The sequence below is a fragment of the Atractosteus spatula genome, chromosome 4, assembly GCF_055471065.1.
Source record: "Atractosteus spatula isolate fAtrSpa1 chromosome 4, fAtrSpa1.hap1, whole genome shotgun sequence".
Taxonomy (NCBI): Eukaryota; Metazoa; Chordata; class Actinopteri; order Semionotiformes; family Lepisosteidae; genus Atractosteus; species Atractosteus spatula.
The window spans coordinates 56,135,762-56,279,940 of NC_142709.1; the positions used below are offsets into that span (position 1 = coordinate 56,135,762).

The 144,179-nt window shown below is 41.3% G+C and overlaps 3 protein-coding genes across 4 annotated transcripts; 2 read left to right on the top strand and 1 right to left on the bottom strand.

Moving 5' to 3' along the window:
- Positions 1-233: 233 nt before the first annotated feature.
- On the top strand, positions 234-64,098 carry ece2b (endothelin converting enzyme 2b). Its single transcript, XM_088914352.1, has 19 exons — positions 234-442; positions 14,023-14,109; positions 25,771-25,915; positions 26,208-26,423; positions 38,105-38,229; positions 39,257-39,403; positions 41,339-41,404; positions 44,504-44,692; positions 48,524-48,666; positions 49,518-49,632; positions 52,195-52,305; positions 54,805-54,903; positions 55,779-55,856; positions 56,185-56,288; positions 56,393-56,503; positions 56,972-57,039; positions 58,193-58,383; positions 58,968-59,063; positions 59,490-64,098. The coding sequence occupies exons 2-19, from the start codon at positions 14,023-14,025 to the stop codon at positions 59,664-59,666; spliced, it is 2,268 nt and encodes a 755-aa protein (XP_088770478.1). The 5' UTR covers positions 234-442; the 3' UTR covers positions 59,667-64,098.
- A 2,433-nt stretch (positions 64,099-66,531) lies between these two features.
- On the bottom strand, positions 66,532-75,606 carry LOC148836633 (zinc-alpha-2-glycoprotein-like). The gene is made up of 7 exons (XM_088913430.1): positions 75,188-75,606; positions 73,159-73,422; positions 72,383-72,658; positions 71,640-71,921; positions 70,754-70,846; positions 69,629-69,655; positions 66,532-67,525 (listed from the first exon to the last, which is right to left on the bottom strand). Exons 1-7 carry the CDS (start codon positions 75,243-75,245, stop codon positions 67,464-67,466), a joined length of 1,062 nt encoding a protein of 353 aa, XP_088769556.1. The 5' UTR covers positions 75,246-75,606; the 3' UTR covers positions 66,532-67,463.
- Positions 75,607-86,794: 11,188 nt separating this feature from the next.
- mfsd8l1 (major facilitator superfamily domain containing 8-like 1) lies at positions 86,795-98,336 on the top strand. Of its 2 annotated transcripts, none has more exons than XM_088914345.1 (12): positions 86,795-87,353; positions 88,360-88,545; positions 90,791-90,853; positions 91,803-91,922; positions 93,727-93,806; positions 94,328-94,628; positions 94,932-95,005; positions 95,309-95,522; positions 95,814-95,936; positions 96,765-96,895; positions 97,054-97,175; positions 97,542-98,336. In XM_088914345.1, the coding sequence occupies exons 1-11, from the start codon at positions 87,278-87,280 to the stop codon at positions 97,135-97,137; spliced, it is 1,452 nt and encodes a 483-aa protein (XP_088770471.1). In that variant the 5' UTR covers positions 86,795-87,277; the 3' UTR covers positions 97,138-97,175; positions 97,542-98,336. The 2 variants fall into 2 exon arrangements, with proteins under 2 accessions (XP_088770471.1, XP_088770472.1); XM_088914346.1 differs by lacking the exon at positions 97,542-98,336 and adding an exon at positions 97,323-97,439.
- The last annotated feature ends 45,843 nt before the right edge of the window (positions 98,337-144,179 follow it).

Genomic DNA, 144,179 nt, shown 5'->3' on the forward strand with positions numbered 1-144,179 from the left:
CTTTCTGTTCTTTATTACTCCCTCAAAAGAAAATAACGCAGCCTTGCCAAAAATGTTTACAGCCCCCCACCACCCGTTCACCATTCTCTGTTTCTGCTTCTTTTTCTGTTTTCTCTTCTCTTCCTCTTTCTCCCTGTCTCTTCCTTTCTCTTTCCCTCTCTTTCTTCCTGTCTGCGTCCCCCCGCCCCCACCCTGCCCTCTCTGTGCTCCCCCTCACACGCCACCTCCCTTGCTTTCTTCCTCAACAACAATGTGGTTTATCAGAACCCCTCTGAGTGCTGGCTGCCTGCTCTCACTCCCTCCCTCTCTCTCCTGTCTTGAAGTGCTGTGCGCGCGGTGTTTATAGTCATTAAGAGACGGCAGCGCACCCGGAGAGCGAGAGTGGAGCCTTTCTCTCAGTCTCCCCTGGAGTTTCCTTACAGAGAACCAATTTCGTTTCAAGGTAAGATCCCAGCTGCTTGTCTCCTGCCTGTCTTTCAGTCCGTCTCTCTGAATTGCGGGATTCCCTGGAGAGACATGTTCAGGGAACCAGAACACCAGCTCCTGTAACGGGCACAAGGTTTAAGGTTACGGTCTTGTAAGCAGATGTTGACAGCTGGAGACTTCCCGTTTGCTGGGATTTGCAGACCCAGTCATGTCTCCGAGACTCGAGATGTCCTTTTTCTTTGTGATTGCTCCTCACGGTGTTTCTGCCTTCTCACTGTATGACTTGTGGGTTGTGGTCCCCTTCAGCCATGTGCAGATGTGGGGCCACTGTCAGCCTAGTAGGTGTTGATTGTAAACTGAGAGAGGTGAGGGTTCAGTTTCCTTATGCTTCTCAGCTCCAGTCTCCAGGGACATGCTGGCTTTTTCAAGGTTCTTAAAATGATACATTTATATCTGACCTACTCTTTTAAGATATTTCTTGAGCTGGATTCTACATATGAATTATATCATAATGGCGAGCCCTGAAAAGTAGATTTAAAGGAGTCATAAGCAACATTTTTTTTGTTTCTCTTGATCACACATGTATGACCTTTTCATGTTTGCAAGAAACAGGGTCCTAAAATCTTATCTTCAAACTGACTTGCTTTATCAGAGATCGTCATTTATACAGTACATACCGTACTGTGCGTCTTATGGTCTTATGTTCAATAACAAAATGATGCCTAAAGATGTTCTTAAACCTAATATTTTTGTCAAAAACTGAATGCTCACACTGAAGATTTCTAAGAGTAATATAGGTCACAATGTTGACTGATGCACATTTTTTCCCACCTCAACCATTGAACTCTAGATGTTTCAGAGTCATTGTTGGCCTCACAGTGGCACCCCACACCAGTTTGCTCCTGGCCTGGCAGCTCAGCCTGGAGGGAGTTTGGGATAGGCAGTACCTGGGTTGTATGATGCACCTTCCATTTCCTGCTGATTGAGCAGACTGCGCTCATTGGGCTATTCAGATATTTTGATATTTTGCATCTTTTTCTTGATCTGTACTTTTCAATGCCTTTATCCCTGACTTGCTTTGAAAGTTCTTTACTCTTCTTGATTGAGTCTTTGTTTCAGATTCCCTACTTTACCAAAGAGCCTCAGAGACAGGTGTTTTTATTCAAGTGAACCACTATTAGTGCAAACGGAGGCTGCATAACTATTTGTGTGACTCAGTAAGGTAATTATGTAAAAAACTATCTAAATTATTTTAGAAATGTGACAGCATTGGATTAGAATATGTATGTAGTTGCATCTTCTTTCATATAATAACTTAATATCTTTCATATCATCTGTACTTTTTTTTTGCTTTGAATACATGGAGTAGGTTGTGAATATTTACTAAACATTAATTATGACATTTTAAAGCTATTTTAAAGTATCTTGACTTCAGGGGGCAGAGTTTAAAGCAACAAAATGTGGAAACTGCAAAGGTCTGAGTAGTTTTGCAAAGCATTATACATTAACGCCAATGGTATTTGCTATCTTCTTAAGCGTAATATGTATCGAAATACCTATTCTGTGGCTATTGACCTCTCATTTGTCCTAGAAAGTGGTAGTTAGAATTTCTTGTCAAGACATAATTTGCATGAGCAACTCATCTGGGTTTTTTAACGTATCTCATGTCTTACTTAATATACCACAAATCCTAATGATGTGAAATTAAATAAATAAGAGATTTTATTAGGGGAGTATAGTATATGTAACAATAGTATGCCTAGTAAATTGTAAAATAACATCATTGGGTTTAGAGGTTATGACTCAGGTGGTATATATATAATATATATATACACTGTATATACATATCTGTACTTATGTTATGTGAACAAATTATTGTTCACATTACCAATGTAGTCCCAGGGTTTGTGAGTATAAAATTATAAAGATGACCAGACACAGGCTGGATTGTTTTTTCTGCTGACACTGGATCTGTAGAGATGGAGATAGAGCATTAGCCCCAAAACAGTGTCGGCACAACTTCATCAAAAATAGGGGTGTGTTTTGGGGGGGTCTTATTTTGTCCACTTCTTGTGCCTCCAAGTCCCCTAAAGAACGGGGATCTTTTTGACACACTGACTTTGTGATTTTGAGGAAACAACTTATTTCATTACCATTTCCTCAGGGTTTCATAGCTTTGTTCAGATAACCCCTTAGAGGAGTCCAGAGCACTTCAGAAAAGATAGCTGCTACTTTTGTTTTAGCTATGATAGATAGATTGCAGTGCAACAGCAGCTTAACACAGTCAACACAGCAGCAGTGTAATGAAATGATACAATAATACAAAACATACAATACAATCAGTACAGTCAGTGAGAAGTGCACTAAGAAGAGTTGCTCACAGTCCAGAATATACAAAGAACAAAACAGAACAGTACACAAAAAGTTGTATTGCACATTACAAATACAAATATAAATATATTGCACAAAAAACAGTTGTAAATGGTCTCAGAAATCAGTGCGTTGTTAATGAAAATTCAGAGACTGGTACTGAACCTGTATTACAACACCAATAATGCTTCCAGTCCATATGGACATTTACCATGGCAACTAATGGAGTAAGATAAAGTTTGTACCCTCATGGTGTAAACCACAGCAAGGCACAAGCATTGAAACAATGGAGTAAATGTGTTGTATGGGGACAGGAAAGGCATGGCACAACAACACTGTGTAGATTTTCTGGGACTCAGCGTAATAAGTGGAGAAGAAGTTCTGTGGTGTTTCAAGCAGGAGAAGTGGGAGTCTGGCTGTGTAATGGGAATCATACTCCACAAATCCTTACTGTTCTGCAAAAACCTGCTCTGAATCAAGAAGTCCCCACAGAAAATAACTTTCACCAGCACAACAGGATACAATCTGTATTAGACTCTTACGGGAATGCACCCTCCCTGTTCTTCAGTTTCCCTGATGAAAAACAAATTAAACTTTTCCTCTAGAGGGAGGAGGCTAAAAAAATCATCCTCTGAAGCATTTTTCTTGGAGTACTACTACTTTCACCACTGCTATTTCCACTACTGTTGCTATACCCCAATAACACACCCCAAAACAGCATTCAATAGACTTTACTGACTAAAATATTTAACAGAAAGATCAGAACATTAAACTGCATGACAATATTAAAATACACCGCACAATGTAAATCAAAGTTTGAGTTCTAACTGGAAAAGTCTTACAGAGAGGTTTGGCATTTTGGTTTGTTGCAGTTGGACCGTTTCCAGCTGATCTGTTTTTAATTTAGGATCCACAAATAATTGTGTTTTGCACACCTGATTTGGAATAGCCGATTGTGTGCATGTTTCACGTCTTGGCTCAAAGTTAAGAACCCAACAGCTGTATTAGGGGGAGAATAAGAAAGTGCAGGCAGTTGCTTCCATCCCGCCCCCTTCAAGACATATATCTTTAGTGCATCATAGGCAACAGACCCATACCTAAGGCTCAGCACCAACTGGAAAGAAATATGTGTCTATCAGGCACCAGCTGGAAAGAAATGTGTCTCTAACTAATAGTATCACATGCTTGGAAGTGTCTGGGAGGCTGCATGGGTCACTGTGTCACTGACAACCAAGACAGCCCAGGCTGACTAATCTCCTCCTTCTCTTGGCCACACTAAGTGAGTTGTGTGCTGCCACTTGGGGTCCAGTCACCTCATGTCAGAGCCAGGCTTGAACCTGCAGTTATCGGTTGCACCCAACCTGCATTTGTGTGAGATTCTTTACAGCCTGAGCCACTCAGGAAACTCGAGTGGATTTTGAGACCACTTGAAATGATAGCCAGGAAGTTAAAAACCAGGACAAATGTTAAACAAAAAACAGTATTTAGCTTCATACCTATTTTCAGCTGAATGGGAGCAAAGACTGTAAGGTGTCCAGGTCACTTCACGATTGGATTAAAATGGTGTCTTCATGGTTTCATCTCAGATTTTACACAGGCCACAGTTCAGGACACTGAGCTTCTTATGGATTCGTGAGTGCTGGTCTTGGCCAGGATGATGAATAATAATAATAATAATTGCTTACACTTATATAGCGCTTTTCTGGACACTCCACTCAAAGCGCTTTACAGGTAATGGGGACTCCCCTCCACCACCACCAATGTGCAGCATCCACCTGGATGATGCGACGGCAGCCATAGTGCGCCAGAACGCTCACCACACATCAGCTATCAGTGGGGAGGAGAGCAGAGTAATGCAGCCAATTCATAGAGGGTGATTATTAGGAGGCCATGATTGGTAAAGGCCAATGGGAAATTTGGCCAGGACGCCAGGGTTACACCCCTACTCTTTTCGAGAAACACCCTGGGATTTTTAATGACCACAGAGAGTCAGGACCTCGGTTTTACGTCTCACCCGAAGGGCGACGCCTGTTTACAGTATAGTGTCCCCGTCACTATACTGGGGCATTAGGACCCACATGGACTGCAGGGTGAGCGCCCCCTGCTGGCCCCACTAACACCTCTTCCAGCAGCAACCTTAGTTTTTCCCTGGAGGTCTCCCATCCAGGTACTGACCAGGCTCATACCTGCTTAGCTTCAGTGGGCTGCCAGTTGTGAGTTGCAGGGTGATATGGATTAGCTTCTTCCACGCTACTGGCTTAGCAAAGTTTCACAGAACTGGTTCACAGAAACTTCCTTAACTCTGCTCCTCTGTGTGGATTCTTATTTGGTCAAGAGTAATAATCATTTAAATAAACTCATATGAACTTCTTCAGGTGAAGAGCAGGTGGTGACATCCCATAAGCTCTGCACAGGGGCCACTGAGAGGCTGCAGTGAAATACTATTTCTGTAGAGCCACAGTGATGTCATTCCACTTCAAGCTGCTTTAAATAGCTCATGATTCTGGGGCAGCTGGACCACAGAATCAGGGGGTGGATATAATCCAAAGCTAGGGAGAGTGTTTCTTTTAACTGTTATAGTGCTCTTCCATCTGGGACCATATGAATTTTTATTCCAAAAATGAGCTACAAAAAGCCACTGCAAAATGATACCATGTGGCACCTAAGAGCCCCACAATGTCATTATTGCCACAGGATTCAGATGAGTGTAAATCAGTGTGTAAGTATACCAGGTCTGCCTTGGGGTAAAGGGTCCTACTTTTTGCACTGGGCTGCTGTTTTATTACCTCACCCTGCAGCTCCCCTTGCATCTTTACAACTTCCTGCTCTTCCTTCATCCCCCTCATCTGTGTCACTGAGGGTCGTCTGTGTTTCCTGTTCTCAGCCGCGAGCTTCTTCTGATCCCCTCTCTGCTCAATAGGCCTTCTCCAGAGTTGCACATGTATTTAGGCTCATGAATCCACTAAGAATCAGTGGGAGGACTGCGATCCACAATTTTCGCAACTACCCTAACTATGTAAAAGACAACAGCAATTTTGGAGTTTAAAAAAGAACTAATCAGTTGTGATATATTTCTGTAGAATTTTACCTAAAAGTTTGTTACCAAGGTTGACATATGTTGTGCTTTCCAATTAATTTGCATCTGCAGTTCAGCCTTCTTACATTCTTTTTTCTTATGGGATGGGGCTCCAAAACTCTAATGTACTCAGATTTGCTCAGAAAGTTGCAGTGCTGATAACAACCGTACCAACAGCAAAGTGTCAGAAATAATTATATGTATTTTATATTATGTACTTTAGATGGGTAGATGGTCTTTTTTTGAGCAATTAAGCATACACAAGTCTCTTGATCAGTGACACTTTGTGAATTAACCGCTCCAAAGCATCAAGCCCTGGCGTCAGCCTGTCTGTCATAGTGTTCCTAGATGCTGGTGACCTATTGTGTTGGTGGGGTCAGCTCCAGGCCCATGTCATCACAGAGAAAACTCGTTCCTGTTGAGCCACATCCTGCGCACTGTGTTCAGTATTCCAGTCACTACTGCTGCTGTTTTTCCTGCATGCCATTTGTCAATGGTGCCTTTGTTACGAAGCTTCCTCTGTGCTGTTGCGCATGTTAGTGTGTGGGAAAGAAGATAAGTGATTGTGCGGTTTCAAATCGACGTGGACAAGAATGTAAGTGACTGTGAATTGAACTCACGTGAGCAGGAGCACAGGTGTGTCAGTCTGGCCTCCAACAGAGATGTCTGTCAGCATAGGCAGAGCAAGTGGTGGGGTGTAGTGGGAATTTAAGGGCGGCTAATTGTTTCTCAATGCTGTTATCAGTGGGGAATAGGATAATAAAACTGGGTCTTTCATATTTTAAAATAGGAGTACACAGGTTTCTACAAACAGGAATTCAAGTGTGTGTGTAAGTACGCATGTGTGCATATGCTTATTACAGGATTATTTTTAATTAATGAGAGTTGGCGAGGGTCAAAATACAAAGAAAAAAGCATCGCCCTGGAAGGTCTGTCCTACAGTATATGTACTGAGCAGTAGTTAGTATTAGACAGTGTGTGACCAGTGTGTGCTGTGTACAGAACAAACCCTTTCACCATAAAGAGCCCCTCAGCAGCAGTCTTTCTCTATGTCCACTTGGCATTTGGACGTCTGAAGCCCCAGGCCCTTTAAATTAAAGCCTCTCTTTCTGAAGGCACTCTTTTGTAGCTGATTTGTAATGCAGTGCATCACACTCACAAATCTCAGTCGTCTTGTTTTACTGCACAGATCAGAATGGTCACAGATGACAGAAGGTCATTTGTGCCAACATGTTTTTCTGATTCTACTTCTCCATATATAGTTTGCACTGGTTGAACAAACCCTTGAAAAATTGAAATATCATTGAATCTCCATGAAAAAAATCATCTTTTAGAGTAATCAAAATGAAGTTGCATGTCTTTGGAAGATGGTAAGAAACCAGTGCACCTGTAGAAAAAAGATTTGAACAGGAGAACATTTCACAGGCACTCCAAACTGAAGACTCTGGAGTTCTGGAGGCAGCAACTCAACTCTTTTGAATATAGTATTCATGGGTTTCTCAGTGTGAGAGCTTCATAGTATATAAATAAATCCATGTGGCAATTTATTTTCTTGCATAATATTGTAATCTGTTATATAGCACAGCAATGTGATTGAGTGGGGTTTGCAAGTAGCCACCTGTGGCTGAGTGTGACAGGGCTGGGTGGCCCCAGGCTGCTCTCCAGTAGACATGTCTCCTGACAAAGCAGCTTCCATCAAAACACAAGCATCAGTGCAGCAGGAAATCATTTCAGACGATTACATTCCACAGTTTCTGCTCTGATGCTTTCACTGTCTGGAAAATCATACTCTCTCCCATGAAGCTCCTTAGCTATCGATCCCATCTGCAGCCAAATGTGATTCTCTTCTTACTGTATCTGATCTCTCCCTCACTGCCTACCCCACTTTTCCCTAGTGGGAAGTCCCCACTCTGCCCATCTCCTCTACATGCCTAGGTGAAAGTCACTGAAGCACCACTGCAGAATATTCCATTATTCCACATAACCCTCATTCTAACCTTAAAACTAATATAATGTTTAATATTATGAAATCTCTGAGCACATAGTAGTGGTTCCTGTGTTGGGACTAACGTCATCATTTCATCTTCTGCCAGGGCCTGAAACAGTCAGGTCGGCTTGTTGGAAGAGTTTTATTCCCAGTTGGAGTTCAGGTCCCACCGCTGCTCAGACTCCAATGGGGTTCTGCCAGGGCTCCTGTCAGGCACAGCACAGGGAGAGAGAGGAGTGTGTGTTCAGGTGTGTGGCTGAGTGTGTGATTATGTCATGATTGTCTGTCTCTCTGCCCCTCCAGCTCATTTTGAATATGTGTAAGTGAGCCTGTCAACTGTTTTCAGCCAGCCTCCATCTGTGTATTTGATCTTATGCATGTGTATTTGGGAGTGTCCGTTTCGGCGATTCTATGTGTTCACTTGAGCACACACAGCACCCATGGAGCTGGTGCCTATGGGGGTGGGGGTGGGGGGGTTCTGTTTAATACTGATGGATTAATACAGTAAAAATCCATTAATAGCCCAATAATGAAGATTAATATCCTAGCTAGGAGCAGCAGCTAACAGTGGTTCTAGTTTTCTTGGAATATGAGCTGCGTGTAGTGAACATCTGTACCTCAGTTTTCGTACTAAAGAAGACAGATGACTGAAACATTTCTCATCTTCTTTAAGACTCTTAGCAGTATGTGCTGGTTTCATTAACACATAATGCAAAGTTAGGAAAGACTTAAGATCCTGCCTAAAACTGAATCCCCCTTGCATCCACCCCTTCACCCCTTGACACCTCCAGGGTGTTCAAGTTGCACTGCCAGCTGTTTCATACTTGGTTTGTCTTTTCATGGTTTCTGAACTAATTATTTGTTTTTCTGTTTTTGGTGTTCTTTTCCAGTTTAGTTATACAATAGTGGTGTTTTCCTTAGAACCCAATGAATTCTTGAAATTCTTTAATAATCGGTCCTGCTGCCCTAGTTATGTAGTTTCCTAGGGAAGAGTCAGCCGCCCTCATGCTGGGCTCGTTTTGAACTCTGCTGACCTGCTGACCCTTTACTGTCATGTCGCTGTGACTCTATTGGTTTGAATACAGCTGCTGACCCCATGTTGGGCCAATCAGGCATTTTCTTAGCAATTGCACAGAACAGATTGTTTTAGTTTGGGAGCATGGGATCACATGGCACAGGGTGTATGCTGCTGTCTCAGCTACAGCCAAAGGACTCCTCAGTTTAGTGAGCTCTCCAGAGTGGCTGGAAGAATTTGATTATTTACAAAGGGCTGCAAAGCTTGTAATGAGATTCAGGCACTTTTCATAAAAGTCCAGAGAAAAATTCCAGAATAAAGCAACATAAGGAAGGTAATTAAAAAAACACTTTGAATGATCCCATGTTTTGATTGTGATGGCTCAATGATTCTCTGACCTCACATTAACATAAAACACTGTTCCTTGTGGACGTCTTGACAAGCTAAGTCATTCTCCTTTCTTTTGTAAGATGTGTAATTCTCAATATTTTTATTCTACACCCACTCAGATGGGAATCACTAGCTGTATCTCTATCTCCATCTTGACCCACAGCGATGACCCCTGAACTCACATGGGAAGAGTGAGGAAGTGCAGATCGGTATCGGCTGGGAACACCCAGTTGCCTCGGAACAGCCCAGGACAGAGCTTAGATTAATTGCCTAGGTCTCTCTACTAGGCATCCACTGAAATGACAAGCCTGAGACCTTCTGGGAACTTAATAATTCTATATTTACTATATAAGAGCCATCCTGCTTCTACCTTTTAAATTACAGGAAATTAAAAAGTTGTTGGTAAATAAGTTAGAAAACTATTCTGAAAGAAATTATTTTGTTTTGATTCTTTCTGTAGCCGTGAAATGCTGGGATTGATGGTCTGGCAAAAATGTCACAGAGTACCTCTTTTCCATATGTAAAAGATGGTCCTTTGGCTTGTGTGAAGTGGCATCCATTTTTAGACACAAAACTTTCTCTGACGTCGCCTCTCACTTCCGCCTCTCTGCTCCCTCATCTGAGTAACAAGAATCCTTGGTTTGAGGATGTGAAAAGTCACAGCTTTACAGGCACCTTTGAGAGAATTAGCCTGGAGTTTCTGTTTCTGAGGGAACTGGCTCTTCTCTGCTGCTGCTGTGACAGAAGAGCTGGGGCTGAGACTTTAAGGGAAAAGATTTTGAAAATGGTGGGAACTGTCCACTGTGTCTCTGACTTGTGCTGAGTCTGGCAGGTGGTACTTTGAGTCTGGGGGTGAGTGAGAAAGGAAACAGGATTTTTGGAGTTAAGAACATGCTCAGGCTGTGAATGAGTTCCTGAAGCACATTTTGTGAGAATGAGAATAAAAAAAATGTGTTGCTTTCTTGGGACAATGTGTGCTATTACCACTGAGGCAGATGTTTCATACTTGAAACAAGAAGTGTTAAACTGGAATTCCTTGCATCTTTACAGATCTTCACAAGCAGGTAGGGTCACACATCATCCTCAGCTGAAGAGCAACCCCCGCATTAGTGAGAGCTGCCTGTTTGACTTCAGCACCTCAGACACGCAGCAGATCAGGGAGAGAAGTGAGAAACTACTGAGCCATTTAAATTAGAGGGGGAAAACAGGTAGGGTGGGATGAGATGTTTGAATAGAGTGTAAAAATATGTGAGAAAATAGGAAAAGGCCACAATTAGCAGGACTATTTTCCTCATTTTTTTCTCAGTAACTCATTAACTCAAGAGCTGCATTCTGTTATTTCCTGATGGAATAAGCCTCAACAACCATGACTGAATAGTCTGTTTCAGTCACCAACAAATGTGAAGAAAGTTCCTCCTCAGATTTTCGGTCTGTAATGTAATTTTCCCTTGTGTCATCAGGTACTTGTGTGGCACTGGAGCCTGAATCAGTACAGTGGGCTGTTAATACCTCTGAGGAGTTTGACTCCATGTGTTCCCTCAGAATTCTTCAGTATTTAAAACTAAAGCTGATCAGTTCCTTCAGTCTGATAGTGGAGGTAACCAGTCTGAGGTATCCAAAATGCCTGTTTCAAATTAGAAAAAAACAAATAAAGGGTCATGATATTAAATTATTTCAGTTTCCATGATATTACCATCAGAAATGATGGGATAGTGTTTTAGATCTCTGTAAAATACCAACACCTGAAGGCTGTGGAGAAGGAATAGTTTTATCTGGTTAAACCTTAATTTGATATCCTTATCAATTTAGCTCTTCTGCCAGCTGAAACGATGGTCATACAGTACCTTAAAAAGACATAGAAACCTGCTGAATTGCAGAGTTGAGAAACCCTGGGGGAAGTGTGAGTGGAAGGGACAGGGATGAGGGGAGAGGCAGAGAAGAGATTGATAGATTTGATTGCCTGGCTTTCGACAGCCATTGTATGCCTCTCAGCAGCAATCACCATTATACTGTATTGGCAGTCAATACCCAATGATAGCTCTGCTAATTGACTTAAAACTACATGCATATGCATGAAAGAGAACTGACATTTTTCAGCATGAGAAGTATTCATCCATGTGCCTCAAATGCTCCTTTGTCAGCACAGAAAACTGATCATCATTCACTCTCTGGTGACAGATATGTTTCCTCATTACACAGTGTCACATGGCATTATACCACGTTTTCTACACAATGGTAAAGAAATAAAGGGCCATTGAGTATTTTATTAGGAGTGGTGAGAGCTGTGGAGTCAGTTTCATGTGATAAGGGTGTTAGTGGCATCTACAGCTCCTGGCTGTATTGAACAGTGTCTCAGGAGGCACCAGGGGCACTTCTATTTTTGTGGGTTTTGAATCCATAACAACATTACGCAGGTAATAGATGAGAGGAGGCTGTTGAGACCATCTAGTTTGGGTGCTAGTAGCTAATTAATCCAAATCCAGCTGCTGGAAATGAAAATGGGTTATTGGCTTTGACAGCAAGGCCTGGTAGTTCAAAATTAGTTTAACCTTTCTGGAAAAAAGCACCTCCAGCTCACAGTTTTAAAAGCACTTCCCAATCGTTTCCAGTTATATCCTCTGGTTTGTGTTTCATTGTTGATTCTGGAAAAGAATAGACAAAACAGAATGTATGAAATTGGGGCCCTTACAGAGAGAGAGCAGGCTCCTGCTCTCTTTGAGCCTTCTCCATTTCTGTTCAGTACGAGTAGTCAGTACTATCTATTTAAAGGGGGAACAGCACATATCTGCTGCTGCCGAGCCAATTTTTCTGTATACAGTACCTAGAACCACCCCACCCCACCTAGGCACTTGGGAGACCAGGCTGACAATGCTCCTTGCCTCAAAGCATTGCCTTCAGGTCTCAGTTTTTATACAGCAACCCTCAAGCCTGGCATCTGAACTGCAGATAGAAACTCTTCGGTTTCAGTTCAAACATCTTAGAAAGCAGTTGTGTTGTTTTTATTTCCAGTAATGGCATGCCAGTCGTTCCCTGGAGACCCACACAACTCCCATCACAGAGCTCCCTGACTCTGTTATTCCTGAGGGACAGGATCTGTCTTGAGTGGATATTTGCATTCCTTTATATTTATTCCAATGGGTGAAATTCCCAGGCCAGACCAAGGGGGGCTTTTGAATAATGCTGACTAAAGTACCTGTTAACTGCTGAGAAATACTGCATATTGTATGTGAGAGAAAGTGAAAGACAAGGAGTGTGTGAAAGAGAGGGGGAGGACTGTGTGTGTGAGGCAGACAGAGTATAGCAGGTATGTCTATGTATCTATGATACTTGATACTTATCATAGATCTGCATCTATCATATTTTCTGATAGTAGCTACTGTATGTATCAGAAAGGACTTAGAGAAGGAAACAGCAGGTTTTTTAGTTCTGGGAAACGGAAAAACTGGAAAAACAGAAAGGTGATAGATTCAAGATAGCAGCCTTCTTGAGTTCAATGAAATTTCTCATTACCATGTACCATTGAAAAGTAACATGATCTGTTGCACAAGGACCAGTCAGAACAGATCAGACTACTGTGACTGGACTGTTTGAGTGTATCCCACACAGGCTATGAAACATTCTGGCAAAAGTGAGCGATACTTCCTTTTTCTAACAGGCTGAGAAATTTCCAGTTGTTCTTGTATTTCTGGTTGCATGTGTATCAAAGTAGAAAAAAAATAAATCTTCTTAACAAGGCTCAGCTTTCCTCACTGCCTAAGAGCAGATGAGAGGCGTGACAGCCATGGGATTGGAAATGAAGTGAAGATCTCCAATTTGACACTTGGGTGCTATTGACAGGCTTGGCAGGGGAGCCGCAGCACAGGCAGCAGATGCACTTTGATGAGGAGATGTGGGGAGATTAGCTGGCATTAGCAGTCTTTAAAGACGCAGAGAGAGACGGCCTGGCAAGCAGCTCCCTCTTCTGTCACAGGGACACGTGACCAGGAGTGTCAGTGAGATACAGTGAATGCTGTATGCATAGTGCTGTCAGGACATGGAACTCAAGTGAGCTGTCCCTGATGTTTCATCATTGATGCCTCTCTTCTTGATCTCCAGACTTCCAGTCCTGTCTCTGGAGAAATGAAGACTTTGACCTTGTCCACAACCTGTCTTTTCATATGCAGTAGGGATGAATTAACCCTCCACACCAGTGTACCTCAGTTTCTGGTATGCTTTAACAAGCTCTCTTGCTGTGTTTTGCAGCTCTAGCACCATGTGCTGTCTAATCTGCTGCATTAATTTCTGAACTGTGACTTCCAGCTCCTCTGTAGTTTGACAGGGCTCAGAGTGTGTTGAGAGCCTCTTCCAGTGGAAATGACTCCCCTGGGCTCTCAAGGGTGTGCCAATCCCTCTCGTCCAAGGGACAGAGCAGGTCTGATACTGTGTGGGCTCTAGTGGTAGGAAACTGGGATCCAACCACACGCATTGCAGACTCATTATGTTAAAGTGTGACTTCTTCTTTCTTACACTCCTCTTTCTCCTCCTCTCTACCCCTCCTTCTCTAAGCTGGGAACTCTTCTCTCCGTCATTGGTTCCTCCTCATGTTCTCCATGTCTCTTGGACCGTCCTCAAGAGGACGAGGAGCCCAGCCTCCTTTCTCCTCTCCCCTCTGACTCGCTTCTTCTCCTCCTTCGGCTCCTTCATCTTCTTCTTCTTCGGCTGAACGCGCCTCAGCTCTCCCCTGTACTGAGATGCTGTCTGTTGTTGTCCCCTCTACAGATGCCGAATTACCAGCGCGCCACTTTCGAAGACGACGAGGCGACCGACGTTCCTGTGGATGGAGCGGTTTCGCCGGACTGCGTTGAGGTCAGTGGGCAAGGAATGGCAGCCATTTCTCCACTAGCTGTAATAGTGTAACAGTGACAGCTCCCCCAGCCATATCCATAAGTAAAAACACTATCCCTAGAATGAAGAAGGTATGAAAATTCTACAGCTTCTGAGGAAATTAGGACATTCTTACAGAGCTTCTTAGTGGACGGATCAGACTTCAGAACAAAACTGTCATGAGAGTTATGGGATAGAATTGCCTTTTTACATTTTTGTAGGACTGCAAGTGTATTCATGCAGTACTATCAACTAAAAGACAAATTTGATGTATATATAGGAGGCCCCTTTAAAAACTGCAGCGCCATTAAAAACTGGTGACGTTGAAATGAAAATGCATTTTTATAAACCAGATGACATCTTCTTTTCAATCCCACAGTATTGGTTTCAGTTTGTATTTCCACTCTGTGTGGAGTACAGTTTCAGAGAAGTAGAAAACAGTAAATGAACACAGAACAAAACTGAATTCCTGTAGAAAATGGCAATGTAAATTCAAGGACAATTGTAATTTTTCAAGGACAATAATTTTACAGCTTACATCCAAAATGCCAAAAGTTACAAAAATATTATATATTATATATAGTAGTAGCATATTTTAGCAGTTCTATATGATCCTTTGTTTTGTACATAGCATAAGATCCTATGTGGTATTTTATTTGTAAAGTTGAAAATATCAGCTACAGATTGTCTTTATCAGCAAAACGTGCTTCAGTAACATTACCATAAAAACTAGCAGAATAACATTTATTCAGACTAGTTGTACAATTTTAATATTTGTAAAGTAACATAAATTCCATATTTCCATGCAATATTTATTCAGCACAAAATGTTAAGAATAAAAAAAATCAGTGACAATACAGATTGGAAAAAGGCAATAGATTTTCCGAAATGGTTCTTTGGTTTTATTATGATGCTCTTCACATATCTAACAAACCTTTACAGAACCAGTTTTTTTTTCCTGAAATGGTTTGATTTTATTTTTGCACTTACGCATCACACATCTAAATCAAGTCTCTTACAGTTTTTTTCTGCATCTTGCAGACCATGTCCTTCCTCAGCTTATTTAGTTTTGAGATTCTGTGAAAATCTACGGAAGCTTATTAGAGCCACGGAGAAAAACAATTATTGCATTTATACGCGTTTAACAAAAAAATTATTGCAATTATACAACATATTTTACCTTTACCTGTTCCTTTGCAAAAATATATCAGAAGATTATTTAATCATTTTTTCAGAGTTAGGATAAGAGTTACTAGAATACATTACATCATTGATTGCTTGCTGTATTGTGCTTATTCAAACTGCAGAGGATATAATTTCAAATTTTTAACATGCACAAATAATTCTAAAATATATTCTTCTGTTTTACTGTGTTGATTTCTTGATCTTTTCCTGTTGCATTATAGCACAAGCAGTAGACCAAGCGAAGGTTCCTACTTTATAACTTTATATATATTTTAAGTTTTTTAGATACTTTATTTTTAATGCAGATTTGAGTGCAATCAAATTCGACATATCAACTGCGAGACGATTTTGCCGACAAATACTACTTACTCGTTGACTCAGCTTGCAGATCACTTTGGAACATTTCTGAGGTGAAATACCTGCTGCACAACCTGTACTTACTTGCTCGTACGTTGCACTGAATCTTGTTGAAATACATGTTGATCAGATCAACATCAGTGCCCATGTTAATTATCCATTTCTTGGCTAGTTGACCATCCCTTGGAAAAGGAACCAGTCTGACTTCCTGCTGATCCGATCCTCCATTTTGTGTGCGACCTCTATGTTCTGCACAGCCAAATGCTCGACAATGAGGCATCATTTAAAATATAAATGTGAGGTGATAAAGGCAAAACATCATCAAAGTTGTTTGGAGACTGGGTTTCAGTTTTTTTGTGTTTATAGGGGCTAGTGAGCTAGAAGGGCCACACAATATCACAATTCACAGAAAATCTTGCAATACATCCAAGGCTGTTCTTGACTCATGAATGGTCTTCACCCATTGGTGGCCACAAACGTGAGCAAGAACACAAAAGTACCTCTTATGAACACAGACTCATTATATCTTGCTGGTACATTTTTAAATAAAAGCCATAGACAGCCCATTTCCAAACTGATAGTGGTAACTGTAGGTGTAGTGGGTATTGTGTGCAGTACAATATCCTGTTTACAAGCACTTCATCTGTAGCTTCAGCCAGAATACACGCTGTGATATCTTGGTAGAACTTGTGGTTCACATTTAGCGCATCCACTGATGATGGGCTGCAGGTTCTCCAAGATAACCTGTATAGGATAAGTGGTTTAGATCCTTTGTACTCACAGTCATCTGTGCACTGAATAGCTCCAAAGCTTTTTTTGAGATTTTATATCTTGGACTTTTACTGTTTTTTACAGTTCTTGTGTTAAGAATAGTGCACAATTGATCAACTGTGTCAATGTACTGTGTTATATATCTGTGTAGTGTTTTTATGATATGTTATGACTATGAGCTAATCCCCAATTAATTAATTGGTGATATTAATCCCCAAGGAGTAAATTAATTTCCCCCTTGGGGATTAATAAAGTGTATTGTATCATATCATAGGAGAGAATTTGCTCCTATGCTATGGCCCATGAAAGCTAAAACCAAATAATGGGTAGCCATCTTGTTTGTAAGACAAGAATCACATGTACAAATCCTTTTTCCTTTACTGCAATTTTATGTTTAAGATTCAGACTGTAAGACCATAATTTAACATGTATGATGATATTCTCTCCCCATGTAAGAACCAGACAGGAATTTGTTGATTCATGAGAGATAAGAGAAATCTCCATTAATATTTAACATTACTGCCTTGCAGTGCTGGGACTCTGGGTTTAATTCCTGGGGTTTCATGGAGTTTACAGTATGTTTCCCTGTGTTTGTATGGGTTTTGTCCGGGTGCACCAGCTTTCTCCTACAGTCCAAAGATGTATTGGTGAGTTCACTGGCTTCTGGAAAAACTGGCACTGGTGCGAGAGTGTGTATTTGTTTGTATATGTGTGCCCTGTGATGGACTGGTGTCCAGTCCAGGATGTATTCTACCTCGAGCCTGTTAAGATAGATGTCAAGATAGGCTCTGGATCCCCTGCGACCCTATATTGGATAAAGTGGTTAGAAAATGGATGGGTATTTAATATTAATTTAGTAGCAATACATAGACACAAAAATGATTTGATCCCAATGAAAATCTAGAGTCTACACTTATTTCGCTGTTCGCTATAGCTTTACAAAGCTTGAGCCTTTTTATCTTAAAATTCTAGGTTAAAAAATTCTGTCATCTAGTTTTGCAGGGGTTAAGAAAATACTTTATGAATCATTAGAAACAGGTGGAGCTTTTGTTTTTTATTACTTTGGTATTTGTTGTTGCTTAACCATAAAACCACCAACTACATAGTGATTACTTCTAAAATAACATAAATTACTTGCATAATCCAAGGCAGATGCATGAAAATACAAAAAATAACAGATCTTTTAATCCTTTATGTCCAGTAGTTAAACAACCAATACAACAATCCTATATGTACAATAAGGTGATTACTGTAATTGAAATAATTTCTTATTGTACTGTATGTAAATATGAACAATGCAAATCCCCAAACTCAGTTATTATAGACAGATAGATGATACTTTATTAATCCCGTAGGGAAATTGATGTGTTACAGCAGTCCAGCCCAAGACAAGCAAAAACAGACATCAGAATAGTTATAAAACAAAAGACAACAAAATAAATAAAAGTAAATAAATAAAAAAATAAATAAATACATAGGTGTGTGCAAAATGTGATGATCATAGTCATTGTAAAAACAATAAAATATGTGCAAAATGTGCATAGGTTTATACAGACTGATTGTCCAAAAAGTACAATGGAGCAAACATGCTGTCCATAGACAATCAAATGAAGGGCTAACAGTCCTAGCCTAGGGCAGGTGTTGTTCATGATGGCTGTGAGCTTGGTCAGCATTCTCCTCTCAGCCACCACCTCCATGGGGTCAAGGCTCATCCCCAACACAGTGCCAGCCTTCTTGATAAGTTTATTGAGCCTATTTGCATCTCTTGTCATGATGCTGCTGCCCCAGCACACAACAGCGTAGAAGATGGCCGCCGCCACCACTGATTCATAAAAAATGTGTAGCAGTGTTCCACACACACCAAAGGACCTGAGTCTCCTAAGAAAATAGAGTTGGCTCTGACCTTTCTTGTACAGGGTGTCAGTGTTACCAGACCACTCCAGCTTATCATCCAGGTGTACCCCTAAGTACTTGTAGGAATGTACGCCCTCTATGTCCTCACCCTGGATGGAAACAGGGTTCAGTGGAGACTTATTCCTTCGAAAGTCGAAGATCATTTCTTTGGTCTTGCTGGTGTTAAGATGGAGATGGTTAAGATGACACCACTCCACAAAATTGGTAATCAAGCTCCTATATTCCTCCTCCCTCCCCTCTCTAATACACCCCACAATTGCAGAGTCATCCGAAAACTTCTGCAGATGACATGTCTCAGAGTTGTACCTGAAGTCAGAGGTGTAAAAGGTGAACAGGAATGGAGCAAGGACAGTCCCCTGTGGAGCCCCAGTACTGCTAACAATCTGTTCGGACACACAGCTCTGTAGCCGTACATACTGTGGCCTGCAGGTCAGATAGTCTATAATCCAGGACAGCAGGGGAGTGTCCACCTGCGCCGCCCTTAGCTTATCTCTCAGTAAAGGTGGATGGATGGTGTTAAAGGCACTGGAGAAGTCAAAGAACATAACTCTCACAATGCTCTCCGTCTTCTCCAGGTGAGAGTTAGCTCTGTGTAGCAGATAGATGACTGCATCCTCCACTCCCAAGTGTGACCGGTAGGCGAACTGCAGGGGGTCCAGTGCTGTACTCACCAGGGTTCTGAGGTGGTCCAGTACAATCCTTTCCAGAGTTTTCATTAGGTGTGATGTCAGTGCCACTGGTCTGTAGTCATTCAAGACTTTAGGGTGCCCCTTTTTGGGTACTGGCACCAGGCAAGATGTCTTCCAGAGCATCGTAACCTTTTCTAATCTCAGGCTGAGGATGAAGATGTACTGTAGCACTGAACCCAGTTGGTCCGCACAGATCTTTAGCACCCCGGAGCTGACACCATCAGGACCCGCTGCCTTCCCTGCATGGAGTCTCCTCAACTCCCTTCTGCCCTGGTCAGCTGTGATGGATAGGCCGAGGAGGGCAGGGGAAGATGGAGTAGGAGTAGGAGGGATCACATGATGGGGTGACTGAGGACATGAAGAGGGTGTCTGGGGTGAAGGCCTGTGAGGTGAATGGACAGTGGACCCTGTATCGAATCTGTTAAAGAAAAGATTCAGCCCATTGGCCCTCTCCAGGCCTCCCTCACTCTGTTGGCTGCCGGACAACTTGTATCCGGAGATCTTCCTCATGCCATTCCACACTTCTCTCACATTGCTCTCCCTCAGCCTGTCATCCATTTTCCTCCCATAAGCCACCTTGCTCTCCCTAACTCTCACCTTTAGCTCTTTCTGTGCTTGCTTCAGCTCCTCCTTGTCACCTGCCTGGAAAGCCCTCTTTTTCCTATTTAGGATGGCCTTCAGATCACTGGTGACCCAGGGTTTATTATTGGAGAAGCAGCGCACTTTCCTGGTGGGCACTGCACTGTCAACACAGAAGTTTATGTAGTCAGTGATGCAGTGGGTAAGACCATCAATGTCATCTCCATAAGGCTCACAGAGTATCTCCCAGTCCGTTGTTTCAAAACAGTCCATCAGTGCATCATTAGCCTCAGCTGACCATGTCCTCACTGTCCTGGTGGTTACTGGTTGCTGTAGTACAAGAGGCTTGTACAGAGATAGGAGGTGAACAAGGTTGTGGTCAGATCTGCCAAGGGGGGGGAGTGATGTGGAGCTGTAGGCATTCTTGACATTAGCATACAGCAAGTCCAAAGTCTTGTTATCTCTAGTAGGGCATTTAACAAACTGACTAAAAGTTATACTGCATATTATTTAAGGTTTTATTATTTAGTCAGTTTTAGGAGAAGCAAAAAGTGCTAGGTGACAAAGAAAAAGCATTCTACATTTTTTATGAAAGGCACAAATGTTACACAGTAGTCTCTTTAGTAATGAGTTACTGACAAAGCAAAATACTTTTGACAAATAACCCATAATCAATATTTACTTTAACCTGTCCTTTTGCTTTACTTTCAATACACAGATAATGTGCAAATTATCATAAGATGATGGAAAAAATTGAAAATGTGACTGTTTTTAGTAATAATTTAATTATTATTCCTGAAGGAACAACTTCATAAGTTTGAGTTGCGCATCTTGGGTGTACAGTATAATCCTGATCTCTGAGGCTATACTTGTTTTGTATGAAATCTTTGCACATCTGATGAGAACGTGTAGGTATTATGTCTTGAACTGCGTAAATGCTCATTTTAAATCAACTAGTCATGAACAAAATCGAAAAACTCTCTAGATAAATAGATCTGTTCAATTAGTTGTAAATTCCAGGATATATAAAGCTTCTTGCAAACTGATTGTGGATATTAGACTGTAAAAAGTTGCTACAATGATGCTGTTGTGTAATTATAGTCAATGCCTTGCAATGCAGAGATACAGAGATCTGTCAGATTCCAAATGAAATAAAGATGAGCAATTCCTATTATAGAAATTAATTCATTTCTTTATTTTTCCTTATTTCTAGTTACAGATTTTATATATTATGCATCGGTTGTTAATAATCCTAATTTGCTTTGCTAGCTCTCCTTGCTTAGGATGGTTTAATCTACCCCATGAACTAACAGGTTACAACCCCCCCCAAAGAGAAGGTGTTAGATACCATCTTTACTCTGTAAGCTTTAATGGAAGTGGTGACAGCAACTGGCAGCTCTATAATTCACATCCATGTGGATCTGTCAGTCCATTACAGTACACATCCTTTATACTGTGCAACCAATTGTTAAAATGTCAAAGTTAATTATCATATTAATCAGAAACTGCTACACATGCTAGTTGTACACAAATCTAGTACTGGAGTTGATCACCTATCATGGGATACTTGGTATCCAGCAGGAACTGGCGAGCATTGAAGGATTGATAAAATTAGAGCAGCCCTTGCAATCCTGGTTTTGTGGAGTCACAGCCCCGGCGATTTTATAGGGAACTCCATCTTCTCAGTAACTAATGTCCAGAAATATGCTTATTTCTAGTAAGGCTTGTAACTGTAAGTGAAAAGGCTTGTAGTAAGTGAAAATGGAAAAAACAAACAATTCTAGACTGATCCAGAGACACACTTCCCCAGAGAGCATTTTTAGAGTCTAATATGTAAATACTGCATTATTTTGACATTAGGAGATATACATCAACAGCTTTCTGAATTCAAAATATGTTATACAAATATTTTTTAAAAAGAGTTCAGACATTTGGTCATTATGATTGAGAAGTCTGTATGACTAGAACAAACAAGGAGTTCATTCTAGCACAAAGATGTCCTTCTTGATGTTACCAGACGTCTGACCTAACTCACCTTCTCTCTTCTGTGGCTTTTTCACACTATTACTGATCTGTCTGCTCTCTCTCTATCTAAGTGTGTATCTGTCCAATGGATAGAACACAATTGTATTCAATATTCACAACACAGTAATAATGGTGGTATGAATGCATTCTTTGCGCACCATATACATTATATCTTCAGTGAGCTGTATGTGATAGGTTTGTGGAGGTGAAAATCAGTGCCGATGATTGGCTAGCAGAGAGTGGAGCGGTTGCCATGGAAAATCTGTCTACTGAACGCAATGAATAAGAAAACAATATACTTATCGCTGGCTTATGGCGACATTGAAATCTATTTAAATATTCCCAAGAACACAGAAAATGCTATTATTATTTTAGCGTTTAAAGTTAAACACGAATGTTTTTCTTGACACATATACACTATTATTTTTCCAATACATTTATATAGAGGGTACGATTTTTTGTCAAGCCTGGGAAATTAGTTTTTTCAGACTTTCAGAGCAGCTGTGATAATCGTGATGGCTGACACCTGGAACTGAACTTCCATCCATCCATTTTCCAAACACCCCATCCATCACAGGGTTGCTAGGGAGCCGGAGCCCAGCCCGGCAAGCAATGGGAGTAAGGCAGGACACACCCTGGGTCGGACGCCAGTCCATCGCAGGACAGATGCACACGCACTCACACCATGGCAAATTTTTGTGAATTAACTTGCCAGTATGTCTTAGGACGGCAGGGGGAGAACAAACTACACACAGATACTAACCTAGGTCCAGATTTGAATCCAGTGACACAGCACTGCAAGACAACAATACCAACCACTGTGTCACCATGCTGCCACTGGAACAGAACTATTGTACCTATGGCAATGTTGGATAGTACCTTTATCCGTATATCAATTTAAAAAAAAAAAATTCCCACCAGATCAAGAGGCACTGCGCTTTGCCCTTAGATACCCCTCAAGGATGAAAAAAGACCCACTTCTCATTGAAACACCAACATGACATTAATACACAATAGTGTGAATATTAATTAACATTACATACAGGACTGAACACATTACAAGGGGTTACATATTTAGTTTCATGTACAACAATGCAGAACATGCAGTGAATAGATGCTTTAAGAGAATATCTGTCATAGAATAGAATCTGTCAATAATTGATTTTCAATTAAGACAATATACAGTGCCTTGCGAAAGTATTCGGCCCCCTTGAACTTTTCAACCTTTTGCCACATTTCAGGCTTCAAACATAAAGATATAAATTTTTTATTTTATGTGAAGAATCACCAACAAGTGGGACACAATTGTGAAGTGGAACGAAATCTATTGGATTTTTGAAACTTTTTTAACTAATAAAAAAATGAAAAGTGGGGCGTGCAAAATTATTCGGCCCCTTTACTTTCAGTGCAGCAAACTCACTCCAGAAGTTCAGCGAGGATCTCTGAATGATCCAATGTTGTCCTAAATGACTGATGGTGATAAATAGAATCCACCTGTGTGTAATCAAGTCTCTGTATAAATGCACCTGCTCTGTGATAGTCTCAAGGTTCTGTTGAAAGCGCAGAGAGCATCATGAAGACCAAGGAACACACCAGGCAGGTCCGTAATACTGTTGTGGAGAAGTTTAAAGCCGGATTTGGATACAAAAAGATTTCCCAAGCTTCAAACATCCCAAGGAGCACTGTGCAAGCGATCATCTTGAAATGGAAGGAGTATCAGACCACTGCAAATCTACCAAGACCTGGCCGTCCCTCTAAACTTTCAGCTCAGACAAGGAGAAGACTGATCAGAGATGCAGCCAAGAGGCCCATGATCACTCTGGATGAACTGCAGAGAACTACAGCTGAGGTGGGAGAGTCTGTCCATAGGACAACGATCAGTCTTACACTGCACAAATCTGGCCTTTATGGAAGAGTGGCAAGAAGAAAGCCATTTCTCAAAGATATCCATAAAAAGTCTCGTCTAAAGTTTGCCACAAGCCACCTGGGAGACACCCCAAACATGTGGAAGAAAGTGCTCTGGTCAGATGAAACCAAAATCGAACTTTTTGGCCACAATGCAAAATGATATGTTTGGCGTAAAAGCAACACAGCTCATCACCCTCAACACACCATCCCCACTGTCAAACATGGTGGTGGCAGCATCATGGTTTGGGCCTGCTTTTCTTCAGCAGGGACAGGGAAGATGGATGCAGCCAAATACAGGACCATTCTGGATGAAAACCTGTTGGAGTCTGCAAAAGACCTGAAACTGGGACGGAGATTTATCTTCCAACAAGACAATGATCCCAAACATACAGCAAAATCTACAAAGGAATGGTTCACAAATAAACGTATCCAGGTGTTTGAATGGCCAAGTCAAAGTCCAGACCTGAATCCAATCGAGAATCTGTGGAAAGAGCTGAAAACTGCTGTTCACAAACGCTCTCCATCCAACCTCACTGAGCTCGAGCTGTTTTGCAAGGAAGAATGGGCAAGAATTTCAGTCTCTCGATGTGCAAAACTGATAGAGACATACCCCAAGCGACTTGCAGCTGTAATCGCAGCAAAAGGTGGCTCTACAAAGTATTAACGCAAGGGGGCCGAATAATTTTGCACGCCCCACTTTTCATTTTTTTATTAGTTAAAAAAGTTTCAAAAATCCAATAGATTTCGTTCCACTTCACAATTGTGTCCCACTTGTTGGTGATTCTTCACATAAAATAAATTTATATCTTTATGTTTGAAGCCTGAAATGTGGCAAAAGGTTGAAAAGTTCAAGGGGGCCGAATACTTTCGCAAGGCACTGTATTCATTTAATTATGCTTTAAGGTGCTTAGTTAGACTGAAAAGTGGAAAACTTTTCTGGCTCGCTAACCAGAAATGAGGATCACAATATCTCAGAAATCTTAGACATTTTTGTTTAGTGCTTTTATCCTAGGTGAAGAGGGGGTGTACAAGACTCCTTCAATTTATAAATCAGACATGCTTTTCCAGCTTTTCCACGTTTTCACATTTGGCCATATGACTTCTTATGACTTATTGGATATATTGTTATTATTTTATTATTATATTGAATCACAGAAGAATACGAACTACTAACACCTGAGTCATTAAATTTACCAGAAACCTTTGCGCTTGGAGACATCTAGCTTCGGGCGTTCTAGTTCAAACTCATTACTGAAATGCGTTTGGCTTCGCAGCTTACTCATTAAAGTGAAGGACAATGAAGGCAAGCACATTTAATACTGTACTGTAATTTTTTTGCATCCCATAAGATTGTGGGGGCATTCTTATAAATGATAAGCGAAGACAATTTTAATCGCGAATTCTTGGTGCCTTCCTCACTGTACCAAAGGAACTGCATTTTAATTATAAAATATCTATCGGTTTACAATTGAATTTCTTTCAGTAGTAATGCAGAGCGAATCGTTATTTTAACTTCATCACTTGAAAATTGAATGAATTTATAAACAAGGATTGAAAAACCAACGTAAAATCACTTTTTCAGTTGCCGCTTGCTAACTCCCAAGTGCACAGACATGCTAGAATATATCGCTTAAATCGCTTGTGCTATTTTGAAGCGAATTGGTTTTTAGTTTTGTCTTTAACTGTTTTTACGCGAAGTGTGCCTGGGTTTATCTTTGGTAACACTACAGAAAAAATAAGATAACAGTGCTGAGATTATTTCCTGAATTGTATTGTTAAGGACGTATATACCATACACTACAACGCATTGCGTTAGTAGAGAACCAGAATCTTCTACAAAGGTTCAAATAAATAGGTTTTCTCAAAAACTTGATATTAGGAGTTTATTTGCTTTATTCAAAGAAAATGTTGACAGAGAGTAATCATTGAAAGGAATACACTGAACACATCATCATGCCCGTGGAGTGTTAATTAAGGAACCTTTTTTTCCACGGTTTTTCTTTTTTGTTTGTATTTGTTGAACAGCAGGCTGTTTGTGGCTGTAGGAGGTCTGTTGTGTTCAAGTTGGGAGCGAACAGATGTTTTGATACTTCACGCAGCTAAAGAGGCAACGGGATATTCAAATCTTCTCCATGCCTGTAATACAGGCTGTATACCCTCAGCTTTCCCTATGGCTCCTCACCTCTTCCCTCTGCTCTGGTGTGCTGTTGTGTAGGTGGGTTTCCGGAAACCTGGAGTCCAGTTTCTGGGCCCCCTGGGGAGACGCACCTACCTGGAGATGTTGCTGTCTGGGCTGCTGCTGCTGTCCCTCTTGGCACTTTTCGGATGTGCTGTGACCCTGGGGGTGCGCTACAGCACAGGTACAACACACTTGCACAGACCGATAGAGATACAAAGACTGACACACGCTGAGACAAACAAATAGAGACATTTGTGTACAGATTCTCAGGTGCAGTGGCACATACACTCAAAAAAATAGTAGGCGCGGATAAGGTGCCCATAGACTCACACACATACTCGGGCACAAGGACTGTAAAGCCAGACATACCTGTAAGCTGACAGATGCATTCCAAGAGTCGTGGCCTGAAGCACTTGTACACTGACCTCGACACCTGAATTGGCCTGAATTGATTGTTGCCTGCTGTGCCCTAGACCCTGCCCGCACACTGTGCCTGACGGAGGCCTGCATCACAGTAGGCAGTAAGATCGTGGAGGCCCTGGACCGCAGTGTCGACCCCTGCCAGGACTTCTACCAGTATGCCTGTGGGGGCTGGGTGAGGAAGAACCCACTGCCTGATGGGCGGTCACGCTGGAGCACCTTCAACAGCATCTGGGACCAGAACCAGGCAGTGCTCAAGCACCTGCTGGGTAAGTGGACCTGAATGGACTGGCCACCGGTCATTCTGACCCGGGAGGTTCCATTTATAGCACAAGTGTAGTGCTGCTTCATCTTGCCATGACGGAGAGAATCTGTGCAGTTTGTCCTTTGGTGGCTGTTGGTGTAGTGACTTGCTGTGTGCAAGTGTGCAGTAGGCCACAGGAATCTGCCTCCTAACAAGCTTGGTAGCACTTTGAGTGTAAATGTGGGGCGAGTGTCGTTGTCCAGGTTTGAGTACACAAGGGGCTAAATCAGTGGACTTCAGTCTGAAGAGCCCAGAATCTGGATGTACAGAGGTGGTATAGTTAAGCAAAACTTTATACAGCATGTTAACACAGACTGTACTGTAAGTATGCAGGGACAGTATGTGCTGCATAACACCACAAGATTAATGAGGGTATTTATTTTCACTGCAACATGCATATTTTAATATAATGTAAAAACAGATATGTGTCATGTATTCTTCTTAAAACAGTTTAACCTCTTGATTGAAATGATGTGAAGTTGTGATCATACAGGGTGCCGTTTGGATGCAAAAGCACTAAATGCTTTGTCCAATGCAGATGTCTCTGTGGCATACACTAGGCAGCAGACAGCGGCTGAATAATTCTGTACAGTGATCTGATGAACAATATGTACAGCTAAAAGCAATGTGAGATATACTGGAGGAAGAATACAGCCTAGTATAATGTGATAACCTGCTGCTGTAGTCCATCCAATCCTGTGTCCTGCAGCTTTATAAGCGTCTTAAGCTGGTGGCTAAAGATCATATTATTCTTGACGAATTAAGGCAATATTTGGTGTAGTTAAGAGTCTGGGAAATAGATTGAAATGGTAACCAGGAAACCCTGTGTCTTCCTGGGAGTAAAGATCTAAGACAGGATATGCAAACGTAGATGGCAGCAGTGAAGGCTGTATTTTAATTCATAACGTAGAAGCAATATAAAAGAATAATTTTTCATAGTACAACATTCTGTTGAATTGCTCAGTATTTTTTCATTCCCTGTATAAATCCCAAAGTAAGTAAGAGATCGGTCTTTTGAAAATAATCAAGATAGGTTTATGTGTTTCCGCTGTCTACTGCTTTCTTCCTTAAGCTACTGCTTATACAGGAGCACAAATCTTTTGACTCATTGTGGAGGTTGTGAAGTTTGGCATGATGAATTCTTGAGGGGCCTAAAAAATCTGTAGCAGCTGAAAAGATGAGACATGCCAGGTGTTTGCACAGCTGGCTCCTGCCCCCTACAACCTCCTGGAACCCCAGGCAGCCAAGAGAAGAATTTCTCACCTGAGCTGGAGGGCTCACTTCCCTGCCATGAATCACACTGCACAGTGGTTTTCTATAGTAATCATCACCATAACTGCTCTACGGCCTTCTTATGGGTCAAAATATACACACAGTAGCTTGACTGCAGGATGAGCTAGTTTACATACCAGCCTGGACATGTAAATACAACATTACTAGCCAGGACATATAAACCCATCACACTATGTACAGTACCACACAAATAGAACACATTGCCTGTCAAGTGGAATATGGAGATGCAAATAAATGGTTGGTCTTCTGGCATATAGGAATAAGATGCATAACATGCCAGACAGAATGTGGGCACAGGTGATGTACCTGCCTGAGCACCTGTTAACTGCAGTACTTGGGCATTAGTTGGAGGACCACTGCAGCTCTCACTGATGACACTGCTGAATTCTTATCCAGCCACAGTCAAGTACAAAAACCTTGGTTTGGTGCTGGACCAGTTCTATAGTTCATGCAGAAGAATCTCAGTTCCCCTTGTTGATTAATTAAGATAAAGCATGTTTCATATTTTCCAATAAATGAGCTATCTCATTTATCTTAACTGGCTGGGAAGCTAAAAACATTTAACTAAGTTGAAAAACAAAAGTCATACAAATGAGTTAAACCGAAAATGTCTTCAGTTTTGTCATATAGCTTCTAGGAAATTTACTAATTGTTTTTTGTTTATTGCACACATGGGTCTTTACAAATAGTAGATCCTTTTGTAGTATTTATTTATCTGTGTTATAGACTGTGAAAATATATATTTACTACAGACTGGAAATCAAGTTGAATGAGTGGGTCCAGAGTTTCTGTCTTATACTCTTCCTTAGACATGTCTTTCATTACTCAGGCTTAAGCAGACATCCTAGCCAGTGATGTACTTTGCAGACTGCTCATTTTTTTTCTCCTGTTTACTCAACTGCTCCAAAGACACAGATGTCTAAAAGATATTTAGAATGTGAAAATGCAACAATTTTTGTTACCATCCATTTGTCTGCCACAGAAATCTGTGCACCTCAACTGTCTTTGTGTCATACCTGTTTTATGCCCTTTTTACATATCTTTTCAGTGCTGTGCTTTACAGACAGCACATGATCAAGATCTATAAGAGTGCTAAACATGACTTAGCTCAGGACAGTGGCCACAGTACTGCACTATGAAGGGACACTTTGTACTTTGTGTGAGAGGAATGGAAATGGGTTACAGCAAAAAGCCAAAGGCATGCAGACAATGGCGTCTACATGCTGATTAAATCCAACAAATTGTTTTTCCATTTAACTTTAATGATATAAAGCTTTCCATTGAAGTTAGGCATCAAGTATTCAGCAGACTGCGTTATATGTATTTCGCACAGAGCTCCATGGCACTTGGACTGCTCACTGGGGAAATTAAGAGTGTAAATCATGATAAAATCTTGGTGGTTATTATTTTGATTGAAATTTGAGTTTTTAAATTAGTCGTTTACACTGGATTTAATTAACTTTATTAAATGACATACTGTAGTATAAGGGCTGATTGTCACTGTGGAGGAAATAGAGGTGATCTTGCCAAGTATTTGCTCTAACTTGAAGACAGGAAATCATTTTATTGACGGCTGGGGAGAGGTGTAAAAGGGCACAGAGGCAGGGCCACCATTTCAAATAAACCATCACCCAAACCTCCCTACCACCACCACCACCACCCCCCCTGTATTTTCAAGAGGTCTTCCAAGAAGCATATTAAAACATAGAATCTGCCAAGGTGATGAATAACTTAACCAGTAAAGGTCTGGATCACATTGTGCTCAGTTACAGTACGTCACTAGTGCTACCCTATTTCATGCCAGTAGCCAGCTGTGACTGGGATTCCACAACTAGCAGAGTGCCTCTGGAGCTGGGGTATTCGACCACAACTTTCTTGGCTGTCTAGCAAACAACAGCTCCTCTGACTTCCAGTGACATGAGTGAAAGATACCCGTCATCCAGTCAGTGGTAGCTCTGCTGTTGGGAGCTATGGAGCTCACAATATGTGAGATAAATGGCTCTGCAGGCAGGCATGTCAGAGGAACAAGTTACTTCCCAGATGTTCTATGACCTGACACTCCCTGCATACATTTGTCACTGTGGTCTCTTCCCCCTGATCTCCCAAGAGCATTCAGATCCCTCACATCAGAAGATAGATCACCTGCTGCAGCAGATTTAGCAGATGTTTGAGCTGCATGGGTCAGTGAGCTGAAAGTGTGTCCAAGACGTGTTTGCCCTGTGGCTGACAACACGCACTACGGTGGACACACTTAATTCAATTCAACTTTATTGTCATTAAACTTACACAGGTGCATAGTATAATAAAAAGTGTTTCTCATTAGTCACTCAGGTGCATTATATAAATAGGACAGAAGATAAGACAATAGACAGTAACACAATAGCAATAACAGTAACATGTAATAACATAACATAAATAACATGTAATCAAGTAATCAAAACTGCAAAATTCTGCAAACAGAGAAAATATAACAGGACAAAAACAGTGCAAGGTAATTCTTGGAACAGTGCAAAAATAGTATGGTTAAAAATAGTATGGTTAATTAATAAATATTAAATATTATTACGGCCGGTACAGTTTTACTGGGCTATCGAGGGGACAGTACAATTTTGGCTTACATGTGTGTGTAGTGGTGTGGGAGTACAGTCATTGTGGGTACAGGAAGACGTTAGGAGAGATCATAATATGGTGGGAGGGAGTGGGGGCGTCACCAACTTGACAGCTCTGGGGAAGAAGCTATTTTGGAGTCTAGTTGTGTGTGACTGGAGTGACTGGAACCTTCTGCCAGATGGTAGGGGATCAAACAAGTTATGACTGGGGTGAGTGGGGTCAGACAATTTTGGTGGCTTTTTTCAGACTCCTGGTGTTGTAGATTTCCTGGATGGAGGGTAAGGCACTGTCGGTGATGTGTTGGGCAGTTTTGACCACCCGCTGCAGTGCCTTACGGTCGGATGCGGTGCAGTTGCCGTACCAGACTGTGATGCAGCTGGTCAGTATGCTCTCCACCGTACATCTGTAGAAGTTGGTGAGGATCTGTGGATGTAGGTGTATTTTCTTCAGCCTTCTCAGGAAGTACAGCCGCTGTTGTGCCTTCTTGATGAGACTGGAGGTGTTCAGTGTCCATGTAAGGTCCTTAGAGATGTGAACACCTAGGAATTTGAAGTTATTCACCATCTCCACCGCAGACCCTTCTATGTAGATGGGGGAGTGAACTTTTCCTTGTCCTCTGAAGTCAAAAATCAGCTCTTTGGTTTTGCTGATGTTGAGACATAGGTTGTTGGTTCGGCACCAGTCTGCAAGTTGTTTTATCTCCTCCCTGTAGGCAGTCTCATCATTGTCAGTGATCAGGCCCACGGCTGTGGTATCGTCAGCATACTTGATGATGGTGTTTGTGCTGAACTTGGCAGTACAGTCGTGGGTGAACAGGGAGTAAAGCAGTGGGCTGAGCACACAGCCTTGAGGAGCACCGGTGTTAAGGGTGAGTGTGTTGGAGGTGAGGTTGCCAATCCTGACAGTCTGGGGTCTGCTGGTGAGGAAGTCTAGGATCCAGCTGCAGAGGGTTGTATCTAAACCTAGAGCCCTGAGTTTGGTAGAAAGTTTTATGGGTATGATGGTGTTAAATGCTGAGCTAAAGTCAATGAACAGCATTCTTGTATAGGTGTTCCTTTTATCCAGGTGGGTTAGTGTGGTGTGTAAAGCTATAGAGATTGCATCCTCTGTGGAGCGGTTTGTGCGATAGGCAAACTGGAGAGGATCCAGTGTTTTTGGAATGCTGGCTTTAATGTGTGGAATAAGTAGTTTTTCAAAGCACTTCATTATGATGGGGGTGAGTGCAATAGGGCGGTAGTCGTTCAGGCATGTGAGGGCTGATTTTTTCGGTACTGGCACGATGGTGGTCGTCTTGAAGCAGCTAGGTACAGTGGCCTGGGCCAAGGACAGGTTGAAGATGTCGGTACAGACATCAGCTATCTGCCAGGCACATGTTCTGAGTACCAGGCCAGGGATACCATCAGGTCCAGCAGCTTTATGTGTGTTCACTCTACTTGGTGATTTCCACACATCTAGCTTGGATAGTGTTAGTAATGCCAAGTAAAGCTGTGGTTGTGCGGTAATCCCATGGGGGAAGTAATTAAATATCTGAGGATGAGATTTATGGGGAAGAAAAGGAAATGTATTTGTTTTTAACTGATGTTGACAACATACTTTGTGTATTCACAGCTGGATTTATGTACACTGCATGTGCATGTGCCTCTATGGATGACTGTTTTTGTTGCTGTTGACAATTTGTGCTCTAACCTTCGTTCTGCAGTCTCCCTCTTGTGCTGTGAGCACAGCAACCTGCAGCACTAGGACTATAAATACAGATTGCCCTGGGAGGTCCCTGTGCCTCATGCTCCATTAAATATTAAATTAAATGATTCCCAAATGACTGCATTAACCATCTCCGAGGCTGGAACAGGCTCTTGTCCTGGTGCCAAACAGCATCTTTATCCTCACCTCTTTATTTACCGAACTGGACAAGCAAGCACAAGAAAAACCTTGTTCTGGCAATTATTTTAAAAAGCTTCCAGAACAAATGAGCGGAGTTCTATATCTGTACATGCAGTAAGTGGTCCAAGACTGTCAAAGTGAGTTAAATTATTTTCCATTTACTGATTAGCATGTGTTTAAGGATTCCGCATAGAACAGCTAAACTTAAAGGACACTCTAGAGAACAACTAAGGGGAATACCACAAGGGTTCTTATAACCCTGTTAGCAAATGTATTTTTCCCTCTAAAATAACAGACATTTAGAATTCTTTAAGATTATTCTTAAGACTTACTTTAAATCATTTAGGGACATTTTTCACAATCACATTAATATTAAAGCAGTTTTATTTAATATCATACACCCGTCTTTTACAACCACCCATCTATCCCGGCAAGCAACAGGTGCAAGGCAGGATACACCCTGGATGGGATTCCAGTCCAACACAGGGCACATGCACACACACAGACACATACAATCAGGCTAATTTACCTAGAAACCAATTAAACTACCAGTATGTTTTTGGACTGCGTGAGCAAAGTGGAGCATCCAGAGGAAACAAATGAGAACGCTGGGAGAACATACAAACTCTGCACAAATAGCCCCCCAGGTCCAGAATTTAACCAGGGGCCCCAAGGCTGCAGGGCAACAATGCTTACCACTGCAGTATTGTGCTGGTCTTTAGTAATATGTAATAGTAGGTTTTGTGCAACTATTCTGCTTTTGCCTGTGGAGGTTCTAATGGAATTCTTCAGCAACCACAATGCCCCCTGCTGGTTATGCTGTCTACTTCAATAGTGTTACCAGGCTAAGGTACCACAGGAGGGCACAGTTTCATGTCTGTTCATCACTGTTGAGACTAAGTCCTGGTGCCAACAAACATCTGGAACTAGAAAGCAAAACATTATTTGTGGGGAAAACCAAGTGGAGAAATGCCGTCTTTCTAGAACTGAAACTCACAGCAGTTGCAAGTAAATAATGGAGGTGAACAATTCCATCTGGGACAGGGGATTTGGTGTCCCCTGGGATACTTTCAAAGCAGGCAAGGCTCTGTGTATGTGATTGTGCAGAGATGAGTCTGCCAAGTGAGATGGAGAGCTTCATCATTGGGTCGCAAGAAAAGTAGCTTAAGTCCGTTAATTCAGCATGACCCAAAAATCCTTCCAAAGCAAAGTGGCTCTCACAGCACAGATGAGTCTGTCCCATAACTCTGCCATCGTGAGATTTACTACAGAAACAAATTACTGTAATGGTTTTTAATTAAATTATGCCTAGCAAGTGCTATTTGAAATTTGGAGTTTGTCCAAAACAGTGGGAAAAGCTTGAAAACTGTTCTTTGTGGTGTTGCCTTTTGGTTTTTAATATTGGCAATGCTCATTAGATACAGTTGTAATCTTAAGCTTTGGCACCTCTTGTCTGATACAAAGGTGTCGCAGATCTTTTGTGTAATATTATTTTGAAAAATTCCCGTCGATGCTGCATTTTCCTGTGGTATCGAAAAATCATTTGTCCAATCAAATCTAGCCAGCTTCAACATCATGTAAGATACAGGCTATGTATTTTTTCTGCCATACATTTTTTGCACACCTTTGTGTACTGGAAGAGTGTTTGTGCGTTAAAATACACACATCTGGAAAAGCTGTAGAGCCACAGTCATAGGGCTGTCATTTGAGCAGACTGTGATGAAGAGCAGTTTTAAGGTCCTAGCACATGAAGTAATGCAGAAATCTGTAAAAGCTTGTGGGAGGAGGAGCTGGTAATTGTTCCCCTGCTGATGACTAGAAAGTGTCTCTTAAAAACAAATGCTCCTTGTTTAATAAATCATGTGGCCTTCAAACATTAAACCTAGTGTTGCTTCACAGACGGGGAGGGACTCTTAATCTGGATATAAACCCTTAATTGCACAGAAAGTCACAGATAGGCACACAGTTGTGAATGCACAGATGCACACATGTAGTCCCGTGGGCTTACAGTTAGGGTGAGAAAACTCCTTGCAGCCAAGTGAAAAGAAAGGAGTAAAAGAAAAACATGTTTCTGTTGCCAAGCAACCATCAGAAGGCTAGGCTGTCGGCAGTGTGTGGTGGACACGTGCTGAATACTGAGTTGTTGATGTGCTGACTGGCCACAGCTCTTGCAGAGAAACCAAGCTTCTCCTGAGTTACTGAATGTCTCTTCATCACAAAATACTCTTTGCAGGTGTCTTTAAAGCACCAGTGCTTGAAGAGCTGTGAGAGTCTGTTAAGCTGGTCCCTTTAAGCCAATAATGAGCTCATTAAGTTTAAATGTGTTGACAGACTGGCCCTTCAGGAGCAGCACTGGGGATCCCTGCCCTGGTGGCATCACACAATTGGCAGAGGGCCTCTAGGTTAGGGTGAGTGTTTAGCTGGCTCGCAGTACAAAAGCAGCTCCTGTGTCTTCCAGCTGTCAGTCACAATAACACAACATGGGAAGGCCACAAGAAAAGCTCATTGGTCAGAATTTTCAATTAAGACAGTAATGCTCACTACTAGTCTAAGTCCAGAAGGTTTTATAGGAACCTCACAATCCTCATCATGTACAGACCAAGAAACTGTCCATGTAGACTTACAGACCAATTAAGTGAATATCTGTTTCAAAACAAGTCGTTAAGACTCCAGGGTGGAATAAAAAACCAGAAGATACATTCTCTCCAGAACCATGAGTTAATATCAGTGGATTAAGATATGAGAGAGTCATAAGAGACTTTCCTAAGACATAAGACATAAGAGAGAGTAAGTTCTAAGCCTGAGAGAATGCATTCACATTGTAGTCTAATGCAAGGATGGTCAACTCCAGTCTTCATTGGCTTCAGGTTTCTGTAGTTCACAGGATTTTACTAAGATGTAAGTGTCTAGTTGTTTACAATCCATATATAATCTTAATTACTTAATCAGTTTCAAATAAAAAAAAAAACTATACAACTTTAAAACCTGCAGGAATCTGGTTCTTGAAGACTGCAGTTGGCCAGCCCTGGTCTACTACATTATTTAATGTAATTCTGTTATAAGGACATCTCTTATATACTATACACCAATATGTTGCATATACTGGGAATACAAAGAGATTTATTATATTTAGTTGTATATGTTTTTATAACAGTTGTGTGGATTTTGGACATTGATCGCATGTTCTGAGAGATTTTGAAAGCTCTTTAGGAACTGAATTGCCAAATTAGAGAAAGTTGATATACAGTAGGGCACAGGTTATGAGGTGATTTAACCTTTTGAATGTTAAGCCTGGCAAAAATCAAGAATGACAAACCATAGACATGAATGAGAAAGCCTTGTTTCTCAAAAGAACAATGCCTTTTTGCGATCAAACCTTTAAATTCCTTAAATTGTTAACAGCTGAACACCAGATATAAAAAAGCAAATAAATTGCATGGTATATAAATTCTCATAAGGAATAAGAGTGATTAGTGTTGTTTTAGGTTTTATGGTGTAGTTCAGCAGCCCTTTAAAACTGTTTAATGACGTGCAGGGTGTCTCCAATTTGACAGTGTGTAGCTGTCGACATGTTCTAGCCCAGCTGTGGGCTTCTCATCAAAAGATAATTTTCATCTTTTGAGGCTAACCTGCCAAGTACATTTTTCAAATACTTTTTGCATTGCAGACAATTGGAGGCTTGAGCCCCAGAGAATTTAGAAAGCTAAACACAGATGTTTAGCATCTAACATCTGCAGTCAGGGAGATGTTGAATCTGGCTTCTGTAGTATTGGGTGCCATGAGCATTTAAATAAATAGAAGCACAGATTCAGGAAGGTGGTTAGTTTTGCTGCAATATATTGTATCGTTTTTTTTTTACCTTGTATTCCCTAATGCAATTTCTGAGACAGACTCCATGTGGCGCAGAATGGAGATTGATGATGGAGAACCTCTGTAATGGTGCACTGATGCTAAACACCATGCAATAATTGGTTGCAGATCAGGAGCAGGTGGGATCTGTTTCATATCAGCCAGAAAAGAAGGCTGCCTTCCTGGGCTGTTTCAGTGCACAAAATTGAATGCGTCAGCCTTCAAGGAGACACATTAATGAATTCATTGCAAATGTTTCCTCCTTCTGTTCTGGGGCTCTGTGGTGCGCTGGGTGGTGTTAATTCAGTAGCAGAAACCACTTTCCTGTTTATTGATTCTGGTCTTCCTTGGTTTAGGGGACAGAGGGCGTTCTGCTGTGCTGCTTAAGAATCGGAGAAAGGTTACATCCTTTGATGACTTTTAGCTTACTGTTCCAAGGCTTTGTGTTTTTTTTAATTAGAATGATCAACCCACTGAATTGGGAATCTCCAATGCTGTGTTTTCCACGTCTTGACTCACAGTTCCAAGCGCAGCCCCCGTGCAGGGCGTTCAGTACTAATTAGAGGAGAGTGGTGTCCTTAATGACAACACCATTTGCCTGTATGCACCTGGGAAGCTGCGGGGGTCACTCTGTCACCTGGAGTTGAGAGAGCCGTGAGGAGTGGCTACTTCCAAACTTGCTCTCACTTATTTATCAGCTTGTATACTCTAGGTGAAATACATAGCGCTTCTAAAGTAAGTGTGCTTTTTTCATCATTTCGACTAAGATGTATGCTAAACATAGAAATGGGCCCATGGGGAATACATTACCATAGACAGCAGTGCTGCCTTTCCCTGCGATGGCTTTAACAGGCTGGAGCAGCTCCAGTTCCTATGTTATCATATGTGGGAATGTATTCCCCATGGTCCCAGTTATAAGTGTACCACATTTCATCTCACCATGGTACTCAGCTTTCACAATTTGTTGAAAACTGCAACTAACTTCGTGACGCCTATGCTTTTTTGAAGTGTATTAAATGCACTTGTTAATAGAGGCAATGAACAGAAGCTGTGCCATGGGGAGGGCCACTTTGGCCTCTCCATTTGATCCGCCTGGCACTTTCTTTATGTAGTTAACACACATTTCCTAAATTTTCCTTGCTGCTTAAGATCATTCAGATTAAGATTTTTTTTTATACAGTTGCAGTTAGAGTGCCAAAGCTGCTTACCCTGGCTCTCTGTCTCTGCGGAACGGTCTTCACCCTTAAGCTTTACTTTCTACCACAGTGATCCTTTCTGACAGGGGAGACTCTTTTTGCCTCCAGAGGAGTGAGCTGTCCCCCCTCTTGCAGCTGGAGAAATTGCTACACACCTTCCGCCTCAGCAGCTCACGCTGCCCCCTGCCTCTCAGTCCAGCTTGCTCCTTTCTTTAACCTGCAGCTCTTAGGTTGCTAGGCAATGTGTCCTTGCAGGACTGCTGCAGGTCTTTGTTGGTTCTGATGGAGAAGGGGCTGATGGGTAGGTTGCAAATGCCAGGCTGTCATGTTTGTCTTGTTATGATCGAGAACAGAAACCCACGCATGGCCATGAACACATTACTTTCTGATGGAATAGCTTTGTTTTAGACTGTAAACGTGTATTTCATGATTGTCTCTCATCTCATTTATTCAGTATTTTGGAGAAAGCACAAGTGAAGTGGAGAGGAGCCAGTGGGCCAAATAAAGCAGTAACCACACATTAAATTAAACTTGTTTTTTCCGTCATCAGATTAGTGAGATGCTGACCTTTGACCGAATTGTACTGACAATGCAGAGAAGGGAACAGGTGCATTAATTTTCAATTCCATGTAACAGATTTAGTTAATGAGCATGGACTTTTGGGCTCCCATTGTTGTTGGCTGATAGAGAACAGTCTGTTCCTTAATAAAATCTGTAATGGCTCAAGCTGCTGTGCGCTGGGAGTGTTGTTTCGTGAACTATGCATGCAAGAGGTTTACGACCATTGAGTGTTGTCTGGTGCTGTTTTCTATGGCAGAGAACACCACCTTCAACTCGAGCAGCGAGGCAGAGCGGAAGACGCAGCACTACTACCTGTCCTGCCTGAACGAGCAGAAGATTGAAGAGCTGGGGGCCCAGCCACTCATCGATCTCATCAACAGGGTAGGACTGCCAGGCAGTGGAGCAGGTTAGAGAGGTGGTACCACTCCAGTCTGCAAATGCTGGACTGTCGACACAGTTTTGGTTTTTGTAATAATAATTCCTTACACTCATAGCGCTTTACACGTAAAGGAGACTCCTCTCCAGCAATCTGCAGCCTCCAACTGGAGATGGAAAATGGCAGCTGAAGTGCGCCAGTACACTCACCGTACATGAGCTATCAGGGGGGAGGAAAACAGACTTATGAAGCCAGTTCATAGATGGGGATTGTTAGGAGGCCATAAGGGGGAAATTTGGCCAGGACATCAGGGTAACATGCCTCCTCTTTTCAGGGATTTTGAATGACCACAGACAATCAGGACCTCAGTTTTATGTCCAAAGAACGGTGCCTTTTTCACAGTATAGTGTCCCCATCACTATACTGGGGCATTAGGACCCACACAGACCACGGGATGAGGGCTCCCTACTGGTCCTACTTACACTTTTTCCAGCAGTACCTTAGCTTTCTCAGGAAGTCCGCCCTCCATGTACTAGCCAGGCTCAAACCAGCTTAGCTTCACTGGGGTTGCCGTGTGTGAGTTGCAGGGTGATATAACTGCTGGGACTTTTTATGCCTTGTCAAGCTCCCTCATGTGTCTGTAAACACCTGGTAAATTGCAGATTTAATGCCAGCAAATTGCACATTACCATTATTGGTTGTCACAGCTGTTTTAGTAAAGCAACAGAACTTTTAAATATAGATGATAGAAGTCTGTTGTGCTCACTGTCACAGTGAGAAAGCTAGCACGCTGAATAAAAGTGAAATAAGGATTTATATTATGATAATATCACTGATGTCTTTATACAATATGAATTAAAAGTTAAAAAATAGGAATGGATGATATGTTATTTAAAATAATGAATAATAAGTGTGTATGCCGCGGAAACGTTGCAATACTCAAGCACCCTCAGATTGGGGTTGGAATCTGTTATGTCCTTATGTGGACAGTACCACTCACCAAGAAGATGGAAACTGTGCATGTCTCTGCAGATAGGTGGCTGGAACATTACAGGATCCTGGGAGAAGGACAACTTCATGGAGGTTCTGAAGACTGTTTCAGGACCCTACAGAGCTCAGCCCTTCTTCACTATTGGTGTCAGCGTGGACCCCAAGAACTCCAACAGCAATGTCATTCAGGTCAGGGTCACAGGTTACTGGGTCAAAGATTACGTGACCACCAAAGTTTAAAATACTAATGCATTATTAAGCTGTTATTTTTATTCTTGCTTTTTTTGTGCTGTAAGAAAGAAGAAACTTGAGCTTATCTTTCACAGTACGATTACTTTCTATAGGGGAGAGCATAGAAAATTACAGTGAAGACCTTTCCAATATCTTCTTTTTTTTCTAATCTTAATACCCTTTTTTTCTGTTTTAAAATATGAATCCCTTTTATTATTTGGTTGCTAAATTATTAAAATTGAACAGTTTTTAGAGATTGTTCTCCTTTTTGCAGCTTGTCTGTCCACCTGGATGCATTTATGATCAAAAAGATTCAAACAGGGTGAACTGAAAGTTGTAAAACCATCTCTGGTTTGAAATCTTGTATGCTCCCCATGTTCTATGTTCTTGTTTGTTCTCTTGTATGTTCCCCAATCCAGTTTAGAGGTAATCTTGTCTTAGACTTTAAGGGGAGTCTGTTATTGGCAGTCTTTCTTGGCAAATACCTGCTGTCAGTAATTGCAGAGAGTCCATTGCCAGCACTTTTTCTAATCTGAACTTCTGAGTTTTCTGGCAATCACACATGGCAATTCATGATTTTTTTCTGTACTGGGAAAAATAAGTAGTTTTGCATTTTTTTCAGTTTGGTCTCCAGTATCTCAATTGAAAACAGAGATTAACATTAAATAATGGCTGCAGTGTAGATGTACAGCATGGGCATAATAAATATTAATAGACTTTGTGGAAATCAGTTGCTTCTGGGAAAATGTGCTTAGAACAACACAGTAAGCAAAATTGCTTCCAGAGCTGTGGAGAGAACTGGAGAAATTATTGCACCTAATGGTATTTAATCCAAGATAATCCCATTAATTAAAAATGCAATAAAATAATTGCCTGCACACAGTTAAAAACAGATGCAAGAATACAAGTTGTCCACCTATTTTTATATGATCGAAACTTAGTTTTTTTTCTCTACCCCATGTTTCAAGATTACTCTTTTAGCCATGAATGTCAAAAATCTGATTAATTACCTTCCAAAATGTTGTCTCTTATGAGAGGCACAGTCCCCAGTACAATAAAAGTGGGTTCAGTCTCTGTGGGTTTTAATAGAATTGGTTAAAAAAAGGAAATTCTAAGATAGGACAGACAACTAATGTGTTTGTACCAAGCATTGCCAGTGCTCACTGTTCTGCTTAAACTTTTCTTTTAAAAGTCTTAACACTATCAAGTTCTGTTAGCAACAACAATTTATAAACCTTGTTTTTGTTTTTCAGATTAACTTCTCAGTCCTAAGTACAATGTTTATCTTCTCCATTTTCTCCCGAATATCTAATTCAAAATGCACAACTGAGTATCTTTCTACCGCAGACTGTCCCCCAGCTGCAGTGAAATTGCATTTGTATGTGGTGTGAACATGGCTTCATCCAGCTGTGAGCAGTTCGTTCCAAACCTGTGCAAGTGGTGATCAGTTGGTGAAGTTTCATATTCGAGTCACAGTGCCTCATCAGGCTAGAGATTACCAAGGCATTAAGTGGACGTGTGAGCGCATAATCCTACCCTCCATGCCTGGATGGGATGCCAGCACCTCACAGGGATTAGCCCTGAGAAATACTGGTCCCCATACTGGACAGCTGGCTAGACTGCAGCAACGTAGTTAATGTACCTCACTCAAAGGTTCAACTGTGTCTTTAGCAGGAACTTGCACCTGCAATCATAGTTAGTCCAGAGACTTATCAGCTATGCTATGCCACCCCTGATTACACCACTGATGGATGGACAAAGTTATTAAGGGGTGACTCAATCATGTACAGCAGTACAGAGACTGTCATTTAGAATCAAGGTGAAAATTAGGTTCCTCTTTGGTTTGTGCCTGACCAGTGAGTGAATTTGCTAACATTCTCTCTTATGTTTCAGGTGGACCAGTCGGGTCTGTTCCTGCCCTCTCGTGACTATTACCTCAACAAGACGGCCAATGAGAAGGTACAGAGGGGGAGGGGGTGTAAGGGCACAAGTGCTTGGACACCTGTAACCTAGAACTTCACCCCACTTTTTCCCGATGGCTTCCAGACACACCCAGATGGCCACTAATTGGGCACATTACTCCTGTCATAATTCTGTTCACTGTTCCAGTTCAAGCCTGAAGAAGACATACAGTAGTGTTCAAAGTCAATCCTACATCTGGACAAAAAAACACTTTTGTTGGTTAAATAACACAGCTCACTACTAACCAATGACAAAGATACCTTTAAGAAATTAAAATTGAACATATGCACCATTGTAATTCATGCAAGAGATGTGCTCTTGCTGCCAAGTGATGCTACAAAGAATGAACATTGAAATGACCTCACTACATATTTATATTTAAAAGGGTGCTCTTTAATGAAAAGGGACACTGAAAATTGATCACAGGTGTTGAAGAAGTGGAAAAAAGAAAAATATAGGTTAAGGAATTATGAAACAGCAGTACGTGCTTTCCAAACTGTGGCAGTTAAAGAAAGATATTGGTTTTGCTCACTTATTATTATTGCTCATTTTTTACTGATTCAGCCTCAATTTCTAACACCAGGTTTTTTAGAGCCTGGATCTAAGCTGAAAAAAACACACAGAATTCTGACTAATGTGACACATGCTCAGATGCACACAGACATCTTATCGATAGTTGTGTGGGGGATTAGGGTAGGTTCATACATTAAAATGAGGTGTCAACTTTCCAACTTCAGTTCTATCAGTTTTTGCAGAATTGTCAAGGAATTAGACTTTAGATATCTTGCACAATGGTGTTTGATTGCTGATGTTTTACAGTGGAGGTGTTATACTGCAGTTACACAGCTGCAGAAACAAATACACACATGTTGCATGATGCAAGCAAGATAATTTCTCCATTGTGAGAAATGACACCACTTTTCAAGTGATTATACTATACATACTAGAAGATGAATCAGTGAGAAGTACAGAAAGTGTCAGTAAAGAAGTGCTAGTGAGTTAGCTTAACTAATTTAAGATTCAGGGTGTCAATGCTTGGATGAACAAGAATTCAGTATGATTATGGGAGGTCCCACCGGTCCCCTAGTGTGAAATGAGACTATTACAGTGTCACTCCCAAGGGCATTCAGCTGCCCTGTGTCATTTGGAAAACCAGGCTCACTCCTGCCTGTTTGGGATGTGCGGGTCAGGTGTTCAGAGGTGCCGGAGAATTGGCGGCCCGAGTCTGTGTGCCTGACTGCATGTGCAGCAGAGATGTACGCGACAGGTAGACTAATTACATCCAGTCAATTAGTGAACAGTCTTATTTAGGCTATAAGCTGTCGCTCTCTGTTCGGTGACTGTGAGTGCAGTGAAGACTGCTAGATGCACAGATTCTCACGCGATGCTTGTGTAAATGTACACTCTGATCCTGGGAGCCGGCACACTGAGCGGTGTGCTGGTTACCTGCCTGTGCCAGCAGTATGCGTGCGCGCATGTGTGTGAAGTGGTATGAAGTGCAGGCCTCTACCCAGCCACAGTGCTCTTCCTGGCACTGCCAAGGCTGCTGTACTGAAGAGAGAGCTCAGGTAAATTCCCTGATCGCATCCAGCTGCAGGCTCCTCAGAAACAAACCCTTCCAAAGTCTTTATTTTTAATTCATGAGGAATGCCAGTATATAAAGACGGTTGGTTATTTGTTTTATTTCCTCACTAGAAGTGGAGACAGGAATGTTATTGCAGTTTTATGAAGATTAAATCAATGTCTTGTTTCCATTGAAAGGTTAACTTTGAGGATTTAAGATTTAATACTTTATGTATTTTTTCGTTTGTACCTTGACTTGGCTTAAACTAACCACATAATTAGTTTTCCTTAAAAAAACGGGCATCCAGTCAGGACATTTGTTTCCCATATTAAGGGCCTGATTTTGAATTCCCAGTTTTACATCCCATCTCGTCATAGAATTCCTGAGCTGATCTGAAAAGATGGAAGATAGCCAAATTTTCCTTGGAGGAGCTAACCCATTATTCTCTGTTCTTTTGCTGTGTAGAGTAAACCGGTTCTATCAACCATTATCCATGCTCCCTTCAGATGGGACTGTATGGTGCTGAATAGTGTCGCAGGGTGGTCTGCAGGTTCCCTGCTACAGGATGTATCATTGAGCAGAGGCAATGAGAAAAGGACACACTAGAGAGAGGAGTGTATTTACCATATGTACATGTTCAGTGGGATTCATATTCACGCTGTTCTCTTGGGATGTGGACAGTACAAAAGACATCAATTTCACACAATGTGCACAGTACATTACAACACAGTGAATAATAATTAATGACAGTACAACAAAGCACAATAATATACAACAGGCAGTACAGAACAATAAACACACTGGACAAGAAATACAGTACATGATAGTCAAGTAAAAAGATGCAGAGAAGCTTTTTAGTGGAGGCTGTGGGATTTCTCAGTATTTCTCCTTTTTAAATATGATTTAAATCCTTAGGAACCACTAAATATGTTAGAAAAATTTAAAGAAAAGTCTGCATTAATTGCAGGATATGTTTCCTTGAGTTTAATGCCTTTGTTTTCTGTTTTATTTTTCCACCACTCATTGATACTAAGCAAAGTGATTTCTGACCATCTGTAATACAGACCTGGTTTGCAGTGGCAGGCCTTTCTGAATATTTCCCTGCCATCTATGAATTTAATCTCTTTAAGAGAGTTTATGCCGTTTTAAAAGACTTAACATAATTCATTATAAATTGCAAAATAGATTTCTTAAAACTCTGAAAATGTTGAATTCAGTTGATGAAGAGGAGTTTTTTTTCCATTTATCAGTTATTGGTACATAAAAATCTGAGTGGATTGAAAATGAAGGAATTAAATGGGGGGTGTTTAAAGATGCTCTAGCCTTTAATGGGTTTCTCCCATGTAACAATGGTATCTGGTGGCTTAATTAAGATCTGTTTAAAGGGAGGCATATTTGGAAATCTCTTCTGAGGGAGATTATAAACCCTACACTGAGGGTGAAAGAATTCAGTGGGCACTGAAGAAAAGATGAAAGCTCCATGGAAATCATGGCAAGTTTCAGATGGGCCAGGGATTGTGTCGCTCTTGCAGGTGCTGAAGGCCTACCTGGAGTACATGGTTGAGCTGGGACACCTGCTGGGGGGGGATCCCCAGTCCACACGCGTACAGATGCAGCAGATTCTGGACTTCGAGACCATGCTGGCCAACATCACGGTGCCTCAGGACGAGAGGCGAGACGAGGAGAAGATCTACCACAAGATGAGCATCGCTGAGCTGCAGGTATTGTGTGCATCCATCTTGTGTGCCTCTGAGGAAGTGTGTGATATGGACAATCACTGTCCACTTACATCCATCAGCGCAGCTGTGTCCTTGTATGGACTGAAAGACTGAGTTTATTATCTATATCCACTCTCGGTTTTCTGATAATTGCTTGTCGGTTATCACTAAGTTCAGGCTTACCTGTCTGTGGATCTGTGTTCCCATCTGTCAGTCCATGTGGCTACATCTGTGGGCAAGTGGCTGTGCATCTCTCCCTTGCTGTAGATACAAATCTGCCTATCTCCTGTCTCAGTGCTGGTTCGAGGATCCGTGTACTGCTGGGCAGCACTCAAAATGCTCTTCTCTTTCTCTTTAATTTCTGAATCCTGAGGTGAGCATTCAGACTCCTGCTGTGTCTGTGCCGAACTCAACACTCAACTTGTTAACTGTGCCAGATCTTCCTGGGCTGGAGTCAATTGCCCGACAGCTGAAATTGATTAATTAAAAGAAAAGCCTGCATGTTTATTCAGCCCGGATGTTTTTGTTTTAGTTTCCATTTTATGAAAGTTAGAAATCATTCAAACACATTACACATTCTAATTGGGCACTTATAAACTTCATTTTTTTCCCAGTTTAAATTATGTGAATGGTTCACCAAACAAAATAAAATTCTAAAGAGCAAGGTGCTTGCAAAATGGTAAATGGGACAGAGCAAAATAAGCAGACCGAATTTTAAAAGCTTAGTTCTAATCACCTCAGTAGGAAAATATATTAACAAGTATAGTTTCCTGTTACATGGGATTAGTGCATGCAGCACAAGTTAATGCTGTGTGTATAGAATTAGACAGAGGAGGTGCTGTAGGAGGAGTAAAGAAAAATCACAATTTTGGAAAAAACATATTTAGTTGAAGATATCTGTTCTGCTGGAAAATTGAATGGCCTTGCATAAATCTCCCACTTCGCTCCTAATGATTTACACTTACAGGATGAAGCTGTTTTGGTTTTGAAGTTTTTCTCATCAATTCCAGATGTCAGGGGGGAGCAGAGAATACCAGTACAGGATCAGTGAAATATTCCAGTCCAGATGAAATGTTTACAAAGGGAGGTGTCAAAATGAAACAGGTAGTGAAGTAGTGGTACTGAAAGGGAAAGAGATAGTTGTTGCTGTCCTGTAATCCTAGTGTAAACTGAAAGATTGCCTCCCTCTTAGGTCTTGTTTGTTTCTTGGTCCCAGCAGCTGCTGGCTAAATGCACAGGATGTTCATGCAACTGTTCAGTTTGCCAGGGCATTTGTCAGCACTGTGCGCCTACGGCCAGTCCACAAACATAACACAAGAATTTGGCAATATATACATCCACATTGAGGAACAGGCTTCTTGTTCCATTGTAACTTTTTGCTTTACCAATCCCTAAATGGTTTGTGATGAGTTTAAGCGAACATTGTTTCAGAAACTGATTTCTACTCAGTTTAATGTGCTTTTTTAAGCACATAAATCAAACTACCAAGTGACAAAATACGAAAAGAAGTCTGTGCAAGGTCCTAGGTAATCAATCTGGCTCTTTGGGTACCATATTACCTGTGTTTTTTTCTTCTTTGGGGGGAAAAAAGTGGCGTCTGTTTTGTTTACTGGTGAATGCTTTATGTAGATGGTCTTTAAAATTCCTATTTACTGTGAAACTTGGTGTGTTGTGTCATGTCACCCTCCCACTGTAGCACACAATCAGTTGGCATACAAGCAGTGCATGTTGAAGTCTTTGCTGATGAGCCCTTTATTACTGTGTTTTGGCTCAGAGTGGGACTATCGTAGGGTCATAAACAAGCCTTTGTTGTTTCCAAGAGTCCTGCTCTCCCACAGAGTATGAAGGCAGCTCATGGAATTTCTGCAATCATAAAAAGATGCTTTAATGTGAAAAAATAGATAAATGCAGAAAAACCTAATCCCCATCCCACCCCTCCTCTCTTCTTATCTGGGTGACAGGAGCTGTGCGTCTCCCAGCTGTTTGAAATTCTGGAGAAGGGCTTTCCATCTTTGCATTATTGAACAGCACATCCAGAAGTGGGGAAGGAAAGAATTGGGTGGAGGATCTGACTTGAATAGCAAACAGATCAAGTTGCAGTGGGTTTTATTTTTACTTTGAATTGCAAATGGGCCACAGGTGCACAGCAATGTTATTGTAATGGAGTGTCATTGTCACTTGGCCAGCCAGCTTGGCTCCTTGTACTCTTTTGCATGATTTTGAGAAACCCAGCCTTGGGCCATTTGTTATAACCAAAACAATGACACACCCACAGAAGATGTGTTCAAAACCATGGATTATCCACCAGCTGAAAGTGTCTGGAATAAAAAAAAACTGCCAGCAAGCTTGGGTTTTGCAGTTTTACAGGAGAACTGATATTCAGGTTTAATGCTGAGTTGTCTCCTGCTGATGAAGTAGCTGCACCTGTTTGAACTGAATTAATTAAGCAGACATTTCGTCCTGTTCATTTTTATTCTGCATAAAGTCGCTAATGGTTAGCATTTTCCAGCGATGGGGTCATGACAGCAGTACTGGAGATCAGCTTTCGGTTGAGCACATCATGATTTTTGAGTTTGGATATTTCTTTCCGGTGTTCATTGATGCACATAAGGAAGTTAGAAAATGCAGCAGTTTGTTTTGTCTTTGCTCCGAAATCCACACAGGACATTAAACTAGTGTAATGTTTAACTTCCCAAAGCCATGCAACTTATTTAACAAGAGTTAGCCATAATGGAAAGAAACTATACAAACATTTATTTTGAAGGCGATGTATCCCGGTATTTTAAAGAATGTCTTTTGTAGCTATAACCGTGAGTAACAGAGCCCACCTCTCCTTCTGTGCATATCTCACACATGTATGTTCGTATATATAAAATAAACAGATCACAAAGCTACTCTCCGTCTCTAAGACAAATTGATTCTTGGACTTTTGGTCGGGTTCACATAGCCTGTGGGCTTACAATAGTAAACTCTCACCATCCTGGATCACATCAAAATTTGAACCCAACAGGCCCAGCAGAGAAACTCATTTTAAAAGGTTTACTTTTAATATCCGTTCTTAAGCCATTCGGTCCATGAGACTGGCTTGTGGTCTTTGCAAATGCTGTGTGAATAGTTTTTTTCTGTGCTTCTCCACTTACCTTGGATTTACCCCCGACTCATTTAGAGCTTGATTCCAGTGTTTGCTTGTCCGGCAACTGTACTGTTTTGTTTGTCATTCGAATTCCCTCACCAGTTTGTAGCCTTTATCAACTGAGTCATAAAATTCTTATCTTGATCTCAGGCTATGGTCGGACTTGCACATAATGGGTAGCTCAGAGAAATGCATTCTTCACATTCTCACAAGGAAATTGGTAAACTGACTGCACCTAAGGTTCCCTATATAAATAGTGACTAAGAGTCAGTTTGTCTGGCAAACAGTGACCATTACATATCTGAGGGAGAACAAATTTGGGAGAGTTCTATTAAAGCAGAAATACTCTAGTGGAGTATGCACTAGATTATGACTGCACATCCTTTGTAGTAGCCTCGATTATTTCCATGTCAGAATACCAGTATGAGAAAGATGGGAGCATACCCAGCCAAGAGGACTCAGCCGAGTGAGGGTTTTTCCACTGCTACGGGTTACATACAGGTATTACAACTTTTAGGATGGGACGAGCATAATAATGGGTGGGTTCCCTGAGCTGTTGAATTGTCTTTCTGACTGGATTTGGATTTTCATGTATCTTCTAGGGGGGATCTGTCACAGTCAGGCTATAGCATGTGCGTGTTATATGATTATGATTTAGTATGATGTTGAGTCCCTGTCCTCCCTGTGTGTGACGTTGACAGCTCCTGGCTCCAGCAGTGGACTGGCTGGACTACCTGTCGTCTGCTCTGTCTCCCCTGGATCTGAACGACACGGAGCCCGTGGTTCTCTACGCCAAGGAGTACCTGCAGCAGGTGTCCGAGCTCATCAACAACACTGACAAGAGGTGAGGGCATTGTGTCAGGTGTCACCTACCAGGGATCAACTCCCTCCACCATGCAGACACAGATGTGCAGCAGCCTATAGTCTGTTAGTAAAGCATTCTGGGACACATCATTATACTGAAGAATATAATGAAAGCATGAGGGAAGCAATTTCACAAAAGACAAACTTCATTTACAGAAAGGCTCTTGAGCTTCTCCATGGTACAGATTGAGCTCTGTGGACCTGACAAACCTGGCTCGGTTTAACCAGGATTGAGTGTGGAGTAGTGGTTTAGGGCTCTGGAGGCAGAACTGGATGGTTATGCGTTTAAGTCCTGGATGGGGTCACTGATGTTGTACACTTGAGCAAGTCACATCTGTCAGATTACTTAAAGTAAAAACTAAAATGTCCAGCTATATAAACATGAGTAACAATCATTCCCCGGGCGATGGCAATCCTAGTTTTGCTGGAAATAAATCAGCATAATTCAGCCAAAGGTCTTCTCAGCTTTTGACATAACAACTCCTTGGGATCTGCTGGGCACTGTGGGGTGTACTAGTGTTTCACATATTGAGTGGCTATATTGGGTGGGTGTGTCAGGTAGGTTTTATTACTACACAGGACAGCACAGGAGCTGCTGCTGTAAGGATCCAAGACTGGTTTGATAAGAATAAAATAGAATTTATTTAAATCTATTTAAAATAACATTTAATGTATTAAAAACATTCATCTTTTAAAAGTCTAATGAACATGTTTGAGGATTTGATCTACAATGCTTTATGAAAACATATCACATATTTTGTTAAAGCATGTGAATTGCCAGCAAATAGCTGCATTTACAAAGTGTCTCCTCTCTGTTCTCTGTCCTCCCAGCCTTTTAAACAACTATATGATTTGGAACCTGGTGCAGAAAACAGTCTCCAGTCTGGATCAGCGCTTTGAAAATGCTCAGGACAAGCTGCTGGAGAGTCTGTATGGAACTAAGAAGGTGAGAGGGTACTTTAGGGCACCAGGTGATTTTTTGTGGGTGGGGCCCATAGGAGGATTTCACACTGTTCTTGATTACCTGTGGAAAAATCCTGTCTACTGATTCTAGGACAGACTTGGCTAAAGACTGCAGTGGTCAGTGATCTAGGGTCAGGCACGGCTGGAGACTGCAGTGGCCAGTGATCTAGGGTCAGGCACAGCTGAAGACTGCAATCTTCAGTAATCTAAGCTCAGGCACAGCTGAAGACTGCTGTGCTCCATGATGTGATCTTAGCAGAGACATTTATGCTGTATTTGTATTTTTACTGAAAAATAGCATTTGGAGGAATTGTAGTATCCCTCATTCAGTGGCTAAAGATCACTAACCTTTAATTCGGTGAACCAGCACAGGGTCAAAATAAGAAAGTGGGAGCTGGTTTGCACTGAAGGTGATACTGTAGCTCCCTGTTTGAGATCCCTGGGTTATACTGTGCATTTGAAGTTCTTTCCTTTTTACAGCCATAGTGTGACTGATCTTTCTGTGGAAATTCAGTCACTGCCATCTCTTGCCATGTTAAGCAAATACCCCCCCCCCAGACCTCCTGCTATTAAGGGATGTTGTTTTGCACTGCATGACTGTTGATGCTAATAGAAGTTTTAAAAGCTGCTTCCCCGGGAGATCTTCAGGCTAATTGGAATGGAAGGGAAAGAGGGGGAGCAAGGAGTGAGGTAGAACAACAGAGGAGACACAGAGAAAAGGCAAGCCTCATCTCTATTAACGGACAGACAGAGATGTCTAGTGGCTGACAGAGGGGGTCCTTGACTGGGATCTTGAGCTGGGTGCCATAGCAACAGGAGACGGTCGCTAGGTGCAGAGAGCTACACAGAGGTAAAGCATCACCCACTCCTGACACTCACTCGCCTGGCATGGAACAGACACCGCAGTACACAGGACTGGCCATGTGCCCTGCAGTCTCAGCCATCACTTTGAGAATGTGTTTTTTGTGTTGTTTGTGCGTTGGTGTAGTCCTTTTCACAGAGCCGTCAATGTATCAAAATGGGTCTGTTACTTTGTCTGCTGGATATGCGGAACCCTGTCATTGAAGTGTTCAGTATCAGAAGAGGCACAGTGATTTAAAATGCCACTTGTTTTTACACACGGTCTGAGGAAGGAGCTTGATCTTTTAAAATGCCTTCTAGCAGGGGTTGTGTATCTGAAAATTGCTTCTGATGCAATTTGAGTGGTGGAAACATTAGAAAAGTTGTAAATGCGAGGAGGCAATTCCTCCCATCTTGTTGTTTTGGTTACTCAGCAGTTAATCAGTCTCAGAATCCCATCTGGCCTTTTCTGGAAGGAGCCCAGAGAGCTGGCCTTGGAAATGTGGCTGGGGTAGTTTGTTCCAGATGCTCAAGACCCTCTGTGTTAAGTGATACCTCCTGTTACTCCACAAGGCACTTTCTTTGAACACCCTGTGTCCTTGTTGAGCTTGATTTAATCCCTTACAGTAACTTTCCCATCACCTTGATAATTTCAATAATTCCTTAAGAATTTTGAATAATTGCTTTGCAGTTTCCATTTCTTCAAGACAAAATGTCTGTGTATGGAGTGAACACTGTTACAGTGGTGTGTGAAGATTATACATTATCTAAATGACATATTCCATTTTGCTTACTGACAGTTGTCAAAAAAGACCATTTTGGGGAATATTTATGCAGTGTTTATTCTGTGTATTTGTTTTTTTAAAAAATATTTAATTAAACGTGCATTGCTTTATTAATTGAGAATTGGTTTAATTCCATAGTGATTAGCATTTGTCTAAGTTCAATAAATTGTGTGAAGAATTCCTTTCCTCTGAACTATTTTTCACAATAAGGGGTAAGTCCTGCAAGACTTCAGTTTAATATTGTGTACATTAATTAAGTATTCAAAATCATCAGTGACTTTGGCAAAATCAACCTGTTGGATCATCAAGATTAACAGGAACCAGAGGTCACATGATTGGGACCTTTCTTATGTACCCATGTGCTGTGACTTTTAATGTCATAATGTCGACATTAAACAATTAATGTGCTGTGATTACACAATTAAGAATTTCAAATCCATTTATCGGTTTTAAGTCTTAATCATGTCATTCTAGACTAGGTTTCTTCAAATATCCATAACTATTGATATCTAGAGGGGAAAAAGTCAGACCTTAACACTTTCCATAAATCCAGATATTACAATAAAAGTCTGTGAATGTGTTTAAGTGAGACAAGTTAACGGCACAGTTAACTATGATGTGTGAACTTGTTGGTAACATGTGCAATGTAAAAGATGTTATCAAATCCAGGTGGGACCCCCTGTCCCAGACTTAATTTCGACTCAGCACTTGGACAATGTCTCAGGTCAGGTATTAGCAACCTGTTTTTGTATTAACAGTGCTTGGTTGGCAGTCCTTTCCTAGCTCCTGTCCCATAAACAGCATCTGTATTGTGGTAGAACTGTACAGTTTTTTACAGCGCTAGCGGACAGAGGTTTCGCTGTGAAGTGTCTTCCTGTGCTCTGGGTACTGACAACGCCGGTGTGTACCTCTGTCCTCAGTCATGCACCCCGAGGTGGCAGACCTGTATTGGAGACACGGACGACACGCTGGGCTTCGCACTGGGCGCCCTCTTCGTCAAGGCCACCTTCGACAAGCACAGCAAGGAGATTGTGAGTGCCCCATGCCATGAGCACATCCTGCGCGGCCTTGTTAGTTTGAAGCCCACATTTCATCATCTGACCATCTGGCTCTGCTACTGTACCTCTGAACAATGTGATGCAGAACCTGAAAACTGTTTACTGCAGACTACCTTAGCAATATAAGAGAGTAAGCTTAGGCAGCCTGTATCACACGTGACACTGAAGAATAATAATAATTAATAATTGCTTACATTTATATAGCGCTTTTCTGGACACTCCATTCAAAGTGCTTTACAGGTAATGGGGACTCCCCTCCACCTGAAGTCACATTGCTTCACTTGTCACTGCAAATGGTGTGAGAGTTCACATTTCTTATTTAACACCCAGCCTCTCCCAAAAAAACAGACCTGTTTTCCTACCGATTTCTAATTTTCCAATATAAATGCTCAAGGAGCCTGCTGGTTTGAAAGGTAAAGGTAGTCCTTGCACTGCTGCAGCAGGTACCCAGCTCCTAGACAGCACCTCCGATCCCTCTCACTTTTGTGAACTTTTACTCTTCGAACTCTGCTCAAAGTACAGTGCTTCTCAGTGTAATGATTCCTCCTTTACACTTTGCTTACCATTCACTGCACATCGGTTTAGTTCTGCCTGGCACTTTACATGCCTCACTGTTTAGGTTTTCTTGTTTTTTATGTTTTTACTCTTCTCTTACTCTGTTTTAGTGATTCATGTTTGCTACTTTTCATTTTACATTTTGTTTGTTGCCCTTTATAAGAAAATGAATAATAGAATATTTATAATTGGTCTGCGTAGTTTGGAATTCAGCAGGTTGTACAGTGCTGTGAAAAAGTTTGCAAAACCTTTTTAACCTCCTAAAAAGCTGATTAAACATATAACACAAAGGCATAAGATATATTCTGATTATATAAGCACAAAATTATCCAAAAGTAAAAAATATCTTTATGGGAATAAATGTTTGAAGCTTTAGATTCTGTAAATGGTGGCACCTCTTCAGCAGCAATGACTTTAAATAGACGTTTCCTGTAACAGTTTTACCAGTCTCTCTCATCAGTGCTTAGGAATTTTCATCCATTGTTCCTTACAGGACTGCTTGTTCCACTGACTATAGAAATGTCAGTGACATTTCACAGCGGACTTGTACAAACAGCCCATTTCAGGTCCTATCATGACATTTCATTGGGGATTAAGATGGGACTTTGACTTGCACAATCCAAAATGCTAAATTTGATCTTTAGCCATTCTGGTGTAGACCTCCTTTTTATGTTTAGAGTCATTGTATTGCTGCCAGACCCACTTTTAGCCCAGCTGCAGATCACAAGTGGCCTGAAAGTCTTCTCCAGAGTTTGCTGATACAAGTCCAGATCCATGGTTCTGTCAATCATGACAAGCCATCTGGTTCCTGAGGCAAACCAGCATTCTTCCACCACCATGCTTGATGGCTGGGATAAGGGTCTTCTATTGGGAGGTGGTGTTTGGTTTTCACCATATAAAACATTTCTTATTGTGCCAAAAAATGTTTTTTGACTTATCTGTTCGGAGAAAAGTCTTACAGTGGTCTTCTGCTTCTTTGGAAGCTTAAGATGGGTGGAAAATATTCTTTTTAGAGAGCAGTGGTTTCTTACTAGCTATCCTCTATGAAAACCATTCCCATGCAAACGTCACCTGATGGTTGAGGCATGAACACTGACATTAGCCACTGTGAGAGAGACTTGCAGATCCTTAGCTGTTACTCTAGAGTTCTTGAGCTGGGTAGAGTTATTTTGGTTTTAAATATTTTCTATTGGTAGTTTGACGAATGGGTGGGTTTGTCAGTAAATTTGTAGGAATGGATTTGTAATCCTCTTGAAATGGATGAACATCAGCTACTCTTTTACTGGTGTTATTTGAAATGTATTGTGGCATGACTGATTTTCACTAGCTTGCATAGTGAAGCCCAAACTCACAATTTTTTTTAGACCTTTATATAGGACAGAGCTGCCCAAATGCTGTCCTTGTTTAATCATTAAACCATAAGATTCTTATTACTCCATAATTATGCTAGATAAAATAAGGGTTCACTTGTTATTTCACATTATTTTTTTGCACTGTGTACAATATTGCATCTCACAATACATTGAATTAATACATATACACACCTTTGGTTATTTAATAAAACTGGTTTTGATTCAATAAGTGCATCACGATAAGCATTTTTATATTGGAGGTTCACAAACCTTCAAAAACCAGCACTGTATCTTGTTAACAGGGAGAAACATTAAATTGATCAGAGCAGTTAATTCCTTCTCCACACCTTTCTCCACACCTTTGAAGACACTGCAAACCTGGTTTACAGGTCTGGAGCTGGAAACCCATGATTGTACCTGGGCTGTGGCGCCACCTTGTGGTTATTTTTTATCCTTGCTTTTAAGATTGCAGGTTTAGATTTTGAGTACATACTGTATTGCCGTTTGAATAGTGACTTAAATAATAACTCCAGTGGGTCAAATTAATTGATTGTTCCCTGTGCAGGCGGAGGGGATGATCAATGACATCCGGACAGCCTTCAAACAGTCCCTGGACAAACTCAACTGGATGGACACCCAGACTAGACAGGCAGCTAAAGAAAAAGTAAGTAGTAACCTGAGCATGCAGATGTCATCACAAGCCCATGTGACTGAGAGCATAGCCTGGAATACACCCCCAAAACATACATCATGTACACTGTGCCAACCTTTGGGTTGATGTTAAAGTGAAGACTACTTGGTTATTAAGGATCTCAAAGCTGATAACCCGATAACCTGGTTTCCTGACTAAATTTCACACTGGTCTTGTACAGTCTGGTCTGCCTAAAGGTCCCTCTTAATTCAGCTGGTGAAGCAATTTCTCTCTTCCCCCCCGATCTACTATATGCAGCTAGGCTGCCTTGTATCAGGTGGATGAAGCACTTTAGTGGTGGATGAAGTGACTGCTCTCCGATATGTGAAGGCTTTTCTTGATCCTTTGGAATTAAGACCATTATTTAAATGCAGCCAATTCTTAAGGATTATTGTTATTTTTGAATTCTTCGTTCTTCATCTAGTAATGTCTGTTCTTGCCTTTTCATATTCAGGACCCGAGGTTTGAATAATATAGAATTGTATGAAAATGTATTCAGATATTTGGGTCTGAAGGGGTGTTAAGTTACAACACTGGCCGTCTGTCTTGTTTTTCACACAGAGCTCCTTGATTTAGTTGTGATTCAGTAAACATAACTGGTGTTTATGTTTAAAAGGCTGTTGTGTTGCATTTATGCTGGTGGTGAAAATTCCTCATATTTATCATGCTGAGCTGCTAGTTGTGTGCTAAATGTGTAGGAAACAAAAGTAATCAAGGGTTGTGGGGATCAATACATTGTGAGGTTTGATGACAAGGCTGTACAGAATCATGAAAAACTCCTAGAACATCATGGAAATTTAAACTCGGGGCCTGAGACTCCTGCCTTCATTTCCACCCCTATCCTGTAGGCTGATGCCATCTACGACATGATTGGCTTTCCAGACTTCATTCTGGACAACAAGGAGCTGGACGATGTCTATGATGGGGTGAGTGAGGTCTCACCAGCTCAAATATTCAAGGCAGCAGCAGTCAGAGTGTGATGAGTGCATGTGTAATAAATAATTTTACAATCTTTACTGCTGCTTCAGAGGATTGCAAATGTTTAAGAACTTGAGTGTGCAGTCAGCCCCCTTTCTTTGTGTTAAGAATGAATATACGTATGAATATATGAATATAAGAGGCAAACGATAGTGTAACATGGCACCCTAACCCAATGTTTTGCTTGGTGTCCTAACTCACTGTATCCCATGATGCCCTTTCCCAAGCTACTCATGAAGTTGAGTGATTTCTCCCTTCTTCTCTTTCTCTTTTTAGTATGAAGTTTCAGAAGACAACTTTTTCCAGAATACGCTGAACTTTTTCAACTTCTCTGCTAAGGTGATGGCTGACCAGCTCCGCAAACCGCCCAACAAGGACCAGTGAGTGTGCAGTGCTGCTCTGACACACTGTTCTGTAGCACTGACATACAGCACATAGAAGTTCTGTGGTGCGGATTGTGCTGACTGTGTCCTCTTCCCTTCAGATGGAGCATGACCCCACCGACAGTGAATGCTTACTACATGCCAACCAAGAACGGTATCGTCTTTCCTGCTGGTATCCTGCAAGCACCTTTCTACGCCAGGAACCATCCCAAGTGAGCCCTGCTCCTCTGTATTCTCTGTCATTCTCCACTGGCACCAATCTTTCTCTTATCACATCTGCCCGCCACCCAACAGACTTGGGGCCAGAAAAGGGGTGCATAAGGTGCAGTTTTATTAAACGTTGATGAATGGATTCTTGAAGCTTTAGCTTTTCAGGCAATCATAAATCACCCCAACTTAATCCCTTATGGTGCTGTCAGCCTGACGCCTCTAGGTGATTGATGGAGAAATTGAAATCTCTTGGAGGCTGGAGTCTGTGACCTAGCTTGATCTGATCTGCAAGAAATGTTTTTTCAAGGTTGTGAGGTTATAACATTCATAAATTAAATTATTACGTCAACCAAGAGTGAGGTGCAGAGTACAACAGATTTCCTAAATGTAATGAGGAAGATCAGACAATGATAATATTAAATGTCTAGGAAGTGCTGTACCTCAGTAAGGTTGTGTCTGCATCTCTGCAGGGCTCTGAACTTCGGGGGCATTGGAGTGGTAATGGGACATGAGCTCACGCATGCCTTCGATGACCAGGGTGAGTCTGCAGCCTCCTGATCAGGCTGTCCTTGGTCATTTGTGTACCCTCCTGGTTTCACGGAGATGCTTCCGCTTGGAGTGTGCCAGCAGGAACAACGTAACCTGAGAGATGCATTAACATGTGGAGCAGAACTGCAACAGTGCTTTGTCTGTTGTGTCGCTCCAGGGTTCCTACTGCAGTGTCAGTATTATTGCCAAAAGAAATACGATCAATTTTTAACAGCCAGCCTGAAAACGATGGAGCGCCTGCAGTGTCCACACTCATGTGATGCTTTTTACTCAAGTGTGTAAAATATGGCTTTTGTTCACCCGACAAGTTTTTATTGAAAATGCAACAAAGAAGCTCAGTATTATGAGTATCCCTTTAATCTTTGGGATCCGTAAAGTTACGTTCATCTTTTTGAGCTTGTAAGATTTGTCCTCATAATGTGATGGCAAAGCTCAAGGTTTAAAATTAGAGCAAATGGCACAGATGTAAATACTGCAGGATCTGTTTCATGTCGTATCTGTACAGGATAAAAGCAGAAGTCATTTCTCAAACAGGGCACTTTGTGGTAACCACGGGATATTTGAGATTGAAAAACATATTTTGAAGTAGTGTGTATTTTCATGATATCACCCTGTGTCCTCTTTTTTTCTAAACGCACAGGATTCAGTCACAGAAACTGCCTCCCTGGCAAATCTTTTCTCAAACTCCACTTACAAATGTATGACCTGCATTGTTAATTCTCAATCACATTTTTGATTTTGTTCAATGCATTCCAAAAGGCCACATGTGTAAAATTAATAGAAATAAAAATATGTGGACATATGAACAAAAAAAATTGATGTGTCTTTAGCTCCTGGTTACTGGAAGCTTACTAATGTAAGGATCTGCACCACTTTTTTGTTTCTGCTTGTGTTCTGGGGTTCTAGTTTCATTGTCCTATGTTTCAGTGTTGGTTATGGCTGCCTCACACTTCTCCATTAGAACTTGTCGTAAGAAACTCAACACTGAGAGCTGGGGCTTTTTAGGGGGAGACAGGCAGTTACAAATATTATTAAGTGAAGATCTTAACCTGGCTTTTAAATATTTTTAAAAAGGGGTTGCATTTCAATACCTGGTGGTATTAGGGAAGGGGGACTGACCCACGCACCTCTGCTCCTAACAGGAAGGGAGTATGACAAGGATGGGAATCTGCGCCCCTGGTGGCAGAACTCCTCGGTGGAAGCCTTCAAGAACCGGACCGAGTGCATGGTGGAGCAGTACTCCCAGTACACCATCAATGGGGAGCATGTTAATGGGAAACAGACACTGGGAGAGAACATCGCTGACAATGGGGGACTGAAAGCTGCATATCACGTAGGTTCTCTCTGTTACTGACATATAAATATATCAAGAGAAAGACTGACTAGCTGCCTGGATTCTGTTCAACTTGTAAACATTGGCTTTCTGTTTTGACTCACCCCAGATTTATGAAAGATAAGTGTTTAAAAAACATTTTGTATATATATTTTACAAAATATTTTGTAAATAATATAAATTATACATAGTTTATGACACGTTCAGGTTGTAAGTACAGAACTGATGAAACTGGAGGATTTTGAGATACAGTCTTGAATCTGGTCACCTGACCCTAACCCTTATGTCCTGGCCAAATTTCCCCCTGACCATTACCAGTCATGGCTGCCTAATAATCCTCATCTATGAGCTGGCTTCATCACTCCGTTCTCCTCTCCACTGGTAGCTAGCTGTGGTGAGTATACAGGTACTTTGGCAGGTGGGGGCTACTTATTTGTGGTGATGGAGGGGAGTCCCCATTACCTGTAAAGCACTATATAAGTGTCAGGAACTATTAAAATCCTCCTCTCAGGGTGTTACAAACATTGTCACCTTGACTTTTTGAAGTTACACACACTCCTCAAGTCCCTGTGTCTGTGCTGCAGGCCTACAAGTCCTGGGTCCAGAGAAACGGTGAGGAGAAGCGGCTGCCAGCAGTGGACCTGACGAACGACCAGCTCTTCTTTGTGGGATTTGCTCAGGTGAAACAGCAGAGGGCAGCACTGAGCAGCTCAGCATTGTGGCAGAAGTTCATACTAGTATTGTAATCAGTGATATAGTCAGACACATCACTTTAGCTATAAAAAAAAGTGTCTTGTTCATTTTTCTCTGTACTGTTCTGTATAACTGTGTTATTACTGTTGTAATAGTAACTATTTTGTGTACTATTCTGTATTCTGTATAAGAGTACAAGCAATCCAGAACACGTACTGTAAACCCTAGTAATTTGAAGTCAACAGTGCTAACTTGTACCCCCAGACCCTGGATCTTGTACTCTGCTTCTCTCTGCCATTCCCATTCTTTTTTCTCCTTATTTCTTCATCTCCTATGCAGTCTCAATCCCCTTTTCCAAATCTTTGTCTATACTAACTTATTCTTTATCACATTCTTCTTCCTCTCTCTTTCAGGTGTGGTGCTCAGTACGGACCCCAGAGAGTGCCCACGAAGGCCTGATGACAGACCCCCACAGTCCCCCCAAGTATCGTGTCATCGGCACACTCTCCAATTCGAGAGACTTTGCGGAGCATTTCAGCTGCCCAGCGGGGTCGCCCATGAACCCGGGGCGGCGCTGCGAAGTGTGGTAGGGTGAGAATCGGGCAAGAGGAAGAAAAGGGGATCCCACCAGGCACTGGACCTTTTAACCATATTTTATTTTTTTGTAGAAGAAGAATAAAGAAAACAATGCTGGAATCTTAAAAGGTTGGCAGAGAACGAGAGACAAACGAAGACGGAGAGGGGAATTGTCTGTCTCGATATTTATGCCATGACATTGCAGCGGTGTCGTAACCTCCCTGTGTTATTGCTGTTTCACTCTTCTCTTGTTTTGACGGATTGTTGACGCACCCCAACCCTCATTAGTTCAGATTGCCGGCTGATTTATTTATTTATGCTCCTCTGATGTCCGGAGAGGCCCACAGCATTATTGGATTAAACGCCTTGTCGGATGAGTACTGTCCTCCTTGCTTTCCTGTTTTTTTTCTTTGCTGTAGCCATGCACCCTTTTCCCTAGACGCCTGTGATGAGAGTGGGTGGGAGGTATGGAGTATTGCAGCAGTACCGAAAATGCCGGGCTTTACCTGGAGAGGGGATAGCCTGTCGAACCACGGTCATGCATTCCTTGTCCCTGCGTGTTGTTTCTTTTCCAGATGTGGATCGTGTTCAAAGTTAAAATGAGACCCTTGCTTTAACTGCTTTTTGCCAAAGAGTAGCTGTGTGTTTATATCAGATGACATCAAAGACTAAGAGCAGCACAAATAGAAAAGGTACTTCCTCAGAATGCTACAGAATCGTGACACGGGCAGACACACTGGGATGTCAGTAGTGGCATTTTTTTCAATGAATTTATCCGCTAATAAACACTGCTTGTAAAAGTGTCCTTCTTTTGTGATGGAGCTTGGCGAATACCCAATCCAATGGTAGTCCGATACAGGGCCTTCCAGTCTACTCCAGTGCCAGTCTCTGGTACAGCTAGTTGCTTAGTTATGTAGAAGATTTAATTTGCTAATTAAACAAAATTGTACACAAATTTTGGATTGGAGCAGATTGGAAAGTTTGGTATATAGGAAGAGCTGGGTTAACTTTTTCAAGGGTTTTAGTCTAGGTCAGGGGTGTCCAACCTTTTTTAATGTAACTTTTTCATCTGCCAGGCCAACCAGTGTGAATTTGAAGCTCTGATATAGGAAAAACAGACTGTGGGCACATCAGTACAATAGCGATAACCATCACTAAAATGACAGCAAATAAAAGCAAGTGACTCATGCTGAACAAGTAATATTCCCCATTTTAGAAAAAAGAATATCCTACCTTAATGTGAGTGTTGGCACTGAGAAGCTTACTTGAGAACACTTGTAATTTTTTTGAACGTGTTGACACTGCTGATCATGTTGATGACTTTTTTATTTTGTCCCTGCAGCTCGACATTGAGCTCATTTAGCAGTTCAGTCAAGTCTGTGAGGAATGCTAAATCCAGAAGCCGCTGATCATCCTCTAATTGGGCATATTCACCATGTTTAGACGACTTGAGAAACTCTTTGGTTTCAGGCAACAGCTGTCTGAACCTTGCCAAAAATGTTTGTTTTTGACATCTCCAAACAGCAAGTCAGCAGCCTTTTTTATTGCTTCTCGATCCCTGAATGGCTTTTTGTGTTTAGCCAGGACTTGGCTCACACGGAACGATGCGATGATTGCTGCTTTCCCTCTAGTATTAGGCCTCCTGAAAACCCGACTGCGGCTAGTTGAGATTTTAATTTTTCCACTTCACACGTTTTGTGTGCAGTTTTGAAATGTTGGTCTCTCTTTCCCTTTTTTGCGTAGATGCTAGCTTTGCAGATTTGAAGGCGAAAGTACAATAAAATAATCATGCTCCCATTCCTTGTGGTAACAATAAGTTTTCGGTCTCTTTGCTTCATCATTTTCGCTCAAACACTACAACTATCAAATAGGCAATCAAACTTATCAAACTGTTGGCGAATTTGTCACGGCCAGTCTGTTTCGCTCCACTATGCACTGTAGCGAATGTGGGGTTCGTGCGGCAATAACCAAGAGAACGTTCTTGGGTAGCCCACACAACACTCTTTACGGAGCTCCTGTAGCCTTTTTTTCAGTGTCAGCCAGCACTCAGGGAAGAGACTTTTGTCACCCAATCGATGACGGTTAAACACACACATGGGCAGTAAAAGGTATGACATTACATGCACAGATCTGAATGAATGTTTAGGCAATCGAAAAAAGTAGTCATATAGCCCATTTATTTTTTGCATAAACATTCTTGCGATCGACTGACAAGCACTCCGGGATCGACTGGTGGGGCACCCCTGGTCTAGGTTTTCCATCTGCATTTGATTTGGATTTTGTTTTTAGGACTTTCTTGGTATATTCAGGATCTCTTAATTTAACTACTATTATTCTAAGCAAAAAGCTATTCGCTTTTGTAAGGAAACATAAAAACAACAAGCTGAGTCTGGAGATATAGACAAAACCATGTATCACACAGCTCTTTCTTGGTTCCTTTGCTAAATTCTTTGACTACAAAACAGTTAAGACGTGCAGTTCATTGTGAAAGTTCACACCGTTTGCCTTTAGACGACACATCAGATGTTTTTGTTTGAGTGTCATGTACAGAATCTTGTCATATTGAAATCTTTTGACACAACGATAAAAGCACTTCACAGCACCAGGTACAATGCAGAGCTGACTGCAATACCTGAGCCTCGTACATCATGTAGGTTGTATTTTAGATGGTGCAGAAGATGATGAATATTGATCCTCTGGGCAAGGAATTCACACTGGAAAACATGAAAAGTTCAATCTATGCTTTAGGGATTTCCACTGTCGTTTTCACATGGCAGGGCGCCATGTCTAATCAGCTTATTAATCATTGCAGCTACTTCTTCACCTGATCTATTTAAAATTACGTGCTGGAGAGCTGCAGGGTGTGATCAGTCAGCTGCTCCAAGATACTGAGCAGGATTAGTCACTGAGGCCTCTCTCAGCTCTCAGTTAAAGGGTAACTCCTGCAGTTTTCTGGGCTCCTTAAATCTTACCGTAATGTTGAGCGATGTGAATCTTCCTGTCGGTCACCGTGCAGCTTTGACGAATGACTTGAGGTGTGGGTGATGTGAGAGATGCCTGAAGAAGGTCAGTTCTCAATTGGGTGGCTGCGTAATATACGGGTGATAATTCTGAAATTTTAGAAACAGAGTGGATTTGAATACCATCCTCTATGTTGTCTTTCCTTTGTTCTCATTTTCCTGTTCTGGTCGATGTGCTATTCTTAGAGAACAAGGCAATCCAATTGGTCTTTCCAGTAGTTTCCCCCCTTTGAAACTAAACGTTTGTGCTTGTAATTAATTTTTCCATGGTTTACTGCCCTGCTCCATGCCGGAAGACTCTCTGCTTAGCAGGGGATTCCTGTCTGGTCTGGTCCATAGTAGGGTTAAAGTGGGACTAGGCTTGAGGGTATTAGGGAAAGAAAAGCAAGATCGAGCCTTAAAATATTTGTATGTGTGCACAAAATGGAAACTTAAAGTATTGATGCCTTTAAATAAGACAGCTTGTGCCATTAACTGGAGATAATGTGCCAGGTTTCCTACAAAGGGCTCTGGTCACCCCAAGACGTCCCGATGGGGCGTCACATGTCTTTATATACCACACTGGAGTCACATATTCACCATCTGGTTTATTAAAGTAGTCTGAACGGACCAGCTTCAAGACGAAATGGGCAAATTCCAACATTTTTATGGGAAATTACAAAACTGCATCTTGCTTTGTTTGAATGCAGTCTTACCTAGGTAGACTACACATGATGCTGTAATATCAAAGTCGTTTAGGACCATAACAGGTACGTCAGTATTCATAGTAATATGTTATTAGATGCTAGGGTTAGATTCTTGTGTACTATACAGAGGTCTACCCCAAAGTGTGAGAGACCCTCCTTATTTGGAGTGGAGACCGAGTCAATTATTTTTGTCATCAGCAGAGTACTGTTCCTGCAGACTGACTGACTGTTGAAGCTGTGGGACAGAGAGAGGCACCACAGCTCCACTCCACAAGTAGCAGCTGAGGAAGCAGAAATGGGCAATTGCCAATGTTATTACCCAAGTTCTGGAAAACAGTCCCTTGAGACCCTGTGATCACACTGCAGTTACCTGGCAGGTTTGGGACTGTGGTGTTGAAACCACTTTCTGTGCTGTCGGAAAATATATCTGTGGCCACTTCAGTGTTGATTTTCACCTTACATGTTTTTTGTTGGTATCACATATTGGTTTAAAGCCTTATTTAATTTAATGGAACTAATTATTACTGTTGTATGTGATTCTTTTATTTTATACTATCGATGTTCATTTTTGATAGATTGTTAAGATGACCTGCAGTATTTAATTTTTTTGGTTTATTTGGTGAAGCAAGAAGTTAGCTGGGATGAGCCACGTTTGGCATTGAAGGAGAAGGAGAAGCATTTGCATTCTGCTGTAGTACAGGACTGTAACAAAAGGAGAGAAATAAAAGCTGTATTTAAGACATGAGTGCTGCAGTGATTTAACATCCTGTTCATCTCCCCCCCCCTGTTGTCCTTTCACTTCTTTTTAAAGCCACATCCAGCCCACAAATCCTAGAAAGGTAGTGTAACATCAGTGTACAACAGATTGGAGATGTTATACGTAACATAACCAAGAGGGCCGCCTCACATGTCTGCTCTTAGCACACAACATTAAAAAGAGGAAACTTAAAGCTGTGTTCACATTTCCTATTCTTATTTCGTCACATCTCAGAAGTTCAGCAAGGGTGAATCTTTGCTGGGCAGAAAATAGGAAACCTTCAATGAAAAATAGGTTGTTGTTCTAAGTGTTGTTGGTGGACTAATAGTTGGTACTCTTCCCTGTGGGACATAATTTTCAAATCAATGTCCCAGTATGGTGATCAGGGACACTGCAACCTAAAGGGTGCCACATTAAACCAGATCCCTGGCCACTCAGTCATTAAAGGTCCCTGCACACTGATTGTTAGAAAGGGTGTTAAAACTGACCTACTTATTTCCATACTGAGCTTGTATACTTTGGCATTTCAGAAATTCTTACTTACTTCTATTGCTATAGCAGTTTAACTCTCCACCTGAGCTCATGTGTGGAGTTGTATATTTAAAACACTTTGAGATCCTTTGGGATGAAGAGCACTGAAATAATTCAAATTTTCCTGTCACATGGGAAAACCGAAACATTTGTCTTGATGTTTCTTTTCTTACTCGGTACAGGTAGGTGTGGCAATAGCTGTAAAATGGTTATCACACTGTGGTACACACTGGCTTGTTTGTATTCATGCCCTAAGGATAAATTCTATCTTGTAACAATAATGAAAATAATCTGCCAGCAATCAACAGAGTGTGGATAAGAGCAGTAGTTTCAAACTTCATGACTATTTCAGGGGCTTCCAGACCTGGACACCAGAGGTCAGATTTCTGGAGGACTTCGTGTCTCTATAAATCATCAACAGTTTAAGGCTGTAGAGAAAGTATAAAATTTAAGAATTTAGCTCTTCTTCCAAGTTCCCAGCTTTTCTGGATTCCGAATATGTAGGGTCTAGGGGTTTACATTATTAAGGAAATTGTTTCTTTTGACTATCATCCAAAACGTTTTTTGAACTATTGCAGGAGCAGTTTTGGGATTTTTTTCATTGTCTGCAAGTCGTAAAGGGGAGAAGCAAACCAGCACATATTCACAGCTGGGCCATGTCAAGTTGTACTGCGTCGTCAAAGTGTGTTCTCTCACTGCGGAAGGATGGCGGCTGTTTCATCCAAGAATTTCAACCATCTTTCTTCAGTATGGTGTTTTCAGCATAAAAATGCAACAGAACAGGTATGGTGAAAGAGCTCGTGTTCCAAACAAAGTACAGAGTTATGCTTTTGGACCAGCAAAAGAATGTAAATGTAATTTTTCACTTTCTAAAACTAGATTCACTGTCACGAAACAGTAAAATGGTTGACATCTATGCTTGTGTTTATTCTCCAGCTTTCAGCCCTGATTTGAGAAAGAATTACTAAGGTGGCACAATTAGTAATTAGCTAATTAAATTTATTTAATTAGCAAATTAAAGAAGAATATACAGTATGCCAACACATATTTGTTTGCCATCACTGTGATGATACACCAGCATGTTATCTTTCATAAAGAAATCTTTTTGGAAAGTGAAAAAAAAGACACATTCTCTGGAATCCCTTCAGTAATTAATTGCTAGATGAGATCTGACCCATTAGAACCAGCAACAGAATAGGCTAAATGGGTCAAATGGGCTCCTCTTTTTCATACCCTTTCTTATTCAGTAAAATTAACAGCAGCAAGCACATGATGCTAAAATAGTCCCCACTCAATTTTAACTTACAGTAACTGTTCCATTTATCCTTAATTCATACTAAAAAGAAATCCCACGCTGTGTTCATCTCAGCAGTTGAAAATTAGGTTTCTGCCTTCTAAACCCCTTATCAAACTGGGGCTCTTCCAAACACTTGTTACTATAAAACAAACAAAATGGTTACATGTGCTGCAAAAGCTCACACACATAAACATATCTGATATAAATATATCAGATTAGTATGCAAAAGTTGACCAATTTACAAAAATAAGTATGTAAAAAATGTGGTTTTCACATCCACGGAACCACATGAATGCAGAGAATGAGAACATCACAATCATCATTTTCACATCTACAAGTTGGAAGGTGTTGAGTATTCAGCTGGACAGGAATTTCAAACCATCATCTGCATCCCCACACCTCTTAGCCACATATACTGTAGTCCAGTAATGTTCACTAAACCACACACACAGAATATGCTGAAAGGCTCCGCTTTTCAGCTATTACTTTAATACAAATTATTGTACACTGAATAAAGTACAAAATATTACCGTGGTCAGTCACTCACACTTTCAACCATCATCAGTCCTTCAGATTTAACACACTGAATTTCCTAAGTAGTTTTATTACATTACTAAAATGTACGGTACATATCTACAACAAATACATGAAAGCAACAAAATACCAACTCAAAGCTTAGTATTTTGAATGCATTATCAGAAATAGCTTGGTTACATTACAGTAGTTGTGGTCCAGTGGTTGAAGCAAAAGCTTTGGAACTGTTCCAACCCCTGCTGTGTCACTAATCCACTGTGCATCAGCCTGAGCTTCCTTGTGCTTTGTCTTTCAGATGAGCAGGCAGTTTTATCATTAATATCCACTGTTGCTTGATGCATAGTTCACTCCTAACGGCTTTGGAAAAAGTTTGTTTTCCGTTCTTTGGGTCTCCTGTGCAGAGTGGGTGGATCAAGCAGAGTCAAATGCCTACCACAGGTTCAGTGAAGTTTTTAGAACCACAAGACAAGGACAGGGGGACACAAAAGCATTAAGCCTACAGAGGACCTTAAACGTCCTGATACAAGGTGCTTGAAGGAGAAAAGTCATTCTGCCACAATACTGACACTAGTTGGCCATTTGCCATTTTACTAGTACTTGAAAAGGAAGTATGCTGAATAGCTTACCTGCATACATTGTTTCTTAGTGCCTAAGGTAAAGAACATATACCATTTTAATTAGAAAAGCGTTTTTTTCCCAGAAGTCCTGTTTTATGGCTTTTATACATTTTTGAATGGTTAGAATACCATCTATCTTTTTTCTAATTAACTCAATTTTTGTTTGCTTGCAGTCCAAACTAAACACATGAAACCATCTCTAAAAAATCATCATAATTATTTTTATAGAGTTGGATAAAGTGTGGATTTTGTGATTTTGTTGGTGTACAAAGGCCTGCTATTTGTCACACAATAATGATTTTGTTAAATTTGTTGTTCTCTTCTGCTGTCTTCATTCAGGGCTGTTGAGTCTTTTTCTCTCTTGTTCCTTTACACCTGAGGTACATTGTGCTGCTCTCCTGGGTGATAAAAGCCTGTTGAGCCCAATGGACCTGTTCATAAAATAAAACAAAATTTACAAGGATGTACTATGAAAGCTTATTGATCGGAGGCACACTGACCTTACCTCCATATAAACCTGAACACTTTTAATTGATTTTGCTAGATTTGCAAATTCATTTAAAATTCACCCCACACAGATCTGATTTAGTTTAGGACTGTCCAACCCTGGTCCTGGAAGGGCTGGTGTTTGTCTGCATGCTTTCTAGATCTCTTCAAAGCGGTAACACCTGAAGAGCTAGGAGAAGCTGTTAAAGTCACTAAATTAAGTGGAACTTAGCAAATTGAGCTCAGTGATCAGTGATCTGGAATGAAAATCTATAAACGCAATGACCGGCACCAGTAGAGGTGAACTCCAGTTCTTCAAGGCCAAAATTCAGCCTGTTTTGTAAGCCTCTTTAAAACATCAACAAGAAGAAAGAAAACACAACGTTTCGGCCGTGGGGCCTTCTTCAGGCCTCACACCTCTTCTTTTTTTCCAGCATGGAATAAACCTATTACTTGTTCCTATAAAGTATATATAGTATATAGTATAGTATATATAGAATGCTTTAGGATGATAATAATGCCTACTGTCAACATAATGCATAATTAAGGAATGTATTTCTCAAGACAATCTAATGCTTTTGCTAGGCTTTCCATTTACAAATAGCAGTGAGAGACACTTCTTAAGAAAGCAATGAGTACAGATGCTAATATTGGAGTGTCAAAAGGCCAAGCAAGAGTCAAAAGAAAATAAATGGCTAATAAGAGTGTATCAAGTGGTGGACCTCAAGTGTTCGACTGGGACGGCCACTGTGAAGGAGGAGTACTGCTACTGTGATGGAGGAGAAAGGGTGAATGAATACAGAAGAAGCAGGACAGCGATAAACTGAACTGACAGGCAGAGAGGGAGTTTCGCAGCCCTGGTAGAGATTCATAATACCTGATCAGGTCCTAAAAGGGTATGGAATAATGCTTACAGTTATTATTATTTCCTGGCTATATTTGTCTCCAATATAATCAAGTCAATTTCAATTTTTTTTTAATCAAGAGTTTGTCTGACTACACTTCTAATTATACCTGTATATTCTATACAGTAAAGGAACAAGTAATAGGTTATTTCATGCTGAAAAAAAGAAGAAGGCTCCATGGCCGAAACATTGTGATCTCTTTCTTCTTTTTTTCAGCATGAAATAACCTATTACTTGTTCCTTTGCAGCCTACGCATGCTGACGCAGCCACCCACCTGAACTACTATTCTATACGGTAGCTGTGCAATAGTGCAGCCTACACCTACAGAGGCTTGCATTCTAGACAAAGGTCATGAGTATATACATACATACACCAATAATTACTACAGCCCACCCAGCGGAACAGTACGAATGAAATGCAGAGGAAATCCTCCATTATGACAAATCCAATGCAGAGAAAGTAGGCCATCTACTTCTGCAAAAGCAGATACCAAAAGCTACATAACGGACTGAAGCAATAATAACATTAGGCCTATCACTGTCGTTATAATTAACAATATTATATGCCATTATCATTACTATTATTATTGCCATGTAAAATACTGTTGGAGTAAATAAACCACAAACTGATGAGATATTTAAAAAAATCTCACATGTATTTTTCACATATTTATAAATACCTGGGCTCTATTAACTAAGAGTATTTTTGGAAACAGAATGTGTTTATCTGTTTATGTACAGTTCTTCATTTTGTGAATCCACTATAACGCATGGTAAAGGCTAACAGTCCTTCTGGGTCTGTGTGCATGTGGGAGGGCTAACATTCATTTCTGAATGATATGGTCAGCAAAATAATGCAAACAGCTACTGGCACACAAAAACATGATTTACTCCTTAACATTGGCAGCCAGGCAGAACTGCATTTTCTTTCAGTAACGTGTGCATGTTAATTTTTATTTCAGGGAAGGGCTTAACACTTCATTATTTCATTAACGTGTTAACAAAATATTTGGCTCTCGGGCTTGTCATGTTCTCCGGCTACATTCTAGCACACTGCAGAGGGAGAATGTACTTGTCTACCCCATAAACCCTGGTGACAGAACCGGATGACACACAGGTAAAACAAGTTTAAATTGCTCTTACCTGGCACATATCTGAGCTGATCCGAACCTGTCAATAAATATATGCAAATTGTAAAAGATGCAAGTAATTAGGCGAGGCTAAAGAATTGTATGGCAATGTAGCACTTCTAAGTAACACTTTTATCCTCCAGTATGTTAGGGGTGAATATATCCATCCATCCATGTTCTAACTGCTTTATCCAATTCAGGCTCACAGGGGAGCCGGAGCGTACCCTAGCAAGCACCAGGAGCAAGGCAGGGTAAAGACATGCCAGGCCATCACAGGGCACACACGCACCAGGGCCAATTTCCCCAGAATACAATTAACCTTTCATTACTTGCTAGGACTATGGGAGGAAACCACTCAAACAAAGGGAGAACATACAAACTCCACACAGATAGTACTCCAGGTCCAGAATTTAATCCAGTGCCTCGGCGCTGTGATTCAGCAATGCTAAACACTGTGCCACCATGCCATCCACCCCTATATACTGTACAGTGACTTGCAAAATAATTTCCCCGCTTTCCATTGATTGGTTTGTTGATTGCATACAATTGAACACTGTAAAGAAAAACATCTGTGTATTAAACAAAATGGGATATTAGAAGAGGATGAATTTTACAAGGTACTATTTGTAAAACACTTTGAATTCCGCGGGGATGAAAAGAAATGTGTAAATGCAAGAAAAAATGCAATACAATTATTAATAAACTACTTATGTGTTTTATATTGTAGTATATAAAATTTAACTTTCATCAGTTACATTGACCACTTTCTGATTCAAAGCAAAATGCATTAATCCACTCATGATCAATAGGATGCTTATCCAGGTGAGGGCTCTGGCCAGTTGGAGCATAATCCAGAAGTACATGGATGGACAGGACTCCGACCTGTTGCAAGGCCACAATGAAAGGAAAAATTTGGAAAAGCCAAACAACTAGAGACGAGCTCAGAGCCCTGGAACTGTGAGGCAGCTGTTCAAGCATGGGCTGTGTCTGCAGGGGGCTGTACTTAATACTTCCCAGATTCTGCCCCAAAGCACTGCCCTTTGAAGAATTCTACCAAAAGCACCTGACTTGAGGAGACAGGTCTCTGGAATGTCTTAATACTGTAATTCTCTCTCCTCTTGGTGTCTTTCTCACTCACCTTGCGTTCTTGTCTTCACAACACTGAGATAGTACAGTCCGGCACAAACCAGCACAGACAGTGCAAGGATTGTGAATAAAAATGCAAAAAAGGCTGGAATGAAGAACATAAATTAATTAGTTTGCACAGTCTTCAGATATAAATGTATTATGTATTATGATATAAATATCATAATACAATAAGGACTGTAATTATTAGCATTACATTCTCACATCAGTGAGATGGTAGGACAGTATATTATATGCACGAATCCTGGCTGTGACTGAGGTCTTCCACCCAGTGCCAGCTAGAGATTTCAAATCCTGACACAGCGGCACAAAGGGCTTTTCTATTACCCTTCACAGACCCTACACCCCACCCCCTCCTCATGTCCTCTCAAAGGGCAGGCGCTGGCCAGGCATGTTTTGTGATCACTTTCATAATCACTTGTTTTCGGGCTGGCTCCAGCCTGGAATGGATGTATTGTTTGAAGCCGCCCTTAAATCAGAGCTTAAACTGATCATGGGAGATTGCAAACACTGTCATCCCTTAAACGTCACAGCTAAAAAGTTCAAAACAAGAAGATTAAATTAAACTATTTTTTTGCTGAAAAGCCTTACTTTTATTATTCATTTGAGTGATGCACTCATTACCAAGCAACGAGCAATAAACAATAATACTATGCAATAATAACAAGAACTAAAACCATTTCAAGACATGGTATATAATTTCTGTTTGTGCTTAATGGTATTTCAGTAGCTACTGCATCCAATGCTATTAATGCCAAATAAAACAGTACTTAAATTGAACTATAAAAAAAGTGTTTTCAGATCATCCAGAAAACCTCTTTACATTGCTCTTCAGTTTCAATCATTCTTACCGAGGTGGTGAGCAATGATGTACTCACCCCATTTGCTCCGCAGTTTAGGAAAAGTGGGCTCCTGCACGGTTCCATTCACTTGGCAGGCATAGCTATGTCTCTCCCGCTCCTGCTGGCTCACTCTCAGGACCTGCCTCACCTGGAAGGTCCCATCCCCATTGGGCAGGAGCTCTTCCCTACTCTGGCCTTCTGCCAGCGCCCCCTGCTGGTCTACCACCCACTGCACCTCCGCTTCCGACGATGAGATTCCCGTCACAAGGCAACAGAACTCCCATGGCTCTCTATCCACCTGGAACACTTCAACGTACACTGCAGACAACATGCTTCCAGTTAAAAGGCCATCTTGATTCAAACACAGCAGCCACATGGTTGACACTGACTGGGATCTATCAAGAAAAGGCTGGACTAGGGGTGGGCTATTATGAGCGCCTCTGTTCCTATGTTCTAGCCCACCAATGTGTGCTCTGCGAAAACAATACAGCATCTACCCATGTCTCTATCATCTGCTCAAAGACAAATCAATTCAAACTTATGCACACCAGCCTGCTGTTGTGCAGCATCCATATATTATTAAATTATATTACAACAAACTGTAACGCATATAAACATACTGCAACATCTATTTTAGAACACAAACACCTTTTTAGAAGAAAACTAAGCAAATTTGAGGCCAGAAGGAATTCCCAGCCTGACCTCATTAATGAACACCCAGTATTTGTTAGGGACATGCCTGCTGGGTTTCTGCCTATAATGTGTCAGCCACTCCTTACCTGGCCTTTCCAGAGCTCCTGTCCCATGGCGAATGAGTGTCTTCAGAACCTGGATGCACTCCTCCTCCAGGTACACCCTGCATTCCTGCGTCCTGGCTGTGTCAGCGTCCCACTTCTGTTTGACGCTGTGTGCCTGCGGGACAGCTGGGATCCAGGTGCCCGTGCGTCGGTCCAGGCTGAGGTAATCCGTTCCGTCATAGCCAAACCGGTCAGACACCCGGACATCCCCATTAGCTTCCAGCTTGCACTCCCGCAGCCGCTGGTACGTGTGTGGCTCTGGAACACACACACATGCAGATGAACAAACCAAAACTATGTTCCTATTCCATTTCTAACGCTTCATTTCAACTGTACAAACTCTGCAGCCTAAAAGTTTTACTTAGGAATTTACCACCACTGCTAATAAGTACAGGGCAGCACGGGCGGAGCAGAGGAGGGTGTTGCTGTCTCACAGCACTGGGACCCTGTGATCAACTCTGGATTTGCATTTGCATGGATTTCCCCCGGTTTCCTTCCACAGCCTGAAGACATACTGGTAGGCTAATTGGCGTTTGGGAAAACTGACTGTGGCGCAAGTGTGTGATTGTCTGTGTGTGCCCTGTGATGGACTGGTGTCCTGTCCAGGGTGTACCCTCCCTTGCGCATGCCAGGATAGGCTCTGCCCCCCCCTCCCCACCACGACCCTGAAATCTATAAAGCAGTTGGAAAAAAATGTCTGGATGGTAATGAGCAGTAGTTTATTCTTTTTTTACCTTTATTTACAACTACCTGCTTACCGGTGGTGGTGTGATTAAAGCTCTGCATCATCAGTAGCATGGTGGATTCAAAAACAATCAACTGCTCTCTGTTCCTCATTCTCTCAGTGTCCCAGAAGGCCGAGTCAAATGCCTCTCTCAGCCATTCCTGGCGCGGGACAATGCTCTCAGTCCGGCTGTCGTAGAAAAGGATGGGGACGTGGTTTAAAGTGAGCACTGCAGTGAAGCTGGATCTGTCCACATCTCTGGCCACCCCCGTGTAGAGATACTGCAGAGTGAATGTGCCTGAAAGAAAGAAAAATGGCACTTGAATGTGTTGAGAGGCCACTCAATTGTTTTAACACAGTATTACCCAAGTAAACACCACCAGAAGATGGTGTATCCAAAGCACACCGGACCGAGGAGTCATGACCACCTCACCTGTGTGTCCAGTTCATATGATTCAAGACTCCCTTAGTGGTCAATTAAAAACTAATTCTGAGATATATTTTCCAAATGCAACGGGATGTTTCAGGGACACTAGCATACACCCTCACAATAAAACACTCAGATAGGAGATACATTATAGAGTTCGGGTGTCTATTGAAAAAAAATATTAATTTTGGGAAGAAATCTTTATTTTTTACAGCACCCTTCAAAACATTACCTAAAGACACTTTACAATATAACAAGACAGTCAGAGACAGGTGAACAAAATGCAGTAAGTTAAACATTAAAAGCTAGAGTACAAAAAGGGTGGCAAGTTTTATAACCGGATTTAAAAATGCTGATTGATGAGCTTGATCCAGTATGGGCTGGGAGATCATTCTGCAGCTTTGAAGCAACAGAAAAGAAGGCAGGGTTTCCCTGTGTCTGATCCTTGATTTGGGAAATGAAACAAGCCCGAGTCCAGAGAGTGCAGACGATGTGTGGTGTGTCGAGAGTTAACAACTCCCTCATGTCGTCAGGACCAAAACGTTCAAGCATTTAAAGGTGAACAGTGGAACTTTGAATTGCAAATTGCTATGACAAATTTCACACCGTTAGAAACAAAGCAATCTAAAGACACTTTACTTCTACTCCACCTAAATCTTTATCAAAGCTAGCAATCATAAGACCATCTCTCTGGACAAGGAATAGCTATAGTCCTGTGTTACAATGGGCTTGTCTTTTTAAAAGCTGCTTACATTTTTGAGATTCTTGATTTTCATATCTTTGATCTTGTGTTATTTTTGGCTTTTACTGCGTTTTTATTTTCGAGTTTATTCGAATGTGTGACTTAATTTCAAAGTTAAACTTTCAAAATAGTTGGGGGAGTTGTCTTGGTGATTGCTATAAGATGGATCCTGAGAACTCGAAAATCTTATCATCCCCAATTCAAATTGAATTTTGTAATTCAGCGGGTTGCATTTCACGGGATGTGGCTTTTAAATCGCTTTTACAGAAATGACTAAGCACCGAGTTAGCCCGATTCGTGCATCGATTAAACAGGGGACTCCAACTCTGCTTCCGCAGATAACCACTCAAACTTTCTAGGTCGTAAGGAATTAAAGTCAATATCTAAATTCCTGGAGCAATTTTATTCTATTCAGTTCAGCTGGTGAATTGTTTAATTACTTTTAGAGCGCGTTTGAGACCAAATGCCGGATATTCTTCAGTGCACACGTGGAAAAGGTCTCTTAATTAAACATAGGTCTTTTTTAATTGATTTACAGGGATTGCCAGTCTCTACGAACGGCGGAACTTGTAGACTGGATGTGTACCTTCCAGCACATTTCAAAAAGAAAATTAGAAAGTGACAAGCAGTCATTCCGGTTTAGGGAAGACATTACAAACTGCTGTTTTTGTTTTATCCTCAGATATGTTGGTTAATAAGGTTGTCAATTGAATTAAGTAAAAACAACACACTAGCTACAAAAAGCAATTCAGGCGTCTCTGTTATTGAATACAGTACACCTGTAGCAGCACACCGTCCAATACCTTTTCCGCCGCCTTAACATATTGACGAAATGTGTATGCTTTAATCCTTCTAGTTAAAAAAATAAATTTATTAAATTTATGAAAAGCTTACCTGCAGTGACAGGAATAATCAGAGTTTGAAAAAAGATGAAGATGAAAAAAAGTCGCATCGCTGGTAATAATATACAGTATGGATTACATAGAGAGGGGTGTTAAAATCTTCTCAGTGCTGTTCTCAGTGCAAAAGGTAGCAAACCTTTATTTTTTTGCTTTCGTTTTCTGCAAACGAAAGTGCAAACCCTGTAACTTGTCCCGAACTAGGTTAGAAAAACCAATACAAATTAAATTAAGACAAATAGTTGTACGTATTATCCTGCACTGCAATCTCCACAGACCCACACTCAATTCACAGCCCTACAAAAACACACCAAACAGCTGGTTGGCGATTATTCTTTTCGAAAACCTAAGTCGTCATTCCATTGGTCGAGCGAGCGAAAGTTAACTGAAGCCTTTTAAACTCCTGCTGCAAAGAAACCACGTGTTTTTTTATCATAATAACATCGAGGTTGCGGCAAGATGACCTGGTCGCAGGAAGAGAAGAAAGACTATCTGTTTATAAGCCCAGGTTTTCTGCTAAACCCGGAAATATGTCATTTTTACCGTGGATGTGCCAACAACAGGTGCCGTAGGGGTTAAGAGACAGACGTAAACTAGTCAGTGAGGAATTTATCTAAAGACAGCATTCCTTCTTTACCTGTAACGAATGAGTAAACCCTTAATCTTGTCAGTCTGCTGTTTTAATATTATACAGAATCTATAATTATTACCCTAGCATTGTAATACTGTACTGTATGAGCAGACCTGGCAATGTAGGGCTGGTGGACGCAAAATGTAGTATATATATATAGTCTTTCTGAATTGTTTCCTGGTGGACTTAATTTTGAGAATGATTGAACCTGTTGGGTGAAGATTATATCCGCTGTCTGCACTGAAATGTATATTGATTTAGCACAGACATTCAGGGTCGTGTATAAGGGTCGATCATCTTATACATCTATTGATAAAGATGGCAACACCTGAAAATTACTGATCAACTAAGAAAGCAATCTGTTCAGTTAGGAGAACACCTTGAGGGTGGAAGAGAATTTGGATTTTGATCACAGATGATCTTTAATTTACTTTTTTTCCCCAAACAAATGAGCTGCTTAGTTGATTGAATGGTGATCTAATGGTGAGAAACTCATTGGATCAGGGCTCTGCAGGACCAGGACATAAGACACCTTCCATAAAGAGACGTATATGCAGATCCACAAGATTTTTAAAATACTTACCAGTTTTACATGTCTGTCACTTAAACTGACATGGACTTTCCAGAATACAAAAAGCTTTTTATTCATGAGGAATCCAGTTCCTATCAGTCAATAGGAATCATATACTTTGCACATTCTCACTATTTGTATAGTATTCATACAAATAGTACTATAGTACTCATATGTGTATTTAATTATAAATATATTCACTATGCAAATTGATAACTAATTTTTGTTCCCGTTTTTCTGACTGTGTGCTTGGGTTTATTTATTGAACTTAACATGTAGGGAACTGAAGCTTTTTTGCCTGGAGAGGAGAAGATGACGGAGAGACTTGATTCATGTTTCCAAAATCCCCAAAACAGAGTCATTGAGTGTACTCAGGGACCAGCTTCAGAATCAGCAGTAACACAGGGGCCTAAGGGACGGAAAACTGTTTCACACAAAGTTGACAAGTTGACTTTCTGGGATCCTAGAAAATCTCACCTATTTTCTGGGAAGGTTAATAAAACAATTACACAGCCAAAGTATATGAATGCTATTTTAGATGATAAATATTAAAGGCAGATCACCAACAGTGAGACAAGCATCTCTGTCTCCAGTTCTTGTGTGTAATTACCACAGAGATTAAAATGATATTCGTAAGGACTGGAGCCGTGGACAATTAGCAACTCTCTTCTAACAAAAGATGGCCCTTTGATTACAGTTAACACACAGAACAGATGGTCACACCCTGAAATCCACAGATAACTCAAGAACTGTCTTTTGAAAGGACAGTGTTCATGGGCTCCTTCACCCACTCTGCTGAATCAAGAAGCCTCTGTCAATAAGACATTAACAAGAAAAGGGATATTTATTAATTATTAAAATTTTTTTTGTTTCTTTATAGTAGGATTTTATGTTTGAGAAGTTACATAGACAGGTCATTTTTCTTTAACTTTAACTGTGACTTCAATACAGTTAGATATTACTCTGTGCTCACAAACAATAGGCGATTGTCTCACATCAGGTGGAGTTGTCCTTCTCCTCATCTCCTGGAACAGTGGAGGATTCTGAATTTCGTAGGAAAATAAGACAAAAGAAATTAAGATAGTGCAGTGAGCAAGGTCGAATAATGTGTACTATTTATGTGAAATTGATCTGAAACACTTTTACCACAATTGCAATTGTCAAAATTTAAATTGACAATTTAAACAAAAATTCCAGATATCACTTTCGATTTAGCACTTTCTTTTTTGATAATGAGTGGGCGTTTTAATTGCCAGAAATGACTATAGAAACAATGTCATATTTGTTTGAATGATTGATTGTTAATTTGAATAATGTTTTAATGGTATGAACAAAACATTGTAGGGATCTCTCCTGCACTGGTGTCTGATGGAGTTGTTTGTTTTTACTTTTGCTTCTTGGTTGTTGATGTTTTACCAATAATAGATTAAGGTTTTTGTATCTATTTCAGTGACCACAGGAACTGTTTACACTCTGGTATCTTGCATTCTGTTCTGTTGTTCTGTTTTCTGTTGTTCCATAAAAAACTGAAACGGAAACATCTTGTCTTGCTCCACCTCAGTATGAAGAGCTGGACAGCACACACTCTGCCATTTGAAAACAAGAGTGCCCTTACTGTGAGAGGAGACTGGGGTGTTTGTACAGAACAACGGGAAAATAAAATCATTTTTACTAGTTTCACTGCAAGTGACATTAAATTACATATTTCAAGATTTCTGAATAATGCATGTGTGAATGTGTGTACATTCTTAGCCTCTGGCATACATCCAGTATACTGCTCAGGAATTAATTTATTAATTAACTGGATCTGGGTAGGCTTAAGACGACCACCACCAATGTGCAGCCCCCACCTGGATGATGCGACGACAGCCATAGTGCACCCGTACGCTCACCACACATCAGCTGTCAGCGGCGAGGAGAACAGAGTGATGAAGCCAGTTCATAGATAAGGTTTATTAGGAGGCCATAATTGGTAAGGGCCAATGGGAAATTTGGCCAGGATGCTGGGGTAATGCTCTTACTGATTTCGAGAAATGCCCTAGGATTTTTAATAACTACAAAGAGTCAGGACCTCGGTTTCATGTCTCATCCATAGGACAGCGCCTTTTTATAGTACCTGTCACCATACTGGGGCATTAGGACCCACACAAACTGCATGGTAAGTGCCCCCTACTGGTCCCACTACTGGTGTGTGAGCCTCTGGGACTGAAGACCTCTGTCTGCTATCAGTCACCAAAAAAAACTGTTTTTTTAAACATTCAAATACATAGAAAAAAATTCCTAAGCAATTAATCCATTAAGGGAGTATTTTCTCAGTTTTAAAGCAGCACTAGTCCTCAATGGCTGATGTTCTAAACAATCAAAATTACTCAGTTAATTACTTAGTATAGCAGCTCACTTGTTCAATTGATCTCACTGGAATTGTTCCAAGTCTTTAGAAACTAGTTTAATGGCTCCTTACAAAACCTGTTGAAAAGCACTGCAGGATCAGTATTGGTGGTCAAAGTGAATTGCTCACGACAAGCAGCGTCTTAGTCCCCTAGAATGGGGGTGTGCTCATCTGATCTACATGAAACAAGGAAGGGAATGGCAATTCCCTTCCTTGACAATTTGTCACCCCTCATTTTCTACTACTGAGTAGCGGTTACTAGTAGTAACTACTACTACTCACTAGCAGTTTTACTGTGGATGTTATTATCATATTTTATATGAAGAAAAGAGAAAAGGCAGTAAGACAGGGAAGGGGAATTCTGGTGCTAGAAGGCCAGTGTCTCTGCAGTATATCTTGAATGTCACCTCACCTCTTGATGATCTAAATCAGTTAATGGCTTAATGGAAGTAATTTAACAGCTTTCCCCAATTTCCCAATTTTTTTAAATGAGACTTTCTGGGCAGCAGAGGTTTTGAGCAGCTGGTGCTTTGAAAGGAAAACTTGCAGACACTCAGGCCCTCCTGGACCAGAATCGCCCAGCCTGCTTTAAGGGTTAAGAGACAGAGGTACTCTGTGCAATGGGGATTTTCAGCTCCTGTCTGAAAACAACATTTATTACCTTTAATTATTCACTGCATTCTAAATCCTGAATCCACCTACTATTGTATTATTGAACAGAATGTGTAAACACTTCCCCTGCCGTATTCATTTCAGTTCAAGTTTTATTGCTCCATTTGGAGAAATACGTTTTACAGCCTACTCCCAACATTACAATACAATGACAGACAAAATCTGACCAACCAAGACGTCGGTGCAACAGTGACACAACAAGATAAGGGAGAAGTTAGTTATGATACATTGTTTGAAAGAGATATTGCAGAGTGCCCAAAGATTTCCTGTGTCTATTAGTATTACACCTGGGGGCATCCCAGTGGGAGAACTGTGAGCTTGCAGTGGAGGGGCTGAGGGACTCTATCCAGGATACACTTTTCTTTCTTTGCCACCCCTTTGTTTGTGTAAGATATTTAAGACAATGTGATTTGCCCCAATTAATTTGCTACTTATTTTGACTAATTTTCACAATCACTGGTACCAATTTTACCAAACCAGCGAGTGAGACAGTACGTGAAGACACTTTCAATTAAAGACTTGTAGAAAAGTGTTAGGATAGTTCTATCTACCTTGTGACTAGCTTTTTTCCCTTAGTATCACAGCACTTGTCCCAACTCAGGTTTTTGTCTATGACCAATCCCAAGTACTTATAGTCATTGACAATATCTACAGTCTGACTATTAATTACAGTAGGTTGGAGAGGTGTTGCATTTTTCCTAAAATCAATGACCAGCTCCTTTTAAAAAAAACATTGAACTGCAAAGAGAACTCATCACACCATTTAGCAAAATCATTTAGAATGGGACCATGATGGTTTTCTGGGTCCTTTAATAAGCTGACCATAGCTGAGTCATCAGCAAACTCAATGAGATGTCTAATTTTTGTGTTTGCTTTTAGAATCGTTAGTGTACAAAATGTACAGTAAGGGGGACAAAATACAGTCCTATCGTGATCCAGTGGAAGTATAGCGAATACCAGATTACCAGTTCCATAATTTGTCCACTTGAATCCTATCTGTTAAAAAAAAAATTAGGACCCATCTTATTATGATATTCTTTAGCTTCAAGTTCTCTGAGAGTTTCTGTGCAAGCAACAATGGTTGTATTGTGTTAAAAGCAGAGGAAAGTCAACAAATAATATCCTTACAAATGACCTTGCTTGATCAAGATGCTGATAGACCAGAATTAACACAATTCAACACAGTCCATCATACATGGCTCTGTCCTTCCAAGCACTCAAAGACCTGAGTTTGTGGCCAGAGCACACAATCATCTATTATACAGTTTCTCACTCGGACATAAACCACACTACACCTCATCCTACTTACATGGATGAAGTTGTACAGCTGCTTAGGTGGTGTCATAGCAATAACCTGGACTTGAACATAAAGAAAACGAAAGAGCTAATAGTGGACTTTCGGAGACACAGGCCATACACTCACAGCCCACTCAGTATTGATGGAACGGAAGTGGAAACAGTCACCAGTTATAGGTTTTTGGGAATTCACATCTCTAAAGATCTAACCTGGACTGTGAACACTGACTCTATCATGAAGAAGGCTCAGCAGCGCCTTTATTTCTTGAGGTGCCTCAAGCGATGGGGGATGCCAATACATGTGTTGGTGAACTTCTACCGCTGCACCATCGAGAGCGTCCTCACCAACGGGATCACCGTGTGGTATGGCAACACCTCTTCGCGAGAAAGAAAGGCACTGCAGAGAATGGTCAATATGGCCCAGAAGATCATCGGCTGCGGTCTCACCGAGATTAAACAGCTCTATGAGGACCGCTGCCGTGGTAGAATTCTGGCCATCACAGAGGACAGTCACCACCCCGGGCATGAGCTCTTCACCCCACTGCCCTCAGGCAAGAGATATAAGAGCATATGGACGATTACCACTAGATTTTTCAATAGCTTCTATCCACAAGCAGTGAGACTGGCGAACACATTTAGCCATCCCCCTCGGACCACACCTACACCATCACCATCTACCTCTTTATGATTTCTTATCTATTGCACATCTCCAGTCATTGTTTACACGTCTGTATTGTTTACATTCAAACTGTCTACATGTTTACTTGCACATTGTCTATTGTTTGTTTGTACATTGTCTTGATGCACTGTTTGCACTTTGTCTTGTTTTTTACACTTGTTTTACAATCGAGAGACTTTCTGTAAGTAAGAATTCCATTGTACCAGTACCGGTTACATACAGTATGGCAATAAAGTTCAAGTTCAAGAGTCTATTTCAGTTTGAACAACAGGTGCATTATTGTGGAAGAAATGAATTCAAGGAATGGGTTCAAAGTCCTTTGCAAGCCAACGTTGCTTCACTGTTTGTGCCAGCCCTATAAATGATAAACATTTACAGAAGAGCTTATTAAAAGTTACCAGTTAGACACCTTAAAATGAAAAAGTCATTCAGCCCTGGTTTTTGTCTCTAACGGATGTGAAGAGCTGAATCTGCCTGCTCTTGCACGTTGTGGTTTGTGCTGTCTTGTGTCAAGCTGACCTCCTTCTCTTTCTAGTTTAAAATACTGTACGTTTCTTTACGCACAAGCACCACCCAATACACTCTCACAGTTCCTACTGTATTTATAGCCGAGCTCTTATCTGTTACTAAACTGCAAGCACAACTCTTCCTCCTCTTGTTCATTGGTAAGAGACAAATTCAGGAACTTTTAATTTGGGTGAACAACATTGCTAGACTAATCAGACCAGTTTAGTGTTTACATATATTCAAAAAAATATTAAAAAGAACTAACCTCACGTTGTAAGCTGATTTTACATTTATTAAAATAAGAAGGGACCTTTTACACTGGTTGTCACAGCTGTTTAGGTCAATTCAAAATGTGAAATTACAAACCCTGAAGACAAAGACAAGTGGTCAGCAACTGGCCCAGAGGACAGGAGGCAGCGAGAGATCCTGTCAAACACTCGGCTCTCCGGGATCTGATTTGCCTCTGGCTGCTGCTTCCAACCTTCAAACCACTACTGGAGTTTCCTTGTTCCCAAACGTCTCTCTCGGGCTGAGAGCTGTCCCTCCCCTCGCCTGCACAGCCCTCAGTTGTCTCCACAGCCTGAACAGGCCAGGTGAGCGAGGCGCAGTTCTGACCCGACTGAGTGATCAAGTGCTCAATGAGCTTTGCTCTGCATAAGGAACAAGAGAGGGATAGCTCCAGTTAAGGTGCAGAGAGAATGATATAAAGCAAGACATTAATAATAATGTGAAGGAACAAGTAATAGTTTTATCCCATGCTGAAAAGAGAAGAAAGAAAACTGTGGCTGTGGAGTCTTCTTCGGGTGTGAGTGTGTTCTAGAGGCCTGAGGACTGCTACAGTATTACATTATTAGTATAACCACATATTATGATGCTTTGAGACAGGGGCAGGATTTAAAATTGACCAGAAATTAAGTGATGCTTATTTTTAAAATAAAAGTGTTACACCTTCAAGCTGGTCATGTTTCAAACGCATGTTAAAAGGTGGAAAAATGTATTCCCCGCAATGGGGATTAATCGATGAAGTAGCCAGAACTAAATTATATCCATTTGTTATTTTAATGTTGATTTTGCAACTTAAATTATATTTAGGTTGGAAAGATAACCCGTGACACTGCTAAATATTTTCTTCACAGGCAAAGGAGTTAAAGGGTTCAGAAATCAGCTGGATACTCAAAGTGCTGTTTACTGAGGTGGGTGCCACCCTGTGGTGACTTTGAGAATTGTCACAGATCAACAAGTGGTTCAATTCTTCAAACCTTGCCTTGAAGGATTTGAAGTGGATGTTGGAAATCTTAGAACAGTTGCAAGTCCAATAAAAGACAAGAGAGGCAACATTAAAAAGCAGAGTGTCATTGTAGACTCCAGAAGGCCATAGACATCATCTGTAGAATGTAGACATAATAGCAGGACCTAGTTTTGTGTTGCCTTTCGGTAGTTGAATGAAGTTAATAACAAAAATTCCTGTGCTCTGTCAAGAATTGTTTTGGTACTTTAAGAGAAGAGAGCATTCACAGTAGGAGGGGAGGATACATCAGTCCAATTTGAAACACCTAAAGCCTTGTTAAAAAAGGCGCTATATTAAATAAAGAATGGTAAATGGGGATAGTGAACAGTATTGTATTGGGTTGCTACAGACCCAATAAAACAGCAGCAGCCAACAACCGGTCAAGAGCAACAAATGTAACTGAAAAAAAACTGCTTACACTTATATAGCGCTTTTCTGGACACTCCACTCAAAGCGCTTTACAGGTAATGGGGACTCCCCTCCACCACCACTAATGTGCAGCATCCACCTGGATGTATGCTAGGGCTTATGCTTCTAAAAATCCTGAGGATTGTCCAGAAGCACCATGTGCCTGATACCCCCATTCAGTAGTGTGGCTCTGAATGTCTCACCAAAATGGCCATTGGGTTAATGTACAGGAGGCTTTATTGCAGTGTTAATTAAGTCTATATACAGAAAGAATAGAAAAGTCTCTCTCTTTTCTACTACTAATCTCACGTGCAGTCTCCCTGTGACAGCTTCCTAACCCTAACTGACACTAACACCATGCAGATCCTTCTTATACACCAGCACACCACTATTTACCGTCTTGTGAGAATATGCTCTCGAGTCCTTGACCTATAATGTAATACTTTAACACACAAAGTGAAACTATTTCCAGTTGTTAGAGGTCCTTGGACGACCTCTAGTGGCAGTTCCTCGGCTACTGCTGTCCCTGGTTAGACCAGTTGGCAACACACCAGCTCAGGACAAAATGGATTTCTGATGGGGTGAATTGTTTGCACAATAGACAAACTCTCCTCATCTCCAAAAAAACAACAAGTATAAAGAGATAGGCAGGTTAAGTAGTTCACTGCACTTTCATGCTTTATACTTAGAGTATACTGTAAAAAGTCACATGGTATATAAACAGTTCCAGGTCATGTGAACTGTTAAATATAAACTGCAGACCACACACTACACACAGCTGGCCAGAGCTCATATTAACCCTTCACTTGGAGGCACAATACTGTAGGTTTTCCTAGTTGCCTCTGACATGAAATGAACTCAGCATGAGGTCAAAGCACACTTTCTTTACTCACATTTTGCTGACACAAGTTTCTGTAAATCACATCATTAGATCAGCATTTGTGTCTGTTGGGACTTACTGAGCAGATCAGGTAGGAGTATTGAAAGACAGCAAAGTCACGGTATAGATAGCTGGTGTAACAAAGAAGTTATAAAAAATTTAGACACAGTATTGGAGATGCGTTTAATTCAATATGCTCATAGCATTTTAATGCTGCTGAGAAGCCGTGCAGAACAGCAAAGGATTTGAATTCACAGGATGCGGAAGGTGGTTTGTCCTGGGTGAGATCTCCGAACATGAGTTGTGACGACAGCAATGTGGACCGGAGGAGAGCACAAGCCATGCAGGAAGCAGAGCTCTGGGCTGTGCAACACGGAGCTCCACCCTGGCTCCAGTCCAGATAACTGGGCACAGACCACAGCTCAGGGAAATTGAATTTGGTGTGAGTTTTAGTATAAAACCAAGTGTCTGTGTGTCAGCCTGTAAGAATGACAGAGAGGCCTGTGTGAGAGTGTTAATAAAAGTCACAGGATGGTTATTACCAGAGGTCAGGAATGATGAATGAGCAGTTTTAGTTTTATCTGGTATTTGACTGGAAGTGAAAGCAATTAGTGTAGCACAGCAGGATTCCAGGTTTGGTTCTGGCTTGGTGTAACTTCTCTATTTTGCTTGATTTCCCAATGCTTGCAAGGATTTGCTCTAGATGCTCTGATTTCCTCCCACATGCTGTCTAAATAATCTGGGGTCTAAACTGCACCCCGTTTGTGTGAGACTAGCATCCGTTCAGTGTATCCTAACTTGCACCCATGGTCTTCTTCTATGCACTCCGACACACCATTAGGCTTTATTAAACTAAGCCTAAGCCATTATTGAATACAGTGAATACAACCGGACAGCAATGTAGTAGATGACATCTACCATAAATAGTATGCATTATTAGCAAAATACATATCTTAGTCCTTTTGCAGCCAAGGTAAGAAAATGAAGTGCAGTGCTGTGACCCTGGCTGCTGTCCAGGAGGAAACTGGAGTTGAGAGCTGCTGGCTGTGCTGAATAATGGATGCAGGGTGTCAGGTGGTAGTCAGGACTATGAGGAGCGTCAACACTGTAGTACCCATCCCTCCTCTCAAGGGAAACAGCAAACCCGCAGTCCAGGACACAGAGGCTCCAAGGCAGGGAGTCCTGGACCTGGAGGACAAGCGTGCCTGCAAGTTTCCTACTTTTCAAAGGAGCAGCCCATGGAGAGCTGGGGGAAGTTGTAAAGTTGGTCCCATCAAGACAATAAGGATCTGATTTAGGCGGTCAAGAGCTGTGTTGGAAGCTGTAGACACACGGATCTGCCAGGAGCAAAACGTCCTACCACTGCCATACAGCCTGTGTCCTGGCTCTCCCCTGCTGGAGCCCCACAAGAACAACTGCAGCCTGCTATGGCTTTCAGCTTCAGTGAAGAAACACAGTCAAGCAGGATAGGGATCTCCATGTTAAATCTATTTCATATTCCATCTGGAGTTCATTTCTCATTTACACTGTGGATAGACATCCAATTTTATACCATCAGAACAGAACCCTGCAGATAAAGTATATAGATAGACATTCATTGAGTAAAGAAGACCTGCTTTAATTAATCTGTGTTTCTTCAGTGGTTTGGTATTGACCTTGCGTGAGGTATTTGTAATGTTAATTCCAAATAATCTCCTAACTACTTAATTAAAAAATCACTCACTTCAGTGGTAAAATGCAATCGTTCCACGTGTGTAAAAACTGGTGACTTTGAGAGGTGATGAGATCAAGGGATGATATATAAACCCTGCTATATTGGTTCTCTCCAGGATCAGGGCTGGCCAGTCCATTCTAATACTAACGTCACTTTGCAGGTGGTTAAAAATCATAAATCTGCCTCATCTCATTCATTCTCAGAGACCCACAATGATTTCTTAAAGGATGGCTATGCATCTGAAATTATGGACTTTTATACAGTGGTGTGTTCATTTCAGTGAATCACCCTCAAATCTGGTTCATAATAGAAGAGAAAAGCTAGTTAGTGATAATTGAAAACACATAATAATCTATTAGTGCAATCAAACACATTGACCACAAATGCAAATGAATTGCAACACACCAGATAAAAATGAAAATACAGTAGTGATTCTTCTACATAAAACCTGTATTCAGTGTGCATTTTATATTTTGAATTTGCACAGTGCACGTCCATACTCTACACTAGACATGCAGACGACTCACATTATCTGTTCATAGGATTGTCCCTGAACCGGAAGTGGCTATGAAGTAATCCGTTTCGTATAGTGCAAATGGTCTATTAGTCACATTCGGTCAGACTCATACCCACGGTAGAATAGATTTGCTACAATGATTTAGGCAAGATTCTTATGTGTTATGGATTAAAACAAGAAGATTATGTTCGTTGAAGAATTTACCACGATAGAAGAGCGGGCGGAGATACGGCTCCAGCTGTAAAGCGAAACGAGCAAAACGATTAAGAAGAATAGTTTACCTGTTTCGCCAGGCCAGGTCTATGGCTGTTTGTGTTTTCCCCAGTACCGTGGTAGGACAGCAGCTGAGGTAGTGCTGTGAGGGATGGACTCGTTTCTCACTATAGACCCATGGGTTGTAATTGGTCGCAACGCCTCTTTCATTATTAAACAGGCTGGACGGGAGGAAAGTGCTCTTCTTCCCTGTCCATCCTGACGACATAGGTTTAAGTTTAAACTAAATAAAAATAGAGATTAAGAATTAGGGCGGCAGGATGGACTACCAGAAGAAGAAGAAACTGACCTTTTTCACTATCGGGCTCATCTTCCTTTTGAGTGGCATTGAATACGGTGAGCGAGATTATTTTTTAATAGTGTGGGTTTGTATTGGATCGAACTTAAGTTACTTTTTCATTTTAACGCTGGCCTTTCACTGTAATAACTACCCAGATGGGCCCTTGATTAAAACAATAACCCGAACTTAATCCGCACTGTTGTCATGGGGGTTTAAATAACGTCCGATGTGACTGCTGTCCAGAGCGGGTTGATTCTCTGCACCAAGTGCCTCTACCCCTCCGATTAAAAGCGAGTTGGGTATTCGCAGCATTGCTGCATTTTCAGGCGTGAACTTCACGATTCGTATTCAAACATTAATATCTATGTATTCGTTTAGCGGGGAATAAAGCAGCGATATTAAAAGGGTTGTTTATATTACTCTTTAGTAGAGGTTGCTTATGCTGAGACACAAACTGTGAGAAAAGAATGCGAGGGAGTGTCGCCGTTTGTCCTTGTAAAAGTGAAGAGTATTTGTGTGGGGAGTGTTTGCTTGCCTATCTAGCAGGCTGGCTTGCTTTACTTTCTAATCGGGCAGGCGCTTAACCAACAGAAGCTGGGGTCGTGAGGGAAGTTGGGCTGTGCTGATTCAGCACAGAGGTTCCTTAATTTTTTATTACTGTTCGTGGTGTGGTTTTGATGGGGGTCCCCTTTCCTGTAACAGTAGTGCAGTAAGCAGCCAGGCTACAGCAGCAATTATTAAACAGCTCGTGTCTCCATCAGTTTCACAAAAGACCACGTCTCCATTCACAGATTTCTGATCCACATTACGTCAAGTATCTGGGAAATAATGCATTTGTTTCAGTTCTGCTAATCATTACTGTTTTGATCAGTTTCTGTGCTTTATTGCTTATTGCACAGAAGCCAGATCTGTGTTGCTGTCATCAGTTTCTTAAAGCGGTGATTCATCTTCATTGAGAAACTGGTGTGGAACAGGAGTATGCTGTGTACCGTTTTCAACGTTTTCTTCTCATGGTCTTCTCCTCCTTGTGTCCCGACTGGCCCTTTTCCTCTCCGTGTCCAGCGGTGATCCTGCCCACTATCTGGCGGTACCTGCAGACGTTGGGAGCAGAGCCCTATTTCCTGGGTTTGGGCCTGTCTGCGTTCAGCCTGACTGGACTGCTGTCTGGGCCGCTGTTCGGGCACTGGTCAGACCGCACGCGCCGCACCAAAGCCATCATCCTCTTCGCCAACCTCTTCGAGATTGCTGGTGAGCCCTTCTGTCCTGGTCAAGTATTAGAAATCCCCCAACTCCCCCCCAGTACTGTGTAAAGGAAGAACAGGGGGTCAGTTCCAAACAAGAGGAGGCTATTCGGCAATTCTGGCCTGATTCGTGTTTGACGTCTAGAAACGGCAAGATGGCTTTACCAGAACATGGCATTCTGAAAAACATCATCCTGTTTTATGGAGATACACTTGCAATTTCCACCAATTCCAGGGGTATTCAGTGAAATTGACATTTGGGGCATGGCTTTTGTAAGGCAAGGTGGTGGACAGTCTGTCTCAAGGTTTCCAAACTAGCAGCAAAGCTGTTCATTTGACTGGAACTTCCTAAAAAAAAGTGGTGCACTAGTGTGGAATATACACACTTCAGCCAATTATTTGTTGATTTGTATGGAGCTTTCTGGAAACGGTCCTGGCAGAGGCTACAGTGTTCTCATGCTGAAGCGTTTGTCGAGTGTCTTGGAGAAGAAATGAAAGGAACTGTTTTTTCTTAACTTTTCCCCCTTCTTTCATTTTGAAACATTTTGGTGTAATTTGGTTTCAATTCCTCTGCAGGTAATTTGTTGTTTAGATATATTTATATATTAATTTTAATGTTTCTTTTCGGTGTAATGGAAAATGGAACATGTGTAGTTTTTTCTTTACCTAGTCCAATTGGTGAGATGCATTGACAGTTCAATGGAAGAATTCTCCCACATTCTACCATATGGGAGGCAGACAGTTTTGATTCCCAGCCAATGCATAAGTTGTACTTTTAACTAATTGGGGTAATAGACTTTCTCTAATAATATAATAATAAAAAATTAGTATACTATATTGATGTTTTTATTATTTTATATATCACTGTTAAATAGAAATAATAAAAGTAACAATATCATAGATGGACCTATGTAGTGTACAGCTGCTGTGTGCCTGTTTCACAAAGTAAGATTACGCAGTTGCCCAGATATATAAAACATATACAGTTTCCTGTATAGTCTGTTCTGGTCATGATGTGTGCTATTCAGGTTTGCTTACATGTTAAAATAACATTAGACCCATTGGCTTACATTGGAGCAGTGGTGTAGCCAGTATTTCATATTTTGGGTGGTGGACACACAGCATAAAACAGTGATCCCAAGATTGTTTCAGGCAAAAAGATGTTTCAAGAAAGCTGGGTGTGTTGCGATTTGACAAACCAACATGAGTGCAGAAGTTTGCAGCCTCCTGCCACCATTTTTCAGCAGCCACAAAATGTATCGCTGCTAGAAAACCAGCTCAAATAAAAAGACCTAAACTAAAAAGTGTTCAGCTACTACTACCTGTATAAATATTTGTATTAATAAATTAAGTGTAAATGATGTTTATTATACTTGAGTTATTTTTATTTATTTTCAGCTGCCAACATGTCCTTTTAGTTACATGATTTTGTATTTAAACCCACTTAATATGGAATATTAAGAAGTACTACAACAGATTAAATTAAGCTACTAACATATAATGCACCACAACTGCAACCATGAGTTCTGACACATGTTCTGAATGGCTGCATCTGTAGATCAGCACTGATTCAGGACTGTCCAGGGCAACTGGAGGTCACGGTTCTGCTGAGTTAGTACCTAAGTGCACTTAAGTGACTGAATCTTGTTTTTAATCTCAGAGTTGTTTCCACGAATGTGTTTATAATTGGGTTGTGGGAAAGCTCTTGTCTTTAAAATGAGAAACTCTGGAGAGATTCTATCCAGCAGATTTTAGTTTGCCTTTCCAAGTCCAGGTACATAATGCATACAGTCTTATCTTGATCACATGTTCAAGAACTCTGTTTCGGATGTTAATCAGATGTTTGTTCTGTTTTATTATAAAATAATAAAGCAAAGTCACATTGATTGTTATAACATTTAATAGTAATTGCTCTGTTACTTTTATTTTTTCTAGACTCGTAACTGATAGGATGCAGCATTTTCTCAAGGTTATTGCACTGTTAAAATAATATCCGTTAGCTAAGGCAAGAAATGTAGGGTGTTACTTAGTATCTTACAATTTTTTTTTTCCATTTGGTTTCCCTCCATGGTATTTTTGTTTAAATGCAGATATTCACATTCAGTCCTTAAGTTTTAAGTTTGGGTAATTCAAATTGCAGAAATATGCTCTGGCTGACTGGACTGGCTTGCTCATTCCCTGCTGCATCTGGGAAAGGTCAAAACAGCTGCAACTCTGACACTCTCTTCTTCCCACCCCCCTCTCTCCTCCAGGAAACATCATGTACTTTATGGGCTACTCCAAATGGCTGCTACTGTCCAGCAGGCTTGTGGCAGGTAAGGGGTTAAACTCATCTCCACACAGAGTGTACTAAGAAGATTAGTCTCACACACTCTTTTTCCTTATGCTGTCTGTTCTGAGCCCAGAGGTGTACACTGAATTCAGAGATGACTTCACAGTACTGTCGGTTTTGAGATGGACTCTGTGCAAAGGCCTATTTCCTAGGAACAGTAACACCCTATCAAACCCCTGTGATGTGTATAAACTCTATCATGCAGTATAGCCTGGGCTCTCTGTGTGTGTGGTACAGTATAGCTAATATGTCATGCTGTGCCCTTGTGGTGGTGGTGTGCCCAAAGATGTATGACGTCTGGCTACTAATTTAGCATTAATAATTTGTGACCTGTAAAATAATGGCAAGAATAATATAGACCAGAATAAATCCATTAACAGGTGCAATGATTTAACACACTGCCTTAATAGAAATCATAAAAGATGAGGGACAGAAATTCATAGTACTGGGATGAATAAAACACTCTATATCAAGTGAAACAAAAGCAACATGACACAAGGACCACCCATTCATGCTCATAACAGAGTTCGAAGACCATGATGAAGAGTTTGAAGGCTGTGTGAACAAATTACTGCCACATCATTGGACCAATTGTGAGCAATTAGTGGATCTGTAGATGTAGTGTGAAAAGATGGTCACGAGGAAGCACTGAAAAGTGGTCAGAGAAGATGCAATTCTGATTTTTTTCATCACATTTTTACCAGGATGGAGAAAGAGAGTGTAGAACAGACAGGAGAGCAAAGAGAATAACAGGAGAAGGGATGTTTCAGGAGAGACTAGTGATTTAAATTAGGTGGGGGGATGAGTGCTGGAGTTCTTAAACTGAGATCAGAGAAGCAGTGAGTGAGCTGCAAGGTTCTGGATGTGCTGAGGAGGGGTGTGGCTGGGTGTTGAAGCAGAGACATGAGAGTTTAATTGTGCTGTGTGTTTAGGTATCGGGACTGGTGCAGGTGCCTCGATCTTTGGCTACCTGACGCGGAGCACGCTGCCGGAGGACCGTGCCACTGTGTTTGCAGCTGTGATGGCCTGCCGGCAGGCTGGACTCCTGATTGGTCAGTTCTGCCTTTGTGTTCATACATTTCCCAGCCATGTGCTTTGTTCAGCAGGAGATATAAACAATATCGGAACTGATTAGGTTACTGAATGACAATAATGGACTGTAACTACTTTACAACTGTAAGCTCTGTAAAGTAGTGCTACCCGTCCTACTCTTAACAGATTTTAAGGGTTTCTTAAAAAAAAAAAACATCTTCATAGCTGTGGGTAAAGAGGCAAAAGTGTTTTAAAAAATATTACAACTGCTTAAAAATGTTAAGATCTAAGCCTTAGCGTACAGTCATGTTTTGCCGATTGCAATGTTAAAACTGAATTTTACATGATATTGCAGTAGTTGACTATGCTCACTAGTTTGTCCACATGCGATTTAAAAAATACCTAAGGCCAATCGTATTTGATGCATTTAAAAAAAAAAGTCAACTCTAGCCTTAGATTTTGAACTCTACAAACCATCATGTTCCTTCAGTTTTAATGAGTGGGAGATGGCAAAGTGCATTTTGTCAATGATTAATAATACAAAAATCATTTACTTGTAGATGTTTTTATGAAGAGAATTGTCAACAGGTACTTCTACACTGCTGTCTTACAGTAAGGCAACAGGAAGGTCCACTAACTTGCTCAATGAATCACTGTTGGATAGTGATCTTCTGACACAAAACCATAACCATAACATTTCCTACCCATTGAATCCCAGGTCTGAGAGGATTACTGTACAGAACCCAAAGGAGGAAGAAAGGGGATTCTGGTGCAGTGTGTTATTTCTAAGTCAGTCACATTTTGGGTGTTAGGTTGTAAACCAAATTGTTATGCCCAAATCATAGAGTAAATGGCTGTACTCTTGTAAAGGTGCTCAATGTATTATATATTAAAAAAGTCTTATACTCCCAAGGGGCTCAAACACTGAACATGCTTTCTTTAAGTTATGGTTCTGCCCTATAATTTAGACCAGAGGTATCAAACCCAGTTTTTGGTGGGCCTAATGCAGAGGTTTCCAGCCCTTATTCTAGTAATTCCCAGTCCAGTTAGTGTCCTAGATCATTCTAAGCAATATTTTTTATAACGGTTAAACTTGGAAGTTATTAATTAATAAAGAAAGTGATTTGTGATAAACTTTTAATAAAGTTTAGTGGATTGCAGAGAACATTCTTATAAAACAACTAGAAGCTTCATTTAAAGTATAAGCCTTATTTGTTCTGCTTCGTTAGCCGCACAGGCAACTGAAACCTTGGATCGAATAGTAACAAGAAGACACCAGGCTCTCCAGGAATTGAATAGGTTTCATCCTTAGCTCTGCCATTAGTTACCAGTGACTGGAATTCCCAAGTGGGTATTAACACATGGTTCACTGGACCCCACCAACATTGGCCTGAGATACCAGTATGTAAGATACCCAAGGTGTCAGTGACAGATTCACCCCTCTTCCATGCAATGCTAACTCTTTATGGTGTAGTGCTTCTTGCAATGTGTCCAGAGCCAAAGATCGTTGTGCTAGCACACCTCCAACACCCACCTGTCTGCCTGTGCTGATCAGGGATTGATGCCAATTTGGCATAGCCAATTGTTCAAGGGGCAAGAAACTGGTAATGTTTTTGTAAATATAACATAGAAATGCAGAACAGAAAGGAAATGAGGAACAAAATGCTGGGAACTGGACATGATTCCGGGAATATTTTCTAACCCAGGTATAGATATCGAACTGTGGCAGTATAGTGTGAATTGCTATGGAAGGACTAGCTCATAAATGCGTACATAGTCATTTAAAACTACTTGCTTATCTCTGACTTTCTCTGACTCCTACAGGGCCGGCCTTCAACCTGTTCTTGAGATTGTGCGACTTCCACCTGGGACCATTCATTGTGAATAAGTACACATCACCAGGGGTAAGTGGAGAGAACTTAAACTGATTAAACTGGAGCAGTGCCAGCATTTTTGCATGGTGCTCTTTATTTTAATTGAACTACATTAAATCTTCAAGTGGGTAGCTGCGTCAGCATGCGTAGGGTGCAAAGGAACAAGTGATAGGTTTATTTCATGCTGAAAAAAAAGAAAACACAATGTTTTGGCCGTGGAGCCTTCTTCAGGTGTGAGAAGTCTGCTTAGGTATCTGATATTTTAGTGGTGATACAAGGTGCTTGTAAAGTTAATTGGTATATTTGAATAACTGTGATATTGGATAATGTAATAACTATGGAGAACCAACTAGAAAGTAAATGTGGAAGGCACACTTGTGTATGACAGTTGTAAACACTCCACATACAGGCTGTCAAGTCCAAAACTGTTGGTCACAGTGTGCTCATATAGTGCCCTCTGGGACCTCAGAAGTGTCAAGTTGAGGCCCGCTAGCCTGTGACAACTGTCTTTAGGATGGGCAGGAAGTGACTGTGCCTCTGGTTCTCTCCAGCTGTTCATGTGTTTCCTGTGGGTGCTGCTGCAGCTGGTGGTCCTATTCCTGTACTGGGACATCCCTTCACAGGGGGCACCGCAGCCCCAGGGGGATGCTGAGAAGGAAGAGGAGAAGCTCCTAGTGCCTCCAGTGACCCCTGAGCCATCGTACGGCAGTGTTGACCCTGGTGTGCCCAGCTCTGTGGGTGTCGCACACAATCATGTCCTCCCCAAAGGCACTGTGAGCCCCCCCTCGCCCCCACCCTCCCCTCCTCCATCCACACTCACCAACCCCTTCCACCGTTTCAGCGCCAGCAAAGGTGAGTGTTTGTGTCCCCAGCTCACAGCTACCTGATTGGATGTGTACCCACTCTCTCATAGTGCTTGCTTGCCCATTTTACCATAACCCATCCTTGCTGTCTCATTGCCCCTGTGGTACAATCGCTCTCAGTACTATTAACTGAGATCATGAGATCATGTCTTGGATCATGTAATTTTATGCTCTACCTGCGCGTCTTGTTGCGGTGTGTGTGCACGCGTCGACCCCGTCTCTTTGTGACATGTTGTGTGTATCTGTGTGTATGCACACTGCTCTGCAAGTGACGCTGTGCTCTGTGCTCCAGAGTACCTGCGGGAGGAAGTGGTGGTGCTGCTCACAGCTCAGTTCATCACTCTCTTCAACCAGACTGCACTGGAGGTATGAGGGATTGCTGCAGGAGCCACTGAGTGTACAGGCTAGACTCCCAGTGCAGAGCAGAGTGAGCTGTTTCTGTCTTGATTAACTGACTTGCTGATGTGCTCTGTAAATAGCCTAATCTATTGTTATTTCAGACTGTGACTGACTATGCCATGTTATATGAAATACAACACGTTTAAAATGTTATGCAGTCATGTTATTTTAAAAGGGAGGAGGTGATAAAGTTGGTCTTCGATGCAAAGTTTAAACATGTACATGCTGTTATCCATCTGCCTTCACCATCCTTTCTTTCTCTTTCCCCAGACCATGGTGACCCCACTGACCCAGAAGTACTTTAACTTTGGGGAGCTGGAGAATAGCATTATGTACTGCCTGTGTGGTGTGGAGGTCATCGCCGGGTTCTTTTTCGTGCGCTGGCTGAGCCGGCGCTGCACGGACCGCGTGGTCCTCGTTGTGGGGCTCATCATCTCCAACGTGTCCTGCGTCTGGTGCCTCATCTTCCTCGCAAACCCACAGGGTGAGGGTGCCTGCCAGCTCCACTGAAGGGGTACTGAGATGTATACAATGTGGTATCTCCATATACATTATGGATTAAGGCACACCAAGAGATACTAAGACAAACTCAGGCTCAAAGACTAAGATGCTTTAAAACTCTGAGATTCATTCAGATTCCCTCAAGGGGCAACCAAGGCAGCCTCAGTAGCCTTTGGAGATGATAGGTTATACGCAGGCTCAAATTGAATGTATTGAGATATGCTTGACTAATTGCTTCATCGCTCACTCTGCCCTCTCTCTCTATCTTTCACAGGCGGATTACCCTGGCAGCTGACGGAGTTCGTTATCGGGGTGTTCCTTCAGGTTCTGGGGCTCCCTTTTGTGGCAGTCTCTCAGGTTTCTCTGTTCTCCAAAGTGACGGCAGAGAAAACTCAGGGTGTGTATCAGTGTTTGGGTTTAACTGTACTACAGTTATTGTTCCAAGTGGTTGTGGTGTTCATGTTATCTCTGACTTCTTTTAGACTGGTACTCTGATTTAGCTAAACTTTGGAATCCAGTGAAGTTGAGGTTTCTGGTATGTGTTTAGCTACATGTAGGGTTAAACTTACACTACAGTTAGGATTTCGCTAATATTACAGCTACATTTTAATTTGAGTTGAAAAGACTGCTAGTATGCCATGTTGTACTTAACGTTTAAGTAACGGGTTGGCCGTGGGGATGGTGTTGCCCTTAGGTCTAACAATGGTACTAGCGTTTAAATGACAACATAAGCCCAATGCAGTCCTCGCATCATTCTAGTAAAGCCAATTGAAATGTAATTGTAACACTGGTTGACTTCAATGATTTTTCTCACCCTAGCCCAAGATCTAGGCTAGCATGTGCATTAACATTTTTTCGGCATCCTCATGGATTAGCAATGCAGATACAGATAATGATGGGGTTCTCCATGTTTTGGGCTCATGCAGGCACAATGATCAGGTCTGGACTGCTTCCTTGGCAAGACAGCCTAAGCCACTTATAAGGGCAGTCAAAAACTTTGCTGCACTTTGAACAATAGATTACATCAAGTGTTGAGATTAAGGCATTATAAGATCACTTTCCTTTTAACTGTGGGTCTCGACAGTTATTCAGTTCTTTTCCTTGTTTAGTTTATAACTGATGGGGGAAGTCTCCTGTGTGGTGTGTGGTGCGTGGTGCAGTATCTGTATGTTGTGAAGTGCTCCCTCTGCAGTGAGTCTCACTTTGCTCTCGCTCTGGCCGGCAGGCTTCAGTCAGGGGCTACGGCGCTCTGTTGGGGGACTGGCAACAATCCTGGGGCCACTGTGGGCAGGGGGGCTCACAGGGAACCTGTACATCATGCTGGGAGTGATGATGGCCCTGCTCCTCATGCTTACTGTGAGTACACCTGACCTCCGACTTGCGTGCAAGCTGTGGTTACTGCATGCCCACTATTGTAGCAAAGGCTGACTCAGTAGTGGCACTCACTGGCAGAGTGCTTGTCTCAATAGGGGTAAACGTGTGTTGTACTAATGGCAGTTTGCATATTTGTTTAGGTGATGATGGTGTTCTCCTATGATCAATTAGTGGAGCCCACTGTCATCATAAACCATACTGATATCCAAGAGGACTGTGGGTAGGAGCTGCTTGTGGTCTCCAAGGAGATGAGCAGTGGAAGGTGAGGGGTGGGACTGTATGCTTTTCATGATGGTCTACACTGAAATAATTGCTAATGGTATTAAATCATAATTATTAGTAGCCTTATATTTCTGTATATTGTTTCATCCCATCTTTAATTTTTTCCTTTATGTGTTTTTTTTTTTAGTTGTGCTCTCTGCCAAAAATCATACAATATGGAAGCCTTGTGTCTGTAACCAGTTTCAACAGTCTGTATTCTCCAGTCTAACGCTATTTTACGTTGTTTATTTTGCCTCCGATTCAGGGTCAGTCTGATCCCTGCACCTTAGTGTCTGGGTCAGATTGAACCCCACGCTAAGCTCTGTCTTCCAGTCTAACTGCTGTGTTTTTTGACTGATCTACACAGGTGTCTGGTGGATCCACTGCCCACCCTGTGGACTGCTGGCTAGAAGAGGTCTTCTTCAGGGCAGCACTGGACAAGGCAGGGCTGTAGTACTGCCTTAGTATACTTGGACACTTCTCCAGACTGAGCATCCTGCATCCCTGTTTGCACCTCATAACACTAACATTACAGGTCCTTCTATACACTGAATTACATAATTTTGATCCACTAGCATTTTACTGCACAATTCACGTGATCCCTGTCTCAGGGCTCAAGGGTTTGGCCTATTTAAAATTCTCTGCTTTTTAAAATTGCTGCTGATTTTAAAGGTAGAACTGGATACAGCCGGTGTCTTTTCACTTTGAAAGGATGAATTTATTTGCGTTTAGAAAGATGCAGAGGATTTCATCACTGTTTGGCCTACAAGTCCAGTGTTCCACAAAGCTGAGCCACTCTCCAGAGCTGCAGTAGCGATCAACTCTTATCCCGAGAATTCAGTTCTGTAGGTTTTCTTTTACTCTAAATTGCTCAAGCAAAAACTCCACAACACAAGAGCACGGAAAGCAAAGACAACTGAGCCATAGACCTGCTGGGCTTGCGGTTTTGCTGTCCATCAGAGCTATAGAGACATAATATGGAGTTTTAATATACGGTTTCAGTGTCAGTATGGAGAACCAGCACAGAATCTCAGCACAGTGTTTGAGTCTCCTGGTGGGGTAGTCTGTATTGATGCACAATGAATGTAATTAAACTGTCAGTATATTTCCTGTGGAAAATATATTGTCAATAAAATAATAAACTGTTTTCGTGTTGGTTGAAGCTAAGCATTACGGGTCCAAACAGGAACAAAACTGTTAACGCATCGCATGCAACCCCCCTCAGTCTGTCTGTTTTCCACTGCAGTGTACTACATTTATGTTTCAGAATGTATTACAGCAAACCTCGCTATCTCTTGATAGTGGTGCTATGTCATTCTTGTGGCCTAAATTAGAACACACCTCTGTATTTCTGCTGTAGTATACAAATAATGTAAAAATACACTTGTGCAATTACTGTAACTATATATAATTATTAATTATAATTGGTGCAATGCAGTGTTTAGTTACGGCACACAGCTAGCTTCCAGAATACCAGGAACAGGAGATGCAGAAGAGCACTTACCACTGTTCTCATAAAGTTTGTCAAAAAGTGTTAAATGTTTATTTATATTGTTAAATTTTTTCTACTTTTTGCAATTACCACAAGAAACCTTTCTAGTTCATTGGGTAGCAACAGTAAGTATAAAGTAAGCATTTTTTGTTCACTGTTTTAGTTCCCATTGAAACGATTGATGGAGAACTATAGTTAGACTGTGCTTCTCTCTTCTGGACAAGTGGGGGAGCTGTTAACCCACAGACTGGACTATTCTTGCACAGACAAGCTGTGTTCAAAGTGTTTTCCTTTCCTCAAGCTGTGGCTGAAACCCTGTGAAAATGAATTGGGGTGGTTTGATTATTTTTAACGAGCTGTAATTATGAAAGGTTGGCACTTTGGTTAGCATTGCTCTCTCACAGTGCTGAAGTTATGGGTTCCATTCTGAATCTGGGATGCTGTCTGTGTGGAGTTTTTGTATGTTGTCGTCGTGAGCAGTTGGGTTTCCTCCAGGTGTCCCGGTTTCCTCCCACCATCCAAAAACATACAGGTAGGTTAATTGACTTCTGGGAAAACTGGCCCTGGGTGTGTGGATGTGTGCATGAATGCGTGTGTGGCTGTGATGGACTGGCATCCCAACCAGGGCATACCCTGCCTTGCGCCCATTGACACAATGTCAATTATGTTTCATACTTTGCTATAAATTCTCTGCAAAGCTAGCAGCTTTCCCTGCTTCCTTCGGGCGGGGATGTTAGCCTAGTGGAGCTCAGCAGCCGGGGTGTGGGTATGGAACACAGGGCCGTGACCGCTGTGGACCCAAAAAAGGAATACATCTGAAACGAGTATCGCCATCATAGACTGCCGCAGATGAATGTGATCTCGTCTGCCTCGGTTCCTGTCAGTGCGTCAACTGGTGTTGATCTGCCATCGCTGTCCCCAGCCTCCACCTTGAGTCAGCTGCACCTCAATCCTAAAAAAGAGACACATGCCCTGGCCTGTGTTTCTCCACTGTGGGTGGTCCTTCCGTGGAGAGCCCATCAACCCAGTGGAGTCTGGGAAATTGCCTGTTTCACAGCTTGCGTGATGAGGAAATCATAAGTATTGCTTCATAAAGTGTGAGCATTCTACTGTAATGTTATAGTGCTGCGATAAGATCAATAATTATAACACCCCTGAGAAATACTGATGCACACAGATAATCAGGTTATTAATATTTACCCATAGTGTTTCCCCCGGCTTTACACAGACCTGGCATTTCAGATTATTGGTACTCTGTCAAATTCCACAGCCTTGAATAAATCATGTGCCAGAGATCTTGGCTAAATATAGAATGTTAAGTAGAGTGATGTTGATTACATATGGGAGGGGGGGGCGTTTTTGCTTAAAAATCCAATGACAAAGCATTGTCTATTGAAGACTGCTTTCTCCTTTTTACGTCAGTTTCCCAAACAAGATGTTTATCAAGAACATATTGCTCATTCTTCAAAAGTAATGACAACCTTCTCCGTTTTTAAAAGGACTGGAGGTTCTGTTCTCAAGGTATCTAACTGTGGTTGTACAACCTGCAATGAGAAACCTTTCTGGATTGTGTTGTCATGAGTTTCTCTTTGGGTCTTCTGATGTTGAACTGTCATTAATGTACACTTATCGTTACTTTTAAACTTGCACTAATTGTTGATATCTGACATTTTTACTATTATGCCCACTCTGGTTCCAGCAAACCCTAGTCTCATAGGTTAACTCACCAATTTACTCACAATTTGTGTATTTAATATTTATAAATATAAATGTAAAAATATTTTGCACAATTTCATCTTGACCACTTGGGCAGTTAGATTAGAGATCATTTGAAATGAAAATACTAAAACCTTGCAGCACTCAAAAAGCAAAACTGACAGTTTCTGATTTAGGAGAATCATGATCGCTCATAATTGTTGGACTGTGGCTCTATCAGGTCAGGGTTGGCCAATTCTGTGCTGTCGCAATGCCCAGAAAATCACCAACTGTGGTGTATGTTAATTGAAAAGAATGTGTAATGCAGAGAGATGTCTTTTAAACCAATTGGGTTCTCATTTTACAATAATAGGTCATGTGGCCAGCAGTCCTGTGATTTGTGAGCATTTGCCCTCAATTTAGGGACTCTCATCTAATCAAAAGGAGGAGGTAGCTGAAATGTTCTGGGTTCAGTCCTGTGATTGTCATCACAAATATGGGTTTTTGTTTTAGCTGTTTTTCCACTCAAATATATCTTTACAATTTCAATATCACCAAAGGTTAGTCATCCTGGTGCAGAGATTGGTGAGAGTGGACTAAACACACTGTAAAAAAAATCATCCTGTTGCTGATTGCAACAACGAGAGAGTCTCCCACCTGGGACCTCTCCTGAAAGAGAATGCCACCTGCCTTCTGAGTTCGAAGGTTATCTGTGGAATATTTGTGCCCCCTCATACCCCTGAAATGCAATGTCTTGAGAGAAAATGACAAGAAGCCAGAGATCAAACACCTCTTGAATGTCAAGACCCTCCCTCTCCTCCTCATCTCCAATGAGGCTCTGTGAGAGACGTTCTAGGATCACTTCTGCATTGTTATTTAAGAAGTTACCATTGTAGAAGACAAATATCTAGTCATTGGCAATCTCTGACACAAGCTGTGTTGAAATCTTTCTGCAAACTGGAGATCGGCGCAGGGCTGAATGGCTTGTTCTCAGCATGAAGTGGTTCTAGAGCTTGAGGGGGCTGGGCCAGCGATCCCTTCCCTCTGTGGTTGTGGGTCTGTGCCAAAATGGTATGATGACTGTTTTGTTTCTTAAAAAGTGGAAAGCATTTTTCTGGGATGTAACGCCTCCCCCTGAGATTGAAAGTTCGCTCACAAGCAGATTGAAAACATTATTCCCGTCTCTTGAAAAATAACATTTTTGGCCACAACTGCCAAAAGTAAAAATCTACAGCCGGTCTGCCACAGAAGAAAACGAACTCATAACTTTAAAAAAGCCAAAACATTTTGATTTAAAATTGGACTTTTTCCCCCTGCGGCACTGAATAAATAATATGTGAAGAGTTTTTGTTCTCCTAAATTCCTTACTCGGATTCGCCGAAGAGCTCCAACCAGTGATAACCCCAGTATGGCCTCCATTCTCACTTTTTTTTCAACAATAAATTAATATCCTCACTTTAAAAAAGCTACAATAATTGTCATAGTCTTTATACTTCTTGTTTTTCTGCTTGAGTTGAATACGTTTTTTTTAAACCACGCAATGACCCAGTTTTCTTAGTTGCTCTTTCTAGAAATTGTGAAACACTCATGATGGCCGAAACCTAACATTCAATTAGAAAATTCCTTCTAAAGATATTTTATAAAAAATGAAAATGCACCCAGTAATTCAGATGGTTCTTGTATCTTCAGACCTGGAACCACCTTTGAGTGTGAAGCAGCCCACGGTTCACCAACCATAGTAAAGAAACCCACAGACACAAAGAAAAGACCATATCCAAACCGCCATTCGTAACTGCAATAGTGTTGTATTATTATTTTATTATTTTTATTGTTATATAGATGTTAATCAAAGCAAATTATAGCATAAAAGCAATTATTAAAGTTAAAAAATAATTGTAGGCAAAAAATATACGTAGTACCAGTAGCTGTATGATATGACATATAATTTTTATAGCTACGATGCTGATTATTTGCTATCGACCTATTAATATTAATAATTGATTTAAATGACACTTTAACAGAATTATATGAATGATTTAGTAACGATTAAAAGTTAATTTTTTTTGCAATCTGTCCTCAGCTTGTTTGAGTGGTGGTCAAAAAATGCCTTTTGTTTTAAATCTTCATGTTTTGTTTTGGCGAATATTCACATTGAACCCTGCTTGCACTGTGCAGTACGTGATTGTTACTTGCCTACAGTAGACTTTAATCAAGGCAATGATTGCAATGATTAAGGCCATATATAATAATAATAATTAATAATAATGTTATAAGAGGAATAATTAAATTGAATGGCGTTAATGTCCTATTTTGTGGTCTGGGTTGTAAAACTTGATTATCTTATTATTTGTTTAAATTTTTGTTTATATACATGAGCAATAATATATCTTACAGCTTTCCAATAATGCAAAAGAGAAATCTTTTTTTTAGTTCTTTTTTTAATTGTTCAGAGTTAAAAGGGACATTTTTCAAGCACAGAATGAATTGCTCATTTCAAGGGAAGAAACCATAATGTCTCAAATTAGTTAAAGCAATAAACCTTAGTAAGTGCCACTCTTACAGAAGTGGTAATAATTTCTTGAATTATGAATTTTACAATAAAGAACCAAGCCAGATAAACATTTATTTTCACAGTTCTTAAATAACAAGGAATATTTTTTAAATACATTTATATAAATTGATCATACAATAAAAATCTAACAAAAATAAAAATATTACAGCTATTGTTAATGGTGATATTCTTTAATGGGTTAACAGGCTATTAATAGTTTATACTGTATCTGTATCATCTGTATAAATGTTTTTTTTTCTTTTGTGTTTTTCTCTCAAATTGCAATTATTAATTAATGATGGTTATTTGGACTTTTACAGTATTTCCACAAGTATGAATTAATTAGGAGAGTGAATGACAATTTAACATTTAAATAACATCTACAGTATGTTTGTTAAAATTTATAGTGGAGATCATGATCATAGGTAAGTTTTAAAATTTAATTTGTTGTTCAAAATTTTAAATGTATGAATTTCTAGATATATTTAGTCGTACATTAAAAATGGCCAGGTAGTCATTTCTGGAATAACATATATATATATATTTACCATATAATTTTAAATTAAATCTCCTTTAAAACTTTTAAGAAACTAAACATTTAAAGAAAGTCAAATGGGAGGGAGATTTTGTTAACTCTTTAGCACAATAGACATCAGCTGATCGACTGACATGAAGTCCTGTGCCTTTTAAATAATTTATTGGAATATCTTAATTGCCAGACTGTGAGAATAGTATTCAGTAAATGTACTGTAGAAGAGTTGGGCTTGAAATATATATATATATGTATTTTTATATTGTATATTGTAATCAAGAGTATTATATGCACCATTATTTCTGACCTTGGTTTGAAGATTTTTTTGATTAATTAGTAAATGTCTGTATAAATATCCATGTCTAATATTCAGGTATCGAACTTGTTGGCTGTACAATAGGTACACTTATTGATCCAAATTCATGTTAGAATCTTCTGTTACATTTATAAAATTCTAAATTCCACTAATTTGCTGTTTTACAGATTAAAAGGGTAAGTATAACAGAATAATTAGAAAAAACTGTATTGTTGTTGTTATTATTATTATTATTATTATTATTATTATTATTATCCTACCCAGACTGACAAAATGAGTTGTTTTCCGATGATGGGTGAATTACTAACATTACGATTGCATGCTTAGTGTCTTGTACCTGAAGATTAGAGTATATAAAAATGTATTCAGATTTTTTTAATGTAATGACAATTGTTCACAAAATTGTCTTTACAATGATGACTCTTCTCAATTTATTAAATAATATGTCTAGTGCTATGGGTGCCTAAAAAGAAGCAGACATTATACTGTATATATATAATATATGTTATATTAGTAGTAATAGAGTACTGTTTAGCTAACAATGTGGTTATACGCTTAATTTAATTAACCTTCTTTTCACATATATGGAACAGATAATTAAATATGTCATTATAATATCAACTTTTGTAAACATGAAATTACTTAGTTATATAATAAGATATTTATGAAGACATGACATTGGCGTGGCATGCCTCTAACTCGGGACACAGACATGTAATAAGCATTGCTGTCAAGTTTATTAATTCATCCTAAAAAAGGGTGAAGATGTTACAACAGGTTACATATTTTAGCGTACAGTATTATAATTTCTCATGTTTGTCACTGCGTGCTTATATACATATAAAGACATTCATGTATAGATTCAGAATTGACCACTGGTTGATTCATCTTTATATCTACATATTGATCCATATTTCTGGTATGAAGTGCAATATCTGAGCAGATGGTTTATTTCCTTGGTCAATGTGGACCAGGGCCGGAGAAGTCCTTCATGCCTGCCGCTGGACAGCCACTGCAGTAGGGGCATGCGGCCAGTGGATGTTGCTGTATATCTGCTGCATCTCCATATGAGACGGAAACGTGGAACATTGTGTCCCAGAGGAGCGTTTAGCAGTTGGGGGGGGGAGTACCAAAGGGTCTCTGTGGACCCTCCTTCTCTGTTTCGCTAGCGTGTGGGCGTGGCGGGGGCGTGGCGAGGAAGGCCGTGTCCTTTTGTTGAACTCGAATCTCGACCGGAGGGCGGCTTGGCTGAAAAGATGTCAGCATTTGGGTTTTGTGTGTGTTTGGGGGGGTATACTGTATATTGCGCTATCAGCCTCAGGGTGACCGCAACATGAACTCGTAAAACAAGCGACGGGGTCAAAAGTTTAGAAACCTGTTTGCTGTGACATGTGTAGTTGGGAAACGCACGATTGTGGCGGTGTCCTCAGACGACAGGGCGAAAGAGGGAGGGACTGAGGGGGGGGGCTGAGCCGTGGTGCTGGCGTTCGGAATATGCAGCTGTGTTTTTACAAAACAAAGCGCTGTCATTCGTTATTAATGTGATTGTTTTTTTCATCTATCTTTCTCTTGATTGCCAAACAAAAATACAGAAAGCCTTCGCATAATCTTCGTGCACTAAATACCGGTGTACGTGAAGTGAACCAAAAGTAAAAACCCCAAGCAGTTGTTTGAGAGTGGATAGGCCCCTACGGTGGGCGAAAGTACGGGGAGGATGACAGAGATCGAGGTGAAGCGTTGCAGGATTAGCGAGGTGCACCAGAAGCAGGAATGAGGAGTGAGGCTTGTGGAGGCAGAGAGAAAGGCTGCCAAGGCCATTTGTCAGGTGATGGTAGAACAGGGCAACAAGAGGGGGTAGTTGAGAACAGAAAGCATGGTCATGAATGGCCAATTGGGCCCAGAGCACAGGCCCATGGCAAAGGGCCCCCACAGGGAGATGAGGAAGAGGCCAGCTTATGCAAGAACCTTCACCACTTTTCAGCCCCCGAGATCCTCTGCCCATTCATCTGAAATTAAAATAGTGCAGCAAAAGTTTGCCATGGAACCAAAATAAAATACTCCATGTCGTTTCTTTTATTTCCATTTGCATTCTTTATTCCCAAGGGGATCAAAATCAGCGCTGCCCCATCTATGCATCAGGGGCAGGTAATACATTTCCTTTTAGGTTTGGTAAGGACTTACACTCTCATATGTGGCTACGAGTATTTCTACTGCTAATTCCCAGACAGCAGGAGTGGGCTACCTCTGCAATGCCCTCTCTGAAATGAGGCACCACACTGTGTGGGATGGGATGATGCTGAACTACTTTCTCCAGCAGGAGCTGTGGAGAAGTGCCAGCTGCCGTGTCCAGGCTTCGGTACAGTAGGAGCTGTGAGTTCATCAAAGGAACCCCCTCCCCATCTCCTATCCCTCCTGCCTCCTGCCAGCACACAGGGCTGGATTATCATCCCATCTGTGTCACCGGTGTTAGGAATTGCTAAGCCGATCCGCTACTCTGCCCACTGAGCACCACGCTTGTTAACCCCGATTAACTTGATGTGGCATTTGGATGAAAACGGTGTGAAAATCAACCACATGGCATGACCCACTGGCCTGCCACTGAACCATGAGCGTGCGCTGGGGAGGGAGGGGGTCTCCTACTCCCCGGGAGAGCCTGTGGGCCTCCCCCCACCACCTTCCTGCACTGAGAGAGCAGGAAAGAAACAGAAACCGAGGTCAAAAGTTTAAAAACCTGTTTGCTGTTTTGCAAAGTATTTCAAAATTCTCCCTTCCCCCTTTCTCAGCCTGTACTTTCTAGTCTGGCTCATTAATAACACTGCTTGGAGACTTAAAAAGTCAAGTAGGCAATTTTTCTTAGTAGTAGCATATTTCAGTGAAAAATGGGTGTTTTTTTACGGTATCTCTCGTCATCTCTCTCTCCTGTGGTGTTACTATGTCAAGAGACAAGCATATTCTTACAGCTCACACAAAATGGCTGCACAGAGCCTTAAAATGTAGTGCAACACTTTGCCGTTCCTACCTGTCGAGCACTCAAACAATGGTTTCGAATTGTAAAGATGCAAGTCAGTGTACCTGGGCCAACGCATGTTCTTCTACTTCCGAACTTTTTTATTTGGACACTGTGCATTTGGATTTAGTTTTCATGTTCTGTCCCTGAAAGCATGTGAGAACTGTTTCTCTCTCTCATTTGTTCACCTGTGAGTTAGTGGTGTTGGTGGACCAGGTGCCACCAGGTGGCACTCAATCTTTAGGACCAGTATTTCCAAAACCATTGCCCCATTTGTGACCCAGGACACTGTGCTGCAGGAGTCATGCTCGGTTACTGTAAGTTAGCAGTGGTTGAAGTATCTGCCTCCTATATTTGAAGAATTTTAGGATGTCCAAGGGTAAAAAAACATATGTATATGCAAATTGAAACAGTTATGAGAAATATCTGCTCTAGAAAGGTGAAGGGTTGAATTGTCCAGTTCTGATTCACTAAGTTTTAACTGGGACATTCTGAAGTTTAAACCCTTTCTTCTCACAATGTCCCTTTAGTGACTAATGGTTAAGGGTGTTGGGGCATATAATGCCCATATTGTCAACCCCATTCTAAGTTTGAAGCTGGAATACTTTCACCGCACCCCGCAAAAATATGCCCAAGCACTCAACGTACACTCACACACAGATACTATACATACTCACAGAGCGCAGACACACACTTAAACACTCACATCCTCAGCTGCAGTGAGGCTGGGTTATCTTAGATGGCTGATGAAATATTTATTACTTTAAGTGAATAACACCTAATATTACACAGGGTCTTTAATAATTAAAAGCCAGTAAAACCAAACCACTGGATCTCTGTTCAGCCGCAGGGACAGAGAACACAGGCATTGAGGCAATCATAATGACTCTCTCAAGCACTGGAGATTTACATCCTGCAGAGACCTGCTCTGAGGCTGAAAGGAAGTTTGAAATTCACTTTTAATCATTTGCACAAGTGCCACTCAATGGACACAGCATGGACTCATATACAGTACATACGTGTATTGAGACCAAAGTGCTGGCCTAGTGGCTTAGCTAACTGCTCAAAGTCAAGACATGTATAGACTTAAACACCATCCAACTCAGAACAGAATTTAAAAGCAGGCCTGTGGCATGCAGCTGAAGTTCATTATGAATTTGTAGCCAAAGTGAATGGACCAAGAGCAGAGGTCAAGGATCCTACCTGAGGAAAGATATCTGATCTTCTAGGACAGGGGGTCCCCATCCCAGGCTAGGGAACCCTCACATCTGCTAGTTTTTGTTCTAGCTGAGTCTCAGTTACATAATTGAACGCTTTCATATGTAACGTGAGATCCACGAGTGGAAAGAAAGGTTGCAATGACCCCAGTCAAGCGACTTGTTAGTTCAATTAAGGGTTGAATTAAATAAATAGCCCAGTTGGAATGAAAACCAGCAGGTGTGTGGTTCCCCAGGACTGGGGTTCTAAACCCCTGTCCTACGACATTGCCGAACTTGAGGTTTTTTTGTTTGTTGTAAATGAAATGTGTAAAGGCCCAGGGCAGTTCGGCAGGATTACAGACCCGACTGTGAGGATAGCTATGTGAAGAAATGGAGCCTGCTGGGTAAAAAGGAAACGAGGGAATTCCCAGATCCCATTCAGTCCCATTTTCAACATGCCCATGCTTGTGTTTTTTTTTGTGTGGGGCAGGGAAACGGAACATGGGAGGCAACATCAGTCCGGTACTGGCTGTTTGTTGTCCAGCCCAAGACAGACAAGGAGACTCGAATGGAAAGCTTGCAGAGTGTGAGAGCAAGGGTCAGATACAGCACATTGTCATTCAGCCTGACTACAGTTGGACAGGGAGTAGAATAAGTAAAAGCTCATAGACAACCAGCATTCAAACCAGAGGATGGACAGATGACTAGTCAGACAGATGAATGGATGGACAGATACTGCAATATTAATTGTGAAAATTAATATTAATTAGCTTTTACTGTTTCACAATGTTGAGAGGCAGAAGTATCTTAACTAACTTCTAATTCTGTTAGAAGTCTTTTCTTTAGTGCATGAAGTCAAAGGCAGCAGCCACAAACAGCTATTTAATCCTTATTAGGGATAGTTGCCACAGGAATCACACCAAAATACCCTACACAGTTCCCCTCAGTTCAGATCTAGGCCACATGTGTGAGACCTTTCCTGTGTTTGTGGACTTACAATCCTCCGATTTATCCACTTCTTAGTTTTCTAGCAGATAATTAGCAGGATTAAACACTTAAAGTGAGGGTTGTATTTAAGTTCATGCCAGACCATAAGGGCTGGGTTTCAAGAAGCCGAGTGCCTATGCTGATCTTAAATACAACTCTTAAACATGTGATCAATTTCAGATCTCAGAGGAGCCTATGAGATACAGTATATGTTGTTGGAACTGAGGTATTAAGTTGTAGCTTATTCTGAATTTGCAGGTATTACTGTGTGACTTTTTAGCCAGCTTCCATATATCTTCACTGCCCCAGATACAAAACTGTGAGGGAGTGAATTTGTGTGTGTGTTTCAGGGTTCCAGCTTTCTAATAGGGAATCATGACAGATCCACAGAGTAGATCCCTTGTGTGCCTGGGTTCAAACTTCCTAACAGGGAATCATGGATTCATGGAGCAGGCCCCAACGTTCTTTGTTTTGCTCCTACTCAGTGGGTTTCGATCGTGACTGGATGTGTTCACCCTGGAAGCCAAAGACACAGAGAAACAGATCAGCTGGAAAAGAGAGGGGCAGCGAGGGTGAGCTCTCAGGGAAATCAGGGGACTTTGGAGTTGCAGGTGTCAGAAATCACTGGGCTGGGATTAAGTGCTTGGGACAGCAGCAATTTGATTTGATCAGGGATTGCAGTTGTTGTTAAATCGCTCATTAAATCCAATTAAGGAGCATTTAAACAGGGCTGTAATCCTGGCGGGCAGGATTGTGGGCTGCCGGAATGGGATCCCGCTGTGCTGAACTTCTGAACCTTGCTGCACAGAGAGAGTGAAAAAAGAGAAGGGCTTCTAATGCTCCTGAAGTCGCTGACATCATAGCCACAACCGCTCCACACTCCTAGTTCTCTCCCCATCACTCCATCTCCTGTCTCCTCTCTCTGGCAGTCTTTCGAAGAAATCAGCAACTGCAGTCTTCATAGGGCACAGACTGATGCACAGATAGATAGATCTTGCTGCAGTATTTAATACTACTACTACTACTAATAATAATGTAGTTTTTTAATACTGTAGTTATAAAGTTGTGATATAGGAATGAAAAGTAGTATTATATATGAATATATTTTACTTATTTTATAAACAAAAAAAGTATTAGTCACCAATGAAAGTGCTGCTGAGAGCTCCTTGCACCACCATGACTGTTCTCATGATGCCCTCTGCCTATATGCCATCGGATGTTAATTTAAACACTCTGCACCACTCTTCTCCTCCTACTGTTTACATATACTTTGCTACCATTTCTGCATCACGTTGGTGATCTTCCCTTGTGGGCATCCATATAAGTGAAAAACTACTCCCATCTTCAGTGCTTAAAGCTTATTACTGAAATACCAGCCTTCTGTCATTCAAGAATCCCCATGCTTTAGTAAACAAAATATTTCATACACAAAAAAATAAGGAAATCTAAAGAACTCAAAATGCAAACAAGTTCTATGTATAAACCCTGTACTAATAGCTAAAGAAGAGCATAAAATTTGCTGACTTGGGCAGCCTGGGATGTTTTTTGCATGAACAATATCAGTTTTGAGGCGTAATACTACTGCAAATATTATGTACAATGTGTTATGTTGTTCATATTGTTCTACTTCAGTCTGAACAGTCTGACTGTTCTATATCATTGAGCTGTAATTCAGCATATTTTGTGCCTTCACCTTGTATTTCACCTGAATAAGGCTCCACAGCCAAAACATCGTGGCTGTTTTTCTTTTTTCAGCATGGAATAGACCTTTACTTGTTCCTTTGCACCCTATGCATGCTGATGCAGCTCCCTACTTGAATATTTTGTGCTTGCTGCATCTTGTTATTGCCTACAGAACATATTGCGCAGGTTATTTGTGTTTTATATTCATATTAAACCAGTGTCCCCAGTCTTTCGGTTATATAGCATTTTTAGGATTGCCTGTAAGTTTAAAATGTGAGGTGCAGTAAGGGACTTGCCTTGGATACAAGACATCAGTGCAATGTATATAACAAATGCATGCACACAAACAAAAGGTAAGAATAACTTAATTTGCCATGCCAGTCTCCTTTGTGTATTGCTCTTCCAGCTATGGGATGTGCCTTGAAGGCTTGTTCTGCTGCCTTTTAATATATGCTGTAAATAAATAGATTTTAAAACCTTTTTTACCCTTAAATGCTAATGTGATTCTTAACCATGTCAAATTGAGAAAATTGTGTGTTACAAATCAACCTGCCAATTTGAAATGCGTGGTCTTAGCATTACATTTGTAATGAGGCTATCTTGCGCGTGTTCATTTCAAAAGCTTTTACTGCATAATCCTCGCAATGACAGGACTTCAAAGACAGACTCTGCCAAAATTAGAGCATGAACTTTCGACCTCAACTCTGCCTCCAGAAGGGAGAGAAGAAGGTCGCCTTAGGTGGTAGACCGTCAGAATAAGAGCTGCTATAACAAGTCATAATAATGATATGATATGAAATAAAATGAAACAGCTGTGCTGATACCGGCACACAGAGGCCCAGTGCCCTATTTATCTCTCCATCTGCAGTTATCTGGGTAAGATTGTAGAGTCACACCCTTGAGCAACAGTTGTACTAACATGTCTGATAGTAACCCACCAATCAATAGCTCTCAACAGGGCATCACCTTTCAAAGGGGCATATCTTGTCCATGAGTTTTGTACATGTAAAGTCACATCTTTGTGGTAGTGTTTCTATACTAATATATGTAGTCTTTTGGAGAGTTATGAATCTGTAGGCCTTGTGTGTGTCAATAAGTATGTCAAGTGTCACCTTTTAAGAATGTACTTTAATAAGGGTGTCCTTTGAAATTAAAAGGGCAGCGCTGAGTTCTGTGTTAATTTAGTACAGACAGAGTGCGTATTTCACATACTTCTGTAACAGTGTCTGCCTTATTGAGCACTGTCTATAGGCCACATTAATATTGCGAGTTCAGTGATAGGGGATGGATGAACATTGACAAACGAATAACACCATTTTCCACTCTCAGAGGGCATTAATAATCCATGGTGCATTTGGAGAAGGAGCTTGTAGAAGATACATAATCACACACATGATTACATTTTGCCAAACACTATATTATTTAACTGAACAGCCAGGAATAAAAGGTCTTTTGATTGAAATGTCGCCACTGGTTTAAATTATGTAGTTTTTCTGGCAAGGAGTCAAGGCATGTGAGGGATTATATGTCTTGTGCAAATTAATTATCAGGGAAAAGTTTGAGTGGAATTCATACCATATTTTGGAGTCTCAGAAAACAGGGAGGCAAATTTCAGAACACAGGCCTGCATCTCTCTTAGCTCCCTGTTGGACACAAGCATAAGAACAACACGTTTGAGCAAAAAACAAACTGACGTGAAGATCACAGCCAAGATTACTGGCACCACTAGCACATTCTCAAGTCAAGCTCATAACTTTGCAATTTTGTGGCCAAAACCCTAATTCTACCCTTAAAACAAGAGTCTGAGTCTCTGGGCCCGGAGAGCTGAAGTGCCTTTAGTTTTCCTTCCAGTTAAGCTGTGGAGCCAATTGGATTAATCAGTTGCTTAATTAGGGCATATTATTCTTCTTTCTATATCTAATCTGTTTGCTGATCATTTTAAGCTGTTTATAAAACCTGCAAGACTATAGCTGTCCAGGACCAGGACATGTACAGTATGCACAGATTTAACCTGTGCAATTACCATATCCCTACTCACTGCTGTTTACCTTAATATTTAAAGCAGGAGATTTGGATGTTTACCAAATGTTTACATTGGTTTTTCCAGTATTGCACCACAGTTTGCACTTCAATATGCCTTCAATGTGCTTTATGATACTTTGCAAAGGAACAAGTAATAGGTTTATTCCATGCTGAAAAAAAGAAGAAAGAGAACACAACGTTTCGGCCGTGGAGCCTTCTTCAGGTGTGAGAGAGACAGGGCAGTAGGCAAAGGTAAAGTAGCGGGAGAACAAAGGTTGGGAGGGAGGAGGAGTGAGAGGCGGGAGCAGGGGACAGAAAGAGAGGCCAATCAAGAGGTGTGAAGTCAGAATGGGTGCAGAGAGGTGTGAAATGAAACTTCCAATGAATGGAGAAAATTTAAAAGAACAGTAGTCTGTCGTTAAGGGAAGGGAGAAGGTGTGATCCTAGCTGCAGAATAATTTTAGTTTCGGTGGTCTTTCTGATGTATGAGTTTGGAAAACCGTCTTTGAGAACACAGACGGAGAGATTAGAGTGGTCGTGGCCGTCAGAGGTGAAATGAGAAACAATGGGCTTGGAGAGATCTTTAATCTTTACAGCCCTGACGTGTTCTCTGAAACGGTCTCCGAGTCTCCTTCCTGTTTCTCCAATGTAGATGGCTGGGCATTTACTGCAAGAGATACAGTAAACAAGGTTGCTGGAGGTACAAGATGCTGTCTGGGTGATCCGGAATTGTCCTGAGGGGCCTTGAATGAGTGTGGTGGTGGCTGTGTATTTGCAGGTGATACAGCGAGCTCTGTTGCAAGGGAAAGTGCCTGGTGTGGATGGTTGTTGAGGGCGGTCAAGGGAGCTGTGAACAAGGAGGTTACGCAGATTAGGTGGTCGGCGATATGAGATAATAGGGCGATCAGAAAAGAGGGCCCCAATGGAGGGATCATCCTGTAGGATGGAAAAGTTGTGGTTAATGGTCCTGGGGATAGGAAGTGTGTTAGGGTGGTAAGGAAGCACCAGAGGAATGCGGTTGTTACGGCGGGAGTTCCTGATCGGGTTGATGGTCCGGGGGGTGTTTTTGGCTCGGGCAAGGGCCCTGTCAATCACACTGCTGGGGTATCCTCTGTTGATGAAAAATGAGTACATTTCGAGGGCTTGGTTCTCGAAGTCGATGTCGTCGCTGCATAATCGTCGTAACCTAAGGAACTGTGAAAAAGGAAGAGAGTTTTTAGTGTGGTTGGGGTGAAATGAGCTGTACAGGAGGTAGCTGTGTGAATCCGTGGGTTTGTAATAAACTGAAGTGGACAGTCGGGGGTAGTTGATAGACAAGTGGATGTCTAGAAACGGAAGAGTAGTGGAAGATATGTTAATCGTATATTTGAGGGACGGGTGGAAGTTGGTGAAATGGTGCAGGAAGAACTCAAGCTGATCGTTGGAGCATGTGGCGGCACCGACGCAGTCATCAATATATCGTTTGTAGAGGTCAGGGACATAGCCAGTGTAGGAAGCGAAGAAGCGTTCTTCTACCCAGCCGACAAAAATGTTGGCATAGCTGGGTCCCATTCTGGTGCCCATGGCAACTCCACTGACCTGTTGGTAAAAAAGATTATTGAAAGAGAATGCGTTCAGTGTGAGGACCAATTCTGCAAGGCGTACCAGGGTGTGGGTGGGTGGATCAAGCACTGTGCGTTTGTCCAGCATGTGCTTGAGTGCTGTAAGGCCGTCATTATGGGGAATGACGGTGTACAGAGATGTGATGTCCATGGTAAAAATGTAGCATTCGGTACCCTGAAATTGGAAATCATTAAAAAGTTGGAGCGCGTGGTTGGTGTCTTTGATGTATGAGGGAAGATCTTCAACCAGCGGTCTCATGAGGCTGTCGAGAAAGGCTGAGATGTAAGTAGTTGGACAGTTACATGCTGATACGATGGGGCGTCCAGGGGTGTCCGGTTTGTGGATTTTGGGGAGGAGGTAAAATTGAGATACCTGTGGATGTTCCATGATGAGCCGGTTTGCCTCCTGGGGGAGCTCATTACTGCTGATAAGAAGAGAAATGGTGGATACCACTTCCTTTTGGTAGTCAGTGGTAGGGTCCTGTTGGAGAGGGAGGTAGGCAGAAGTGTCAGTTAGTTGTCTAGAGGCTTCAGAGATGTATAGATCCTTACGCCACACCACAACAGCGCCTCCTTTGTCCGCTGGTTTGATGACGATATCATCCCTGTTGCGGAGAGACTGGAGCGCCTGATTTTCTCCTTGGGTGAGGTTAGACCTATGTTTACTGGGTATAGAGAGTGCCTTGGGAGCTTGATTAGTGCATTGGTTGATGAAATAATCAACTGGTGGAAAACGGCCAGAGGAGGGAGTCCAACAGCTCTGTTTGGGATTAATGTTGTTAATGACATCAATAACCGGGTTGTTATCAGCTGCCTGTGAAGAGGAATTGTCAGCAAAATGTGCTCTGAGACGGATCCTGCGGTAAAAGCGGTTAAGGTCGACATTGGTCTGGGGGATGTCCAGCTTCCTGGGAACTGGTACAAAACTGAGCCCTTTGCTGAGGAGGGATCGCTCATCCTGTGAAAGGGAAAGGTCAGAAGGTATGGTGACAACAAGGTTAGGGTTGGTGAGGGTGTTCGGGGTGTTGATGGTTTTCTTCTGTAGAAGATGACGGAGTTTTTTGTCCTTCTCTGTAGTGAGAAACTGGTAGAGTTTAGAGTTGAGAGATCTAATGAGGTTAGTTATGAAGGGAAGATGATGTGGAGCTGTAAGCCGTAGAAATTCCTTAGCCTCTTTGATGTTGTTGTCGGAAAGGATAATCTGTTTTTTGAGGGAGAAAATGGTAGAGAGCATTAGTTTCCTAGAAAATTGTTTTAAAAGTCTCTGAGTGTTACTCTGGGTGGTATCAGAGTCAAAAGAAAAGGTATTAAATTTAAGGCAAAATCCTTTAGGGATGATATTATGTCGACGACATCTGTAAAGGAATAGAAGGTGGTTAGAAAGCCTGGTCTTGGAACAGATAGCTGTGAAGAGACGGAATGCTGGTTTAGTGAGAGAAGAGGGCAAGTGGCCCAGGGAGGAAGAGAAGGTATGACGAAGAGATCTAGAAAGAGATTTGGAGGAAGGCATAGTGGGTCGCAGCAGCTGTAGGTGGTAGTAGTTCAGGTGGGTAGCTGCGTCAGCATGCGTAGGCTGCAAAGGAACAAGTAATAGGTTTATTCCATGCTGAAAAAAAGAAGAAAGAGAACACAACGTTTCGGCCGTGGAGCCTTCTTCAGGTGTGAGAGAGACAGGGCAGTAGGCAAAGGTAAAGTAGCGGGAGAACAAAGGTTGGGAGGGAGGAGGAGTGAGAGGCGGGAGCAGGGGACAGAAAGAGAGGCCAATCAAGAGGTGTGAAGTCAGAATGGGTGCAGAGAGGTGTGAAATGAAACTTCCAATGAATGGAGAAAATTTAAAAGAACAGTAGTCTGTCGTTAAGGGAAGGGAGAAGGTGTGATCCTAGCTGCAGAATAATTTTAGTTTCGGTGGTCTTTCTGATGTATGAGTTTGGAAAACCGTCTTTGAGAACACAGACGGAGAGATTAGAGTGGTCGTGGCCGTCAGAGGTGAAATGAGAAACAATGGGCTTGGAGAGATCTTTAATCTTTACAGCCCTGACGTGTTCTCTGAAACGGTCTCCGAGTCTCCTTCCTGTTTCTCCAATGTAGATGGCTGGGCATTTACTGCAAGAGATACAGTAAACAAGGTTGCTGGAGGTACAAGATGCTGTCTGGGTGATCCGGAATTGTCCTGAGGGGCCTTGAATGAGTGTGGTGGTGGCTGTGTATTTGCAGGTGATACAGCGAGCTCTGTTGCAAGGGAAAGTGCCTGGTGTGGATGGTTGTTGAGGATCACACCTTCTCCCTTCCCTTAACGACAGACTACTGTTCTTTTAAATTTTCTCCATTCATTGGAAGTTTCATTTCACACCTCTCTGCACCCATTCTGACTTCACACCTCTTGATTGGCCTCTCTTTCTGTCCCCTGCTCCCGCCTCTCACTCCTCCTCCCTCCCAACCTTTGTTCTCCCGCTACTTTACCTTTGCCTACTGCCCTGTCTCTCTCACACCTGAAGAAGGCTCCACGGCCGAAACGTTGTGTTCTCTTTCTTCTTTTTTTCAGCATGGAATAAACCTATTACTTGTTCCTTTGCAGCCTACGCATGCTGACGCAGCTACCCACCTGAACTACTACCACTTATGATACTTTGGCACAACAATGTCATGACATACTGTAGCATGAAAAATGCTTCAGAGGCATATTTATAAAGCCTGTGGTGTTCCAATGATCCAGTGTAGTAAAGCTATGTGATAAAATGAAGAAACTATAAGGATTGATTCAAACCATGTTAAGACTATGGTTAAAGTGGAACATTCCAGTGGTTAATATACCAAAGAAAACTATGGGTATTGGGATCTCATTTGTGAAATAAGGTCACTGCTTCACAATATGTAGTAAGTGTAATACAATAAATATTGTTAAATTATACCTGTGATATCTCTTCTAATATCACAGAACTCCCACTACTCCCAGCAAGAGGTGGTTTAGGTATTGTAACTGCACCATGCTTTTGTAGGTACTTAGACTGTAACTGCAGTTTTGGTTCCCATGTTGATATCAACACATATGACAACAAATGACAGGAGAAATGTGCTGACTCTTGTCAATCTTCGAAATAAACCTCCAAATTAAACATGGGGATACCTACTGGAGTGATTGCCTATACAAAAATCTTTTTCATTTCCATAATTGTGTGTTTGCTTGAACAATGCAGCATTGTGCTTTCTGGGCTGCTTTGTCTCTATGATGTTGACGTAATGGAGAGCAAAGATTAATCACAATCTTTTTCTCTGTTTCCTAGTGTATTTCACAGCTGCTGTATCCTGGAGGTCTGTGCAGGCTTCTGTGTGTGAGTTGTAGCTCTTTCTGTGATGTGCGGGACACCCTGCCTTTAATTTAAGTACATTATATAAAGGTTACATTTTTACCAAAAAAATCCCTTTGTTAATTGACAAGAGGCATCTATACAGTGAAGGGGAGAGTTTCACCCGTTGAATGATTCTCAAAAAATCTGATGAAGAAACCATAATCAACTTTTGTTCTGCACAGTTTTGTCTATAAGATAATATCTTCACGATTTTTGAAACAACTCTTTGTTGGGCCAATTTATCCTCTTATCTTAAATACCCCTTTTCAGTCATAGTAATAAATTCTGAAAGTTCTTCAGTGATAGTAATGAATGTCCACAAGACCAGTCGCATTACTGGGAACTAAGTGTTGATTGATTGTATATGAGTATGTGAAAAGGAGTGGTTGTGCTTTACCCAAAAATGTTTGTGTTTCCCATGAGGATTATAACGGCCTAACAGTATATTTCATCTGATAATCCTTTGAGTAGCCTCCACAATCTCCACTGGAATCCAAGATCATTCCCGTAAGAATATAATCTCCTCTCTCTTTTTCTTCTTCACAGAAATAATATCCTGCCCTGGTTTATCTGTGCTCAGCAGGAGGGTAGCACACTACAGTACTATGATTCAGTGCTCTGATCTAACTAGTGAGCAGAAAATGTATAGCAGTGCACTGCTGTGTGGAACGCCTTTAACAGCACAGTTCACACACAGACTATAAAACAGACATTACCAACCAATTATTTAATATAACAGCATTAATTACCCCAAAACCAGTTTTTGAAAGAAAGTTATGTACTGTATACTCCAAACCTGCAGTGATTAGCGTTGCTTCCTTGCAGCACTGGGGTCCTGGGTTCAATTCCCAGGGTATTATCTGCATGGAGTTTGGATACTTTGGTTTTCTCCCACAGTCCAAAGACATACTTTTAAGTTAATTGGGTACTGCGAAGAATTGGCCCTGGTGTGAGTGTGTCCATGTCTGTGTGTGTCCTGCCATCCAGGATGTACCCACCTTGTTGGTATAGGCTCCTGCTCCTCCATCACCCTGAATTGGACAAAGTGGTTAGAAATGGATGGATGGATCAAAATATCAGATGAGGTAACTACAGCCTTCAACATAGTATTCTTTGGATGAGATGTACAAGGAAGTCCTATGGTAAGCAGTTGTGTATGCTTAGTTTACATCCTAGTCTCTTAAGTCTTTCAGAATACAAGAGTCTCCTAAATGTCTAAAAGACTTTAAGGACTGTTTTACCATGCTACACTAAATTAGTGACAACCACATGACAACTTTGTTATATCAGTGTGACAACTGCTCCATAAAACTCATTGGCATTGTTCAGTTTCCCCACAAGGCCTGTTCCATGAGCATCAGTCTTTTCCATAAGCATCCATGTTAGGCCTGGTGTTTTGTCCTTTTTGTGCTTGGATGTTCAAGTGATGGGAGCAGGGCTTGCTCCCAGGGTGAACTCTGTCCTGCTTTCGCTTCCCTGGGCAGGGCACGGCTGCTCTGATGGCACCAGCAGACCCCCAGGCAGATCGCTTCCTGATCCAGTGCTCATCAGGCCAGGTGTGCTTCCAGCCATAAACTACAAACAAGGCATAGCGGGTTGTTATTTTCCATGCCCAGACAGAAAATAATTATACTTTTTTCAGACTTGGAATATGATCACACAGGAGCACAGTGAGAGCATAAACAGATACATTAGCAAGCAATGCAACATTAGGCTCCACTGCTTGGAGACAAGCCCAGTCCTGGAGCTGAGATCTCATGGTGATCTGCTTGTTTTATAGAGAGATGTCCACCAGGTGGCAGTGTGTCTCCTCTAAAGAGGGTTCAGAGAGGTGTTTGTGTTGAGCTGCTGTTGAGGACTGAATTAATGAATGAGCAAGAGAGAGAGTGATGACCCCTTGATGAACTGGAGATCTGGCTCTGTCTCCGCAGATCTGTGCTGAGTGTTTAAAAGCTGCTTTGCAGGCTGAACCTGCTAATTGAAAAATAAATTACAGATCTGCAGAGCTGCGGCTCGGGGGCTGAGGATGCCGACAGGCCTTTAAAACTCTGTTTTCATAAGAGATGCTGCCTCTCAGCCTTAGCCAACACTAGCATGCCTTCATTAAACACGAATGTGGAGAAGGATTGTTAAGGTGGTCCTCATAAAAAAATTCTGAACATTTTTTTATTGCAAATTCAATTAGGGGTATTTACACTCGTCAGTAAGAATGGTTCTTAAAACAATTTGTAGGCCAGTTTCTCTCTTCTCACATCACCCGTCTTTGTTTAAACACTCACCCAGGGACTGGAATGTGCTCAATTGGGACACTGCAAAGCGAACATACCTTAAGAAGTTTGCACACTGCCATTTCCAAATTTGGATTTTAAGTACCAATTACAATTAGTCAATAAAAAATGGTAACAGTCCCTCAGTCAGTATTATGTGGTTTACTGTTAGCTGTCAGGATCATGTTTATCAGGAACTAACTTGTGATGTGATTTTGATCAAATACACATTTAGATGAAATTGAACAGTTTCCCTTTTCTTCATACAGTTCATACATTTATACCGTAATAACTGGATATATATATCCCGTTTCCACCTGCTAGTCATACAACACATTCAGATGCCCTTCAGTGAGACACTGCAGCTCAGTCCCCGCAGATTAAAGGCCTCTTCTCATCACCTACCCTTTGCATGTCTTCGTCAGGTCACTGCTGCCCCACAGAGAGCCCCTGCCACCTCCCGCTCCCCCAGCTCACCCTCCCCGGCACGTCCTGGGCCAGGCTCGATATCCACTCTATAATGAAAAAGAAAACAGCCAGGAAAATATTATCTCTTGTCCCAACATGTTTAATCAATTTAAACTGGAAGCATAAAGGCCTTTCTCTCCGCAAGAGATGGTGTAAAGGATACTGAACTCCAAGAGATGGGATGATTGCAACCTGAGAAACCCAGCTGCACTAATCCTGCCTGGAAACACGAGAGAGGAAGAGAGAGACCGAAGTGTGGATGGGCTATATCCCTCGGCCTACAGCAAAGGTCTACCGATCACAACCCAGCAGTGCACAAATGTGGTACAGCTCCCCTGGGCTCTGCACTTTTTACTTGTTGTGCACAAGAAATGTTGAAATAGCAAAGTTGGGGCATGATCAAACCCACATAGCTGGCAAATTACATTAATGACTGTGACCCATATGGCATAACCGTCACCTGCATTAGGACTGAAAATGGATGGTTGTATGATTATGCTGCATATACAAATAATGTGAACAGAAAGAGGCAAATGTTATGGGCTTTTCAAAACTTGCTTAGTTTGATTGTAAAGAGCAGAATGTTTTAATTTTTTACATAGGGGTACAGGTTAGTTCAATGTCATTGGTTACTGACAGGTTATAGAATTTGCTAAATATATCTATATATACATATATTGTAGTTCCATATTATTTTGCTCACTGTTTGTCTGAATTGCTTCTTAGTACTTTTCAATCAGCTATGACTGCAACCAGAAAACAGACGAATTGCAGAAGAACTGCAGACCGCAGCTCATGAGAAGAACCCTTTCTGTTTGTGAAACCATCTTTAACAGATCATTTTTATTTTGGCTTGTTATTTTGGCCTGTCACTTGGGGAAATACCAGAAATGCTTTTGTAAAATCTTGTAATGGTGAAATGTTAAATCTCAATCACTGATTTGTCATCCACTATTACATTACTTTGTGGTAAAAAAAAAAATTAGAAAAGAGAAAGGCAGTGCTGGACTGGATCCAACTCATTGCTCAGAGGTGAGGAGTTCATTACTAGACTGTAACTGGACCATCAGATTGGCAAACCGACTGACCAACTGGTCAACACAATAACTGACTGATACACTGACTAACTGGCTTATTGACTAACTGGTACACTGACTGACTGAGTTTTCACTTACCAGAAACATCCCAGGGTCTCAGTCTTGTTGAAAACCTGCACTAGTAGAATGTGTCTTTCAAAATCTACATACCATTAAACCTGAGCTGAAGGCAATCCTATTGGGAAAAAGGAAAATGTCAGAACCTTATGGAATAGATCCCACATCCTGTTCAAGTTGTTCATAATGTTCACAGAGGCCCAAACATTTTTCAGCATGAGCTCCTAGTATTGGCCTGTTGATATTCTGTCAATGCTGGTTAATGGAAGAAATACATTCCACATATCATGCACTCTCCAGTTGCTCCAGAGGTTCCCTTTGATCGCTGTAATCCTTTAGCACAGGACCTTGTTTGGAATGCTGGTTGAGCTCTATTGTCCAGATAGTGTGAGGGTGGGACATAGTCCAGTCTGTCTGCTGTCTGTTCTCTTCTGCAGCGGTGGTAGCACACTTCTTACCACGTTAATACCATGTCACCGTGTTTCATTATTATTTCCCAACGTTTTACAATACCTCTGCATGCCTTGCCATGGTATGATTAGTTGTACCACTATAAAACTTTATATGGCAGAGAACTGGCAAATCCGAACATTTCCATTGAAAATAACAGGCTGAGGAGATGTTTGTCAGTGAGTGTCCAAGGAAGCCTACATACTATAGATGAATTCAGACTCAAGACGACAGGACACGGAGCTGACATTGAGCACCAGGGTGTGCAGTGCTACAACATGCTGGCTCCTGGAGTGCTGCATGATGCAGTCTCTGTGCCATCTGTCACTCTGAGACTGACAGGGCCTGTCCTGACCTGGGGACAGAGCTGAACCCTACTGGAGACATAGGGTCTGATAAGACTGGGGTTCAGGTTACACGTGCTTATGTATTATCTTATAGATATCAACATCGAGGTGACTGCTGCATGTAGGCAGCCAGCCATGCCCCTCTAAGCCCAAGTAGAATGAATTCCACTCAACAAAATGCACACTCTTTCCAGCCATATTATTATACCTTCACGAGACGGACATGTTTGCTAAGAGTCCTAGTCAAGACTCACACTCTAGCCACTGCTGCTACTAATTACACAACTTCCCATCGCCCCTCGCCTTCTCACAGGAAGTGGCTTTGTCATAATGAGGGCTGTGGAAGCGGCGGTGACCCCTGACCCTTGCCAAGTTGTTGATTAGCCTGAGAGCAGCTCTAAGCAGGGTTGCGACCCCAGGGTGTGGCCAGGAGGCTGTGTTTACTGTTTCAATCACAGCGAAGGGCTCGGTTACAGCAGGAGGACCAATGGGTCAGCTGTAGGTTCCGTTCCCGGCTCTCTGTCGTGTTTCTCCATACTGCCGCTGTGCGCAGAGGCAGGGAAGGACCACGTGCTGCGGGTAGAGGGGGCAGGTAACTGCCAGTTCATTATTGCTGATTTCACTGCACTTCTGCCCACCTGAACTTGGTTTTGGATTTGTGGCCAGACAAGTTTAAAACTATTTCTGAGGACAAGATTTCCCCCAAATTAGATATTATACAAAAGTTAATTTGTAAATTAATTCAGTTTAATATCATGCCCTGTCCTTTAGGGGTGTTAAAAGGACTCATTCTGTGGGCTTCCATCTTTGGTTAGTTCTCTGCTCACCTGAGCCTGTGTTCTCTTGGTATTATCCTTCATATACAATAAAACACCATAAACCAGCAAAAATGTGCTGAATAGGTTTAATGACTCACTTGTTCCATCTCACATTGATGTGTATCCATGGTCTTGATATTAGTTTATATCATCAACTGCAGTGAAGTTCATCATTGCGGATGACGTATTTGTTTTTTATGTTTAATTTGAGTTTGCTTCTCAGACTAGGCTCACCAAATTAATTGACTGAAAAGAACAACTGCTCATATCCTGTCTAACTGCAGAGTTTAGTAACAGGAGGAAGATTAAAGCCCAGGCCACACTGAACCCTTGGTATAAATTATGCCCTCTGAGTCGCAGTTCCACATTCACGTTGCTTGCCTGGTGTTAGGATTCCCTGTCTGGAAGTGATTACCTGTCATTCTGTGGACTCCTTTCCTCACCAAACCCAACCCTACCTCACCCCATTCCCCCAGGCAATCAGACCTCACAGTCCATGAGCTCACAGCTCTTTAATCACCCAGGCCTCCCCAAACTCTTTGTTTGTTTTTGTGCTGATTATGATTGAGATCAGCCTCTCAGTGAGTGAGATGCTTGTCTGTGCTTGAGAGAGCAGGCCAGGGCTAAGGAGCTGTACAGACAGAGACTGGGTGGGAAGTATAGCACTATGCAGTGCATGCTGTACTCCAGAAAAACACAACACATGCTCATACACTGGATTTTTATGCAGTTACTCCTAAGAGTACTGATGTATTTAATTGATTTGCTCGTGAAATGTTTTCACCAGTATTGGCAGCAGAAGCAACACTTATGCATGAACAAGTTGGGTAACATTTTATTTTAAACACCTTACCAGATTATACCCAAATGGTTCTACACATGAGTAGCCTTCCTCCATCAGCTCCCTGCAGGCAGCCTGCCACATCAGCAGCACAGAATGAGAGCCACTACACTTTGAGTGAAATCTCTTTCTACAAATTACTGCATGAAATAATAATGAACCTCTCTGTTGAAGCATATTTATATATGGGTTTATAAGTGAAAGATTGCAAAACAAAAAAAAAGGTCAGAGAAAAGACAACCTGTAAGAGCAGCTGTCTCTGAAAAATGTAGGGAACTTTCAGTGGTTTAGCAATCACAGAAGCAGGGCCCAGGAGATGAAACAAGGAAATAGCTCTAGAACAGAGTTGGAGATTAGTCTCCATTCTTACTGGGCAGTCAGTGCTAACGAGACACAGAGATCATAGGTTGGCAGGAGGAAGCAAAGAACCTCCTCTGGGTGTGGTAGTGTCCTGCTGAGTGTTTTTGTTCCCTGGTGCAATTGAGAGGATTGAATTGAGCTAAGCATTCATATGCCTGCTATTAAAAGGCTACTTTTCCTGCACTCCTGAGAGACGTCTTGCCAAATTGCTGTTTTATTTCCCCACTGTAACAATATTGGACTTACAGACATCATTATGCTAGAGTTTGAAGATCTCCAAGTACAAAACTGCTTGTGGAACATAAGACCTATTATTACCTCCTGTCTCCTGGCTTCTTTCTCAGACAGACTTATGGAGAAGAAAGCTTGGAATGGAAGTTTAAAATGTTCTTAAAACATCAGGCACATATAAACAAGACAGAGCCATCAGCTCATCTCCTTTCCGTCACCAGGCTGTCCTCAGGGCAGCTCTCCATTTGTTTATAGAGGGACAGCGAGAAGAGGAACCTTTTTACACAAACCAGACCCGGCTCATTAATCTCGGTTGAAGGGGGCTTCCTGGAAAAGACCACTGGCTAACGCGGCAAGAAAATAAAAATCTGCCACAGTTTTGGACACATCAAACACAGGATGACTGTCTTCCAGTTATTTGGCAAAATCTTCTATTGGGCTTAGTGCACTCCCTTCTTTCCCAGGGATGCTTACAGAACTCTGGTGTATCTGCTCATTGTTCATTTCCTGTCATTCAGGGTGGATATGTGGGGTCATCGCCAGTGTGTTTCCAGAGAGGGGCAGTGTAACATCACCAATGCATTCAGGGCCCTGCCTGCAGTACCGATTACAATGCTTGCTGGGCATAGCCTAGAGGTCTTGTCAGCAGTCTGCCATGTCTTCTAGAATCCTTTGTGCCAATATGCCATATGTGGTCAACTGCCATTTTACCAAATATGCAAGCTGCACGTCTGCAAAACAGTATCCTTCCTTCTATGCCATGACACTGATCTCCAGACACAAGGAGCCTTAGGGACTGACATCACCCCCGAGGTAATTAATTTATATTTATTCATTACATTTATATATTGGCATGAATATTTACATTTATATATTGGCAATTATATTTTGGCATGACATAAAATATGTCATTCATGTTTATTTCGAAGTAACTTACATTTGTACCCCTTTCTACACCTGGGCATTTTACTGGAAAATTTCAGTAAAAATTGAAGAACCTTGCTTAAGTATATAAAACACTAGTGTCCTACCTGGAATTTGAAGTGATAACCTTCCAGTTATGAGTCCAGAACCCTGATCACCACTCAACATAGAGAAGCCAATTATAGCCTTGATTTATTGACCAGTACTGATTTACTGCCACTCAGTACCACTGTAGCATAAATAACACACTCTCAATTCACAGCCCATCAGACATATTGCTCTGAATAGCACACCCCAGTGAGTATCAGATCCGCTAAAGCGAAAGACTGGTCCCCTGTAACAAGCTATTTGATGACTACTGGGAAATGTTCAAGTAATCAACGATAGGATTGTTGTCACCAATATAGATTCAGTATGCAAAATGCACCCTATCACACCAGCTCGACACATATCAATGGAATGTCTTACAGTGTAGCAAAATTACAGCCAGGATATTCAGAGAAATTCATTTGACAACTTGGAACAAGTGCGCAATGGTGCTTTGGAAGCTGAGGAACTCGGCAGCATCCCGTGTCAAGTTCTCCAGACTATGTTCTTTGATTTCTGAGACTAAATTTTCCAGGTCTCTTTAAAGCACCAAGCACCTGAAGAGCTGTGAGCAGCTATGAGCAGCTGTGTCCAATTAAGCTAATAATGAGCCCTCCTGAGCTAGGATTGGACACCCCTGCTCTAACATGAAAACGCTGGGAGTTACACAATTGCGGAGCTCAAATACAAAACACAACTTTTCCTTTCCTCCTGAGCCTCACCCTCAGAATTCACAGAAACTTTGACGATTCCTGGTGCCATTGCATTTACAGCTTAAAAGTAAACTTAAGGATCTTAAAATTAATTCTATATCTCACTGGGCGCTAATTTAGGGATGCCAACTCAGCAGTTGTATGTGCTTTCTTATTCACTATAGAAAGAACCTTTGTTTCTGAAGCTGTAATTGTAATAGGGCTTGGGTGTATATCCAGGAAGGAAAGCAATACAGAAGTCCATTCTGGAGGGAATGGATGCATGGATTGGACAAAGAAAGAAAAGATTTAATTTTGACAATATTTCTTAGATGTTAAAATTTATTTTTGTAATCTCTGAAATATGAGTTCAGAACTCAAAGTAGAGTCAAAATCCATCCATTCATTTTTTAACTGCTTCACCCCATTTTAGGTTCAGGGAGAGTTGAAGTCTGTCCCTGCTAGCAAGGGAAGCAAGGTAGGATACACCCTGGATGAGACGCCAGTCCACCTCAGAGCAGACACACAGACCAAAACACAGATATGCACACAATTACACCAGGGACGGTTTTTCCAACAGCCCTAGAAGCCAATTAATAAACTGCTACTATGTTTTTGGAAGGTGGAAAACAGAGCTCCTGGCAAAAACCTATGCAAATATAGGGAGAACATACAAACACACAGATCAAACACTAAGGTCTGGAATTAAACACAGGATCCCAGAGCTGCAAGGCAACCATACTAGCTACTGTACCAGCATTCTGCCCAGAGTTAAAATATTCACCTAGGCAATTCTTTGACATTGAAATTAGGCGTTACACTTCCCAAGTCTATGTTTGACAAGTCAAGTTGCTGGTGAGGACCTACAATTAGAAAATCTTATCAGGGTTTAATAGTGAAAAAAGTGGGGACATGCAAATGTTAATAATGTTAATATTTAATTTTAGAAATCTCAATCACTCATGTAAGATTGACGTTTTGATATGTTACCAAGATTGATAGAGTAGGTTTCACTGTGTATCATCAGTAAACTAAAATGCAAATTAACATGATGTTTTCAAATAATATCACATAGATATAATGTGTATAAAAAGAGTAATGTTGGAACCCGGAATAGGATCATGAAGGATACCACAGCTAATATTTGCTAAACCTGATCTTTCTCCCAGCAAAACAATATTTGAAAATTATGGTCTAATCCAGTCTAATACATTATCCAATAGCTGTTTACTTAATGACATCTTTTTAAAAATCAGTTCACTGTGCTAACTCCTTGTTTAAGGCATAGATTTCCTTAGGTGTATAGCTGCCAAGACATTCTGGGAACAGAACTGTGCACCTTCTGTCCTTCATTGGTTTAAGAAATTGTTTCTGCTGTATAGCTATCTAAACAAGTCTTAATAGATGACCATGTAATGCTGTACAGACACAGGCCAGAAGTCACACTGTATGAATCACTTGCCATAAAATCATTTTTGAAAAAAATCCAAAATTTTTTAAATGCAGCTCCTTTTGCACCTATCCAGGAAAAGGCCTAGTTGAGCAAATAGCATGCTGAAAGGGTTCAACGGGGCTTAAGAACTCATTTAAAACACAAACCCAAAGGCAAATGATTGAAGATGCCCTATTTTACTCTCTGCAAGGTGTAACTCAAATAGCTTTCCTGTAACTCAAATACATGCTTTCCTTTCCTTGTCCTCAAGCACACAGTGTCTGTTGGTGTCTGATCCAAATGTGGGTCTCCAAAACTTATACGAACCCATGAAAGAACAAATCACATGATTGATTTAACCTCTTTAAAACATCATCTCTGAAAGCTGTTAAGGGTTTCTAGTCATTTCTAGTCATTTCTAGTCATTTAGTAGCTGCAAATACTAAATGACTAGAAATGTAATTACATGAACTATTAGTTCAATAAAGAGTTCAGTTCATCAACTGGGATCCCAGCTAGAATGAAAACCCAGCTCAGCAGGGATCCGGAGAATAATAAGTAGGAAGTCTAGTGCTAGGTTGGATCTTGCTTGACTCAAAAAAAGCTTAGTTGAAAATTACTGTTCTGCACAGGGAGAGCAATCATTTAATTTAGCTGCCTGCAAATACACCTTAGTGGGATGTTTGTTTTCTTAATAGTTATGGAAATTAATAAATACACATGAAACAGTGAGCATTCTGTGAGTGAGCACGGTGCCTTAACATTGTGACAGTGATTGATGAGGCTTGACCTAATCTTTATTCAGCCCAGTGTGTCCGTGTGCTGTGTTTTCTAAAATGGCAGGAAATCCTAACTTTGGAATTTCTTTTATTCTAAGTAACCCTTGCAAAAATGAGTGTAGAATTACACTGGTGCATAGGAATGTTATTGCTTACATTAATGTGGCTGTCTGACACTCTTTAACTTCTCAACCACACTAACTGTGCAGACAGGAGTGTAGAGGCTGTGCCAGAGCTATGATAGAAAAGGAAATGGCCTCTTGGCAGAGTGGAGAAGTTTGTCCTCCCCTTCTCCCTCTCTTGACTGGCCAGCACCTGCTGACAGAACAGGCACTGACCAAGACAGGATGAAAAGACTGTACAGGTTAGGATAGTACAGGACATACTTGATCAGGACAGGGTAAAAAAGGATTGTACAGGATAGGTAAAGTCAGAACAAAATAGGTCAGTACAGGACAGAATAAGATTGTACAGGATAGGACAGAACAGTGAGATCAGGATTGTACAGAATAAGACAGTAAAGGATAAGTACAGGACAGAGTAGGATAAGTACAGGACAGAGCAAGCCAGGACAGGCTTTTTGCATGTTAGCACTAGAGAAAGATATGCAGTTATTATAAAGATGATAAAAATCACTGTTGTCAGAAAACATTCATTCAATCTATAAATCAGAAGCTAATATTAATTCATAAGCTAAAGAGCAGTGTTCAAGGTGCCGGACAGGGGAAACAAGCACAACACTAATTCTGCTAATCTTCCAAAGGAACAAAAAATACCCCAAAACATTCCCTCCATCGTTTACACAAAAGAGTTTCTGTTGATGATTGAGAGCCCCACCCACGCACAGACAATGCAAATGGGGGAGCCTGCCAGTGTTGTCCTTTGAATCCTCTTTTTCTGTCCTGTCTCTCTCACTGTCTCCTGTGTGAAGCCTGGAAAAGCTGTTCCTGCACAGGAATGACTGGGCATGATTCCCTCCCTCACTCACAGGAGATGCTACCAAAAATGTTCCATGACAGTTTAATCCAGGTACTTTTGTACAGTTACTAGTATTGCCAAAGCAGTTTCATTGTACAGAATAGTACAGCTCACAAACAACATTTTGACCAATGTTTCACCAAAACAAAGGCAATAACAGTGTTTATTTTGTTACAATAACAAAGATTGTAATTTTAGAACTATTTCACCCTCTCAGTCTCTGTGTTCGTCCCTCTCTCTGTCTGCCTTCCTCCCTCCCTTTCTTCCTTCCTTTCTCTTTCTCTTCCTATCTTCCTCTCCCTTACATTACCTGTTTGCATACACTCACACAAAGGGTGCCCTCTGCTCCACAAGGCCTGTTTGAAGTCAGGGATGAAAGTCATTTCCCCTTTTATCCATTTAATCTTCCTTTTTTTTCCTTTCAGTCCTCTTGAGCTCACTCTGTCATCACTCATTCTCTAAGCTGCCCCTGTGCCCTCTCAGAGAGGGGCACGTCTCTCCATCACCACCCTCCACTAAGGCTTGGTGAGTGGCTCCAGCTCTCCTGTCCTGCTCCCTTGGCACTGTGAAGAATATGGGTATTACAGCATTAGTGTGGGGAGGGGAGGTCTGTGTCCTGTCTGTGACCCCCACAGTGCCAGATGGAGCCCAGTTCTCAGAGGTTAGCCAGGTGGGGCGCTGACACATACACACCTCACTGCCAGAAACATCCCGTCACTGTTCATAGCTGCACTGCCAAACTAAATACCTGTGGCTTCACAAGCTACATTTGTGGAATAGAAGTGGGCTCAGGGCCCTGGTGAAAGTTAGGGTCAGAACAAGAGGTTTAGAACAAAAGAAAAGTCCCAAATGAGAGGAGGCCGTGTTGACCCATCTTGCTCATTCGGTTGATTGTAGCCTATTGTTATAATATTTATTTCTCCAAGGTAACATTAATAAAATAATCACTATTTGTACAATAAGGCACAACAATGTCATAGCCAGCTGTAACGAAACTGTAAAGTGATATAATAATTGAGTGTTACACAATAACCTACTGAGAAAAGTATGATACAAAGTCTAGAATGAGGGACTCAAGAGATGAACATGGACCTGAGTTAAAAATTATTATTATGGCTGAAAAACTGCAGGCAAAAAAATAAAAGCTGGTTCTTCTTTTCCTGAGCGTTAGGTGCTTGACCCTTTCATTTCATTGAACAGTTTTGTGAAAGATCCCAGGAACTGATTTCCAGAGTGGTTCTCAGTTGCTTGCTCCTGACAGTTAGGTTGTTGATATGATTAGGGTTCAGGTATGGTTATAGTTTGGATTAAATTTAAGGATAGAATCGGGGTCATGAAGACTATAGTGAAGTCGAAGAACTATGATGGGGTTCAAATTCCAGTTAAGGCTAAGGTATCTACTATTTAAGGATATAGAGCTAATGTTAGGGCTAGAGTCTTAAAGATAGTTTAAAGTTATAGTGAAAATGATTGAGTATGCTTATATAAAGTACATACTTCTGTCATTAATACATACTGTACTCTTGTTAAAGAGGAAATGTTCCTTTGCATTACTCTGCTGTTAATGAAAGTTATTGTTGCAAAAAGACTTTCCCTTTTCAACGTTAAGGATGAGCTAAGTGTATGTTAATGTCCACTTTAGCTAAAATGTCTGGCCTGTCTTAAGTTTTCCTCTGGTGATCGTGCTGGCTTTCTCACAATCATTAAGCTCATTGGAAGATCCTGCTTTGTTACAATAAGAAGTATAAACTATAATTAAGTGCAGATTCTGGGGTTTGTGGTTTGTAGCGCTGGTTGTATGATTTAGAAAAGTATCAATTTCTGAAATATATAGCTCTTGTAAAGGTTTTCTAGTTGGCAATGGCCATCCTACATACACACTTTTTCAGATCAAATGTGACTTCCCTAAGATTCACTTACAGGTTGTTAAAATAAAAATAAAATCGCATAAATTGACTATGGAGTCGAGAGAAAGACATAATTCACAAGAAACAACAACACCCAATAGGAAAACACATTTACTGGAGGAATATTTATAAAGACGTAAAGCATAAGAAACTTTGTCTTAACGTGCTTGGATGAGTGTTAACCTCCAGGTCCGGCGCAACTCATACCCGGGTGCAAGTCAATACAAAAGCCCCCCCTCCCCTGGCTTCCTTCCACCTCTGCCAGTGCACACAGAGCAAGAGAGCAGAATTAACATATGGCCAACATATTGAACTTGATACTTAGTAACTAGTTATTTAAAAGTTTACAACTTGACTCGTCGCAGCAAACTTAGCAGTGATATCACTGACATCCACCTGCCTTGCGGTGCTGTTCTCTGTAGACAGCAAAGCCAGAACTGACAGTCTTTCCTGAGATATGGTGGACCCTAGATAAGTTTTGATGAATTTCAATTTGCTAAACGAGCTGGCGAAAGCAACTTGAATCGTTAAAAACACTTGACATGCTATCACTGTGTTTGGAAACGCAGATTTCATGTCTTTGCTGACCAAATACTGCAGTACTTCAGACGGAGTGTTGACTTCATTGGGGAGCAGATGAGACAGAAACTTTAATTCAGTTGCCAAATCTCCGCCATGAATGTCTTCCTAAAACAAGGCAAATTCCTTGCAGCTTCAGTTGAATTACAGTATCTCCGGTATTTTTATGTCAAACAAAATGCCAAAAAAGCGGCTGAATTCGCTCAAGAAAGAAAAACGTTCTTCGGTCTCACTGATGACAGTGTCCAGTAAGCAATTGAAAAAGTTCACTTTAAACTTTTCCTAATTGTCTTTTCTATTTTTTCCGTTTCTTGCTACCCGACTTTCATTTCTGGATCGCTTTCATGTTGCACACTAAATTTAAGCTTGTCTGTTGCTCAGTCTTGCGGGGGAACAGGTCGCGTTATCCAATTCTACATATTTTGGAATGAACGCACCAATGAACCATTGCAAATCATCCGTTTTCCAATAATTGTGTTTTATTTTAAAATATGCCAGACTAATATTGCTATTGGATAATAAACCGCGTCCCCTGCCCTTGACATAGGAACTCTCGTTCGTTTATTTTACGAATATTTTATTTTACAGTCTTCTAAAAAAAAACCTGTCATTTTAATAACATTAGCAACGGGCCTACCCTTAGATCTGGACCCGGGTGCAGTTGCACTTATTGGACCCCCGTAGCGCCGGCCCTGTTAACCACCTGGGCATAGAATGATGAAGATAGGATGCCCATGCAGAGCCCAGACATAACCATTTAGTTGCTGCAAAGAACAAAACAAAGTGGAGTGTTGATGCATAAAGATGAAGGTAAGGAAAAAATATTTAAATATATTTTTATACCAAATATTTATACCAAAATATTTATAACTTTTTGGGAAATTACCACATAGATGATTAGATTTAGAGTGGCAGAAATGAAGGAGAGTTATATTGCTGTTATCCATACTAAACTTTCATTAAATAACTCAATGTCATTAAGGATAACAACACCCAATATAAGAAAACACATTTAGGAATGATTATCAATAAAATCTTTGGTTTAATCTTTGGCTGAGGGCCAAAGGATGAGGGAGTTAGGATTCCCAAAACAACCAATGCAGGATTTAGAAATAAAATTTAAGGAAAATAAGTGTAATAACCCTCAGGGTTTATGCTTTGGAAATGACAGAGCGAGCCTTCAATTTGGTTTGAGTAAATAGGAACACGAACAGTGTGAACTGTGAACTGGCTGAAAAATAATCCCAGATGATGCTTCTCAGAAGGTTCATAATATGAGAAGAGTTGGAGTACCCTTTATTTATAATGTAGATAAGGACTGATGTTTTGATTCATGGCAGAATCCTAAGAAGAGCAGGATTGACAATATGGTACAGTCCACAAACACAGAACGATTTAGCAAACGAAGAATCTGAAAGGAAGATTTAAGAAAACCTGTGCTTGTAAGGGGCCGCAAGCCATTTTCTGAACCTATGGATGGACTGTGATTTGTTTCACCAGTGCACCCCAAACAGATGCCAGAGATTAGTGTCAGCAGGCATTAGTTTAAAGGCATTAGCAATGTCAACTTTTGCTAGCCAACAGTTTTGATCAAATATATGACAAGGTCAATGGTTGGGCAAAGCAGAGAATAGTCATTTAGGAGGAGCCGACTGACTTGAACTATTAGCCAGGCATTGAAGGTTCACAGAACCAGCATGTGTATTTCTTACAATAGCAGAATATGTGGAGGAAGCAGCGAGTAGTTTGTTGCTAAGCTGTTAAGGATGTGATGCCCCCTGCAAAGATGATGGAGTGACTGTGGGCACCTCATGACCTGGAAGAGGGGATAAGGAAGAGGGCTAGAGAGGGAGAAGGTAAGGGGGGGGGTTGTTGAAGGAAAAAATACTGAAGGCAATGAGGCAGAGAAATAAGAGAGTTTGCACTGCAGGCAGGCAGGCATGAGAATAGAAACACTCCAAATGCTACAGTATCTAGCACTCTGTAGCAGAGGCAATGTTTCCATTGAAGGTGGGCTGCGGCCTAAGATGGAATGGTACAGTATGTGATATTCATCAAAATAGAGCTTCTACAGAGCTCAAGGGTGCTAGATGTCACTGTAAGTGAAAATTCAGGGTACAATTTAGAGATTACTTGGAGTGCAGGTGTCCACAGAATTTAGAGTGATCAACACTAGGGTGGGTGCTATGGTTCTGGGATGTGTAGAATTTCTTGTGTTGAGGACAAGAGAGACCAGGTTAATGTCCACACCCTGAATAATATGTTTACGAAGCAGAGGGATAGTGGAACTGGGGTTAGCACTGAGAATGGACATGACTGTTAGCGTGATATCCTCTGTTTGACCTGTGACAGATATTTTCAGTCTCTTTACTCACCACCGGCCACATCAATAGTGAAATTTACTGTGAATGCAATCTTACTGGGCAGTCCCCTGGGAGAAGGCATTCTGGGGTTTGGCAGAGTGAATTTCTCTTCAAGAACCACAGGTTCTAAAAGGATGTTTGATGCTTCAGATCCTAATTCATGGAATTCAAGGGGACGAAGTCCATGCAGGGAGGCCAGTGTTAGGGATTCGGTACGAGGGACCGAACCAGTGAGTGAACCCACTTGCAGGAGCGAACAAAGCCAAGCCGTAATCCGAAAGCAAGCCGTAATCGTAGGAACGAGCCGAGAGTCCAGAGGAAGCCAGATATCCGAAAGGGAACGAGTACCGAAGCCGAAGCGTGATCCGAAGTCGTAGTCAGTAGAGCAATCCGATAATCCAGGGGTAGCCAGTGATCCGAAACAGAGCGAAAGTAACCAAGCCAAACCGAGATCCGAAAAGCCGAAGTCCAAAGGGAAAAGCCGCAAACCGAAAGCCAAGACGAACACAGGGTAGAAGTAGGAGTAGCGCAACTGGGAAGCTCGAAAGGAAAAACCAATACTGAGCAACGAGGTAGGGACAGACAGGTGTTTAAGAAGGATGAGACGGGGGTGTGGTGGTGAATGGGAAAACTAATAGGTGAACTGATGGATAGGGGCTACGCCTACTTCTGCCTCCTCCGTTGCCGGGAGGCAGGGATCGTAACAGCCAGAAGATGTTTTCTGCAGAACAATAAAGAAAACAATACATCTCAAATATTCATATGGTTCAGATGTTTCTCTGTAAAGCTAAATGCAACATTCCTTGCTTTTACCTACATAATGGGTTTCTAGAAGTTGGAGAAGGGGAGTAGCATAGTTATTTTTAGGCGGGTTAAGAACATGCAAACATTAAAAACTGTGTTTCAGTTTTTAATGCCATAGAGTACAATTTTGGTCCAACAGCCACACATACAAAACAGTAGAATCTTCTTATTTATACATACAGAAAATTAAAGAAGACCTCTGAGTGGTGGAATGTGACTACAAGCTGCAAATAAGAGCTCTACATTCAGGAAACTGCTGATCAAAATGTTCAATAACAAAAAACTATTCATGAAACATTCATATACAACAGAAAAGATAACATTTTTACACTGCCTGTACCCTCATGAGGACTTGAAAATAGGATGCCAAATTAGGTACAGAATGAAGCCTATGCACCCTAGCAAAGTGTTGCCTTGGGATAATCTGTGCCAAATATCAGTTCAGTTTCCTGAACACCTGTTGCAGACCACGATAACACAAATCAAAGCCCCTGTTTGATTTTGCTCATTGGCATCTGAGCGTAGCCTGTACACCTTTTGGCTTCGTAAAAGGAAACAAAAGGAAGACCTGCTTCCTGTGTGAAACCAGAATGCCATTGCACGTGCTGCTCTGGAAGAATGACAAATAAAGTGTTTGTGTAATGCAATTTTTGTGTACTTCCTTTAAGAATTTTTTCCAACAAGTAATGTTTTCCCTTGTGTACCATGTCACTGCTCATTATCTTTAGGAGCCTCTTCATTTCATTGAGGGAGTGCTCCATGTCGACAATGTGGCATATTGTACTTGTATGGAAAAAACTGTCACATGTCAGAGAGGAGAGGTGAGGAATTCCGAAGAGGAAAGGGAACAACATGATTTTATGAAGCAGGAGCGGGAGAGCAAAATATGGGGAAATAGGAAGAGCGAGAAGAGAGAAAGGAGAGAGACGAAGGCAGGAAGAAGGAGAGAAGGACAGAGAAACACAGAAAAACAGTGACATATTAGTGTTGAAATTTGTTAAAAAGATGAATTGCTATCTAGCCAGGATGCTGGCCAACCAGAAGATAAACATTCATTCTCCATTCTGTGTAGGATTCCCCTTTTCCTGGCAAGGAGGAGTCCGGAACATTTTCCTGGATACTGGACTGCAGTGCTACATTCCATCTGGCTTTCCAGACTCTGGGAGAGTGGCGCTGCTGAAGAATGGTGTCATCCCTTGAGCAGCAGGATGGTAACAGAAATAACGCTCCAGTGAGGGATGTGGTCATGATGCCTTGAGAGATCACACTGCACAAGTCCTGCAGTACAATAACAAATTGAGAAGCATATCTGATGCTGAACTTGGCTCTCAGTGCTGACAATGAGAGCCCTCCTGTGCCCAGCAAGCCACATGGATCACTGCTGTGAGGTAAACTTCCTAAACCCTGATCACTTCTGAAGCTGAAGTGAATTTTCAATTCACAAGTGGTTCTTGCCACCTATTGGTTTTAATGGGGAAATTGTCTTCAAATGATCTGCATCTGCAGAATTTTCCAGGATATTATCAAGGCAATATAGAATTATGAGGTAATGTCTATAGTAATATAGATTTATAGTTCATCAGAACTAAAAAAACGATAGCCTGTGGATCTGAAGCCTATTTGCATAAAGAAATGCAGATAACTCTAAAGATCTGATGACTTGCTTGATTGATTAATTGACCTGCTCAAGCTGTTGCATACGTTCTACCAGTGTTAGTTCTGTCTAACTCCAGGTGCATGAGTGCGAAGAAGAGGGGTGGACAATCCTGGTCCCAGACGCCAATGTGTCTGCAGGGCTTCTAGGTCTTTTCAAAGCACCAGCATCCGAGGAATTGGAAGAAGCTGTTAAATTGGTCCCATTAAACCAACAATGAGTTTACACACAGTCTCTCCAGCACCAGGACCAGGACTAGGATTGCACACCCCAGGTGTAGAGTACCAATGGGCAGTGTATATCTGTGCAGTTGTTAGCCCAAGGGGGACTTCTGCTGCTGACCATTATGAGCAGAAGAGTGTGTCTATTTGAGGGTGGGGCAGCCCTTACAGTAATGTCTACGAGCATTTGAAGAGGACACTCCCTGGTGCAAGTTATCACAGGGTGGATATTAGGGGCAAGTACTGAGCCATGGGAGCTCTTATAAGTATTATAGCGTTAGTAAGGACATTTACTTCATACAGTTGTAGTGCAACACCCACACATACATGCCAATGTAGATCAAATCTACCTTAAACACTTTCACATATATACATGCATGAAACAGGAAAGTACCTTTGAAGGTTTCTTATGTATTACACACATTTAAAATGATCCACTTCAGCATAAAAAGGCTCCCTAATTATTAGGCTACTTCAAACATACAGAGAATCTCTGCTTTGCAGATTGTCTGAGGTCAATTTTCTCACCTTAAATGAGTTTAGTCTACAATAATTTATTACACCATGATATTTTCTGGGGAAGAATGTGAAAACTACATTGCCTGTTGCTACTTCTTTTGTTTTTCAAGGATTATAGCCAAGTGCATTTGGCCGACAAGTGAAGTTATTTGTAAGGCAAAGCCTACCAGCTGCTGTGACTTCTAAGGTCTTCTAGTTCTCTTTCAGTTCTTTTTAATCCCCTCCTTATCTCCTTCCCTTCTTCCCCTCTTTTTTCTTCCCCTTCTCCCCCATCTTCATCTTCGTCTTCTTTCATCTACCTCTGCTCCCCTCTCTTTCTTTCATTTTCTTTCTCTCCTTCTCCCCTTTTCTCTGTTTTTCTTTCTGTCCCTCTAGCCCGAGGCGCAGCGAGAGATGTCAGCTCCTGCATCGCAGGCCGTCTATGGGTCTGTGAAAAAAACAAAACACAGACTGGGGATCGTGCTGCTGTTACAGACTAGTTTTCGAAGAACCACTTACTGGAGTGAAATGAGCGGTTTCTGGGAAAAAAAAAATTCTATAGGTTTTTATAATCTCCAGCTGTCTGGCCAGTGTGACTTGAAACCAAATTTTGTTATGGAAAAAACAAACGCTGTTTCTGTTGAGATCTGACACAAGGCGTTTTGTTTCCACACTGACGTAGAGCTCCGCTGCCTTGCCAAAGTCAGCGTGGGGGCTCAATGAAAACAGTCACCTTGATATACTGTAACTTTCTTTCAGAGGCGTACAGTCAGCGCTCATGGTGGAAATGTTTTTATTATGTTACTTGTAATCCAGTCCGGGTAAGTGCACAGGGCCGCTAACACCTAACTCACCACATCAATAAAACTACAGCCACAAATCTAAGCTGATGGCTTTTCTTCACAAATAAAAGCACCAATTACTGAAGCTGTGAAGTGTTCACATCACACTTGTCACACTTCTTTCGTGCCACTATGGGTGTCTGATTTTGTAACTCAGAAAATGTCTTTCCCTTTGCAAGAAAGGTGCATACTGGGCATAGTGGGAAATGTAAGGAGGTCCAAGCACAGACATGTGGAGTAAAAAATTGAGAGAGGGAGATGGAGGCACAAAGTCAGATCTGTAGATGGAAAGAGGGAAGGAGGAGCGTGAAAGGTGGTGAATGGAGGCTCAGGAAAGGAGCAGTGTGTCAGTGGGACACGCCAATTGAGATGGCTTGTGACCAAGTCTGTGTGCTTTAAACCAGCAATCGTCTAATGAACAGCAGTGTGAAGGAGTGTTTAACACTGCAGATTTTTCAATAGAGTTTTAGACCCAAGTCCAAGGAGGGAAAGTACTGTTGTACCTTGAGCAGTATACTGTACTTCAATCAAACTGTACTGTGCACTGTAAATGGACCTCCAGTTGGTCACTGTAAATGAGAACCCATTGACTTTGTTGACTTACTTGCAATAAAGACTTCCCTCAGTGCTTCACTGCCCTGGTAAACATCAGGTTCACAAAGCAGGAGAGCACTAGGGCAAAATCAGGAAGGAGTGAACTATGGCAAAATTCAGAAAACATATCAAACAAAATACAGACAAGCTGTAGACATGAAAACCCACAGAAACCTGCAAAACTACTGCACATATTTACTGTGGGAGATTTTTTTTTTTATAAAAGCAGCTTCCTCGGGGATATAATCCTGTGGGTTTTGCAAGGGTTTTGCTGTGAGAAAATAGGGATCTCTTTGCAAGTATCTCTGCTGTAGGCGTTCTGCAGGACTGCTGCTTCCTGCCTTGGGCAGCTAACACACAGATTCTCAGTACCTCCAAGTACCTTCCAGATGAGCCTGTATGTTCTAGCCTTCGTTCCAGCTGGTCTCTGAATTATTTAAGCTTACTGAACCCTTTAAGTGAACTTTCATTTCTTTAGGAGATCTGTTTTTTCTAAAAATTGATTTACTCAGTCCTTGTTTCAGAAATACCCAGCTGTAGGTATACTGTTGCCAAGGCACATAACAAATGTTACTCCCTCACTGCTGTCTAAACAACTCCGCTCTTGCCAACGAATGGTGTCCAGACACAGATGGGAATTGCACTGTATCAGATGCTCCTCTGATAAGCATTCTTTGATTTGCAAGGTCCCTGTCGAAAAGATTCCAGACACCTGTCCATTGAAACAACAGATATATAAGAGGGGAGTTATGAAGCCCAGTTATTGGAGTGGAGCTCATGCTAGTCATTTTTAAAGAGAAAAATTAAATCACCCGAGAAAAGGTCTGTAATGGTTGAGTGATTATTTAATTGTCTATCTGGAATAAAAATTGGAAGACAAAGGGGGGACCAGAAGACTTGAATGATTTGAGATCTCCACGGACTGGAAGAAGTAATCCTTCTCTGCTCCAGTAGGTGGCACTCCTGTATAGCAGATTCCCCTGCCTGCTCATCTCGGCTTCTGTTGTCGAGAAGGAAAGAGAAGTAAAAGCACTAGAGCACTACAGTACATTACAGTATAATAAACTTGTGTTGTAGTGTAGATATCATAAGCCCTAGCTTTATAACCCAGATTTAAAGAGTTATTGGCATGTGACTTTTAAGAATTTGTTTTTTCTATTTTGTTCCAGAGGAAAAGATGCTTAATTGTTAGAATTTAAATGTAAAATGTAAATTTGCAGATCCAACTAGAGGCAGTACAGGCACAAAATTTATACTTACAATTAGTTCTGCAAAATTAGTTGCTGATAGTTTGGAAACAGAAAACATGGGGTTAGTGTTACTCTGGAATGAAATAAAGGGATGGAAAGTCATACTGTAACCCTATTAGCCTTTTCAGATGAATACCATTGTGATCATGAAGGCACAAACAGAATCACTCCAAAGGATCCCAGTATTGAGTGGAATGGCTTAACGCAGCTGAGAACAGCAACAGCAAAAGACCTCCTGCCTGAGAAAGGGTTGTCCTGGCAAACTGGGCATCAGTAAGAACGTACATAAATGCCTGCATTGAGGTTGAAGTCCTATCCTAGTCATTGCCTGGGGTTGGCTGATGGAGAGATCAGGCTAAGAGCTGCAGGTGACAAGATCTTCTGTGCCTCGGCTCCTGAGCCTTTATAAAAGTCAGGGAATTTGACTGCCTGGATACGCCAAGGTTGCGTTTTAAACCAATTTTGAGGCAGACTTTTCTGTCTTAGATTTTAGTTTTTTAAAATCTTTTCTCTCTTTATGTTTTTGCACATGGTTGGAGAATGTTTTTAAACATGAAAAATGTTTTCTGAACATTATGATGATTCTTATGAACATTACCTTGTTAATTTATTATAATATTTTGTGCTATATCCATATTTTAGTGTTCTATGCCAGACAAATGTTATAATATATCTCAATAAATGTTTCAATATCTATAGACTACAGTGTGCCATGCCATTCCCATGGTCCAGCATAGTAAAACAGAATATTGACAGGTTAAAACCATAGGAAACTACAACTACAGTAAAAGTGCAAAAGTTCCATAGTAAATTTATCAAAGTAAACTTTTGTAAGGGTACACTGTGTATCCACCCTCACATTGCAGGGTTTCTGGACAGGCCTGACTGCTCAAGGGCTGAGCTGGTAGGAACATTCCTCTTGATCAGCAGGAGCCTCCAGCCTCTCACATACTGTAAGACACCGTGCCACTCAGGTTGGGTGATGCCAAACCCCACCCTCTTGTCCAGATGATGACAGACTGATGGTGCCACATTGCACAAAGCCTAATCTACTATTATTGCAGTAGCAAGGTCAATACACATTTCACACTGTATTGATTTAATTGGGTGCAAAATACAGCAGTTTACAGCTGCTGTAAACAAACCATTCTGTGTTTTTGGCAAATGAGGCTCAAAAGAGCTGCATTCAAAATTTATGTTGCAGCAATCATAATACCAACAATAATATCCTCACAAATGTGAATTATAATAAATTGTATAGTAATAAATAAAAGCATAGTAATACATCTTATAACCATAAAATTGCAGTTCATCTAAAGCCACATTACAGCCTATTTACAGCATAAATATATTTTAAAAAATCAAATCTGTACATCTATGAAACAAACAGGTGTGACAACAGCAGAAGTGCTATTTAATATTCAACACAGGTTACCTTGAACAACCTGTGACTTAGAAATATGCCGGATTCTTGACATGGCAAGTGCTCCACAGATCTTCATAGCACAGGTGCTGCAAACAGAAATGCTTGATCTGATAATGGTTTCTGCAATCAAAACTTGGAATAGATACAACCTGCCACACAATTTAGTTAAAGGAGGGGTGATAAGAGACCCGGATGTTGAAGGCTGACATCCCAACAATCCTGAGCCTTAAAAGCTCTCCCAGATTGGCTTTTCTAAGTCTGTCACTGCCTGACCTCCGAGGGCTGGGTTCTGATGTCACCCTGAGAGCTCTGAATGCATATCTGAATTGTGCATTGAGGTTTTTTTCACTGCAGGTATCTCTATCCAACACTTAACCAGAGTGGAATCCAGAGAAATATAGTGTTCTAACTCCCCACCTGTCCGTTTACCATCAACTGAAAGACATTTCTGCATTTTGTCTTCCACTTGTTCACATTGCAACAAGTTTTTTAGTTAAAAAAAACTTTGGCACCTGTGGCACCATTATGGTACTGTGGCGCCAGATTGCTTTGGTAACTATCACCCATGGAGCTGGTATGGTAACTCCAAGACCAGGGGTGTCATAGGAGAACAGGGAAACTAAAGGGCTGCTGTATTTTTCGACTGCTTTCCTGTAATGGGTCAAAGAGCATGCTGGAGGAAATAACACGATGCTTGACTGAATATTGTTAACCACAGCAATGATCTTCATAACATTCTGAGACAGACTTCAGCTTCATTGTGTAAAAATGGATGTCTGGGTGTTAACTGTGGAAAGGATAATGTTAAAGGACTGTTAGGCAGGAAAGTATTGTTAACAGTTATCGATTTGGGAAGTCGCTACTGAAGTGTCGTGATCTAAGGGACAATGGTCAGCATCAGGCTATTGTCAACATTTTCTCGAGGAACCTCAAAGCAAGAAGATGTGTGCTGAGATGTAGGTGACTAAGATTCACCGATCGAAGCAATCTTAGGGTTTACCTTGGTTTACCTTAGTTAATTAAGTTCTTGGTTAAACATCAACAGTGTCATCAACAGTCCAGGAACACAGCATAAAAAGACAGGTGCAGAGAGAGAGAGAGAAAGGAAGAAAAGGGGAGAGACAGAGAAGAGAGGAAGAAAGAATGGGAAGGGTCCTTTCCCAAATCATCCATAAAGACCAGATTTGAGGTACGATTTTTGAAACCTTTGAAACCTTTTGAAAGAGAGCTTGCCATTCTGCTAAATATGCTAAATAAATAGTTCCTTGGTTAAATCAGCCTCTCCTGCATGCATTTTTAGAATAGAAAGATAGGTATCCCATTTGCTTTGTATCATCCAGGTTTGTAGAGAGAGATGATTAACTGTAGGTTGTATTCTGTTCGGTTTAGAAGGCAGATTTATCTTTCCTGTGCACCTGTGTAGGTGTTATGGAGGATTCGAATACTTTGTAGAAGTCTGGGGTTTTTCTGGTGGTCAGAATGTAGGCCTCTGGGATGTCTTGTTTGTAAGTTTCTAAATAGTGTAACTTGTATGTTGTATATTTATGTTGTCATTGTTAATAAATGTTTAATCTAGTGTACCTGACTTACTACTCTTTTCACCAAAGCTGTGCAAGAGAACTCAGGTCCCTCTAATTATACCAACTTCTCAGGTGTATTCTTAGCAAAATCTTTACAAGTTGGGGGTTATGATTTTTTAAATTTTAATTATTATTTTAATTATTTAAATTTTAATTATCGATTAATCCTTTCCATCATTTTCTGGTATTTCACCAGTTTTGTAACCTCTATAGTTATAGCTGTATACAGCTTTAAATGCATACCTGCATATTTACCTGTATACAGTAGGTGTATTTAGGGCTAAGTTCTTGGTACCTGATGAAAAGCAAATTTATATTTAAAGCAAGATAATATATTTGGCTTTTCATGGCTAATGGATGTATTGGAAGGAATAATAAAATATTTATACACCTATATAAGCATGCAACAGACCTAAATCATTAATGCTGTCGTAAACAGACTGAGCAGGCAGCAATGCATCAATATGGTGAGTCACAGCTAACATCATGATGTAAAGCCAATGTATGATTGAGGTTACCAATGTAACCATGGTGTATTGTTTCTATACTTAAAATGACATAACTGCAAACAGATTCTTACTTGGGCATAACTGTATTATATGTCTTTGGATCCTGCCACTTGCTTTATAAAATAAAAACCAGAACCACAAGCAGACTGAAGCCTTGTGATGCTTTTCAGCAATGTGAACCATGGAATAGATTTCACCCCCATGTACAATATGCAGTCTTTGCCAACTTATGCTGTCAGATTAGTTTAACTGCAGACATGGGCACAGCTCCCTCTCTGCCACCTTTAATCCTGTGGCAGATGTTAGGTACAGATCACCTCTGCCAGCTCTTGATTACGATGCAGGATGATAACGACCTGCGACAGCACTAATTGGGGTAATTGAGCTAAGTGGCACCAGTGGCAGTGATGAACGACTGCAAGTGAATCTGTTGTCTTCTACATGCCAGCTTCGGCCAGGCTGTGCGCCATATGGTTTAAAATCAGACACGGCACCTGAACACTGACTCTGAAACCTGA

What these genes read in the sequence shown, in the direction of transcription:
- ece2b (XM_088914352.1), top strand. Translation starts at nt 14,023, where the DNA reads ATGCCGAATTACCAGCGCGCCACTTTCGAAGACGACGAGGCGACCGAC. An exon ending in ATCAACAACACTGACAAGAG is followed by an intron (nt 48,667 to 49,517) that starts GTGAGGGCATTG and finishes CTGTCCTCCCAG; the next exon opens with CCTTTTAAACAACTATATGA. An exon ending in GTCTGTATGGAACTAAGAAG is followed by an intron (nt 49,633 to 52,194) that starts GTGAGAGGGTAC and finishes CTCTGTCCTCAG; the next exon opens with TCATGCACCCCGAGGTGGCA.
- LOC148836633 (XM_088913430.1), bottom strand. Translation starts at nt 75,245, where the DNA reads ATGCGACTTTTTTTCATCTTCATCTTTTTTCAAACTCTGATTATTCCT. An exon ending in AGGAGCTCTGGAAAGGCCAG is followed by an intron (nt 71,922 to 72,382) that starts GTAAGGAGTGGC and finishes TGTTGTCTGCAG; the next exon opens with TGTACGTTGAAGTGTTCCAG. An exon ending in TCAGCTCAGATATGTGCCAG is followed by an intron (nt 67,526 to 69,628) that starts GTAAGAGCAATT and finishes TTTTATGAACAG; the next exon opens with GTCCATTGGGCTCAACAGGC.
- mfsd8l1 (XM_088914345.1), top strand. Translation starts at nt 87,278, where the DNA reads ATGGACTACCAGAAGAAGAAGAAACTGACCTTTTTCACTATCGGGCTC. An exon ending in TCAACCAGACTGCACTGGAG is followed by an intron (nt 95,006 to 95,308) that starts GTATGAGGGATT and finishes CTCTTTCCCCAG; the next exon opens with ACCATGGTGACCCCACTGAC. An exon ending in GACGGCAGAGAAAACTCAGG is followed by an intron (nt 95,937 to 96,764) that starts GTGTGTATCAGT and finishes TCTGGCCGGCAG; the next exon opens with GCTTCAGTCAGGGGCTACGG.